This window comes from Podarcis bocagei, assembly GCF_964188305.1.
Source record: "Podarcis bocagei genome assembly, chromosome: 4".
NCBI classification, from domain to species: Eukaryota; Metazoa; Chordata; class Lepidosauria; order Squamata; family Lacertidae; genus Podarcis; species Podarcis bocagei.
In genome coordinates this window covers 29,980,335-30,124,513 of record NC_138128.1, presented here as the reverse complement: position 1 = coordinate 30,124,513, position 144,179 = coordinate 29,980,335, and the positions used below count along the sequence as shown (strand labels likewise).

At 40.9% G+C, this 144,179-nt stretch overlaps 1 protein-coding gene across 1 annotated transcript; it reads right to left on the bottom strand.

Annotated features, from left to right (window-relative positions):
- Nucleotides 1-49,952: 49,952 nt before the first annotated feature.
- Nucleotides 49,953-139,807, bottom strand: PID1 (phosphotyrosine interaction domain containing 1). The gene is made up of 3 exons (XM_081190679.1): nucleotides 139,420-139,807; nucleotides 105,392-105,538; nucleotides 49,953-51,962 (listed from the first exon to the last, which is right to left on the bottom strand). The coding sequence occupies exons 1-3, from the start codon at nucleotides 139,447-139,449 to the stop codon at nucleotides 51,486-51,488; spliced, it is 654 nt and encodes a 217-aa protein (XP_081046805.1). The 5' UTR covers nucleotides 139,450-139,807; the 3' UTR covers nucleotides 49,953-51,485.
- Between the last annotated feature and the right edge of the window lie 4,372 nt (nucleotides 139,808-144,179).

The following is a 144,179-nucleotide window of genomic DNA, read 5'->3' as shown; positions in this document are numbered from 1 at the left end:
CCCTGAAAGGCAGACTTTACTTAGCAGTTACATAACTGTGAGTTCATCTCACATGGAGATTGAGCTCAGGTGCTCCTGGCTGAGAGCCAGCAGACAGCAAAATTACATCAGAGAACAAAATGGCTGCAGGAGAGCAGCATGGCAGCAAGAGAGCAGCAAGCAAGAGATCAAGCAAGAGAGGGAAAACGGCTGCATGACTCAGGTCTTTTATGGAGTCAGCCAGGGCCACACCCATCTCCCAGATCACATGCAGGGGGAGGATGCTCCAGACCAGTGGAACAGGAAGTGCCCACTCTAGGGAAATAAGGAATATTGCACTTGACTGTCCCAATGGATTATATCCCACAGCTGCTACCACCCCAAGGGCAACAGAACAACCAAGAGGGTCTTGAAGGAAGGAGGTGGTTTATTTACAAATGTACACTTTGTGTGTTTGTGGAGGCAAACAACACCGCACTCCTACAAGTAGCAAATCCACTGACCCACATCAGAGTCCTCAGAAAGTCCTAGATACTTTTAACACATAGTTCAGCTCTCATCTTATGTCTCTCCCCACATAATGAAAAGTTTCCTTTTTGCTCCTTTTCACACACATACACACGCCCTAGCTTGCCCTTTGCACAAAATTGTCACCTGCATAAAATGTCTTCCAGAGTTGTCTCCACCTACTGAGCTACTTACCTGCAAATTTCCCCATGAAAAGTGACCAGCACACTTGGCCACTGTGCATTGAGGAACTTTAAGCAGTCCTAGGGGCCCTTTAACCCTTTCTTGTCCCGATTCCACATTCATTCACAGCAATCAGATATTAACCCTATGACAATACTGTTGTATTCTGTTAACTATGAGTTTGACTTTTTGAGAACGTTAGCAGCACCAAGTAGTTGAAAAACAAGGAGAGAGCAAGAAGTGACTGAGAATGTGGCTGGAGGTTATCAATAAAGCATTCACTGCAAAATATTAGAATTTATTATGAATGAAGTGGTAGATTCAAAAAAATATCTTTATAATACCAGTGCTGTCTGGCTTGCTGCCATAACCTTGATTTTCTTTTAACATCTATTCTCTGTTTCATTATTATTCCACTCCCTACTTTTCAGCTTTCAATAGTAAAGAACAATGTAGTGCTAAAAAAGTTGCCTAGGCACGTTGTGGAGTCTCTTTGCTGTGAAAGTTATTAAGCATAAACTGAGCATGCGTCAAAAGTGGTTTGGATGGAGAGTTCCTGCCAGAGCAGAGGTCTGGACTAGTTGACCTCAGAGGACCATTCCAACGTCTCATTAACAAGGTTACTGTTAAACATTGGGCTGAACTCTAGAACAACGAACTATCAATCACACATGAAAGGGAACCATCCAATGCATGGGCCAAAACTGACTATGGAAACTAAATATTTCCTCCATGTTCCGCATCATCATCTTGTGCGTTTGTAACTTATATTTCCCCAAAATTTACCCCTGTGCTGTACTTTTTTCATCAGTCATCTCCCCCCTCTCTCTGTGTGCGCATGCAGCACACCACAGCACTTCCAACAGTAGTTCCTCAGTACAAACTAAAGACTCTAAGAGACCAGCCAAGATGTCAGCCGCAAACACAGATGCCATTCCTGGAAAAATACCTCAAAGCCTGGCAGCTGTACAGCAGACTAGAGTTCCCTCTGTGTGGCCACAGTTGTTGTTGGCTACTCTTTGCCAGGGAGGAGATAGAAAAGAATGGACAGAAAAGAGCGCAGCGTCCAGGGGATTGGCAAGCACCATCGGCAGCACATATATAGAGCTGCTCTGGATTCTTTTTCAGAGCAGTTTCAACCTCACATGACCTTTCTTTTGAAAGGCAAGACCCGAGTTGTGAACCTGAATTCTCTGAATGGATGATTTAGGATTACAGATCGAGACTTCTAAAGGTTTTATAGCACTCACGCACACACAAAAGGTTAATGACCGAACTTTACTGCGCAGATTTTGCTAAATCATCTCAGTCTGCTCACTTTAGCACGATACTTGCCTTGCTTTTGAGGACTGCTATATAACAAGATTAGCCCCATCACTGAAGGCAGCTTTACAGAGAACATGGAAATGGCAGAAGGGTAAGATCAAGTGAGTTGTGCATTCTTTGTATATGGATGGGGGAAGTCCCTTACTTATTTTATTAGCAAACCCCAATATCCACTGCAATGATTTTCCTAAACCTGTACCATGGCCAAGATTTAATAACACTTATATCCTTTGCATCCTTAACTTACCTATAACATTGCTAATTGTGGGATGTAGGCAGGATACAAAGCCAGATATAGTTACTTTTTAAACCAATATATCAATGTTTATTTATTACAAGAGTATGCAGTGCACAGGATTATGTGGCTACTTGAATATAGTAATGTCTCTTGAAATGAGAATATACTTTGTTAGCTTGTTACCATAGCTTCAAATACCAACAGCTTATTTTACACTACTATTACCAAGTCAAAACAACTTTGAGGAGACAGTTACCCTATTCAAACTCTTCTGCCAGATTGCCCTTGTATATACTCCATCCCAGCTAAGTGTCATTAACACTATAAATGAGGACTTTCGCTGATGCCTTTGTTTCAACTCCTACTGACCTACTGAAGCACAGGTCTGTTTTTGCTCTAATATCTCTGGCATCTTCCTCTGGCAACTCTATCAGACACTCTATGCTAGAGCCTAGCATTCGAAACTGCCTCTCCCATGGCCCTATGAGACAGGTTCTCCCCTTGACTCTTCAAGCCCAGTGATTAAGATACTCCAACAAGACTTCAGCCACCAAACTGCTCTGCCCTCCTTTTGGGTCTTTTGTCTTCAGTCCTCTTCCTCTGCTGTCGTCATCTTCTTCTGGCTATCCACAAGCACTAACCAACATGGACTTCTCAGCCAACTAATCGCAACTAACAACTGCTGACCAGCACTCTGCCTTATATACCTTTCTTATGCCCCACCCCGTCCAGCCTCAGCCAATCACAAGGTCTAACTGAGAATTCTAAACTTGCAGCCGCCAATCAGAATATGCATATATTCTGTCCTTTTGCATACTAAGAGTTCCACTTCCATCCCCTTCTCAGCTGTCAGTTAAGGTCCCTCAGTGACACTTAAAATGACTTTTACTTGACCAAACAGAAGACTTCTCCTACCAAACATATTACAATGTACATTGAGGTACAAATGACAAAACACACCACACAATGTTCATTAGAACACAGTTCAAACAAACAGGATTTCTCACAGGTATAGCCAGGAGAACAGACGACTCATGGGACCCCCCTCAAGTGAGATATGCACATTCTCCAAACGTGAGAAGAACATACACATTTCATGGCAGGCCAGATGTGTAGATCTCTCCCTTTGCATGTTACGCTTGTCAGCAAAAGAAATATGACATGCTTCTCTTGTAATGTGTAAAGCTTCTTTTAGCACAATTCAAATGGGCATCCATTCAGATATGTGGGAGATATTTTTTTCCCATACTGGAAACGTCTAATCATATTCAGTTTAACAAATGTTCTTTTTTTACATAATGATCACCTGGAATTTCTAGAGTACCTTCTATACCATGAGCTTAGAAGCACTGTGCAACCAGTGGTTTACTTCACAGTATTATTGGCACATTCCTCCATTGCCAAATCTAATGTGTGACCCCTCTGGATTTATGGTGCAATTGCTTCTTGCAGATCAGCACCAACATAGCATTTAGATGCATTATGTAATGATTATTTTTTTATAAGGTGAAAGTGAAAAATATTTATCCTTCTGTTCTATTACCTCTTCTGCAGCTCACATCAAGGCAGCATTAAATTCTCAGCTTAGACATTGGGCTACTTTTAAAATGAGGCTGCATTTTAAATTGCATTTTAACCTGTATTTTAAATTTGGGTCGTCCCCCCCCCATTATGTTTTTATTGTAATTTTACTGATGTTAGCCGCCCTGAGCATGGCTCTGGCCAGGGAGGGTGGGGTATAAATAAATTGATGATGATGATGATGTCCAGTAATTATTACCATGCCTGGGTGCTTAAATATGAACCAATAAATGAATCAGAATGGATAACTTTAATAGAAATAAGTAAAGAGATTCTACCATTGTTGTTGGTTCTGGTATGTGTATGTTATGTCGTGTTTTGTATGGTCTTATCCTATCAGGGCAAATCACTGATCAGAACAATAGCATTTCAGAATAATGGGCAGATAATATAGGTACGTACCCAGAGAAAAGAGGCAATAATTGCACTAAAGTAAGCAGCCAGTTTAGGCCGTGGATCCTGTCCAAACATACCACATTTAAACAAAACCAATGCACTTTTAGATATGGTTTATAGCTCCTTAGCAAAACTAAATAATGGAGAAGACTGCTGCAAAATAATCTTCATACCCCTTTTCTAAATACTTATATTGGATGATATCTAATGTTAATCACACTCAGTTGATTTCAGTGGGTTTATTCTGAATATAACTTAGTTGAATATCACTCATTATTAAAACAAGAACATATCTTAGTATATGTACCTACTTGCATCTTTATTGTTTATTGTTTATTGAATTTATATCCTGCTTTTCCTGCCAAAGGAGCCCTCTGGGTGCCCCCTCTAAGGGAGGTTCAGAGGACAAGAAGACTTTCTCACTTGTCACTCTCTAATTGTGGTATTCTCATGCCACAGAAATCGCCTTGGTGCTCTCATTAGCATCCTTTCAATGCTAGGTAAAAAACATCTCTCTTCTGCTAGGAGAGCTGGATTATGATAGGTTCTGCTGATTATTGATTAAATGCTTCCTGCTGCTCGTGGAATGTCTACACTGCTTACGGAGGTAAGATACTGTACAGTGGTACCTCTGGTTACGTACTTAATTCGTTCCGGAGGTCTGTTCTTAATCTGAAACTGTTCTTAACCTGAAGCACCACTTTAGCTAATAGGGCCTCCCACTGCTGCCGCTGCGCAATTTCTGTTCTCATCCTGAAGCAAAGTTCTTAACCCGAGGTAATATTTCTGGGGTAGCGGAGTCTGTAACCTGAAGCATATGTAACCTGAAGCGTATGTAACCCGAAGTACCTCTGTACTTGGGCAAACAGAGTGTTTCTTCATGAAGCATCAGGCACAGTACATGGAGTGGGAGCAAGATCCCATTGTGCTCAACTGGTCCATAGCTCATCGTTTTTTCATGTTCATAGTGACGAAGGGAAACTATGGCCTTCCAGATGCTGCAGGACTCCAGCTCCCATCAACCATGACCATTGGCCATGCCGACCAAGGCTGATGGGAATTGAAGTCCAACATCATGTGGAAGGCAATGGGTTCTGCATCCCTGTACTAGACTATCACATCCATAAAATCACTGAAGTTAAAACCAGATTCATGCTCATACCAAAAAAGGGGATGCAATTACAGATCTGCTTATTCCATTGAAACAAACCAGGAAGTTCTTACAGGAAGCAACCTCCTTGTTGCTGTTGGTATTTATTTCGTAAAGTACTATTTTAAAAATGGCAATCGTTATCATCACATCATTAAGCATAAACTACAGTTACCACTCACTTGACACTTCTTTATTTTGGAAAAGGGGAAAAAAAGAACAAATACAATTTATGTTTGAACGTAGCATTTCTGCATGTTAATGAAATTTCCTCTGTAAGAGATTTAATGTGACGGTTTCAAAGACAACCCTATGAAAAATAGCCAAGGATGCCAGTGTGAATGTTTTTGTAAAATGTACGTTCCAGTTGAACGAGCTAATTAACTTTGTTAAAAGGAGAGCCAGCCAAAGGATTTAAAAAGCAAGTCACTGAAGCTTAATGATTCAAAAAGGCCTTTGCATTTACCAGCTAATGGGCTGTAAATTATTCATGGCCATCTTACAAATAAATGGAATATGATATTCTCAATGCCACATGGTTGCTTTAAAATATTATTTGAAAAATTTTTCCTGGATGGGGGGAATATATATATGCATTTATTTATTTGTTTGTTTGTTTGTTTGTTTGTTTGTTCGTTCATTCATTTATCACTTTTTAATCTCCAAGTGGTATACAATATAAAAAGCAAACAATATTCTTAAAACAAAAAATGCAACCTAAACCGAATAAAGCACCAGTATAAAAACATGTATAAACATGTAAAAGCAAATAATAAAAATCAATAAATTGTGGAATTCAAGCACATAAAACAGGGCTCAATCTTATGGGTGAAAATATGTCTTTACAATATATTTCTAGATCAATAACACTCAGTCGCATGCTTAGATACACAGTTGGCTCCTACTATACCCATTTCTAAGCCACATATCGGAGCCAAACTGCACATGATGTTAAATGTGACTTTGCGTCTAAGATGTAGGGGTTTTGTTTTTGTTTTTTAAAAAATCAAATACAACCTGAGCCTGTGAAGGAGGGGCTCACAGCAATAACACCCCAAGAAGGTCTTGCTCCTCCCATGGACACAGCTTTGGATTCCAGCAGAAATCAGGCATGGTTTTGCCTCTTAGCTGCCCAGCCTGCTTGTACCACCCACACACAAAACTCTACTCTTTTTTTATATATAATTTTTTATTGGTTTCACAAAAAATTTTTAAACAATACAAACAAATAAAAAGACATACAAACAAGTATAATTTCATAACCTTATTTTCATACCCTTCATTTCTCGGACTCCCCCATACCTCCCCTTCCTGCATCCCAATGTCCAAATTTATTTCAACAACTTCTAAATAATTTTGTCAAACATATGTCTTACTAATCTTTCCTTCTACTTAATCTTAAATCGCTGTAATCTCCTTATCTTCTCAAAACCTCGACATTTTAGCATTCATCAACTTTATAATAGTTCTTAAGATAAATTTTAAATTTCTTCCAATCTTCTTCCGCTGTCTCTTTCCCCTGGTCGCAGATTCTGCCAGTCATCTCAGCCAGTGTCATGTAGTCCATCACTTTCATCTGCCATTCTTCCAGAGTGGGTAGATCTTGTGTCTTCCAATACTTTGCGATGAGTATTCTTGCTGCTGTGGTAGCGTACATAAAAAAGTTTCTATCTTTCTTTGACACCAATTGGCCGACAATGCCCAAGAGAAAGGCCTCTGGTTTCTTTGGGAAAGTACATTTAAGTACCTTTTTCATTTCATTATATATCATTTCCCAGAAAGCCTTAATCTTCGGGCACGTCCACCAAAGGTGGAAGAAAGTACCTTCAGTTTCTTTACATTTCCAGCACTTATTATCAGGCAAATGGTAAATTTTTGCTAGGCTTGACTGGGGTCGTGTACCACCTATAAATCATTTTCATAATATTTTCCTTTAAGGCATTACATGCCATAAATTTTATCCCGGTGTTCCACAACCATTCCCAGTCAGCAAACATAATGTTATGACCAATGTCCTGTGCCCACTTAATCATAGTTGATTTAACCATTTCATCCTGTGTATTCCATTTCAGCAGCAAATTATACATTCTTGACAAGTTCTTAGTATTGGGTTCTAACAGTTCAGTTTCTAATTTTGATTTCTCCACCTGGAAGCCAATTTTCCTGTCTTGTTTATACACCTCCATTATTTGATAATAATGGAGCCAGTCTCGTACTTTAGGTTTCAATTTCTCATGACTCTGTAACTTCAACTTATCTCCATCTTGTTCCAAAATTTCCCAATACTTCGGCCATTTGGCCTCCATATTGAGTTTTTTCAGTGCTTTAGCCTCTAAGGGTGACAACCATCTAGGGGTTTTGTTTTCCAGCAGGTCTTTATATCTTATCCAAACATTGTATAAAGCTTTTCTGACAATGTGGTTTTTGAAGGCCCTATGCACCTTGATTTTATCATACCATAAATATGCATGCCAACCAAATGCATTATTTTTTTTTAATATAAATTTTTATTAGTTTTACAAAAAAATTTAAAACAATACAAACATATAAAAAGACATACAAACACGTATAGAACCAAATGCATTATTAAAACCTTCCAAATCCAAGATGTCTGTATTCTCGAGGAGCATCCACTCTTTCAGCCAGCAGAACGCCGCTGCTTCGTAGTACAGCTTTAAGTCCGGCAGGGCAAATCCCCCTCTTTCTTTTGCATCCGTCAATATTTTAAATTTTATTCTGGGTTTTTTGCCCTGCCAGACAAATTTTGAAATATCCTTCTGCCACCTCTTGAAACAATCCATCTTGTCAAGAATTTGCAATGTTGAAACAAAAATAACATTCTAGGCAATACATTCATCTTAATAACTGCAATTCGGCCTAACATTGACAATTTCAGATTTGACCATATTTCTAAATCTTTTTTGATTTCTGACCAACATTTTTCATAGTTATCTTTATACAACTTCAAATTCTTAGATGTCAAATGAACCCCTAAATATTTCACCTTCTTAACCACTGTCAAACCTGTTTCATTCTGGAACTTCTCCCTCTCCATAACTGTTAATTTTTTTTCCAAAACCTTAGTCTTTTGTTTGTTCAGTTTAAATCCGGCTACTTGACCAAATTCTTGAATTAACTCCAACACTCTTTTTGTACTAGTGTCTGGCTCTTGTAGAGTAAGTACTAAGTCATCTGCAAAGGCCCTTAACTTATAATGTTTAGCTCCGACCTGTACACCTTTAACTTGCTGGTCATCTCTAATCATATTTAGCAACACCTCCAGAACAGAAATAAAAAGTAATGGGGAAATTGGGCACCCCTGTCGTGTCCCTTTTTCTATTTTAAAGTCTTCAGTTATCACATTATTTACAATCAGCTTTGCTTTTTGTTCAGAATATATCGCACCCATACCATTCTCAAATCCTTGGCCTACCCCCATCCCATGTAGATTCTTTTTCATAAAAGTCCAAGAAATGTTGTCAAAGGCTTTCTCCGCGTCCACAAAAATCAAAACTGCTTTAGTGTTTATATTCACCTCCAGTAATTCCAAAATGTCAATTATATTCCTCACGTTATCTGATAAGTGCCTTTTTGGGAGAAAGCCTGCTTGGTCCTTATGAATCTTTTCCATCAAAACTCTTTTCAATCTTTTTGCCAAAATATCTGCAAAAAAATTGTAATCCACATTAAGTAGTGATATTGGGCGGTAGTTCTTAAGTTGAGTCTTTTCAGTCTCTGTCTTTGGTATTAGTGTAATATACGCCTCTTTCCACGATTCTGGTGCCTTTTCCCCCTCTAAGATCTCGTTGCAGACTTCCTTTAACGGTTGTATCAACCACTCCTTCAAAGCTTTATAATATCTGGAAGTCAATCCATCTGGTCCTGGAGATTTGCCCTGTTGCATATTCTGAATGGCACCCTCTATCTCTTGTTCTGTTATTCTCTGGTTTAATTCCACCTTACTTTGATGAGAGATTTTTTGTAATCCAAATCTTTTGAGGAATTCGTCTATGTCTTCTTCCTTCTGCGGTCCTCCACACTAACAGCCAGGTAAGGGAGAGGCCCCCACCCATTTGCTTTCTGGCACAGAGCCACTTCCTTTGTCACCTTAATGACCCATACTTAGAGGGCAATTACCAGTTTAATCCTTCCTGTATCCAGGAATTAGAAAGTACTCAGGCATACAGCCTACCCCCTGCCTACCCCCCCCAAAAAAAACCCCACAACAGTATCATCTGATCCAACCATTTGTCACTGGTATGAGAGGCAATGTTTAGAAGCATCCGTTGAGCCCAGTTTCATAAATAGCATTTATTTTCTTTATGCCATCATCCTTCCTGCAGTTCTTCCCTAGATGTATTCCATGGTTTATCTCCTTCTTCGAAGAGTTTTATTATCTCATCCATTCACAAGGCACAGAATCTTTCCTTCCCTGCCTTTGCTGTCAGAACTGGTGATGATTATCACGTTGCCACTTTGATATGGTAATCAGTTTCTAAATAATATTGGTAACAAACCGTAGAGCCAGCCTGAGCTCCGGGGGCTATAATTTGGTGAAGGATTTGCAGTGCCATTTATCAGCAGCTTCCGCATCAATCTCACTGTGCTGGAGACAAGCACGGCCTCTTTGCTGACTTATGCCTTCACATGCAGCCGGAAGCTGCGCCTATTTCATTAGTGCTAATTCTAAGCCAGGGGTATAAACCATGTTTGCAGCCTAGGCAGAAACAGAGTGCATCACACGACTTCTTTGTGGCCCTAAATGCCAGCTGAATCTGGGATTTATCAAGTAATTATATGGCACAGAAAAGGTAGCTAGAGCCTATGTTTTATATCTTGTTGCCAAAAGTTAATTATAACTCTTCTTAAAACTGCTGCCCTCAACTTTCTTCAATTGATAGCATATATCTTGGGGCTGGGAAGAAAGCCCACTTTTCAATGGAAGTGGCATGTTGTTGTTGTTGTTTTAAAAAAACAGCAATCAATCAATCAATCAATCAATCAGTAAAATAGAAGCCTAAAGATTGGAAGGGCTGCCCCTGCCTCTCCTAAATATTTGTCTTCACAGAACTATGAGGGAAGAAAGGAAGAATGCAGGGTTTTCTGTGTACTAATATCTTGATCATATGGACTATGGGTGGCCCTCATTGCTTAAAGCATCCTCATTGCCTAAAGCTTCCTCTTTGCTTAAAGCATCCTTACACAGGAGAAATGTAGCCCATGACACAGAGCCTGGTCTCCCTGCCAGCCTGCCTTCCTCTCTAGCATGGGCCCTGATCCCTGATTCAGTCAACTTGCTTCAATGTAGCACTACGGTGCTGGTTCCATCAGCCTAAGGATTTTTCCTTGCTGAATGAAACATTCTTCCCCAGATCTGTTCTGGGGTTTTCCCCAATCTTCAAGAATGGATTTGGGGATAGTGTGGGGTGTGTGCAGGGGGAAGAGAGGAGGGCACTGCTAGGGTGGTTGCATGTGTGCCTTGATATGTGCCAAACTCCCACCACCATTTCCAAAATGTTTGGTCACTGCTGCCATAGGTGTGCATAGTTGTAGAGAAGCACACAAAAGGAATGACTTAATTGTGTCTTGTGTGAAGAACGAAATCTGTTATAAGAGTTTCCTCCTAAACTTCATCTAGGGACAGTGTGGAAACCGTGGGCTGTATCATGCCAAATGCTAAAAATACCTTTATGATGCTGCACAGCCAAGTATTCTGTGCCATAAAAAGAAAGCCTTGCATGATGCGCTTCTGCCACATCTGACGACAGCTGCTTCCAATGTAGTAATGACAAAAATTAACCCCTGTGTTGCTGCACTGGTTAGTGAGCTCTGATCCGCAAGTATTATACTTACCTGTATGGATATTCTAAAAAATCATTGCTGATGAAGATTCATCTTCGAAACAAATGATCCAGTCCAGATATACTGTTCTGCTTGTTTGCTGATTGCTATTGAATTTGTTACGTTGCAGCACTACAATACTTCTTGGACATTGAAAGGTATCCTGTCTGCATCATGGTGTTCCTCGCCAGTAACTCATTACATTGACTACTCTTTGGTTATGGACTGACATATATATTATTTGGACATTATTTGGAAATTGTAAATTTTGGGTGACATTCTGCTACCAATAATAATACATTTATTACAGTCATTAGCCATGTGTTGCCACTGTATTTGAGCAGATATCCAATGTAGTAATAGCACTGCCCCAACACAATGAATTGATAAGCTCATGGCAGCAAGCTACAACATTCCATGGACATCAATGTCATTGTTTTCCCAACTTGGCATATGCTTGGTTCCAGGCTTGGTAGATATGCTAACAAAAGGACTCATTCCATTCACAAATGGGACTGAGATCCAGCAGAGGATCCCTTCTGCAGAAATGGGTGGAAATTTCCCCTTCCCCCTGCAGTCCCCATGCTGCTGTGGATCGGGGGCTGTAAGGTGCTGCAAGAGAGAAGGGGAAATTGGTGAAAGTCACCTGCTCCTCTTTCTAATTGTGGAAGTGAAATTGTGAGTGAAACTCCATTCAGGAGAAGCCTAGTTAGGATCCAAGACACTTCATCTTCCCAAAGACCTTGAAGAACAAATTACTAAGGGCGTCTCTGTGCCATTAGGCTGAATTGTGTGTGTATCTGCTGTGGAAAACAACAGCTACATCTCAAGTTCCCCTGACCACACCCTTCATAATGTCTACTGCTACTTGTCCACTGACATCAGCCCATTGTGAGTTTCACCACTATCTGCTAGCTGCAAGCAATAAATATGGAGCAATGCCTGAGAAAACCTAGACAGCATCTTAAAAAGCAGAGACATCACCTTGCCAACAAAGGTCCGTATAGTTAAAGCCATGGTTGTCCCAGTAGTGATGTATGGAAGTGAGAGCTGGACCATAAAGAAGGCTGATCACCGAAGAATTTGATGCTTTTGAATTATGGTGCTGGAGGAGACTCTTGAGAGTCCCATGGACTGCAAGAAGATCAAACCTATCCATTCTTAAGGAAATCAGCCCTGAGTGCTCACTGGAAGGACAGATCGTGAAGCTGAGGCTCCAATACTTTGGCCACCACATGAGAAGAGAAGACTCCCTGGAAAAGACCCTGATGTTGGGAAAGATGGAGGGCACAAGGACAAGGGGACAACAGAGGATGAGATGGTTGGACAGTGTTCTCGAAGCTACGAACATGAGTTTGACCAAACTGCGGGAGGCAGTGGAAGACAGGAGTGCCTGGCGTGCTTTGGTCCATGGGGTCACAAATAGTCGGACACGACTAAATGACTAAACAACAACAACAAATGCCTGAGAATACATGGTACGTCCTGAGATGAGAACAGAGGCAGGTTGTAACACGTGGTTGCCATTTTCAGTGGCAGCCTCAGTGCATATCATAACAACCAGCCACTGTTCTGGTTTTCTCAAGCGCTCAGCACTTCATGAAAATAGGATGCTCATAAAAGAAACATCCTTCAATATTTAATATTTTCAGCATCTGCATTTTAGACACTCTCCAGTTTCAGGATTCGTTTACAAAAGGTTATTCTTGGTTGCACAGCTTCATTCCTTTATTCTTTTCTTTTGTAGTGTTGAACAGAAGAACTGAACTTTTTTTTGTAGATTAGGAAGGAGCACATTCAGACTGCACTCTTACCCAATCCAAGTTTCTTCTTCTTCTTCTTTCACAAAGAGAGATATTCATGCCTCTGAAACTGCAGATCTAAAATATGCCATTTTATTCTCTTGACTCAGTATGGTGCTTCCTGTCACCAGGGATCTCATGCTTTGAAAATAAAGATGAAACAGACACCTGCAAACTCCTCTGCAAATGCTTAGCTCTCACTGGCAGGACTTTTAAACACACCCATGGAAAAACTGAGACAGACAAAAGAATATTATTCAGCAGCAAGAATGAGCAGAGACAAATTCCAGACCATGAGATTTTGTTCCAAATGTAAGAAGGAACGAGAGAGAGAGAACGTATCACAGCTTTTCATTTTGAAATGGCTTGTTTTTCTTCCTCCAGTTTCCTTAGCTTGTTTGTCCTTATTAAATATTTTCTTGGTGATGGTCAGGGTGTTGTGTAATGCAGTTTGGCTTGAGAAGGAGATTGTGGCTAGACTGTAAAACTCCCATCTCAGACTGACTAATGGCCATGGTCTCCAATGAATCAAGTCATGGCGTTCCAAGCCACACAGTGGCACATTCACTCTAGTAGAGAATTAAATATTATCCCGACCGCTATAAATCTGTAAAGATTGCAAGTGAACGATCCCAAACATTAACATGTGCGTGAGTAAAGTCAGTTTGTGAATCATTCAAAAATGTTTTTAAGGACTTGTTTGTTCCGCTTTCTTGCCAACTCAATCCTAAAGTTTTAGGGCAAGTAGAAATGAGTTTTAAGTCTTATAAATTATCCAATTAATCCCATTAAAACATCTGATCCATAATAGACAAGATATTCCAACAAATTTCTGCTAACAGCTACCAGGAGCCACATTCTTCCATCTATGAATACCCATGCCACAGTTCATCAAAAATGCTCACAATATTTGATAGAACGTCTCTCCTGGCTTGAACCTGCTCAGGCCTTAAGATCAACATTTGGAGCCCTCCTCCAATTGCCACATATGAGAGACGTTCAGAAAGTGGCAACAAAGGAGAGGCCTTTTCAGTTGTGGCCCCTCCATATTGGAATGCTCTTCCCAGTGCCTGAGTTTGACATTAGTATTTTTTTTGGTACAGGTTACCATTTTCCTCTGCTCCAAGTCATTTTCTGGTAAGCAATGTCCTGCTAATTATTCACTATCAGTTTCGGGTGACCTTTGATTATTGAATTTGTATTGTGCTAGCTTTTTATTATTTCCTTTTTTATGGGTCAGGGTGTATTTTTTATACTAGATTGATAAATTGGTGCTGTTTTATGTGGGGGTGTTAAAAAAAAGTGTGTGTTTCTCTTGACTTTTTAAGAAACAGATAGGCCTCTGAAAAATCATCACCATAAAAAGATAAAGAGAAAAATGAAATTTTACAGCTATGTGTCTTTACTATCTTGACTTGGAATACAAAAGCACTTCCTATTTTCATACTTAGCTTTTCCTTGTGTTTTGTGTTAATGGGAATACATCCCCCCAAAGACCAAAAAAGATAACAAATGAGGACACAGATTTGGAATTGGAGGTGCCATTTTAGAAATGGTTACTGTGATTTTAATAAAAATACAATGTGTCTCACAGTAGTGGGCAAGACTGTGATCAGGTGACCTGTGTGCCTGCTCAGTCTGCTATCCTGGTCTCCCCTCTTATGACTGTATCATTAAACTGGACTCCAACCAGGCTTCCCTTTAAGTAGATAAAAAGGGGCCCTCCAATGAAAAAGGGTCTGAGCTTATTGTAGACCTGCTTATGACAGTCCTCGCGCCCACCACATTGGAGACCTCCAAGCAAGTGCAGAGAGATCTGGACACAATCTGCTCCAGAATTTTGGTGGAAAGGGGAAACAGAAAGCATGTTAGTGGTTCCACTCATTCCTAATTAAGTCAAGACGTTGCCACAAGAGGCTATTGGATTGCCAAGTGGAACTCCCTAGCAGTTAGAATTTTTCAGAACAATCCTTCCCACAGTTTTCTTGTAAAAAAATAGTCACATGTGGATAGTTGTTTGTTTACCGGCCTATGAAAGCAATTCAGCAAATTGAACATGCCGTGCACCAGTCTGGGTCATGCAAATTGATGCATCTTGGGGTGGGAGAGAGGCTAAAATTCCACTGATGCCAGCCGCATTAAAGCACAAATTCCCTGAAATTTTCTCATACGGATCACTGTTTATTCAGAGTACATAAAAATAAAGTATATGAACAATATAATTAGGAGCATGGTGGCGGGGCGAGGGGGAGAGAGAGAGAATGTGATGGTACTAACAGCTGTGCTAACATATGGTATCATTTAGAAAATGGAATCCCCAAACAAAAATGTTACAAATCTTCCAATATGTTTCCATTTGTATTTGACCAAACCATGGATAACTGTTATTACTCTAGCTGGTTAGTCTGTTATGGACATGATAAAGTAACCGATGAAAGCAATAAAGAGGTTATTTACTGAGTGAGAACTGATTCCGTTTAGAATGGGGGGTGGAGGATACGTTGCAATTATTTTCAATCAAGTGTGATCTGATGTGCATATTTTATATTTAAATTACATGAGGGGGAAGAGTGTGGGTGCTCTGATTGTAAGAACTGTTAGATAGTGCAGCAGACTACTTTGGAAGGGGGTGGACGCTCCTTCGCTGGATGTTTTTGAACAGAGATTGGATGGCCATATTTCGGGACACCTCAAAACTTGTTGAGGATCTTGCCTAAGATCCAGAACAAAGCACTGCCTTGTACTGGAAATCCAGGCCCATACAGAGGGGGCGCCATATGGGCCACTTGGCTCTGGCCTCCAATTCCAAAGAGGGCCTCGGTCAGCATATTCACAATCGCAGGGGATGCACTGGGGCGAACGTGGAGGTGCAAAGGCGGTGGTGGTGGTGGGCGGATTCCTTGGGGCCATGGCTGGCAGCACTACAGTGGCCTCCAATGAGAGAAGTTTCAATATATTTAAACGAATTAAGTCTTTCTTTCGATCAACAATGGCTCAAGAACGCCTAAATGGTTTAGCAATGATAAACATAAACCACGATAAGGCGAAGTTGCTTGATTTTCCCTGCGTAATTCAAGAATTTGCAGAAAAGAAAGCTAGGAAAGCATTTTTAAATGTAAATACTTAAAATAATCCTTTTCCCTATGTACTTTTAAAAAGCACTATTGTATATCTATATTTTCCATTTTGTCTTTATATGCAGATACGGTTCAAGCCTTGAAATAAAATTGCCAGCATAACTTTTGTGAAAATTATTTATATACTTACTTATTTATAAGACTTCAGTTATATCTAGGGTAAAAAAAAGGGGGGGCACATTATCTACCTGGCCTGGGCCTCTGATGGCTCTGCAAGGCCCTGTGGAAATCCCCCCGGACATCAGTTCCGCCTTCGAAATCCTGGTAATATCTGGGAAAATATAAACATATGGCAACCCTATTCTTTAGCTGTGATTTCTGCATTGCAAGGGGTTGGACAAGATAACCCTTGGGGTTCCTTCCAACTCTACAATCATATGATTCTGTTATTCTTGCCCCTCCACCATCCACCCATCACTGCTCCCACAGCCCTCCACATGTAAGAATGTAGGAAGACTGACTCAATCAGACACGCACAGTGGCCAATCAGGGGCTCAAGGGAGACTACTAGCAGAATCTGAGCACAACAGCACTCTCTCCATTTGTGAGTCAACATTGCTTCCAATGGTGGAAGTCTTCTTCTTCTTTGGCCATCACTTGCAGCCAAGTAAGATTGTCTTCCATAAACACGGTTTTAACAATGAGTCTGTAAGTGACTGTGGAGGCCAATTCTGGATCCACACGTCCTTCCACAGTGGGGACATTGGTTTCCAGGTGGGAGTTGATCATGGTGTGGATTTGCCAAGCGTGCCTTCCTCTTAGCACGTTTCTCCCTTTCGTCCTGAGTATGAGTGTCTTCAAAGCCCATGACACGTTTGGTTTGGCTCTCCAACTGGAGCGCTCGCAGGTAAGTGGAAGTAGAACTTCTTCAGCAGGGAGCCTCATCTCCTTGTGTAGGCTATCTGTGCAATTTAGAACCTAGGTGACACACACACATGCACACAGATTCTTTAAAATGAACTTGATGTGGACATCCCTTCAAGCAGAGACTTGCCATATCTGGCGATAAATACAAAAAAGGCTACAGGAAAGACAAGTTGGTAAAACAACAGGAACTAAATGAAGGTAAATGACATTACAGATAGGTAGCCGTGTTGGTCTGCCATAGTCAAAATAAAAAAATTCCTTCCAGTAGCACCTTAAAGACCAACTAAGTTAGTTCTTGGTATGAGCTGTCGTGTGCATGCAGGTGACCCCTTGCCTTTTCCTGTAAGACCTATTACAGTCATTAAAAGTCGTCAACAGGCTCATCTCAGCTATCTGCCAATCTCTCATTCCCACCACCCTTCTGAGTAATACCCCTCCCCACCTTCTCACTATATAGAAGGATCTGGCAACTTCTGTTTCAGTGTATCTGAAGAAGTGTGCATGCACACGAAAGCTCATACCAAGAACTAACTTAGTTGGTCTTTAAGGTGCTACTGGAAGGAATTTTTTAATTTTGGTAAATGACATTATTATAATTCTTTCTTAAATTTGTATACCGCCCTCCATCGGAAGATAACAGGATGGTTCACAGCATAAAAGTGCAAGAAATGTTATCCAGTTCTTCAAAGCAGGCAAGGGTTTCTGGCTCCAGTCTTGCTCAGGCAACATACTGACAGATTAAATAGAGTTTAAAAAAGCAAGACGTATGTGGTTTCAATATAGAGACTATCCCTTTTCTGGCATTCAATCCTCTATTAGAATCACGTGCAGGAAAGAGTGGCTCATAGTACACTGTAAATACATTCACCCTCCAAGCTTTCCTCCTCCAATTCATAGACACATGAACAAATTTTTAGTTTTCACAGTTTCTCATTTTCCTAATCTTGCAATCAGTTCAAAGCACTTCCCCAGCCTAGTGTCCTCTGTATTTTTTGGACAGAACTTCCATCATTCCTGACTGTGACCCATGCTGATGGGGGATGATGGGAACCGTAGTCCAGAATATTAGTGTTTTTCTCTATCTCTGTCTGTCTCTCTCACACACATTCACACACATCTTAGCTTCAGCCTAATTAAAAATTTCCAGTTTAAAAAAACAAACAACATATAGTGCAAAGCATTTTCATGTGTTTCCATTTAACCTAGCTAGAATGTCAAGTGTTCAAACCTTTCAGAAACTCAGGTCCCACATAATAAGGAGATGTCACCCACAACCAAACTCCAACTGAGTTTTAAAGCTTCCATTTAACTGGAGTCAAATAATATCACTGCAAATAGTAGACCACATAACTGAATTCTCAATGACGTTTAGCCATATGATCTTCATCTTGGTACCCCACAATGAGAATTTAAACATCTTTGGTAAATCTGCCCTTCCTTTCTTCTTTAGATATGATTTAAATGAGTCTATAAATGAACATTGAAACAATTATTTTCATATTAGAGTCATGATTCATACTGGACAGAACCCAAAAGAAAGAATGAGGGAAGGCGTTCAACCACCAACGTTTTCATCAAAAACGTGAATAAACCAACATTTGTGCTCAAAATGGATTATCATGTCCCCCCAAAAAGTTCTTGTGTTTACTCAGCTGCAGTAATTCCTGGAAGCCAGCCACAATGCTAAGAAAAATGTGGTGGATATCTATTCCCCCCGCCCCATTTTAATCAGAACCTCTGCTTTACATCTCCTATAAGAGACAGGACCCCCACGAATATAAGACTTTAATGTATATTACAGCCTATTACCACCAGGATGGTTCAATGCAAGGAACAAATTCATTTCTGTCTTATTCACATGCGTAGGGCTCTAACGATGTGGGAAGTGTCACTTCCTGCAGCTGTTAGTTTGTCCCCAGAGTTCTTCAGTCTGTGTGGCTGAATGTTCTTTAACAAATGAGACATGACCCATGATGAAGGCTAGTCTGCCAGTGATGAAGTGAATATATTGGCTGTCCTTATGCATATTTTTCAGATTCTCTCTTATTCTACTTTATATTCTTTCATCTTCAACACCTGTGTAGAGAAGTGGTCTAAACCATCTTTATCTGGCTGCAATCCTATACAAACAGGGGCTGCCTATCCCATTCCACAAGGCTTTGTTGCTGGTCTCTTTCCATCCCTGGGTGTTGGGGAGACCAGCAGCAACTCCACGCACCAGAATGTCTCCTTTTTACTGAGATTCTGCAAGCCTTTGCTGCTGGTCTCTCTCGGCAAGAGCAGGGGTGCTCCAGCAGTGGCAGAAGTGCTGGGGTGGCAGGTCGCCCATGGGGATGTTGCCTCTTGCACTTCCACCACCTGAGGCAGCGGCTTCACCTCACCTCATGAGTGGGCCGGCTCTCTATACAAACGTACCTGGGATAAAGTCTCATTGGACTCAATGCAACTTGCTTCTGAACAGAAATACTTTCCAAGAGGAATGGAGAAGCTGTGGTCCTCCAGCTGTCAGACTGCAACTCCCATCAGCCTATCTAGCATGGCAAGTGCTCAAGGATGATAGGCATTGTAGTCCAGCAGCATCTGGAGGGTGGATTGATTACTACAAGTACTCTGAACATTTCACATTTAGCTGATTTATTTCCTGCTTAGATATTCGGTATAAAGGAGTTTAAAAAAAGTGAAGGAACCTGCTACAGAAGTAGACTGTGGTGCTGAATCATAAGAAGAAAATTATCATTCAATAAAATATTCATAGCGTAAGTTGAATAGAAAATCCCAGCCACCTGTTCCAAGCCTCCTCTGTGGAAAGTGGGAGATCCAGCAAAGTCTCTCCTTTTGTAACTTCTGTACAGTGTTTCTGAAGGATTGCACTAGTGCTTCAATTCAGAATGGCTACTAAAGAGTTAAGGTGCAGTCTAAGGTAGCAGCCATATTTTTAAGGCTGCAATAGGCAGAATTTTTGCTCCTTCTTTTCTTTTTTTTAAGAGTTAAAGGTGATAGGGCCTTTGCTGCTCATGCCAGTACAAGCATTCGGGGTTCTTTTTTCTTTCTTTCTGTCTTACCTTCATCTTTGGACTAAGAGTTTGAAGTTCTTCTCGTGCCTCAGAAACCTGCAAAATCCATCTGACCCGAATTTTAATGAAAGAAATTATTGTGTACATCATGGGCAATGAGAGTACCACATTAAATTGTCTTAAAATCTACTGTCTCTAGCCAGAGACTAAGAAATTAGAACCTGATTATCTCTAAACACAGTCTGCTTTTTGACACCCTAGAATGAAAAATGTAACTTGCCACAACAAAGTCTTTTCAGCAGACCTCTTTGGACCATTCCGCTATTCATTGACAGTTGTGTTATGGTCATGATCCTTTATGGGATCATAGAATCATAGAACTGGAAGGGACTCAGAGGATCAAATGGTCCAAGCCCCTGCAATGCAGGAACATGCAGCTGTCCCATACAGGGATCAAACCTGCAACCTTGGTGTTACCAGTTCCATGCTCTAACCAACTGAGCTGTCCAGGCTAACAGTGATGGCCAGGTGCAATCCATGGCATCTCCAGGTACGGCTAAGGGAGCTGTCTGCCTGAAACCCTGGAGAACCACTGCAAGCCATGGTAGACAATACTGAGAAGGACCAAGGATCTGACATGGTATGAGATCCTATGTTCATATGTTCCTGCCCTTTGGTGAGAGAACTTAATTTGGGATAGTCTGGTCATCTCTATGAGCTCTAGCGGGCCAGATCATAAGAAGAACTCCACTGGATCAGGTCTAAGATCCATGTAGTCCAATGTCCTTTTCTCCATAGTGGCTGACCAGATGCCTAAAGAAAGCCTACAGGTATTATGAGGCATACCACCTCTGACCATAGTCTCTCTGATGTCCTCTTGAACAGTACGCCCACAGAGTTGGGCATGGTACACCATGTCACTTAAGTGATGTCACAGGTGAGTGAAGTTGGCAGGTGAATGGGAAGGGGAAGTTTGCTCATGATGCTCACCTCATGTGGACAAGCAATTGGAGACAATCTTGCCTGATAGGCAATTTGGAAAAAAGCATTCCTGGAAACATTCAAAATCTTCTTTGCTACTCTACAGTGACTTCTCTTAAAACGTTTACATTTCCCCCTTCTAAAGTTCATTCCTAATTTCCCTAGAGTGGCTGGAGGCTTTACAACATAACTGTAAGCTAGTCTGAAGCCTATGTTGGGTCCAGAAAATTATTTCTATGTTACATGTATATACATAGCAGTGATTTAGAGTCCCTTATTGGGAAGAAGCTTAAATCTTAAATCTTTTGGATTTATGAAGGAATGCTTTATAGGATACTTAAAATGACTTGTGGTTTACATTTACTATGCATAAAAATTAATAGACTTCTTTAACAGCTTCTTTGCGTGCTTATTCTAACCACAATTCTTATTCTTTTGTGGGAAAATTGGAAATATTTATCTGGAGCTATCTTAATTTAAGGGGAAAAACCTGTTTGCACTAATTGAGGAACTGGTGGCAATAGAATCATGATTCCATTAAGATTCCTATTGAGTTTGTCATATTTGTGGTAGTGTCTCATGTTGGCTTGGATTATTTCACTTCCTCTCATCAAATACCATACTCTCTCTTTTTCTTGTTTGGAGTACTGAATGCTGTTCAATTCAAAGTCAATCCATCTCTTTCCAACATTCATGCATAAGTGCTATGCTTTGTGTAGCCAAAACGGCACCACTCATGCACAAGTGGCAGGTATTAGCAGGCTTGGAGTACCCCAAGGTTTTAGGAGTCCAAAAAAAATATTTAGGAAAGCGCCCTAAGACAGGGGGATCCCCACAATAAAAACAAAAATAGCATAGTGAGGACTAGGCTCTAGAACAGATATGGCCAAACTTGGCCCTCCAGCTGATTTGGGGCTAAAACGCCCATCATCCCTAGCTAACAGGACCAGTGGTCAGGGATGATGGGAACTGTAGTCCCCAAACAGCTGGAGGGACACGTTTGGCCATGCCAGCTCTAGAGTGATGACATAAAGCTGCAGAAAATGGAAGGTAGTTGAGAAATGAATGGAATGATGATGTCCACAGAAAGGAAGATGGCCGGATCCTCAAGGACATGCTCAATGGGGAGCTGGCAAGATGTGCACAAACATGACACGAAGGCTGGCAATATTAACCCCGCTGTGTGGAAATCCCTTGCAGACGACCACAGTGCCTGCAGACAGTCAGGTTACGTATCCACAGGAGTGACTAGAGGAGAAATGACTGCTGGGAGGAGTGCAGAGAGAAGAAATGCCACTTATGTCAGCACAACCAGACACCTTCATCTGCCCCAGCAGTAATAAAACACATCTCTCCCATATCAGACTCTGCAGTAAAGGCAGGTGCTATAACTCTCAGACAGTTTGACTTCACACCTGAAGGTGCATTCCTCCACCGTCTCCTGAGACAGACATGCCAACCAATGAACAGAATGGAGTATTCTGGAACAGGGACAGACTGGCTGGCTAGAACAGGGAATAGAAGCACTCCACACTGCAGTGATTTAATTGGGGCAGCTGTGAGTTGTACTTTACAGAGGGCTGTCCTCTTTTTAAGTCTGCTCCATTTTAAGTAGGGGTTTGGTTGTCAATCTAGTTGAAGGAGAAGGAGGGTGGTCAGAAGAGAGAATGTCCCTTGTGTGGCATTTTTCCTTTTTTAAGATTGCAAGCCTTTAAGCAGGGACTTTCTTGTTTCAATTGACCGTATAGAAGGACTATAAGCAGAATATCCTGCCCAAATATAGGTAAATTGGTCTAGGGCTTTTTTCTTCTTTTTTGCTGGGCATCTTTAATTTCATTTTTTTTTTAAATGCCAGTTTAGGACATAATTGAATGAAATTTGCAAGCAGAATTGCCCCCTTTTAGAGCATGAATCCTGCCAAATTTTAGAAGGAAGGTTGTTGTGGCTTTCCTACAAATGTAGCCATTATAGTTTTGGGATGAGATGCCCTCGGTAAGAACCTTGCCAAACTGCAGACAACTAGGTTTCGGAGCTTTTGTGCTAGGCATCCTTAACATTGCTTTTGGGATGCTAAAATCCTTTCCTCTGATTACAATATAGACCTGTTGCAGATTGGTGGCCCTATAGAGTTTACATGGTGTTGTAGCACACGAGGACCCACAGACTTTCGGGGGGCACCAAATCCAGACATCTTAAATTATCATATGATTGCTGGTGGAGTCTATTCCCCTTCTGGCTGCACATTTGTGAATAAAGCAAATATTACAAAGACACCATCAATATCTGATCCAAAGGAAACTTTCCTTCACCATTCTGCCACAAGATCTGTCCCTGGAAGTTATCACTGCTCAAGGAAGTGGAGAGTGAGTAACAATATTTATTTGGTTTTCATGTCTTAATCATTGCCAGAGAGTTTCACCCGGAACTATAATGATATATTTGAATAAGTAAAAGTAAATGTGCATGCTTATATACAAAACAAAAACAAATATGTAGACCTTACTGATCAGTTAGCCAGACAGTTTTAAGACAAAAAGCCGAGAAGTCACAGTTCCTGCATCTTGAGACTGATTGTCTACTGCCTAGATAACATTCTTATCAGGAAAAAACACTCCTATCTATCTGTGCTGGCTGCCTTATTTATTAGTTTCCTAGCAAACAATTTTCTGTTCTTAAAGAAAATATAGAACGAGCAGAAGGATGCTTTTACTGAAATAATTAGTCATTTCAAATGCAGCTGACATTCAAGCTCACACTCTGATCCAGCTGCATGTGGGAGCATGCACTTGAAAAGGTAAAGGACCCCTGGACGGTTATGTCCAGTCAAAGGTGATTATGGGGTTGTGGCACTCATCTCCCTTTTCAGGCTGAGGGTGCCAGCGTCTGTCCACAGACAGCTTTCTGGGTCATGTGGCCAGCAGGACTAAACTGCTTCTGGCACAAAAAACACCATGACAGAAGCCAGAGTGCACGGAAACACTATTTACCTTCCCACCACAGCAGTACCTAGAATCATAGAATCATAGAATCATAGAATCATAGAGTTGGAAGAGACCACAAGGGCCATCGAGTCCAACCCCCTGCCAAGCAGGAAACACCATCAGAGCACTCCTGACATATGGTTGTCAAGCCTCTAACCTATTGATCTACTTGCACTGGCGTGCTTTCAAACTGCTCGGTTGGCAGAAGCTGGGACAGAGCAGTGGGAGCTCACCCCGTCGCGGGGATTTGAACCGCTAACCTTCCAATTGGCAACCCAAGAGGCTCAGTGGTCTAGACCACAGCACCACCCGTGTTCTCATGCACTTGTGCACATACACATCAAGCAGGTGGAAGTGGTCATCCTTTTATCAAGTTTCCTTATACAATACTGGGACGAATGAATCCAGGTTCAACTGCTAGTCCACTCCAGTCCAGTTTCAAATGCAATTTCTCAAACAGCATGAGGTCAGTTGTCTGAAAAAGTAACGATAAATTTTCCTGGGATGGCATCAGCCTTTTGTATGAATCAAAGTCATGCCTTCGGAGCCAGTGTTTGGTTTCAGCTTCTCTAAGTATCAGTACTTAGTTTTGCAAAATGTATGTTCTACTTGCTACTAGTATCAATTCCATGCTTTTGAGGGGGCGGGGAACCTTTAAGCAGTAAAAATCCTGGCAGCCTAAAGGGCATTTTGTATACATATCTTGGACAGCCACCAAGAGTTATTAGTTATTAAGTGAGCAAGCAAAGGGGGCCAACTTTAAAGCACATTTCTCCACCATATGATATCCATTAAACCTGAATCCTCAAGACTGCAGAGAGCTGACATTACCTCATGCATGTGCTGAACTGAATGCCGTTTCCTGCTTTGATGTGAGTGGTGCCAAATAGCTTGCACATTCCAGCCGGCATCCTTGCAGCAGCTTTTTCTTACGGATACCAGTGATTTATTGTTTGGAAGTAAATAAAATGATTTCCAAGTAACAAATCTGTGACTGGTGGACATTTCGAGTCCATATCTATAGCAGCAACAAATTACACACGGCACCAAGATTAATCTGAATGTATGTTGTTTTTCTTAGCCCAACATTCTCTTCCCTACCCCCACTCCCCTCCGATGGGGAAGGGAAATAGGCCAAATGAATTCCTGGGGGGTTGAAACCAGTGGTTTCTCAAGTGTTTGTCAGGAATTGTATATTTTATTTGAAGATATGAAAGGGGGGAGTTTTTGCATGACTGTGAGCGAGCCTTGGCTGCTGGGTTTTGAAGAGCTGGCGCACTTTCTATACACATTCTGGAAATGAAACTCAAGGAAACTGCCTTGAGTCTTAGCCTGCCCTCTTAGTGCAGGGGGTTGCTAACTTTTGGGGAGCCTGCATGTACATTTGTGAACTGGACAAAACTCTCGCTGGCAGCATATACACATCTCAAACCTAGTGGGGAGAGAGACCCTGCAGGTGACACAGAAGGCCTCTCTGGCTGCCTGCAGACACCACAATGGGAACCCTTATCTTACTGCTATTTGCAAAGTCCAGGCTTGATCATTCTTGTACCAGTCAATTCTTGGGCTTTCCTTATTGGAGAGGCATGAAGGTGTCAGAGATGGGCTATAAGCAGACAACTGGAATAAGCCTGGAGCTGGGAACCAGGAGCCATGGGACCAGCTGGTAGCCTAGACCAAAAGTCAAATTAGGAGGGAAGGTTGATGAACAAGCCAAAGAAAAGCAAAGACCAAAGGAACATGCCTGAGCTTAGCAAGGTTCAATTGGAAAAGAAAGCCCTACCTAGGGATCAAGAGACACCTGAGGAAATATCCCTATAGCCAGAAACCACATGATCTTGAAGAAGCCAGTAGCTACAGAAGAATGCTCTGGGGAATTAAATAGCTAGGAGGTGGCACTCAGAGGTTAGGGTCTCTGGCCAATGACTACCTAGACAAGTCCTGATATAAAAATACTCCTGCATTTTGCTGAGACAACTTGGACGTTTGGCCTCACCTGCAGGGCCACTGTCCATGGTCCTTGTTCTCCCTGCAGGGTGCTGACTTTGTGTCACCTCACTTTGCCTTGCTGTCTTGCCTGCTGCGGAAGCAGGAATTGCTGCCTTCCTCTTGCTTAGGCCATCAACCTCCTTGGTGATGGTCATCCCTGTAGATCGCAACAAAATGTGATAGGAGAGATGTGTTTAGAGATGTGTACACGGGTGGCGCTGTGGGTTAAACCACAGAGCCTAGGACTTGCTGATCAGAAGGTCGGCGGTTTGAATCCCTACAACGGGGTGAGCTCCCGTTGCTCGGTCCCTGCTCCTGCCAACCTAGCAGTTCGAAAGCATGTCAAAGTCCAAGTAGATAAATAGGCGGGAAGTTAAATGGCGTTTCTGTACGCTGCTTTGGTTCACTAGAAGCGGCTTAGTCATACTGGCCACATGACCCAGAAGCTGTACGCTGGCTCCCTTGGCCAATAAAGCGAGATGAGCACCACAACCCCAGAGTCGGCCACGACTGGACCTAATGGTCAGGGGTCCCTTTACCTTTTTACACTGACCTAAAATACATGTTTGAATATGTATGTAAGATTAAGCATGTTTTTTTAATTAACAAAAGAATATTAATGGAGAAATGGAACATAAAAGACTTATAAATGAACACATGCAAGGACACATCCATCCCTACCCCCAAAAACACAGTGGCTTGTCCCGATGTACTCAGGATAGCACCTATGTTTAGTGAGAAACATACCCCAAGCTCAGGGATAGTGAACATGGTAGACTCCAGCTATTGTTGGACTCCAACTCCCAACAGCCCCTGCCAGCATGGCCAATGGTCATGGGAGTTTTAGTACAGAAACATCCAGAGGGCACAGGTTCCTCATCCTTTCCCTAGTTCAAAAAGCCAGACCTCTCCTTCTTTGTACTATTTTGAAATCACGGGGCTTAGTTCTACTCCATTGAGACCAATACCAGAATCTGGATGCAGCAGCAGTGTAGAGAGCAAATAATGTATTCCATAGCAATCTTTTATTATTAAAGTTTATCCCCAGATTGTTTCTGGCAATTTGATACATTTTAAATCTGCAATTGCTACTTAAGAACGAGGTATTAAGCCGAGAATTTATTTTTTTTTTATTTTTTTACAAGAAGCAATAGCGCAACACATTTATCCCCTATGCATCACAGCTATTTGAATTCTTAAAAAGGCCAAATGTGATTTTCTTTCTGTGTGGTGTTTTTTTTAAAAAAAGGAAGAATAAGTGCCAAACCGAGTAGAAAATAATATACTCCAGATTAAGTGTTTGCCTGCCAGTGATAGAACAGAAGACTGCTATTCATTATAGTGGATGACTTTTAAAAATACCTTGACACCTTGGACAAAGAAATGGTCTAGTTGGAGAGAGTCCCAGAGTCCAGCCAGGAGACTCCATGAAACTACCCTTGATCTCAAAGCCAGACTCACTTGTGTAGAACAGCAGAGTGTGGATTTGTGCAATGCACGAGGCAAGGTTACCTTAAAATGGTAATAGTTCTGGTTAAAAAGTGTTCAATTCAGGCAGGCATCCTACCCGTTTAGTGAAGATCAGGAAAAGGAAAAGGTAAGAGGGCTGGACCCTTTTAATTAGGGGGGAAAGGCATGCAAGGGGGTGGGGAATGTGAGTGAGATTTCTAAAAAATATGTATGATGTGGTGGAATCGGAGCTGAAAGATGCCATATTATCCAGACCCTGCTTAGTGCAGAATCCACAATGCAGGACACTCACATTATCCATTTAAACCACTATCCATTTATACTACTTGAACAGTCGTGGCTTCCTTCAAAGAATTCTAGGAACTGCTGCTTACCACCCACCCACCCCAAACAGCTATAATTCCCAGCACCTTTAACAAACTATGGCTCCTAGGATCTTTGAAGGAAGCCATGACTGTTCAAGTGGTATAAAAGTGTTTTAAATGGATAGTGTGGGTGTCACCTACCACCAGTGCCGGATTTACATACAAGCTAAACAAGCTATAGCTTAGGGACCCACTCTTTTGGGGTCCCCAAAAAAATTTAAAGGGAAAAAACTGGATTTACATTTCCAAAATATAAGATAAAAAACAAATAAAATAAAACTTACATACAGCAACAGTGTTTTGTGTTGTGTAGTCTCCTAAGATGTAAGTAATGGGCCCCACCTGCTAGCCTGCTCCCTAAAATATCACTGGTTTGCTCATTTCTATATATAGGGTGCCTACATTCTGTATGTGCAAATGGCTTTAGGTCCATAAATTACCATATAGCATATATTCAACACAAAAAACAGAGATTTGTTGTTGACGAAGGACAGCTGGACATATAAAGAGCCCCATTACCTTCAGTAGCTTAGGGCCTCATCAGACCTAAATCCGGCCCTGCCTACTACAACCCTGACCAATCACCATCCACCTTCTGTGAATGACAGCCCATCACCTTCTGCAGCAGTGGGTAGTGATAAGATTTCCTCCCTCTTTCATAACTTTAGAAGCAGAGGTCATCTAATGAAGCTTACTGGTGGGAGAATCAGGAGAAAAGGAAGCACTGTCATGACCTCACAGTGCTGTGGTGATAGTGCTTGGATTGACAGGCTCTGGTGGATGAAGAAAAAACAGGCAGACGGTGGAAATGAACTGGAGGAGGTGGGGAATCTCCTCTGTCCATCTGGACTTTGGAAGGGGGAGCAAAGATGCTCTTGCCTCTGACCTTCATACAGAGCCCCCAGTGGAGGCTGGGGAGGGCTGAGGGTGAACCAGAGATGGCAGCGAATGTAGAGGAGCCTGAAGAGAAAGGTGCGGTCTCGTTGGCCAGAATCAGAAACCACCTTTGCAGACAGGAGAAAGCCTACCCACACTGACAGAGCAGGCACTTGCAACCCTGATATTCCCACAAGGAAAGTGAGTACATCGTGCCTCATCTTTAGACACTTGGCAGAAGAAGGAGGAAACTTGTTGGGACATCTTGGGTGCTTCTGTTGAGTTCTGAATTTCTTGCCCTGTGTTTGAACTCCTGAATTGTTACTCCTGGGTCTGCTGCTGAGTCTGTACCATTAGTTGTCTGAATAAAGAAAACCATTGAAATGATTTCATATGTAAAAATGATGTAAATAATTTCGTATCTGTAGAGTAGGTGCACTCCCCAATTCCCTGAAATGCTTTTGGGGAGCATAATATTTCCTTGTTATTATTCCTTGTTATTATTGTGTTTTCATGCTTCAAGGAATGCCATAGAACCTCGTTCTGCTGTGTTTTACATGAAGGCAAGATTAACGGCTCATTTCCCTGAAACGTTCAAAACCGAACATTTCGCGTTAGGTTTGATATTTTGCTAGAATTATAAAACAATTTGCTTTGGGTATGGAATTATGGAATGGAATTATAAATTATAAAACTAGCAGTGTAGTGTCTTGTGTGGTAATGGGGAAATCCATGTCAAGGGATTTGTGAGAAGGTGGCAGTCAAAGAGAAGAGCACCGCTCCTCAAATCTGTGGCTAACTGATAAAACTATTTCAGGGGCTGCTGCCTCCAGGCCTCTCAAGCCAATCACCTAGTGAGTTTATTGCTAGTACATTGTTTATGATAATGGCAGCAGTTCAGTGCCTTGGGACTAATGCTTAATGACGTAGCTTTTTATTCCATAAATGTGGAAGGCTGTCTCAGGAAGGTAAGGATTCTTTGTGGCAACATAAGGACAAATCTGTAATGGTTGCTTTAGTTGAGATTCCTGCATTTGGGTACCTTCAGACTTTACAATTCTATGCTTCTTTGAAATCCACAGGACTGAAGTGACTCAGGACTCTCAAATATTTAATAAAGATTGCTGCAAATATCCAAGGAAGAATGCACTAGTCTCTTGTGTGATATCTCTGCACACAGAGTATGCAAAATTTACCCCTATAAATCCACATTTTAGTGGTAATTATAATATGGCATTTACATGTACCAAGACAATTAATTAAAATTGACACCACAGAAGTAGTTATGATGATCATATCAGTTAAGTTTGGGAAGTATTTTGAACGTTTTAAATTGTCATTTAAATAATAATCTAACCAGTGGTACATTTTGAAGTGAAGGAGCTAGGCATGGGATGCCCCAAATGCCAACTTTATTAGGATTGCCATTTTTGCAATGGTATCCAATTGTCCTGGGAATAAGCGCCAGGGAGAAGTGCTTATTTCTTACTCTACAGGTTGAACTGGTAAAGCCCATTAACAGAAGATCTTCATCTAGCATAAATGTGACCTTTATCTTTTAACTAGAAACGCAAACAATATTGCAAAGAAGTGTCACCATTTAAGTTGCCAGCATGAAACAGAAGCCACATCAAACACACACACAAAAGTACCTAGCCTCTGCTTACTGATTTTCCTCATTCTTTCTCTGACTTCTTCTACACTAATCTGTCACAAACAAACTTGTAATACCCATGATCATCTCCTACACTTGCCAAAACAAGGAAGACCCCAGCATGCCAACACCATTGTTGGAGCTCTGAAAGAAAGTTCTGGAATGGCCTCCCCCTGTGTTCCCTCTCCACTAACACTGTTATATTCACTTGGTTTTACTTAGGTTTTGAGATACCATTGTATCTGGGCACCATTAGACACTTATACAGTGAACTCATTTTAATTTCATGGAGACAATTCAGTTAAAAGTGCATTCCTCATTGTATTAATAGGCTATGATGAGGTAGGATTTCAAAGGCGCCAGTTACTGGCTGTGGCAAATAACTGCAAGGGTCTCCTGAGGGGTTGCCAAGTGCTTCAGATACATGGGGTCTCATGTTTCCTTGATGTCTTCATGGTGAATAGAGAGAAAACAGCTCCACCAATTAACTTCCATCCTGATGCGTCGGTTCAATAGTTTAACTTCGCTACTTCATGACCACCTAGGGTAAGAAAGACGTGTTATAGGGAAAAGGCTGTTCTCAGCTTTTCAGTGGCAATTAACAGTTCCAAGATATCAGACTGTACAGAAAGAACACTATTAAATCCACAAATCTCTTTGGGAGATTTCAGTTGTTTTATTAGGGATAATTTTCCATGCCCTTGAAGTCCTGAACAGTATTCAAGGTACTAATAAAATTCCTGGATTTACAGGCATTGGGAGACCACAAAAACACAGAGCCAATAAAATTCTTAGAACTCTCTAAAATGTGTCTGATGTATGTTTCCTCTGATGTGGAGAAGTCGCGGTATATAAATAGTTCACTGGGTCCCCTTTAACATGTAGTATTGCTGCTTTGTGCAAGGCACATCTCTCTCATTCATAAATATTTGAGCCCTTTTTGAACTCATGAAATTGCAGCCTCCCACATGGCTGTAAACATATATATACAGTAAGCCTGCAACTAACATTAAATAACTAACATTTAACTTGTGTGCATGCAGCTTTATGCTCTTGGCAAAAAGATCATTTAAAAAGAAATCGAAAAGGGGGCATCCTGGCAGATGTCCAGGAAAAAAGACTTTACCCACAGATATGCCCAATGTATTTTGACTATGCATGATTTTGGTTTTAGTCGCAATCCCCAGAATGTAACCTCTGTGTATGTTGTATGTCTGCTGTAATTAAAGATCTAGACTGTAGTTGCCTAAGAATTATCATTGATGCCAATGACCTCAGGTTTTACCAGGTATTAATACAGGAACACAAACACACACACACAGGCCCTAAACAATTCTGGACCAGGTTACCGGAAAAACCGTATTACCCTCCTTGGTAAGAGCATTAAGATCAACAAATAGAACCCAGTTAGTTTTGCCCTGAACTTGAACTTTTCAATATAATTGTTCTAAATGTTGTTTTTTTCTGCTTTAATTGCTAAGCTTTTTAATGGGTTTGTTTCATTGTAATTTAATGTCTTGATGGATTGTTTTATCGTGTATTTTAATTATGTGTGGATATTTCACAATTGATTTTATACTTGCAAGCCATTTAGAAGCCGTTTAGGCATGTAAGCAGCTAATTGTGTATGTAGCTATATTTTAATTCTGTCTCTAATGTGCATTTTCTTGTTGGTATTCGTTTCTCCATTTGTATTAGTTTAAAGATGGCGGTGCTGTGGAATTGCAAACCAGGTGTGGGGAACCTGTGGTCCTCCAGCTGCGGTCCCCATCACCCTTGAGCATTGGTCATGCTGCCTGAGGCTGATGGGAACTGCAGTCCAACAACATCTGGGTGGCCATAGGTTGCCTGTCCCTGCTGTAGACTAAAGTAAAAATGCATGGAGGGGTCACTACTATACCCCAGGAAGGAATCTGGCTTTGTTTTGATCAGCACATTACTAATAGCAACTTCGAGTTAGATTTCCATAGAATGCAATGGGAGGTCATTCATGAAAGCTGACCATAGTTATGGTATATGCAAACTGGTTAATGGCTTCCAAGCATACCAGGATTTTTAAGTCACCGTTAAACAGTTGCTTCCTTTACTGGCTTGTTTGAAAGCCATTGACCATGGTTTCCTGATTCACCATAGTTTCCTGATTCACATGTAACAGGAAACCACGGTCAACCATGTACAGTAATGTGGCATATTAAGTGAAGAATTGATCATTTAAATGTGGGCAGAATGTCCAGTGGCTAAGTATCCTCAGTGTTCCCAGAAATAATTGCAGTACAGTGGTACCTCAGGTTACATACGCATCAGGTTACATATGCTTCAGGTTACAGATTCCGCTAACCCAGAAATAGTGCTTCAGGTTAAGAACTTTGCTTCAGGATGAGAACAGAAATCGTGCTCTGGCGGCGCGGCAGCAGCAGGAGGCCCCATTTGCTAAAGTGGTGCTTCAGGTTAAGAACAGTTTCAGGTTAAGAACAGACCTCTGGAACAAATTAAGTACTTAACCCAAGGTACCACTGTACTGACTTACTCAGTTGGGACAGAGCATGTGGTTAAAGAGGTGCCAAACTAGGTGTGTCATTAAATTAATTTTTGCATATAATGCACTGTTTTAAATGCAAACAACATCAGCTGTAGTCGTGTGGTAATTATCAAGAACACAGGAGATTAGGACTGGGAATGTAACCCTTCCCTCTGTAGCTGCAATCCTCCAGAAAATCCCTTCTTATGTGAGGTCTCAAAACTAGTCTGCTGGCCATGGGCAAATTGACTCTTTCCCCTGCACCACAGCCCTGCTGACAACCCGCCCCCCCCATACTATTAGCCCCCCAGGAGTGGCAGCAATTGGTGCAAATTTAAACTTTATCCTGGGACTCCTACCACCTTCTGCCGGTGGATTTTCGGTGGACTACATCAAGGGCGACTGGCAGGATTTTTAAAAGCCTCTGACTGCAACGGCACCAGTCTCACTCACTCCCCTCTTGTAATGGCTACTGTTAGAACACACCCACCCACACATGTTAAACTCCTTCACACATCTAATGTCACCTCTGCTTTGGCTCTGAATGGCAAACATTCGTTTATAGAAGAAGAAGAAGAGTTTGGATTTGATATCCCGCTTTATCACTACCCGAAGGAGTCTCAAAGCGGCTAACATTCTCCTTTCCCTTCCTCCCCTACAACAAACACTCTGTGGGGTGAGTGAGGCTGAGAGACTTCAAAGAAGTGTGACTAGCCCAAGGTCACCCAGCAGCTGCATGCAGAGGAGCAGAGACTCAAACCTGGTTCCCCAGATTACGAGACTACCGCTCTTAACCACTACACCACACTGGCACACTTATACAAGCGAGAGTAAAGAGGTGGAGGCCAGCCGAATAGATACAACTGCCTGAGGCATCCCATTAAATGCCATTCACCATTTCCTCCTCCTTCTCCCACTCTGTTGGGTTTACTGTCTCTGTAGCAGTGGCAACTATAAATTCCTGCCCCAAAAATGCCTCACTCTGAAGAAGGACCCTCAGAGGCCTTCCTGAGACCCAGCAATTGGACCAATCAGGCAGAAATGGCCTTGTTGTAGTCCATAGGAGCACTCTTCTGCAACAGCAAATGCTTTCTGATGTTTAAACTGTATTTGCCACTCTGACTAATCAGTCTCATTCTGAGTAAGGACCCTGTGATACACTGGGGGTGCCAATCCACTGTCTGAGACTAGTGTCTCAGTTGCCTAATTGGAGGGCCAGCTTTTGTGGAGACTCAGGGACAACAGCAAGAGATGGGTGCAGGACAGAACTAGCCCTGAAAAACCACACTAATTCAGAATCAGGCCTGCATCTTTATGAATAGCCCTACTCTTTGATCTGCTTAGGGTCTCATGACCTGTTATAATAAACAGCCTCAGCCCAGTATACCTGAAGGAGTGTCTCCACCCCCATCATTCAGCCCAGACACTGAGGTCCAGTGCCAAGGGCCTTCTGGCGGCTCCCTCACTGTGAGAAGTGAGGTTACAGGGAACCAGGCAGAGGGTCTTCTCGGTAGTGGCGCTTGCCCTGTGGAACGCCCTCCCATAAGACGTCAAGGAAATAAACAACTATCTGACTTTAAGAAAACATCTGAAGAGAGGTTTTTAATGTTTGATCGTGTTTTTAATATTCTATTGGGAGCCGCCCAGAGTGGGCAGGGTATAAATAAATTATTATTATTATTATTATTATTATTATTATTATTATTATTATTACTACTATGCGATTAGCAATCACATTGTGGGTTTTAAATTTTTTAATAATACCATGACAGAAGAGCAAAGATTTAAACCTCCCCCCTGCATGTTGTGGTGCCAACGGCAATCACTCCCCACCCATGCCTCATATTTAACTTTCAGAAACCTGTCATCATTTCTAAACACACATCTGGTTTGACCCTTAAATCTATCCATTTGGTTTGTTGGTCACACTAAATTGTGATGGAATGTCAAAAGGCATTGTGAACTCCATTATTACATATAGGCATGCGTCTAGATTTTGTAAAGGTTTTGAATGGAGCTTAAATAGCAAAGGAGTTTATTTTAAATTCTCTGTACAGCAGTAAATTTCACCTCCATTTGCACAGTGGAATGCAGCACGTCCATTGTGTTCCACATAAAGAGGCCAATTCCTTGGTCATTACATGAAGGAAGCAGTAACTTAATTGTGATTCTTTAGAACAGAACCTCCTATGTGTGACAGTATAAGGTTAATAAAAGAGCTTTCCCTTCACCCTCGTATCCCTTTTGCCTCCTAAAAATCTTCTAAGTGAAATAAAAATTAAAGCGAGCACGCAAAGGGATAAAAGAAAGAAAGAACACTCAAGAACTCTCATTTGCAAAGATTTAAATGCACAGCCACAGAGCTGAGCTCTCTGCTTGAACTTTCAGTGCAGCCATAAATAAAACTGTGTTTCAGTGCAAGTTGCCGGCCACAGACAAATGGCTTTGGAGTTTTGTCAAGTGCAAAGAAAACTCACTCAGGCTGCAGTGTACAAGGCCCAATGCTTTTTCAATGATGGGGCGGATGCCAGAAGTGGACGTTCAACATCTGTCCCATTTTGTTACATAATCAGAAAGCTATGCAGACTAGAAATGCAGGCAGATAAAATAGGACGACAAGCTCTCCACAATACCACTGGGCTGGATTAGTTGGACTAAACCAATTTATATCGTCAACACAATTTGGATTTGTGCTAGAGATTCCAAAGATGGCATTTACAAGGAGAGAACTCTGAGTTTGGATTGCGGCCCGACAAAGTTGCCTTGGGTAGCCAGAATGCGCAACTCTAGTATGTTATTATCTGTACCAGCTGCCAATTAATGTCCCATTCTTTCTCCCAGGGCTCCTTAGTGTTCAATGACTGTCTCTTGTGTTGCTCCACATCAAATATTTCATTGTGCTGATTATCCATAAGTCTTGGGCCCAGAATTTCTTACTGGATGGCCGAGATGGGTGGGGACACCAACAAGGGCTTTTCTAATGACACTGCAACTTCAGATAGTTAGTCAAATCCTGACAAAGACCAGTAATGCAAAGTTTTTAGTGTTGGTGCAACACACACACACACACACAAACAATTTCTGGGATGCCAAGATCCAGTTTTGGGGCAAGTACTCTTTGGTAAGAGAACTCTAGCAGAGATTTTAGGTCACTAAAATATGCAGCAATGTAAAGCTTGCAAATATAGGCTGTTAGACCTTGAAAATCCTCCCTTCCAAGTGAGTTCCAAAGATTCCCACTTCCCCTAGCATAGAAAAAGATCACAGGTTTGGTAAGTTAAAAAAATGGTTTACTTGCAAACTCTTCAAAGGCCTGGTTCATGTGCTTTTCCATACGTCAGTCGTAAAAGTTGCACAAGCAGTAAAACTTGGCTTAGTTACAAAGTGGTAAAAGTTCCTAAATTGTTGGTATAGGAACACAAAAATGGCTTGTGAAAGCCATGTGGCTAAGCTGGTGCAACCAGCTCAAACTTCTTCACACGCAGAGCTTTTCAGGTAAACATGGGGTGTACAATAGGCTTGATTATGTATTCCCCCATCAACATAAGGGGAAATGCTGTAGCTAAGCCTGTCAGGACAGCATTCTCTGCATTAATTAGACTTAAGCATATTTGTTATGTGAAGCTGGTTTCCCACATTTAAAAAGAAAGCAACAAGATGCTCATTTCAGCAAGCTTTTGACTGAAATTAATTAATTAGTGAAAATAACATACAAAAATACAGTACATTATATTAGGAAGACTGCTTTGCAGAAAGTGTATATTAGGCATTATTGCATATTTGTTGTTGTTTAGTCATTTAGTCGTGTCCGACTCTTCGTGACCCCATGGACCAGAGCACGCCAGGCACTCCTGTCTTCCACTGCCTCCCGCAGTTTGGTCAAACTCATGCTGGTAGCTTTGAGAACACTGTCCAGCCATCTCGTCCTCTGTCGTCCCCTTCTCCTTGTGCCCTCCATCTTTCCCAACATCAGGGTCTTTTCCAGGGAGTCTTCTCTTCTCATGAGGTGGCCAAAGTATTGGAGTCTCAGCTTCACGATCTGTCCTTCCAGTGAGCACTCAGGGCTGATTTCCTTAAGAATGGATATTATATTGCATATAAACGTGTGTATCTTAGGAGGAATTCACACTAAAATGCCGATAGATTTTCATAGACCTTTTTTTTTATAAAAAAAAAAGCAGACTGGTGTGGCAATGTGAAGAAGTGGACTTAATGATTGGGAAAATCTTGGTATTCGTGGAACATAGGGTCTGGAATCAGAGGTGCCAGGGTAGTCATATTTGATTTCCTCTGGCATAAAATTTTCTAACACCCAGTATGTTTGAACATCGCTTTGTCTACTAGATTGGCATAAATTGCCTATTTTGCTTAATTAACTTCATTGCACTTTCCAAACTTATTTTTCATTCTTGCTAAGATGCATGCAGCTCTACTCAGAGAATTCAAATGATCTTGTACTGATTTAAAAAATAGAATTCCAACAATGCTGCTCAAGAAGGAAATAGATATTACATTTTAAAAGGTTACTCTTGGCATATATAGCAACTGAAAATTAAAACGGCCCTGGAAAGAGGCTGTCAGGTTCCCATGCCCCAAACTCACAACAGCAGCTCTTATTCAAGAGCGAAGAAGATATTTTTATTCAGGCTAATTGGGGTACAGGTTCAGCATACCTTCCATATTCCAAGGTATGTGAGCAATCATAGAATCATAAAAATATCGAGTTGGAAGGGACCCTGGGGACATCTAGTCCCTGTGATGCAGGGATCTCAACTAAAGCATCCGTGACAGGTGGCCATCCAACATCTGCTTAGAAACTTCCAAGGAAGGAGAGTCCACAACCTCCTGAGGGAGTCTCTTCCACTGTCAAACAGCTTTTGCTGTCAGAAAGTTCTTCATGATGTTTAGTTGGAATCTCCTTTCTTGCAGCTTGAAGCCATTGGTACAGGTCTTACCCTCTGGAGCAGGAGAAAGCAAGCTTGCTCCATCCTCCATGTGACAGCCCTTGAGATATTTTAAGATGGCTATCATATCTCCTCACAGTCTCCTCTTTCCCAGGATAAACATACCCAACTCCCTCAACCATTCCTCATAAGGCTTGGTTTCCAGATCCTTGGTTGCCCTCCTCTGCACACATTCCAGCTTGTCAATATCCTTCTTAAATTGGGGCATCCAGAACTGGAAGCAGATAATCATAATCACAATGTTATTATTTATACCCTACCCATCTGTAGTTGAACAGATTCCTATTATCTAAATATACTCAGGTAAACTAAGAAAGAGATAGAAAACACTTTATTGTCGAGCATGACAACACTTTGGAAGCACCTTCTTGTCTCCATTCAACATTTTTGTTTGAAATGATGGTTAACAAACCTCTCTGGTGAGACCCAGATTTCAAATAGAAGTGTTCACAATGGTGAAGCATTTGCACAAGTATCTAAGCATGGTCGCACAACAACTTACTGTTGTTGAACATTTCTGCTTCAAATTAATGAGGAAGGAACATCAAGAAACCCCAGAGTAAGGATGTTACACATAAATAAGTTATTCTCCTCCCATTTGTACAGCTGTTAATAAAATCAAGGCTAACCCGTCAAGCTTCACACTGAATCTCCTTTCCTTTGTACCCAAGGTTTTAAGTGTGCCTCATTCATATTCAATAGCTGTCATTCTCAGTATATTAATTGAGCTTTACTGTGCTACAGTTCTCAGGTTTCACTAGTTCATACTTTTGAGATGGTTTTGCATCTTTGATGATTATAAAAATAGACAGCAGTTAATCAGTTCAGCTTTTTAAAAGGAAAACTTTGATGTTTTCCCCAGATTCTTATTATTCTCCTGGGTTTGTTTGTTTGAAGTGCCATAGAAGCTAGAATCTATTAAATGCATGATCACTCTGGCAACTACACTAATGGAAGCATTTAAAGGACCCAGTGCACATCCATCCAAATTTTAAAGGTGAATCAGCTATTTAAAAAGTAAACCTGGTAACAAAGGCTACAGGTAAATAACAAACGATGGACCAGAAATATAAGCCACAACTTTAATGAAACAAATGAAGTAACGTTGACATGCAGAAGTCATGATACAGAAGTCATGAGAACATAAGAAGTGTCGTGCTGAAAAGACAAAATAGGCATCTTCTCCAGCAACTTGCGTTCCACAATCGCCAATGAGATAATTCTGGGAATTTCACAAAAAAGGGCACAAGTTCAATTTGTTTGTTTTATGACATTTGTGTGCTGCACCCTGTTCTCTGGGTGGTTTGCAGGACATAAGAGTAAAAACTAACTAAATGCAAAATAAAATATAATTATTTTAAAACTGCTGGCTTTATTTATATTTTGATAATTTTATGTTAATTCATTTTTAATGTTTGCTATATTTTAATGAATATGTTGTTGTTATTTAGCTTTCCACACACACATCCCAAGGGAATGTACAAAATGCAGGAAAAACAGCAAAAAAAACCAGGTAAACACAACACAAAAAACAGAAGCCAAAAATATTTAAAAATAATACAAAGTACACCCAAGGCAGAGACCTATTCATCTTGTTGGGTGTACTTTGTATTGTTTTTTAATTTTTTGGCTTCTCTTTTTTGTGTTGTGTTTAGCTGTTTTTTGGCTGTTTTTACTGCATTTTGTACATTGCCTATGGGATGTGTGTGTGGAAATCTGAAGAAGAAGAAGAAGAAGAAGAAGAAGAAGAAGAAGAAGAAGAAGAAGAAGGCGGCAGAGACCTATTCATCTTGTTGTGATAGCTTGTCAGAACAAAAATGTCTTCAGTTGTGTCTGGAAAGTGTAGATAGTGGATGCCTGCCGTAACTCAACAAGACTGCTGTTTCACAGAACAGGAATGGCCATACTAGATTGTACTGTGCTCCAAGTTACTTTGGAGTGGGCTTCAGGAATCTAAATTTGAATGTAAAGTGCTTAGCTGTTGTCAATCAAGTGGTATATCAATTTTCTAATGTAAAGAAAAATAAATAAATGATGGGGAAGGGTCACGTAGACCTGCCCCTGAGCTGATCAATAGATGCCTCTTTACATCTATGCAAATTGCTCAGGGAGTTTACAATTTTTCAGTTATTTCTGTATCACAGAGGAGTATGATAATGTCTGTCACCAGAGGCAATGTGTTCAAAGAAAATCCTAGGGGTGTGATCATAAACAGAATAGGACTTAGGAGACACTTAATAATAGCAAGCAGAGTAGAACCATCAAACAAACCCCCCACCCCTTTTCCATCCAGTGCTAAATTAATGTTTAAAAGATGTAATATTAAGGGGGAAATGCCCAAAAGGACAAATGTTGAAATACATACAAATATTGATAGATCTGGTATCTGGAGAATATGGGAAGATTATTAGGGAATGTGGCATGCAATTATATTCAGAGAGTGTCCTTCAGTCCAATCTATAGGTGTAGTCAGTGAATTTATAGTATTTCTTTCAGTAAACGTGTTAAAGCAATGGGGTTCATGTGATTCAAAATTACTGACTAATCCATTATATCTGATCAACACAAAACTTGCTAGCATATTTCAGTAACATACCATTTTGTCAAAGCAAAGTCAGCACACAAAGCTGCTCATCTTAAACCTGCTCATCTTCGTTTGGATAAGTCAGCATTAAGATATCAGAATATCCCAGAATGGGAAAAAGAGAACTAGGAGTAGGGGTGAGATAGGAAAAAGGATTATAAATAGTTACAATGCCAGAAAACTGTATCAGAAAATGACATTATAGATGCTTTGGGAATATTGCATCATCGAGTGAGCTACACAATTGGTTAACTATGAAAACAAAGACACATGCAGATGCACACATAACATTATTAATAAAACTACCCACAAACTAATGTGGAAAGGTAGAGAATTAAACTTAAGATTGGAAGAAGAAGAAACTGGGTGAAACTGAAATCGACAAATTTGCCTATCTCTGATTAGGATACAACCCATGCAACTCATAGAATGGGGATGCTTCAGGGAACTCAGAAATATAAAGAACACTCTCTGAAATCCATGAATGGAGCATGTGGCTCACAATCAAATATACTGTAGTCTTCTCAACAAGGACAACAGGCCTACCATGAATTCATAAGAAGGCAGGAACAAACCCAGCTGATTCAAAAATATCGGATCTAATGGATTGCCAAGCAAAAGCACTCAAGGAGGGCGCAAAGCAGGCCCAGTTAAGGGCATGGCATATGGGAAATTGTGTGGTAGTGGGGAGAGTCCTGCAGGCCAGATAGAGTGACTTGGACCCCTGCAATAGAAAGGATACAGAAATAATGTTCGTATTGTGCACATGCCTCTCTACATACCACTTATTTAGGTAGCTATGATTTCATCTGCCGTTGATTTCTTCTGTCCAGTATAATGCTGCGATATTGGTGAGACTATCTGAGAAAGATGAAAATAAAGAAAACGTTTAAAAGGAGGAAATGAAAAGATAAAAGGGAGCTTGTGTATGTTTGTGTTTTGTTTCCATTGCGCCCCTTATTCCATGGGTCTCCTGCAGGCAAGTCAACAAATGCAGAGCAGCTGGTCAACAGGAAACCATACCATCTATGTGATGCATCATTCTGAGGAAAGTAAACAAGGAAGAGAAGGCGGGAGGGTTCAGTTTGAGACCAGAACTCTGTGGTGAGCTCAGTGTGTTGTCTGCGAGAAGCCTGTTTCACTGTGAAAAGGTTTAGCTCAGGGATGGCTGACCTGTAGCCCTCCTTATGTAGTTGAATTACAGCTCCCATCATCCCTGGCTATTTATTGACCATGCTGGCTGGGGCTGATGTTGGATTCCAACAACATCTAGAGGGCCACAGAGGTTAGTCACTCTCCTCTTAACAGTTTAAAATTTAGGGATGGGGGGGATCAATACAATAAAACACAAGATCATTGTTGAAAGACAGCAGATAAAACCTTAAAACAAGACAGCAATTTTCTCAGATTAAAATCTGTTTAAATGCCTGGCTCAACAAAAATGTTTTTGCGTCATGTCTAAAGGTTAGTTTTGTGGGTGCCATGCAAAGCTCTTTGAGAACGGCATCCAGCAAGTGGGGTTTCCCTGCTGAGAGAGCCCTCTCACATGTAGATGAAATCCAAGTCATTGGGGGCTAGCAAGGGGACTTAATGGAGTAGGGAAGCCACCACTACGTCTGAAGGTCCACCACTCACGTTGGCAAGGGTGGAAAGCAGAGGGGCAAGGAAATTCTGTATTTTTGCCACATCAGTTCTGAGTTAGCACAGCAAAGGATCACGTTGAGCCCATTGTCAGTAGTGAGACAGATCCAGAGGATACTTGGCTGGCTTTGCTGTGCCCACATCCAGTTTTTGACCTGACACTGAGACAAACCAGCTTTAGTTTTTGCTCCCCAACAGATTAGATGAATGCAGTCATGATGTCATTATGCAAACATATGAGAAAGCCTGTTCAAAGAAAGCTTCAGCAAACCATGTCCTGTGCTAGGCCTGGGGTTTCTTCTTAGGGTATTGTCCAAGAAAATGGTCTGAAGGCATATGAGACCACCATTTTGCAGCAGCTAAGCAGGTCTGGGTCTGGCTGGTACCTGGATGGTTGACAAGTATGATGCCTTGGATTCCATGATCAATCTATCAATCTATCATTTTATTTGTACGCTGCCTTTCCAAAGTTAAAACCATGATCAAGGCGGCTTACAACATATAAATGAAAATACATATCTACAAACATAGCAAAGGTAGTCATAAACAATAAACAAACCATCCAAAAGTACACAACCAAACTGAACAATTTCCATGTAAATCATAAGCTACAAAAAAAACCAGCAAAAACCGTGTCCTCTCTGCTGCCCAAACAAAACCCCCTAAATCATACCCCAGCCCTAGATTCTGTTCAGCAGCCTCAGCTTTTGTAGCTGGAGTCCGTCAGGGCCCTGCCCTCCCAGGCCAGGTGGAAAAGGCCTGCAAGGTCTTCCAGGACTCACGGCCAAGCAGATGAAAGAAAGATGGGGGAAATTTAAGACAATAAATTCTTGTTAATGGTCATGGACTGTCTCTGGCTATCACTCCCTCCTCCCTCTAAGAGCAGACTCATGTGTTGATGACGAGAGCTAAAAACAGGACCCCTGAGAAACAGGAGTGAGTTGTCAGCAGAAGAATCCAAAATGTTTGCAGAAGTACAAAAGAAAAAACCTAATTGAGCAACTCCTTAGATAACACAGCCCAAAGAGAACTGAACATGCTCACAAGCCAAGGGATAATGAGTTTCATAAACAGATAATCAGAAAACTGGATGAGGAGGTGGGATGGAGCATTTTGGAGAAAGGTAGTCCCTGAACAGGAGCACTGCTGTTGAAAGAGGCAATGCAACAATTTGTTCCAGGTCCATTTATACTACCTTACTAGGAAACCTGAATTACTCTAATTGAGGATAGTCAACTATGTGCCCTCCTGATGTGTTTGGACCACAGCTCCCATCATCCTTGACCAATGGCTATGCTGGTTGGGGCTTATGAGATTTGAACTCCATGAGCATCTGCAAGGTGCCATGTTGGCTGCTCCTCCTCTAGATGGTGATGGATAAATCATCCCAACTGTTGGTTTCAGAATATATTCTAGCAGTTTTCTAATCTCAGAGAGGCACACAGAAGCCACTATAAATGCAAAGAATCTAGCTAAGCATTTTCATTTCAAAAATTGAAGAGCGTGTTTTGGTAGTTTACTTACCTAGACAACTTTATAAAGCAAACTTTCTCAAATGAAGTGTGGGAAAGAAAGCCTTTTGGGCTGGGTTCTTGCAGGGTAGAGTGGGGTGGGAGAAAAGAATAAACTGATAAGGAAAATTAGAAGTGATTAATTGTAACCAGCGCATCAAAGGGAAAAAATATCTTCTAATTAACTTAGTAAAAAGACTGACCTTTATGAAAACAAGATGAGTTACGGCAGTGTGGAAAATTTCGTTTGTAAATTATTTTTATATCTGCACAGCTTCTCAGCTCTAGGGGTATGCTCTTATCTGAATGCCCAGGGTCCTGAAGTCATAAATCTGCTACATGAAACAACAGGCAGACACTTGAGAAGCTTCTTAAATTTATGCAGAAAATGAAAGACAATTATGACCCAGTCTTGATCTTTATGCAAATACAAGGCCATATCCTAGATTGATCAAAGAAGAAATGTTGGAACTTCGAAAGGAGGGGGGAAGGAACAGGGACGCATCTGATATAGTGGATGTGCTATTTTGTAAATTGAAAAAGGAAGTAGTTTAAACAGGCAAACTACTTTCTTTCTCCTTTTAAGGTAAAAACTTGCTCTTTCCCCCATCTTGCATGGCTGTATGCATGCTCTGCCTTACTGAAATATTGACCCAGTTCACACATAATGCTAAACCAAACCATACCAAAGTAACAGGAAGAATTTTGGAGAGAAGACTTTTTTGCTCCCCCTCCGGTCCTGTGCTCCTTCTGAGATAAGCCATGATTTGGCTTAGCGTTACAACTGAACCCATGTTCATGGTTTGTCTCCCCAAAACAAACTGCAGGCAGTAAGCCATAGAACAAACTATGGCTACAGCTTTTGGCTTGTCTAGAGTGAGAAAAACCACAAGCCTGGGTTCGGATATAACAAAAAAAACCAAACCATGGCTTAGCTTACATCCATGCAGCACCAGCAAGACAGGAGGATGGCAAAGATCTTCCCTCTGGGACCTCACGTGTTTGGTCATTTGCACTATATCATAGTGTGAAGTGAGTTGTTGTGGCCACATACCCCTTAAGAATAGTTAGGAATTGGGCCAGCCAACTGTTTGGGAGGAAGAAGGGAACAGAACTCACATCCTTCCTCTCGTATCTCAGTTGTTGGCCACAGGGACTTCAGCTCCGTTAAAGGTTATGCATGTGTACCTGATGTTGTTGGAGTCAGCTAGGGACTCACGCATGGGGCATTTACGTTTGCCTGCAAATCCATTATTAAGCTAGGCATATCTATCCTGAAATCTGCCTTTCACATAATGAAGTTTGGAGTGAGGTGGACGACTCATAATGGCAAACTAGTGTTCTTCTACCCTTCCAAAGTCAAATCAAAGTCCCAACTCCACTGGTTTCACTTCCAACTCATAGTGCGCTCACAGCTCTCCTAGTTGGTGCCTGACACATATTTATTCCTCCAAGAAAAAACAGCCAGAAAAGTCTGGCTAGTAATGATAGACATCTTCAAGGCTGAAATGCATTGTCTGCTGGCCCAGTTCACTGAAGCACAAAGGGAAACTACAATTCTCATACTGTAAAGCAACAGTGAATGCTCAAGAGTATCCAGGCATTAGTACCCAGGCATTCAGGATGAAATGTAGAAAGCATCTGTGGCCACATCTTGCTTTTCCTGCTATGGGTTAAACCTTCAAATGGATCAATCAGTTGATTGAATTTGTATCCCATCCTCCATCTCAAAGGATCCCATTGGGAAAAGTTGGCAGTGAGGACAACATTCCAAGCTTCCTTGGAAAGTTCTTGGTTAAAAATCAACAACAGCCACCACCACTTGATGGTTTCCAAGAGCTTTCTGAGAAAGTTAGGGAAAGCCAAGCTCATTAAGAGGTGAGCCAGGAGAGGCAACCCATCACAAATCTGCACACATTTTGCAACCCAGAAAGTACCTCAGCGTATTTAACTTCAAAGTCCAATTGTTTCCATGCTAAGGACAACGTCTTAAGGAAAAAATGTGGTGGCCATGCCAGCATATTGTCATCCTAAAGCTCAGGAGAATGTGATAAATGGAGGTTGGTCTCTCTCTGATGAAAAAATCAATTTATTCACTGGCACAGGATTTGGTTCAGGTACTTGCTGTGAAGTATAATTTGTGATTCATTATGGTGGTGGTTTTTTTTTTTTTTACAGGAAAGTAAATGACCCAGAAAAGATGTATAATCCAGAAGGCAGAAAAACAGAAGTGGTGCTTGAGCAACTACAATGGTATTCTTTCAGTATCTCAATGGCTTGATAATATTTTGCCCACTAGAATTAAATCTGTAGGGTCCTTGAAAAGCCACGCAGTCCTTATTAATTGCAATTTCTTTTGATATCAGAAAGTGCAGCACTGGAAGTACCTGTGGTCAAAACACAGCCTTGTTTCATGCTGACCAAAGGGTTTCCCCTCTTAAACCCTGCCTTGCCCTTTCATGGAACCACTTGATAGCATAGCAAGGAAATGTTGAAGCAGCTTCCATGGGATAACTTCTGGGGGTTTTTAGTGATAAATATTTACAAAGGAAGCTAGTATAAAATTGAGTGCAATTCATTTTATTTGCCTGCAAGATTGCTATACAGTTACACGTTGCTGCCCTAATCCAGTTATTTGCAGTGGCCTCAGAAGGGCCTCTTCTTCCTTTTTACTTAGGTGGAAACTCTATACAGACATCTTGCACCTGGAACTATCCCACCACTGAATTGCAAATAAGTAAGCTCCATTTTCACCTTAAAAGTACACAGGTACTTTGCAGATTTACTGCAAACTGGATTGCTGGTTTCTTTATGATACTCCATTTGAGGAATGAGAACACAAACCAAACCCCAAAAACGTGGAGGCAATTTGAATGTTTTCAGCCCTGGGTGAATACCTTTATATTCTTCCCAGACTTTCAAAAGGCCTCAATCGGTTTTTTATTTTTATTTTTGGGTGGAATGCTACTTATATATTTTTGCTATTTTTCTATTCCGTGATTTTTGTGTCTGCAGGTACTCACTAGGTTATCCCCCTATTGCACACTGACACTCACAGCACTCTTTTAAAAAAAAAGTGCAGGTAATAGTGACCATTATATTTACAAACTGCACTGGAAGCTGATGTTGAAGAGCAGTATACGGTAGATCTTTCCTAAGAAATACAATATACCAACAAATGAGGAATAAGCAGATTCCATATGAATATGCCTATAACAAGTTTTCTTTTTTTCTTTTTTCTTTTTTTACACACACGCTCATTTAATCCACAGGTAGGGCTCAGGCAAATCCCAACAAGGCCTGTGAGCATCTTTTGTAGCCATGAGACAGGCAGGGGTCAGGATACACAAACATGTGCAACACTGGTGCTGGGATGAGCCATAGAGCTATTTAAACCCCAGGCAGCCCCCTCTCATGTCTCTTTGGATTATCAGGGACTGCCGACCCCACCCTTGTTCACCCTGTACTCGATGTCAGAGGGCGTTAAGGGCCCAATGGGGCAGTGTCTTTAAACAGATGAATTAATCACATTTGGCAGGAAGGTGTAGGAAACAGGTGCACCCTGAGGCAGATTCTGATGGGTTTCCCCAGAGACCAACTGCTAGGAGCTGTGCGGCCCTTCGCCTGCATATGGAACATATTTGAGGCTAATCTGCCTCACCTGCCTGGAGTTGTAGGGCCCTGGTTGGGGTCAGAATTAGCTCTCCATGAACCCTAATAGTCCGGGTAAAGGGATCATTGTCCCTTGCTTGGGGACACAATTTGGCATCTGATATAGTTTAGTTGTCCACACTGTTTATCATCAACGTAGCTGTTTAAATAAAATGTGGCCCATGTTCTACTGTGTGTCTTGCCTCTTATTTCCTGGTTCCTGGTTCCTGTCACAAGAGCTTTACTCCATGTAAATTTACACCATGTGGATTTTTCATAAACATTTCCTTCTATCAGCAGTGACAGATTGTAGATGAAGCAACTTCAATCTAATTTGTGTCACTGTTTGTTTTTTCTTGTGAGCATGCATTGCTTTAGATGGCAATAGATGTATCTCATACTAGGAATGAGTCTGTCAGTGGTGTTTATTTTCTCCGTTCTTGTTCACCTTCAATATTAAATGGTACCATCTCTGAATAGCGAGATGAGGACTTGTTTGAATTCAGAGGACTGTCACAGCAGTCTTAAGTTGACAGGAATTCAAGAGGTGGCCACTTAACCTTATTTGAATGGAGTGAGAAACTGGATCTCAAGACTAACAATCAAATTCATTAAAAGGAATTGTACAGTTTATGGATATAGCTTTGTGAGGAAGTAGGTTGACTTGCAGCTCAAGCGGCCTTGGTGTGAGACCAAGTATGTATTCTGAGTTAAAATAAGAAAACAATTTTCTCTGTGTTGATAATTTCAGAGTTCCCCCCTGCCCTCCATACTAATGAGCTAGAGACGAAGGATGAAAAGCAGTCCAACTGGAAACAGGACTGACATAGTTTGTAGTTTGCTGTGAACTTTCTGAAATATTAGTTGTTTTCACATTTCAGATTATATATGGTGCCTTTTAGTGAACAAAGATAATGAGGTCTTAACTTGTCAAAAGCTGATCCAAATTTAATTGCTGATGTTAGTTTTAGGGGTGTTTCTGAGTTTTACCATCACAGCTACTTAAGGGCACTGGCTTTGCACATATAAAGGCCTCAAGTTCAATGTGTGACATTTTGGGTAGTGGACTAGGAAAGGCCCCAATTTGGAAAATTGCTACCAGTCAGACTACTGATCGAATGGGATGGGATTCTAAATATATCATCGGAAACAATGTCAGGCTTAAAAAGAATTAAAAGGCATAGGAAAGCCTTGGTTTTCATCCGGACTGTAGAATATGAGGAAGGTTTAACCCCTTCCTCCCAGCCACTATCCAACAGGTAAATTGTGATCCACTGGTAGATCGAGGGGTGTCCGTGGTAGATCGCGGGACCCTTCCCACCACCTAAATGTTGACTTCCCCAAAAAAGCTCAACAACTTTGGTAGATCACTGCCAGTTTTTTATATAGTGGGAGTAGATCTCAGTCTCTTGAAAGTTGGACATGCCTGATCTAGATCATAGCTAAGGAGGGAAAGGTTAACCCCCTACATGCTGTCATCCTAGTGAAAAATAACCCATGCTCCTACGTTTACAATTATGATTATTAAACTCATTTTAGCTTCTAAAGACACATTTCTAATGACACAGTATAACTGTGCTACAAGTACAAATGGTCTCTCATGCCAGAGAAATTTATTTTGGAAACAAATAATTCAAAAGTTATATTCACTAGAAATTCCATCCTCCCTCCCCCCCCAAAAAAAGAAAGAAAAAGAAATATTGAACACCAAGAAGAAATGACAGTTATCTTCATTATCCCCTTTCCAGAGAAATCTGGGTGGCTAGATTCCACTGCTGGAGTCAAGGGGGCTGAGAGGCTGAGCTAGCCAGACCTTTGTTCTGCTTTAGCAAGCCATTAAAAATATATACTCAAGTTCTGAAGCACAATCCATAGAGAATTAAAGCGGGGGGAGCAGTATTGGTCAGAAATGAGAGGCATTTTTCTTCAAGAAATATATCGCTACTATTCAACAAAGTGGATTTTTTAAATAAAAAGAACCATTATGAATCCAACTTCTTTCTAGGCCAAGAAAACACACATCCATTTTAGCAATGTGATTCATGCAAAAAGACCTTCACAAGCAGCTTAAGCAATTGGCACCCCGACAATTATGTAGACAAATGTGGGCACTATGGCAAAGGGTGAATTTGCAAAGCTGGTTTCTCAGAAAGCTTCCTGGAAACAGTGGGAACTGGTTGGCTACATTGCCATTAAACCATAGCTTAAAATTGAACTATGGTTTAACATGACATGTAAAGTACCTCCGTGTTTGAGCACGCATCTTCAGATACCTTGCCCTCCTAGTCAGCAGCAGACCGTTTGAGAAGGATGGTGGTAGGAAAGATAGGATGCTGTCCTTCCACGGAAATGAGGTGGAGAAAAAGGAGCAAGGGACAGCCTCTCTTAGAGTTCTGCAAATCAGAAAGAGCATCTCACTACCACCAGTTCCGACAAACTTTACAGCTCTGGCTCTGAATGCCAAATTAGGGACTTGGGAAGGAGGGTCCACACATACCAAAATAAAAGTATATGCTCATTTTAAAATGCAATAATTTGAGATTTAATGTTCAGTGGGAAATGGTAAAATAACTATTGCAATTAATTAGAGGGTAAGATGGTTATTTTAGTCATATTAAGCTTCCATTCATATGCTGCAGCAGAACTTTGAATTAGTTAAATTACCGTTGTAAAATGGCATATTAAAAGTGAGACATGTTATTTGAAATAAAACAGGAATGTACACATAAAATCAAAGAGCCTGAAATTATTTATCTTTGATTCAAACCTTTTTTTTATTAAAGTATGAATGCCTTTACATTGCAGAATAGTTTACATACATTGGAAAGCAATAAGCATATTATTTTCAAGAGGTGCAAGTCCTCCTCAGTATGTTCCCATGATCAATCTACATGCTGTGACACTGATCGCACACGCAGACACACATACACACACTCACACAAACATACAAAGTATACATATTCACACACAATGGAACAGACCGCTAGAGCTATCTGCTTTGATTAGCTTTCTTTTAAGGCTTCTGTAAGGTGCCCTCGTGCCCCTAACATTACCACGATTTATGAACAAGACTATATGTATAAAGGAGCAGCATTATCTGCAACCTATTAATCAGCACTTGGCCTTTAAACATTATTTTTTTAAAAAAAGAAACAAATAAACAACTTTCTCAAGTTATGAACCCTTTAATCTGTGACCAGAAAAGGGTTCTGGAAATATTAGTATGAGGTTTTGAATCACAACATATAATCTGCTTCCAAACCTGATCCCTTTCCACTGTAAGACACCCTGTGATCAAACTGGACATAAGAAATGATACCCAAGGAAGTGGGGGTAATATGGACATAGCTGCTGGCAAGACTGCTGTGTATAAGGTTCTCATACCATGCCAGAACTGAGGGAAAGCATGTGAGGCAGCTTAACTATTAACTATCCAGGATCTTTAATTTGAAGCTATTTATATACTGCTTAATTACCAAAGTTTATCATTAATTACCAAATTACAATCTCTCACAATCTTCAGCAGTGGTTCGATCGTCTCAGGCACTCAAAAACAGTTCACAATCAGGTCCCCCAGCTCCCCAAACTGCCTTCTGGTATCCCTGCAAGTTTGTATTTAAAAACTATAGGGCTAAAGTGGAAAATGAGTGGCTGCAGGTACATTAAAAAGGTAAAATAAAATAAAATATAGCATATGATTATAGTGTGTAAATATAAGCATCTTTGAATATTCAAACTGTGAAATGTGAGTTTATGTAGATTTTCAGGCTGCTAATCTAAAAGACTGCAGGTAGCTACTTCAATCTGGAGACGGTCAACAGGATTAGCAGTAGGCCACCAAATTGTATTTTCTTCTCTAGAAATGGATCCCATTTGCAACTGTATTAAGACTCTAGCAACAAATCCTAGAGGATTCTATCATGAGAATTGTTCACTTGTTTCAACAAGCAAACTGAAATAATTTATTATCTTTATGAGACGAGCCTGAACTGTGAGGGCCAAAATGGGGCTGGAAGCTGTGGTTGAAGGTAAAATGGAAACACAAGTAAAAATGTTTTGTCACATTTTTAAAACAGCAGCAGCAGATTTCAATGTGGTGCAGTTACTATAAAGATGCATATATTTTAGGGAATTTACTGAATTGCTTCTTTATTTTGAAAAGCTGATCAGTCACATGTTGGGCGCCCATCACTCCCACATTGAACTGTTGCTTATTCATCTATATGCTTCTATTCCCAGGGCCATTTTCTGCTTTTGCTTAACCAGTAATGAGTTCAAGTCAGCCGTCGTCAGATTCCAATTCTTGAGACATTTCTTCAGATGAGCTATTCCTGTGGATCCGTCCATCGCTCTTCATGCTATGGAAAGTCTTCTTAAAGGCCTCCATCATGGCATGAGCCAACTTCTTGGCCTCTAACTTGCTCTCGCACTCTACGGCATGGCAGTCCATTTGGTAGGACAAATCATCATTGATCTCCCGATAAACCCAAGCAAAAATGTTTGGGCTGACATTGTGGTCGGCAGTGCAGTAAGCAATACGTGCAACTTGAAAGGTATCCATGTGGACAGTGGCCTCTCCTTTGCGGTCCAGATGATGAAGCCAAACTTGGAAGGGGCGGATTTCCAGAAGGGCATTAGCTGAGAAGATGTCCTCTCTAGCAAGCGTGTGCTTCTTCCACAACTCAATGACTGGTTTCTCCGTGCAACCTGACAAAAACTGCATCCCTGTTGTGGAAACTTTACCCAAATATGTAACCTAAGAAAAGGAAAAGAAAGGAAAAGAAAGTTTGTCAGCGGAAGTCTTTGGAATTTCAATTTCAACATGTTGTGATCTTTACACAGAACACCATTAGCATCACTTGAAAACTGTAGACCTATCTCAGCTCAAGCAATTTTTAGCTTGGGATTTTCAAAGTCTAGGTGACGTTGAATTAGAACTACTGAATTCACAGTACATCCAAATATTGAATCGCCTGACACTTCTATTAAAAAGCTGAAGATTCAGCTACTGAGTACACCCATGTTAGTTTTGCAATGATAAAAATGTGCCTATTTTGTCTTCCAATTAGACTTATGTATGTATCACACAAGAATACAAATATCTGAAGCAGCATTTTCAAGTCTGAACTTATATCTGCCTATCTTCCAATGATTGCTTCTAAATGTAGAAGTACAACAGAAGATAAGCACTCTCTTTCTACTAGCTCTCAAATTTTATTCCTGTAATAGTGCTAAAATAATACATTCCAAGTGAACTGGTGTAACACAGTGAGTTAATTATACAATGTTGTGCATGTTTAATCGGAAGCAAGGCTCAATGAGTTCAAGAGGGCTTGCACTTACTTGGGAAGTGTTTTAGGACTGCAGCCTAAGACATGCTTAGTTAGGCATTATGCTTGAACAGGGAATCCTAATCAAAGTATGAGGCACTGAGTGGGAAGGTTTGAAGATAGTCAAACACACATAGAGACCCCCTTCAAAGCTTCTCACTCAACGTGGGAAGGTCAGAGCAAGCAGGAATGGCATACACAGCTCTATGTTTCCTATTCATGCTGGTATTCTGTGTTCAGAGGTAATGCCTAAACAAGCTACAAAGAGCTGCAAATCTGAACGCTCGTGGTTCGGTTCTTGTTTCTACCACCAGGCAGAAACCCATTAGGCGGGTCTCTGGCAAACTGCTCTCTTTCAACAATACAGTGGTACCTCGGGTTACATAGGCTTCAGGTTACATACGCTTCAGGTTACAAACTCCGCTAACCCAGAAATAGTGCTTCAGGTTAAGAACTTTGCTTCAGGATGAGAACAGAAATCATGCTCCGGCAGTGCGGCAGCAGCAGGAGGCCCCATTAGCTTAAGTGGTGCTTCAGGTTAAGAACAGTCTCAGGTTGAGAACAGACCTCCGGAATGAATTAAGTACTTAACCCGAGGTACCACTGTATGGGGATAATACTCATCCACTTCACAGAGTTGTTATAAAAACCACAGAATGATGTTAAAAGTGCTCTACAGATGCTAATAATTATTATTATGTACATTGTGTTGTCTTTTTCAACATCTCAAATTAAAATATGATCCGTAAAAATAACCAGATGGGCAGGGTAGAAATAAATTATTCTCACTACTACTACTACTACTACTACTACTACTACTACTACAACGGCCCAGTTCACAACTCTAAAATATATAGTTTGGATCTAGTTAGTTACAAAGTCGACCTAAGCAATTGCTTTAGGGTACCAGAATCTTAGGGGAAGCAGTGAAGTAGCAGTAGATGTTGCATATGACAGAATTCACTGGGAGTTTTGAAAGCTAAGTGGAAAGGAAATAGAGCCATAGCTAGTGCTGGAGGAGAGAGAGTCAAAAAGGGTGAAAGAGAATGGTATAGATAGAACAGGATCTGGGCACAGAGATACATGCATGGCCAAGAGTTCTGCTTCATCTCTGGAAGAGGTTTGTGCTGGTGGGAAGCGGTTGGCATCATTTACCTATCCAGTCTTGGCCAAATTTTGAAATCGTGTTCTTTAACAATGAGTTACAAATAACATTTTTGTGCAAAGTGAGGGTGACAAAAAGCTATTTAAGTCTAACATTGTGCCTCCAAATACGATTTGCCAGGCCATATAGCTTTGAACCAAACATGACACTATAATTGTGCAAGTACAGTTAATGTGTTTTTTTGGGTTAAGTAAAAAGCAGCCTTTGTGATGTTGGAGTAGTTTTAGGATCATTAGGGGAGAGGAGGGGGATTTTTCTGTCCCTGAAAAAATCCCCTGAAATGCAAACAACATTTTTGGAGAAGCTATTTTTGTCAGACCACAGCAGAAGCAGAAAGAGGCTACTATATTAAACATGTGCTCATTAATTGCATTCATGTAATTAGCATAATGTTTTGTTTGGTCCATAGATGTACTGCTACTCTTTTTTATGGGGTCTACTCTTTCCACATCCCAAGCAACTAACTGCTGTAAGAGTTCACTATAAATTTTCCTTTTCTATTTTTTGGCTTTAAAAAGTTCCTCATTATAAAAATAGCTTTGAACAGCAATGTGTTTACATTGTGCAAAATCATTAAATACTAATGTAACATACAAGGACTCATGAAAACAACTCTCAGAGTTTCTGCGGGAGTTGTTCGTGTCACACTCAGAGACCCAAATAATTAAGAATAAGCTTACAAAATATTATTGGAAATCCATCCTGGTTCATTCCCTCTCCGCCAAAATGCAAGGAAATCACAAAATGAAAAGCCTATAACATCACACCTATAAGCATCTTACATTTGGGGCAACACAGGGAATTGCAACAGCTAAAATTGTTGACAAGGCTCTGGATCTTTAGTTCCTATCGCTACTCTAATCAATTAAGCTTCCATAGCCTTATGGTGTTACTAAGAGTTCAAGCGGTTCCCTTACTGTTCCCTCTGAACAGTCTCACAGATGCTGAAGTTGTTGTAGGTTTTTGAATCTATAGTTTAGAAAATAAGATAAATCTATAAACTGCCATGTTTGTAACCTTCAGCTTATTCTCTGCAGAGCCAATCCAATACATTTCATTCTTGCACGAGTTACCCAAAAGAGGTTTGATACTACAAACAGCAGTATGCATTGGAAGCCTTCTCTGAAGTCCATGACAATTGTTGACCATGGAGGACTCAGCCCTCAGAGGCAAGGCCAGATTAAGGTGGTGGGGCCCGCTGGTCCAATTGCCAAAATAAGGCAGCTTCTCCCCAAAAGGAGCACATGAAATACAGTACCACAGAATTAGTCTTGAGGTATCTTAACAGACTAAAATATTTATTAAGGCATAAGGTTTTGTGGGCTACAAAAAAAAATTACTTTTGAGACTGAAGAGTTTAAAAATTCTGAAACATAAACAAGAAACATTTTGGCTATCTTATGCAGCATACGGCTCTTACACTGAACATAAAGGTAAAGGTAAAGGGACCCCTGACCATTAGGTCCAGTCATGGTCGACTCTGGGGTTGCAGCGCTCATCTCGCTTTATTGGCCGAGGGAGCCGGCGTACAGCTTCCGGGTCATCTGGCCAGGATGACTAAGCCGCTTCTGGCAAACCAGAGCTGCGCACGGAAACGCCGTTTACCTTCCCACCGGAGCGGTACCTATTTATCTACTTGCACTTGGCGTGCTTTCGAACTGCTAGGTGGGCAGGAACAGGGACCGAGCAACGGGAGCTCACCCCATCACGGGGATTCGAACCACCAACCTTCTGATTGGCAAGTCCTAGGCTCTGTGGTTTAACCCACAGCACCACCCCGCGTCCCATACACTGAACATAGTGGGACTTAATTCTGAGTAAGCATACAAGGGGTGGCACGACACAGATTGAGTACATAAGAAATTACAAGTTGCAAACGTTTGCATGTTACCACAGATTTTTCTCATTTCTGTAACATCAGAAATATTGATCTTCCAGTGAAATTGAAAGGGAGCAGTAGGTTCAAAAGTGAAATAATTTCTTCACACAGCACATCATGTGGTGCTGGCCACTGGCTTGCACACCCTTTTAAACGTGTTTAAGCAAAGCAGGGTTTGAGACCCAAAGCCCTTTCCTGTTGTAGCCTCCACAACTTCAGGTGATTTAGAGGGAGACTGTCTCTGAACCTGGAGGTTCTCTATACAGTTCTGGCTATAGACTTGTATATTCCATATACAGTCATGCCTTGGAAGTCGAACAGAATCCGTCCTGGAAGTCCATTCGACTTGCAAAACATTCAGAAACCAAGGTGTGGTTCCTGCAGCCAATCGGAAGCCGCGTCGGATGTTCAGGTTCCAAAGAGCATTCACAAACCGGAACACACACTCCCGGGTTTGTAGTGTTTGGGAGCCAAAACGTCCGATTCACAAGGCGTTCGGGATCCAAGGTACGACTGTACAAGCTTTCCATCTCCAGGTTTGGATGACGTCTACCTTTGATTATACTGAAGGAAGAGAGAAGAACAACAGAACAGGGGTTTTGGCCTCATACCCTGTGTATAAGCTTCTTGATGCGTCTGGTGACATTGTGGAAAGCAGGATAATGGACTAGATGACCTTTGGATTGATCCAGCCTGGTTACTCTTATATTCAAAGGAACTCCCCCATCACCACTATTTAAAATAAAATATTTGTTTTTATTTATGGTTTGCCAATTTTTTACTAACCCAACCTCATTGCTTCAAGAACCCAAGCAAACTCCACTGTCCTGAAGTAGCAATATTTTTATTTTGTATACTATACAACAGACAGAAAAATAAAGCTTTTTTACCCCACTTGTCATTGTTATTTTGTACACAAACACAAACCTTAATATGTGAAGTCTATCCCCGTTCAGATTGCACTTAGTCAAATGAGAGGCACATTACCTCTGTAAAGGGAAGTTCAGTACTGCTTGCAAGAAGGCATTCAAACAGATCCATGCTGCTCTCTGACTGCATGCACCTGTTCCCAAGAGCAGGTGTTGGTCTATGTTTACCTGCAACTGGAAGCCATTTTGAACCCATGTGGACAGAACCTTCCAAAATTTCACTGATTTCTATGTTTTATTTTGTTTTCCAAGCAGTGCCAAGTATGAGGCTGCTAGCATTTTATAAGCCACCATTGCTGATTTCTGTAATGCTTTGTTCTTACAACTCATGAATTTCATATAGCGAGGGAATACTTTTTTAAAAGCACAAAACACATAAAATATCCATGTGTTATACATATATTCTATCAACACACCATAAAATAATATTGAGAGCTGCGTTTTAGCAAGATTAATTCTTCAAAACCAGTAAAAACGACAGAAACCTGCACAATTTAATAGTCACCAGGTAGAAGAATCATCCGAAGTGTATGATATCGATTTCCCCAACACCCACAGGTGTTTGGTTCAGTACGACAAGCAATTCCACAAGGCAATCCATTTGCGGGTAAGCTATATATATATATAAAATCAGAGCCCTTGCAATACACTTTGCTGCCAGAGAAGAAGGAAAATAAGTTGTTTCCCTTCTCCATCCCACATACCATAACCACTCAGTCTGGTAGCTGAATCTGCTTTCGCTTTGGGTAACCAGATAGCACCCTCATCCACACTCAAATGCAGCATATGAGCTGGGGAGCATAGGGCAGATTGCATGGCACAAACAGCTCTGCTTTCCAACACCTTGCCATCAGTGACTTCCCGCTCCTCCTGACCCCTGCTCCCTCCAACAAATGCTGCAATGCAGACATGATGGCTGTGTGTGTCACATGAGCCAAGCAAGACAGGGCATGCCAGCTGGAGTGGGTGGCCTGTGCTGGATGCATCTGCCTGCCCACTCAGCCAAGATTTCTCCTCTGCAACAGTGCTGATTGCGATGCATTGGGAGAAAACTCGCTGAGCCAGCTAGCACAAGCCAGCAACAAGCCATTAGTGTTGATGCTGGGGCAGCAGCTCAAGAGAATGGGAATATCTAGATGATCCCATTGCTGCCCTCCCCAGCGATCTCTCTGCCTAATGGTACTGTTGGAACCACAAGTCATAATTCAACGGAGTAGGATAGTCAGTAGAGGGTGGCAATGGTGGACTGCTTTGTTTTGTATCACACTTCTCAGAAAGAGATCCAGTATAAAGTCCTAGTCACCAGCCTTGGTGTACAACCAATGTCAATTTCATGTGGGCGAACAGCCAAACCTCTCACTGACTTCTTTGAGACTCTGAGAGATTATTTGTCTGTTATACCATCTCTTAGTAGGTTTAGTAGATGTTAGGTGTCATATTATAGGAAACTGACGGGGCACACCTAAACAGCATTTTATTAAATTTCAGTAATAAAGAGCTTTTTATTATCTCACTATTCTCCGCATATAAAAATATTGCTTTATCCTGTAGTAGTTTGAGATCTCCATATAGTTTTTCAAAGGGTGTGTAAAAAGAAGGCATCCCACGCAACTTTCCTGGCATACTAAAGTTGTCTATATTCTTTCTGCCCTTTCTCCTGTCAAATGGGATTTTCTATCCAAGTCTTTTCCCTACTGGCAAGCTTCTACAATGATCTCAAACACAGCTGCACTTTCAACTATTAATAGTTATTAGGTGCATGTGACTATGCTAACCTTTAGGGAAAAAGCAAAATCCATGTCAAGGAAGATTTCATTTCTCATGTAAACCTTGTAACAGAGTATGAATATTTGACTCAAGGTGCAATCTGCAAAAAGACTGCAGTATCTAGAGCTTTTGTTGTTCTTTTCCAGCAGGACTGGTGAAAAGGCTATTTGGCTTACAGAGACTTAGGGTAGAATTTCAACCTAAATGAAATTAATGAGAATTTGCTATTAATTTAAACAATAACATGATTTATGCATCAAAATCAACCTGTTTGCAATACGTTTGACAAACAGAGGATGACCATAACTCACACTACAATACCTATGTACCATCTCAGTGGCCTCCTTTTTGCATTACTCATGTGAAAAGGCAAAGGGTGTGGAAAGGGACTGTGAAGCTGCACCCTTGGCCCTACCACCACTCATACACAGGTCAGAACTTGGGGGGCAGAGGGGGCTCATAGGCAAAGGCCTACAATTTTGAGGGTGCCTACCCCAAGTCCCACTGGGAGAGGCGAAGGGGGATCCTTTGGTAAAGCTTATTACTCATGCATGGCTCTCCACCCTCGCTGCCCCACCCCACCATCTGAGAAGGAGGGAAAGCCTTTGAGCAGATTGCATGACTGAGTTCCAGGCTGTGGGAAGCCTACATCTGTAGGCCTTCCTGCTTTTGTCATCCATGCTAATATGTGGACAACAGAGGCAGAGGCAGTCACACACCATTGGGGATGAAGGCAGAGGTATAGCCCAGAAGATGCATTCTATGTGCTTTGCATGTCCATGCAAGTAATATGTGAAGAGTTTGTGGCTTCATGTGGTTTTGCTTCCACACTGCTGAGCTCTCAGCAGAACATAACTAAGAGATGCTAGAAGACAGACCTGTCTGTGAATCATGCCTCTTTATTCTAATCTTTGACAGAGAGTCTCTTGTGTGTCCCCAAAATGCCACAGATACCTTTTCAGAAGCTGTGACTAGGCTTTAGGCACACCTAATAATAATAATAATAATAATAATAATAATAATAATAATAGTAATAATAATAATAATAATAATAATAATAATAATAATAATAATTTATTTAAACCCCACCCATCTGGCTGGGTTTCCCCAGCCACTCTGGGCAGCTTCCAACAGAATATTAAAATACAATAAATATTAAAAGCTTCCCTAAACAGGGCTGCCTTCAGATGCCTCCTAAAAGTCTTCTAAAAGTCCTAAGAGAAGCCTGCCTTGCTGACCACTCTATTGGCCTCTAACCACAATATAAGACTTTCCTTTTTGAGCAGGATTTTGGTGAAATGGTTTCAAGTTCTTGAAAGCTGTCTTAAGTGTTTTCTCTGCTGCTTTTAGACTATTGCTTTAAACTCTGCTTTTCTGTAGTTTTTAATTCCCACGGTACCCAGTTAGTCTTTCCTACAGTTCCGATTAAAATTTTAAATAATCTGGCCCATAGACCCTCCTGTTCTGTATGCAGCTGCCACAGATTCCACCTGTTTGTGCCAGTGGTTTCCACCTATTATTTGCAACACCTGCATAACTTTTTCCATGAAATCATCAGTTTAAAAAACCCCCAAACAAAACTCCCAAAGGCAATCACTACATATAGGCTCGATCTAGACACATCAAAGAAGCGTTTAAAGTGTTGTAAATTTAAACAGGGAAAATAGTTAGAGAAAGACAGGACTCCATTTCGCCATCTGGTGGCACAATGTTATATCGCAATACAACACATATAAATCGCTTTTTCATTACCAGTGTAGCTGAGTCCATAGAAAGAGGCGCTGAACCACTAGTCTCTTGTGAGTAACAGAGACTTAATGCACACACTAAGGGTCAAACTGGATGCAACAGCAGGAGATCCAGTATTTTCATTTCCCCAGGCTTTATAATAAAAAAATAGCAATTAGAATATTTTAATAGAGGGCAAATCTGATCAGGATCACAGTGTTGGGGTAAAAAGCTAGCCCTTTGTTCTCCAGTTTCCCTATGAAAAGCACTTTCCCAAAGCTGATATTTGCCAGTGGAGGAAGATGTTCCTGCTGTAGGGAAAATAATAATAATAATAATAATAATAATAATAATAATAATAATAATAATAATAATAATAATACCCCACCCTCCCCGGTCAGAGCCGGGCTCAGGGTGGCTAATACCAGTAAAATTACAATAAAAACATAATAGGGGAAAAAATTAAAATACAGGTTAAAATGCAATTTAAAATGCAGCCTCATTTTTTAAAAAATAGCAGATTGGGGAACAATTTCCACTGTGGAAATAGCAGGGAGTGGAAGGTTTAACCCCTTCCTGATTAAATTCATCTCCCAGCAGCTGTTCAGGTGTTAAAAACAGAAGGATATCTGATATAGCTCTTCCATGTCACCTTGAGAGACTTAAATGAATCACAATGCACAAGGGACTCTGGATTGAAACAAATGCATTTTTAGTTCAACTGAACAGTTTCATAATCTATACTTCTTTTTAGTACCCCTGCTTGCTACTTGACTTTCATTTTGTCTATGTTATTTAGGCAAAACAGTTTTAGGTTATTTTCAGTAGCTTCTAGTTTTTAACAATGTCAGAAGTGTGAATTCATTAGCCTACTGCAAGATTAATGGATGGTTGACTTTTTTTTTACATTACCCAGTTCAATGTGGCTCGCCCTATAATCATTTGGGGGCAGAATTAAAATGTGGAACAAAAATATATAATTTATTTAGCCAAACATTTGTTTATTCTACTCCTCTAAACATTGGTTGCCTTTGCAGACTAATTAGCTAAGCTGTCATTAGAGGAAATAATGCTCACTTTGGACCAAGACGAGATTCAGAAATAGCAATCACCAAGAGAAGGGCTTATTACATTACACTAGAGTAGCTGGGGAACGACGTAGCTCAGTGGTGGAGCACAGGCTTTGCATTAAAACGACCACAGCTTCAAATCTAGGCATTTTCAGATAGGGCTGGGAAAGACCCTGGAGAGTAGTTAATACTGAGCTAGATAGATCAATAGTCTGACTTGGTATAGGGTACATTTGTATGCTTCAGTGAGTCTGGAACAAATAGCTCCCTGGCAGGGCACCTGCTGTGCCTGCAGAAGGTCTCAGCATCTCCAGGTAGGGCTGGAAAAAACACTCCTGTCTAAAACCCTGGAGAGCTGCTACCAGCCTGTACACACAACAATGAGCTAGATGGACCTATTGTCTGATTCAGTATAAGACAGCTTCCTATGTGCTTTCATAGTCACACTTACACTGGAACTTAATCTGTACTACGCCATTATTTTGTATGATTGCACAAGGCCAAATTACTAATACAGAGCTTCTGAATGCAAGGTTTCGGTGAAGAGTGGGCCGATGGGGAACTGAGGGGTCGCTGTGCAGTGCATCAGAGATCTCAGACAGAGAGGAACCTCAGAAAAGGCTTTCCAGCAATATTAGAGTTCTGCGAGACCACAGAAAGGCAAGAGGATACTTGGCATGGAATGGGGGAGATGATCCCTTAGCACTCCCTCTGCATGCCAGAGGCCTCCAGACAAGTAATAGGTGCAATCTATGTTGCACATGAGGGACGCAGGTGGTGCTGTGGGTTAAACCACAGAGCCTAGGACTTGCCGATCAGAAGGTCAGTGGTTCGAATCCCCGCAACCCATTGCTCCCATTGCTCGGTCCCTGCTCCTGCCAACCTAGCAGTTCAAAAGCACATCAAAGTTCAAGTAGATAAATAGGTACTGCTCTGGCGGGAAGGTAAACAGCGTTTCCATGTGCTGCTCTGGTTCGCCAGAAGTGGCTTAGTCATGCTGGCCACATGACCCGGAAGCTGTACGCCGGCTCCCTCGGCCAATAAAGCGAGATGAGCATCGCAACCCCAGAGTCGGTCACGACTGGACCTAATGGTCAGGGGTCCCTTTACCTTTACCTATGTTGCACATACCTGCCCCATAAATTTTCAGAATAAACATGCAACTTCAAGGAAAGTAGTGGTACCTGTGGCCAGTACAGATTCTGGTAGGAGCATAATTTGCCTCATTTGTACATCATAATACATGCTTTCATTCTGTGTTCCCAAAAGCATACATACAAGTGCACTAAAACTTCTCTCTGAAAATCTAATGAACTTCACATTTAAAAAAGAAATGTGTAAAAATATGTTCGAAATTAGGAGGGGGGGACAATGACAACAAAGTAACACAGCCTGCTTTTAACAGTACCAATGACATCACATAATGCATCGGAAGTGGGTTACCAAGGAGATATGGTTCAGTCTAGCAAGCAATTCTGAACACCTTCTTCATGGTTCAATGAGAGTTGACAGCATTCAGTGTTTGGAGTGCTTTTTTAAAAAAGAAAGAAAGAAAGAAAGAAAATGACATGAATTGGGGAAATGGCCTAATTTAAATTATTTTCCTATATGTCTAGAAGCTGAAATCTTATTCAAGTCAAAGGTTTTAGCTGATCCTTGATATTTTAACATGGTAAAATGCTACCAATTCATGTACTATTTAATTTCATGTTGCTGCTTTGAGGCCATTCTGTTGTAATTGGGTATTTTACTATTTGTTGTAGAGAGGACAAAACCAGACATACACAATGCTAGACACACTGGGTTTTTTAAAGACATGAATGGGCAGAAGGTAGAATATGTACCACAGCTGGACTATGAGCCACTGTCTGCTGAGTTACTTAGTGAAAATAGGAGGCTGCCTTATAAAGAAGCTCAATATTGTCTCCAATTCTACACCAACTAGCAGTGGCTCACCAGAGGACGTTCCCAGCACTACTTGAAGATGCTGGACCCTGGACCTGAGGCTCGCTGCATGCAAAGCACTGACTTTTAGCCCTTCCTTTAGTGCCTGCTGGTTGTGGAATTCTTGCAAAGTGTTTTAAGAATACAAGTATCATTTTGGATCAAAACTCCTTGCAGAATCAGGATCACTTACTACACATTGGAAGAAGAAATAGAAAATACTAGAGCATGTGCTGGCAGCTCAGCTCCAGAGGTTTCTGGAGGAGACTGATTATCTAGATCCATTTCAATCTGGTTCTAGGCCTGGTTATGGGACAGAGATAGCTTTGGTCACCTTGGTGGATGACTTAACGCCAAGAACTGGACAGGTGGGAGTGTGTTCCTGCTGGTTCTGCTGGTTCTGCTGGGTTCTGGTGGCTTTCAATACCATTGCCTATGGTATCCTTCCAGGCCACCTTGCTGGGACAGGACTTGGAGGCACTGTTTTACAGTGGTTCCATTCTTTCCTGGAGAAGCAAATTCAGAAGATGGTGCTGGGGACGACAACTCCTGTTCAATGCCTTGGTCACTGGCTTGCAGAGTCCCTTAGGGTTTACAAACCTGATATTTGGGGGAGGCCCTTCTCCTCCCTTGGAGGTTTTTCAGCAGAGGTTGAATGGCCATCTGTCATGGATGCTTTAGTTGAGATTCCTGCATTGCAGGGCGTTGGACTAGATTACCCTCAAGGTCTCTACATTCTATTATTCTTTATAGAAGCTGCTAGAGCAATGGCATTAATGGAAGCAATATGCTGTGGTGCAGTAACAAGTGTCGTTAAAACAACACAGCAATTAAAACATGAGACTCGGATAAAGAGGTCAGGGGAATACCTGTTCAAACAGATGTGTCTTCAAGAGCTAACAGAATACCAACACAGCAGGGAATGTATCACATTCAGTGCCATCACTGAAAAAGCCCACCTCCATGTCAGCAGCCTTATCTCACGGGAAGGAGGACAGGATACAAATTGAATAGGGAGGCAAACCAAGAAATAAACATATTCACTCATAGTTTGGGCCCAGCTCTTTGTCATAGGTACTGTGTCACAGTTCTTAGAAGAAAATTTAAATGAATGCAACTTTAATTTCAGGTTCAACATGGAGATGTAAGTTGACAAAAAACACTTAAAGGGGTTAAGGAGATTAAACTTCTTTCCCTTTCTGACAGCCAAATTAATTCCTACTGCTTTCATTGTGGCTTGGTCATTATTACTAATTTTGCTTGGACTGGGGTCACAAGGTTAGCTCCCACACATTTGATTCTGACACCTAGAAGTTGAAACTCAGGCTTCCAGGTTTAATTTATTGCTTTAATATGTATATGTGAATGCTTACATTTGTCTTTTCAGTTGCTTAGAGTGCCTTGCCAAATGGGTAAACTATAAATTGTTGAAACAAATCAAATTTGGTTCCCAGCTGACACAAAGCTTAATTAAGTACACGTAGCTTATTTGCTCACATGCAGCCCTTGTTATTTCCCCTTCCTATCTCCTCCACTGCTGAAGCGTAGATTGTAAGCTCCTCATGGCAGGGACCCATCTTTTTGATTTTCTTACTCCGTGAATCACTAATTGCATTGCCAGTATTAAAGGATTTGGCTGCTTTAACACAATATAGTACAAGAAACCCACAGTGCTCCTGTTCCCTCTCCACTCCCAGCTTTGCACTGGCATTCAGTTCTACACTCAACTGTTATACTGGACTGGACGATTGTAATTGAAGAACAGCAATAATAGGTTTTGTATCTCTTTTAGCAGAATCTATGTGAACACAAACCTATAATAAATAGCTACATCATAAACTTAAAAAAAATGGATCTATTGACAAAGTGTTTGAACTAGAAATTATGTGCAGAAGGAGTCTTCAGCTGGTGTGCTGTGTCTGGAGCTAAGATGGAGCGCATCAGTGGCACCACCTCTGCTTTGTTAAAGGAAAGAGGGAGGGAGGGAGGCAGAGGGAGAGGGATGCTCAAAACTGATCTTTAGTTCCTGATTGCTGTTTTTAAATTTTCATAGGTTCAATCTACCTTGCTCTGGGCAAGTCAGTTGAAGACCTTGGGAACTTTTACTAAAATGTATGCAGTCAAAGAGTGACTGTAAGACAGATGACTTACACATTTCTTTGTCCATTGTGGAATGTATCTGCACTGTAACTGCAATGCAGCTGCAGCTTTTAGCCAGCCTGTGCCTACTTTTATTGCTGGGCTGAACTGGTTTTGTTCATGTCAATATGTTCTGATCTGCCTGGACTGGCTTGATCAAACAGTTGCAACCACAGAATTTCAAGTGGTTGCAACAAATTCTAATTCCAGAACTCCGTCACTGCTGGGTTTTGGTTGTCTGTAGTTACCCAGCTGGCTCACCCCATACAACCCTCCCATATCTCTAGGACATGTTGGTTTATAAATGAAGACTTTGAAAGTGGACTTCGAGGTAACTTCATTTTTCTTGACTTGTAGTGATTAACATTCAGTGTGACACTATTCTGCACATCAAGCAAGCACTTATGAAACGTTCAATGAAATAATAAGAATAGCTGGTATATGTGCATCGCTTGAACATGTGCATCTCTCTACACAGTGAGAATAAGAGCTGCTTATTTATTGGGTAGCAAAGTCCCTTGCTTCCCACAGGCAGTAATTATTTGTTGTCAATTCAGCTTTTTTTCATAACTGTGCAACACATTCAAACTTGATTTTAGTTCCTGTTGCAAGTTCTTGAAATTACTGTAGTTTTAATCTACTGCTTTCTTTAACCATATCATATTTTACAGTCTTGCAGTAATTGCATATGGATGAAAGTCTATCCACTTTGCATATAAAGTACTGTAGCAAAGAAAGAAAGTGAGCCATATTGCCTGAAATTCCAGATCCAGTGTATTAATAATCATCTGCAGTAGTGTCACAAGGTCTGAAGACAGTAAAACAGTAAAACCAAGCACTTTGGAAAGTTTTATGCTGTGTAAGGCAAGCCCACTGGTCTCTGGTTTCTTTGAAACTATATTGAAGCCCAGCACCTAAGCAATTTTTCTAAGGCAGCTGGTGAGATCTCCAGCATAAGACATTAATTGTATCAGCTCAAGTCTTTTCCGCCCTCATTTATCTGAATCATGAGCTTAACACAATTCCAGTGAGATTTTTTAAACAAAATATTTATTTTATTCTCAGATTTGGATGAGAAAGAGGTGGAGGCACTGCCACTCGAAAAGATACAAGAAAACAAACTCAAAAGAGGAAACAACTCCTATCTTATAAACAGAGGAAGGCAAAGTGATTACTTTACTCAAGGAGTTATCTGGATATGCACTTCCGCAGCCTAGGCAAAGGGATTTTGGAGACTGCTGGTGAAATAAGTAGCATACTCATCGTGCAAGTTCTGCATCATCTTTTTAAAAACGGGACACAACTACTGCAGATCAACACTTATATGTGCACATTGGTAATGAGATTTGTTGCACAAATGCAGATGTGTTTTAAATAATGGCAAGCGATTCTCCAACAATGAATCAGGTGCCTAGATTGTTTTTCTTAGTCCCATCACATCCTCTCCCCAGCTTGTTATTCCACTTATTTTTCAACTTATACTACCAAACACAATTAAGCGTTCAAACACCCCCTCTGTATCCAGAATACACATTACTACTTTGCACTGATATACAGCAAGGAAGCCCAGCCCCTCTCTTCATTTTGCTCTTGTCAAATGGCACCAGCACATAATTTGCCATGTCAGCCAGGCTCCTGATGTGTGAAGACTGTAGATATTGTGGCTGTCAGTGATGAAGTCTGAAGTGATTTATTTCTGAGGCATTAAGAGGGTGGCGCGGGAGACAAAGGCACTTTATAAAAATGACACCTCAGTAATACAAAGGTATTCTCCTTTTGTCTCTGTTGCCAAATTTGTCTAGCTTTGAGTCAAAACAAAGGGCTGCTACTCTCACAGCACATAAATGACTCAACTTGTGACACCCACAACATCCTCTTGGTACTTTGCATGCTGAACGATGTCAGGAAGGATCAACAAATTTGTGAAACATTTTCAGTCCATAGACTTTTGGGAAACAACACTAATGACAAGAAAATAATGCTGAGAAAGAGAACACATACAAACCAAGAAGTATAATCAGCTCATTTCCCCTTACGTTAATGTGAACAAAGATACCAGAAATAATCACACATTAAAACTTCAGTAGGTAGATTTCTAAAATGCAGAACTGTGTGTGATCTTTATAATAAGAAAGGAAATAATCATCTAAATTTCATTCCGCACCTTCCTGATTTCATTCCTTTAAACTTTCACCTGAAGGTACAAAGCATCCTGATTCACATGTTAAATTAAAATACTATATTCCCCAATATTTTTGTTGGGACTTCATGTGCTCAAAAGAATGGAGATATTTGGGGAAAGAACTTGATCATCGAGTTGACATTGAGTTTATCTTAGAACCAGCAATATTGCACCACACAGGCAAGCTGTACATTAGAAACCCAGCTTCAGTTTGTAATATATTGAGGGGGTGGGGGCAATTTACATACAGTGTGCCAGACCCAGGAAATCCTGCTGGAATCCTTTGATGATAGAGAAGTGAAGCAACATACCCCTCCTGCTGCCTTTCCATCTCTTTTCAAACCCTCCCACAGTCCCAACAGCTTCCATCATGATGGTTGCCGCCTCATCACAAAACAGCAGGTTCCATATTTGAAGCAATAGGAAAGCTTAATTTAATACTAGGAACCTGGCCTGTGAAAGCAGCATATGTTCTGCACTACAGAAGATTTTAGGAACATTACAGGACAGGGTAGAGAAGCCTAGGCAGCAAGTTGTACCTTTGTGCAAAACCATCTTTCTACAGGGAACAGAAAATGGTATTTATGAGCAACGACCTGCAGTACGTGATCTCAGAATACGGTTCAGCCGAGGCCTCATCTTTGGCCTTCTAACTTCACCCCCAGGACCTTTGGTGGTTGGTGCCCCTGGGGACTTGTAGGGCAGAAGGCAGGGAGACCAGTGCCAACTAATTCTAGTTGTATCCCCATCCTCCTCCATGCTGTGTTCTACAAAAGCAACACTGAGACTTTCTGATTTCACCCTAATGGACCAGCCTCAATTGCCCCAAACACCTCTCACGCAAATATTTTACAAAGTAAAGGGCGGTCATGTCATAGTTAAAACACAGGATAAATGGAGCAAATGGAGCTGCTTATTATTTTTAAGTAACATAACTCAGGAAAGAAGAAATGGATTCATTATCTTATGGGTTTAACAAAATCTGAACCATCTGGAAAAACAGCTAACTGTCCCAGTTCCTGTGTTTTGCTACTAATAGTGCATTTAGTCCAATTCAATTGTTCACACCAATTAAGAGAGAAATTATGAGAGTTTCCTGTGTTAAGGTTTGAAACAGAATGAACTACAAAAGAACACCAAGCTCACCCCTAAAATAGAAGGGCTGACCAGGAAAATATATTCATCTTTAATCTGTTCCAGAGATAACAATACCTAGCACAGCTGTACGTCTATGGAACCGGGTCATCTGTTATAGTAACATTCCCACAGCATAAGTCAGGACTCTGCCATTCAGATTTAATCATCCTCTCTAACACCACAGCATGTTCTGAACACTCTTTTCATACTCAAATAAACTAATCTCTGTGGTATTGTGGAGGTCACTAGCTTTACAAGAGACTGAAAACTCATTTTCATGTTTTGTCTGATCCCAATTTCAACTGCAGGGAAGTTCACCGGTCGATTCTGCATCTGATCAACACTACATGCATCAAGAGTTATGGAAGCAAACATATTAGAGATTTTGGACATAGAGGAAAATTAATAACATACATCACATGTGCATATATTAAAGATTTCACACAACCAGATTCATTAAGTTGATACTTGGCTTACGAGGGGGTGGGGATGGTGATCTTTATTTCTTGGATTTTAGTCAAAAACAAACCAACTGAAGTTTAGAGCTGGATTGTGCTGGCCAATCAAAGAAATTTGAGGGCATCTGTACCATTGATACATGAGAAAGACAAGGTGCAAGGATTCACATTACATGTTACAAACACAGAATGATTTCTTTTAAGGTTTCCCATGCCTGACCATTAGATAAACATTAGAAGAAGAAGAAGAAGAGTTTGGATTTGATATCCCGCCTTTCACTCCCCTTCAGGAGTCTCAAAGCGGCTAACATTCTCCTTTCCCTTCCTCCCCCACAACAAACACTCTGTGAGGTGAGTGGGGCTGAGAGACTTCACAGAAGTGTGACTGGCCCAAGGTCACCCAGCAGCTGCATGTGGAGGAGCGGAGACACGAACCCGGTTTCCCAGATTACGTGACTACCGCTCTTAACCACTACACCACACTGGCTCATTATAATGATCAGCTTTGTTTATTACTATGATAATAGCTTCCAGCAAATTATGACCATTTTATAGAAGATCTATGATAGCAGGGAAAATAAAAGAAAGCTCAAAACTTTCTGCATTGATTTAGAACTAAAGTGAAATGCAGCTCTACAAATTATGAGTGCACACATTAATTTAAGCATCTCCCTTATTATACCTATTTGCTCCATATAATATTTGCTCCATATAATATAACTGGGGTCATGTACCACCTATAGATCATTTTCATAATATTTTCCTTTAAGGCATTACATGCCGTAAATTTAATACCAGTGTTCCACAACCATTCCCAGTCAGCGAACATGATGTTATGACCAATATATTGTGCCCACTTAATCATAGCTGATTTAACTGTTTCATCTTGTGTATTCCATTTCAGCAGCAAATTATACATTCTTGACAAATTCTTAGTATTGGGTTCTAACAGTTCAAGAATAATTGAACTGTTATTCTAGGTACTTTAATGCAGAGTTCACATTAAAAACCCCACAAAACAACAAATACACTTTTTTTGGCCCACCTCAGTAAGAATAGATTGGATTTAGCTAGCCCTAATAATCTGCACAGCATTTTCCTGCATAAATATTCTGGGCATAATGCCTTGGCATTTCAAATGAACTTCTGTAGGAGATGTTCCCATTAGATGGTGCCTTATGTTTTCATTTTGCTGTTCCAAAGTGTAAAGGCCAAGAAACTGGACAGTAATTACATGACAAACAACACTCATTTGAAATTCATTATTGCAAACAGCTTAGGCAGATCACTCTAGAATGATTAGTCATTACAGAATTTTTATAGCTGTAAAACTATTCAGTATTAACCTTCATACATTAAGGGGGAAACAAACACTTGCAGCAACTTCTATATAAGAAATACAGTGGTGCCCCGCAAGACGAATGCCTCGCAAGACGAAAAACTTGCTGGACGAAAGGGTTTTTCGGTTTTGCGTTGCTTCGCTAGACGAATTTCCCTATGGGCTTGCTTCGCAAGACGAAAACGTCTTGCGCTTTTTTCTTAAAGCCGCTTGAAGAGGTGCAGTTGCGATGGACCGTGCTTCGCAAGACGAAAAACATCGCAAGACGAAAAGACTCGCGGAACGAATTATTTTCGTCTTGCGAGGCACCACTGTAGACTAAAAATGGGCTGCTCCTATCAGTGGCCTCTGCCACTAATGCCATAATGGTATCAGTGATGTCATGCTGTGATGTCATAACAGCACAGCGAAAGGATGGTATAGGAACACTGGCAATTTCTATGAACAGTAAAAATGTCCTGCTTTGAACATTAAAAGGAACTGAACTCAACTGCGTGTAAAAAAACAACATTCAGTTGTACAGATATTAAATGTTTCAAATTGCAGGCCACTGGATTTGGCTCTTTTCAATACTAAGATATGTTTGGAACAAAGGTTTTGGAAAAGACAGGAATTCAATCTACTGAAGCATAACTCTCTGCATTTATTTTAGTCTGTTGTCATGTGGACTGTTAATAAACTCTCTGGCAAATGATTAGGAAATGGTAGTTTTAGCTTCTTTGATATTCCACATGTTCTGCAGAAGAACATAATAGTTTTGATTCAGATCCTTGCCACAAAAGACAACGCAATGTCTTTTTCACTTCACCATGATTCCTGGAGAATTACTTCGCATAATGTACTGGCTATAGCAGCCAAGTTTACACATTCAAACTAATTAAATCAAAGCTTCAAAATGCTTAAATCAGGTTTGGCGGAGCTGCACTTTTTATCCAATACAGGGCAGTGGAAGAAAAGAAATAGCAAAACCAACTGTTTAGTCACAATGGCTAGAAAATTAGAGTCAACAAGGCACCATGAAATCAGCCAATTACTTCAAAGAGTAGCCAGTTTGGCTACTAAAGGTGTAACTTATTGACTCAATTGGTTCTTTAGGTCACTAACAACAAAAGGTTGACATTGCCCATATGGAATTTACATTTTCATGCATGATTAGAAATGGCTTCCTCCTCATCTTTAAAATAATATGCCTACTCTGTTATCACAACCACAGAAGAGCAATCAAATCAAGTCTCTTTGATAACACAGGATTTCTTCTCCATTATTAGCAGAAGGTAATAGTCACTACTGAATATTTCAGTTATGTTAGCAATTAATTTTACATTCCAGTCATTAAGTACATTTATAGCTAGTTAAATATACTTATTGTTTTTTGGTAGATGATTTGACCATGTGGTCCTCATCAGGTTCCAATTCAATGAAAGAAAATCTATTTAGAAAGAAACCGGTACAGTAATGGTACTTAGAATTTATATAGAATTCAAAGCATTTTACATATATTATATCCATCTCAGTAAACCTTTCAATAGCAGTACAAAGTGTACAAACATTATAGAGCTGAAAGTATTTGGTTCACTTCAAGAGAAATTAGCAAAATTTGAAAATCATGCTTAGGCAAAACCTACAGGAATGAATTAAATGCATGATTTATTTTTAAAAGGGGAAATGTTTGACTGATAAATAGCAATCAAACTTTTAACTAAGCAAACTTTAAACAAGTTTTTAAATGTGCAAACTTACATAGCTGAACGGCATTATTAACGGCATAAGTAAGATGACCTAAATTATATGAAAAATATAAGAAACTCAAGAAGCTGGCTGCAATTCTGTGAAACATCCAGCATATTGCCAGCTCAGGTTACATCTGAAATATGTCATATTCTATGCTTCACTTAACTGGGTCATTTCTAAAAGGAGATCTGTACTGGGCCACCAGTGGCTTCTAGGCAGAAAGCAAAGGAAACAATTACCACTTTAACCTCTGGCACAAAAGACAGACAGTAACAATCTAAGTCAGTTGATTCAATCGTGATGTATGTTTTTTGCAGCAGCCCCACAACTTTTAATGGAGGGGTCTTTTTTGGAACCCAGTTCCTTCCATCTTTCGCTGCAGCTGCAGAATTTCTGTGGTTCCAGAAAAGCTAAAGGAAAACTTACTAAAACAGGAAGCTCAGGACACTACATGCATTTTAAAGTTAGAAAACAGAAATCGTAAAATATTGCCCACAACCATGATTCGAGGATTCTACATACAAAGAAAACAACTCTGAGGTGTGTCCAATGGCGGCTTTGCCTAAGTGGAAAGTGCTCCTAGTCTCACAAGTTGGAGAACCTGGTTTTTGCTGCTTTTCCCTACCATCTTCAGCCCCACCATATCTCCCCCCCAAAACTGTTGCCAATGGCTGGGAGACCCCTGGAACAGAATGGGATTTGGAGCAGAGGAGTGCAGCAAACAGCAGCAACAGGAACACAGGTGCTATAGCAAAAAAGAAAAAGGGTGTCTCAACCTCTGTGATCAGAAGCACTTTTTGCTAGGCAAAGCCACAATCTGTCCAACATTATGGGCTGAAAAACCAAAGAACATGGATGGCTTTTTCTTTCATATAATATATAGAGTAGAGGTTGTAATGCCATATGGCAAAGAATAAGCTGAGCCAAGATAAATAACTTTTGCTTGTCATTAACAAAGTTGAAGCTCAGCTGTAACAGCTGCATCATAACGTATCTCTAAAAGGGGGTGTCAAAATCTTGTTCAATTGGCTTCTGAAGCATTCCGGCATGATAAAAGCCTAGTGAAGAACACTGTTGATCATAAAAAGGCTCTCTTTCTTCAGATGAGTCAGGCAGTGTTTTTGACCTTTATGGTGAGTTATCTTTCAAGGACTGTGGAAGGAGAATACTTTTGTATCCAACAGATGAGTTATCAGGCTATAGATCTCAAAATATATACAGCTTTAAAAACAGCCAGAGCATTTCATAGTATAGTAGTGAATCTCACATGCTTAGTATAAGTAAGGAATATGTAGCTGCTGTAGGCCAGGCATAAATACCATTTCCACAGCTGGAATAAAGCAAAGGGGATTTCATTTTGAAAGATGCTTCATGTGATATGAGCCAGGTTCAAGTTTAAGGCTTGCCCAATATTTAAAATCTTTTCACTCACATATGCTCAAAATCTGCCTCTGATGAAGATTTGTATACTATCCATCGCTACATATGTTAACTATTTTGAATCTGTTAAGTGAAGGTCTTGCAGTTCTACAATTACCAGCTATGTCCCCCCACCTTGATTTAACATGCTCTCTGCCTAAAAAGAACAGAGAGATTTGTGGAACCTTTGTGGACTACATAAAATATCCACAAAATGTTAACCTGAGGGATAGATAGATAGATGATAGATAGATAGATAGATAGATAGATAGATAGATAGATAGATGATAGATATTATACCTACAAATTATAGCACTGAACCTCTTGATGTCTTGTGGTTCAGCTGTTTCATGTCACAGTCTCCCTTTGTAGGATGGCCTGTTTATCACAATTTGTTTGTTTGTTTTAATATTGCCATATGTGTGTTATTTGTTTGCACAGATACAAGCCTATTTGTCACAAATAGAATGCAGAAGAGCCTGGTTGGCAGATAATGGCATACATCACACTGGAAAATGGGCAGGTAAATAACTTGAAGTTTTGGATTACATTATTCGGTTCTGTAGTATTGCCCATCACTTTACTTGTTTCTCTGCTGTGTGATCTGTTGTTGTGGAACTCTTTGGGGGGGTGAGAGAGGGAGAGAGAGAGGTATCTTTAAGCAACTACAGGCCTGCCATTCAAGGTATGTGAAAGGGAAATGTCAATGCCCAGGATGGGCTACAAATGCCTGATACACACACATACCTGCAGCTCAGGATAACCCTTCATGCATCTGGTAACATCGACTGTAGTCCACAAAAACTTGTCCATAACAAATGTGTTAGCCTTTAAGGTACCAGAAGAGTGCTGCCTTTGCTACAAGAAACTGCTATCCCTTTTGAAACGTCAGATCATGCACCATATGGCTTTGCTCTAATACACCTACCAAAAGATGCTTCCTAGCAGGAGTTTAACTCTCAGCTCTTCCAGTTATTACAAAATCATTATCCTGAAATAGCACTGAAGATTGTCTTTCAAGTCCATAATGGCCACATTAGAGTCCTGCTGGATCAAACTAAAAGTTCACCTAGCCCAGCATCCTGTTTTCCACTGTTGCCAATGGGAAGCCAACAAGAAGGACAGGAAGGATGCTCCCGTGGTTCCTTTCATTTCCTGTGTATTACATGTTCACTTTCATCTGCCCATTGCCCTGTTTACTACAGAGCAGAAGGCGTAGATTTTGATTTTCACACACACACAAAAAAAGCGTGTCTTCCTGGTGAAAGACTGGGTCATTTTCAAATTCTGACTTCACTAGAAGGTGTTTCCCATGTACACCACCTACCCAACAGATAAGTGAAACAGGGTCTGAAGCTTCTTTGGTTTCTCTCTGTCTTGCTCCACTGCTATTTCTCTCTCTTCTCCTTGTCATAATTTGGCCTGGTGACAAGGGAAGAGGGCTTTGGAGAAGCAGGGGGCCCTTGGCAGGGTCCTGATGATGAGCTCTCTCTCCCCTGCCAATCAGAGTGGGGGAGGGGAGCCCAGCTGTGGTGGTCCAAACAGCAGTTGTCATTGCTGCTGTGGTAGTGGCAGCCACTGCCCTCCACCATGCTTCTGTGCATGCTTCATCAGTGGATGGATGGTGGTCCTTCTGAATGGGAGCTAAGGTCAGTTCCCATCCAAAGCGGGTGCAATGCACAGGCTCATAGATTTATCACCCTACCTGCTTGACAGAGCTACGAAATAATAAATTTCATAAATCTAGGGGCTAGGGCATTACATTTTTGGTAACAAAACAGCAGATGTCCACAATGTTTATATTGGGCTTGCTTAATATTTAATGGGAACTGCTATGAGAAATTTGGCGAGAAACGAGCATACATACAAATATAAGACATCAAGGCTGTTGAACTTAATTGCCTCTACCTCCTTTATCCAGAAATTGATTTTATATGAACAGTGCTTTATGACCTCTAGACTCCAAAGAGAAGCCATTTCTTAGCTGTGCCCTATGAATACAGGTTTTGCACACACAAGTATTTTGTTGTGGAACTTTTCAGTTTAACTCGTAATGCAAAGACACCAAAGCCATCCATCAACTGGGCAAAAAAAGGGCAAAATATCATTTGATTGATGGCATTAGCTGTCAACAACAATTATACTATGAGCTAAAATAAATTTTGTAATGAAAAAGCTGTTGTAAATAATTTGATCCATAGAGTCTAATGGATGATACATGGCAGCATTGCATTACTGTTTAATCATTTGTGGGCCAAAATGAAGCGTGGTGTAAATCTTGATTAGAACTATTCAACAGAACAGAGTGTATGCCTTCCATCTAAATCCTGGCTTCTGTCAAACTAAACTTTGGGGGAAAGGGAACAGATTTATATATGGGTCGAACTTATGTGTGTTACATTCCCCACATGGAGTGATTCTACAGCAACAGATGTGGAAGGAATGCATGCACTGATGGAATTGTGCATTTTCCTAATTGCACGGGAACTAAAAAAGGATGAACTACAGCTGATAGTACCCCTACAAAATCCTAATTAATGGGATCATACTGGCGTGGAAATAATAATGAAACAATATGGAATTCACTTCTCTCTTTAGCACTTCACATCTAAATAACAATACTGGACATAAAATTTGGGGACTTCTATTTTATGTTCCATTTCTCCTTGTGCCCTCCATCTTTCCCAACATCAGGGTCTTTTCCAGGGAGTCTTCTCTTCTCATGAGGTGGCCAAAATATTGGAGCCTCAGCTTCACAATCTGTCCTTCCAGTGAGCACTCAGGGCTGATTTCCTTCAGAATGGATAGGTTTGATCTTCTTGCAGTCCATGGGACTCTCAAGAGTCTCCTCCAGCACCATAATACAAAAGCATCGATTCTTCGGCGATCTGCTTTCTTTATGGTCCAGTAGTTTAAATGTTGTGTTTATAAAGAATGCATTTTAAAGGTGCTAACCGAGTAAAAGATTGTGGTAAAAAGTGAAGGCAACATGATTTAAGTGATATGTTTATTTCTGCTTGCTTAGCTTTGACTTTTTTTAGTTGCCACTTAGTCCAGTTCTCATCCTTCAGACTCTCTGCATCTTCATCCCATCCCTTCCATTGCTCACCTTACCTCTAGCTACTGTTTCATTTCCTCCCTTTCCCTCCCCTGGGCACTCAACCCTCAAACCTTCCTTTGCCTCTTCCTTCTTCCCGTTTCCCAAATCAGCCCAAGCTTCACTTCCCTTTAGGCTTTTTGACCCATTTATTTCACATTTCCCTTGCTTCTGTTTGGGTTCTGCTTCAGGAAACTGCTCAAGAATTTAAGGGCAGAGGATTGGGTTCCTAACAGTCACAAATAATTTGTGCCCATATCAAAGGAGATGGTAGACTTTTATGATAGAGTCTAGGTAGCGATTTTATGGTAGAGTCTAGATAGCGATGGCCCTGTTCCAAAGTTCAAACTGTAGTTTGAGCTACCTTTGCAAGCCAGTGATATACATTTTTGCCAAATCAGTGTGACAGAATTTGCTAATATAGAAAGGAAGAGAGACTCATCTACATGGGAGGATGACAATGTGCTCAAAGAACAGCACATGACTTCAGCTTTTCAGCCAAGCTTTTAAGTGCAGAAACCTACCACAGCTCCATGTATAATAAGAAACGTTTACTTAAACGAATGATTACAAACAGAAGGCTCTTAAACATCTCTCTGTCCAACGGGGACCTTTAAATATTTACATTGTGCTGGTGGACACGTAACAAGGCTTTATGCTCCAACCAAGCTCAGTATAGTGCCCACACAGAATATGCTGCTTTATTTTTCTGTCATCTCCTGGTCAAACATTAGATTAAAGATTGACGCAGGCAAGCTTCCACCTACAGCAGTCTTGCCACTCATCTACAACTAATTCCATCTGTATTTCCCCCCACAATCCATATGGCAGCTATTTTAAATGTGACTAGTGACTACAAGTTAGATCTTCAATGTGACTATGACTGCTGCACTAAAAAAGGAGTGAGTTTGTCTTTCATTATTAACTATACCTGCAAGTATTATTAGTTGGGGTTTTGAAGAGGAATGGAAATTACTGCATTTGCAGGGATTACTGGTTTGGAGGAGACTGGCAGTCTTCGTTTACTTCATAGGACTTAGATCTTAAATCAAACACTACAGGAAACTTTGGGACATCAATGGAACCATTTCCAAGAAGGTCTTTCAGTAGTTCATTAGCCGTCAGAAACTGCATGGTTAAGTAAAGTTGGCCACCTCTTCTGTTTCAGAGATATAACTAGAATCAATGGGCTCGATCCAGCCAAATTAAATTGATCACAAACTAAGATGTTTGCTGTTACTTGAAGTAAATTTTACTTAGAAGATGCAGAACCCTCCTTTATCAAGAAAAAAAAATGTTTTTGAGATTTAAAAGTACCGTACTTCAACTTTGCCTAATCAAGAAATGATCCTAAATTTGTGCTGGTTGCTTTTCGCTTCTTGGAATTTATAAACTTTTTGTGTCTGTTTTGTTAGTCATTTCAGCACAGACCTAAGGTCTTGGCAGGACAGAATTATGTTTCACATCTAAGAAGCATAAATAAGAAGGAATAAGAGCCATATGTATGCTCATCAGTAAGAGCAACATGATTGCACAGTGCAGCAAATGAAGATTCCTGTGGATTTCCCAGCACTAATGGCTCAGAATGGGGGGGGGGGGAGGACTACGAAAAACATGCAATTTCCAAAGCTTATTCTGTCAATCAGTGCAAATGTGAAACCTAATTCCTGTGTGTCAATAAAACTGATGAAATGGAAATTCTGTGATCTCCTTCCTGCATGGTGCAGGGATTTGGAAGTTAGCGTAAATACAAGTTCATGAGACAAATGCTGCTGTATGAAAGTCCTACCTAGTCCAGCATTCTGTTTCCCACAATGGGCAGCCAGATGCCAATGGAAATCCCACAAAGCTGCTGCTTGTCCTCACCCTAGGGCCCAGATGACACTGATTATTACATTTAATGAATCTATATTTGCTTCATATATATTGGTTTATTTTGTTTTTAAGAAAATGTGGCAGGAATATAGCTGTAAATTTCTGCTTCTGCATCTTTTTTTATTAAGACTAATTAATTTGGGTGGTTTTTTCATTTTTTCATGTGTTTTTTTTTTGCTAGCCAGTTATAGACTATAACTTAAACCTTGCCTTGAATTATGTTTCTATATTAATAAAACTAAAATTAAATGTGAATGGGTCAAGTCTGCTATATTAGATTTTTTAATATAATTGGTTTTAACTATAGCCAGCTTCTGAATACCTGCTGAAGAGGAGGGCTCTTGCATTAGGATTCTGCTTGCAGGCTTTGCATAGGCACTTGGTTGGTGCATGTTACACTCATGCAGATCTCTGGGAAGTGTTTTAAATACTTCTAACAATTTATCCTTGTGATTTTCAGATTACTTCATAACCTAGTAAATATCCTTCACATGGAACATGATTTATATATTGACAAAAATTTCATATTAAAAAGAAAACTGTCTGAATTAGAATACCTTGGAGGTGGGGAGGAAATACACCACTTCCTACTGTGCGTCTTATAAAGATTTTATTTATTCATCACTCTTCCTCCAAGGTGATGTACAAAAAGAATACCTAGTTTATGTCATCAATAAAGTTACGGGTAGCCCTTATCCTTTCCCCCAGAAGTCCTGCCTTTTAATATAAATTTTATATAGCTTGATATAAAATTTGAATTTTATGTGAATTTTATATTATTGGGGGGAGTTTGTTTCAATGATAGTTTGTGACCTACACGTCACCATCGCATTGTTCTTGATCTGATGAAGCAGGTTTTATGACACACACAACCCAAGCTACAGGGTAGGTGTTGTAATTCAAAATGTTTGGGGGTTGTGCCCCTGTACATAGTGACTCAGTAGATGTATTCCCTTCAATGTACAGGCTAGTGTTTGCTCCTATTTGTCAAAGCATCCATCATCCCATGGAATGGTGATGGTGGGTCATCAACATCCCTTATTCCTATTGGTTAGGAAAGTGGTGGGCCACCTCTAAAGGAGTAGATACACTGGAGAAATTTCAAACACTAACCTGTATATTGAAGGGACTACTGTACAGAGGGACTCATCACCAAGTTGGAGGCAAACATTCTCAACCTTGGTTTCTGATGCTGGTTTGCAGAGTAAACAGAACTACTCTTTGCCTCAAACTACAATCAGATTCAGGGAATCAACACACATAAGGGAACAGGCGGTTGGTATCTCAGGAGCCCCATAGCCTCCTGCTTTTTTTCAATTGCCAAATCATGGTTTGAAATTACACTAGAATCACCCTTGTGAATTGCACAGTTTCCCAAAACAGCCGTCCTTCTTATTTTCAGAATAATTCATAGCATTCCAAGAGTTGTTCAGCTTGATTTAATTACCCGGAACCAATGCAAGACCATTTTATTTGGGCTAGCCGTTGTTGTGGTTAAATTGGCATGGAATTACTTGGGAGTAGGTTTTCATATTTTACCTTTGTTTTCAAAACATGCCACTTATTTTGAACATGAATAACATAGGTTGTAGTATTTTTATAAATCAACATTATATATGTACAATATCTTACATAAAAGGGGACACTTTGTGAAAGAGAACGAGAGCATCCGGACTTACACCATGTGAATCAGAGACACCCCACCCTCCCTTCAGGCTAACTAGAATATCTGCACACTTTCACTTTGTGAAAGAAACAAGCATGCATTTCATTGAAATGGAAACAGTTTCAGAACCTTGACTGCAAGTGCATTTTAAGTCCCCTTCAGGACAGCTTCTATTTTGAAATGCAAGATGTGTTGCTCTCCATCAAAAACCCATTTGGCTGAATGGTTATGAATAAATAAATACATAAGTATCATATGGACAAAGAAAGAATATATGAAACACTCCATAAAGCTACAGAACTCCCACCTCTGCTCTACTTGAATGAACCACAAACATGTCTTCAAAACAGGCCCCAAAGCAGTAAAAGCAAATACATTGGGGGAGAAATTCTCTTCTGGAAGAAATAACAGTAACCACGCATGGGAACTCTCTGCAAGATTTCTACAACTTACCCAAACAACTAGGCTGTAATGAAACACCCATAAAGCACGATTATCCATATTAGATTACCCATAATCATACATGGGTAACTAATCTCTCTTGATTCCAAATCCGTGCTTTCCCTCAATTTCTTCCCTTATATTTGGAACTGCTTCCTCTTATCTAGCTCCAATCTCAAAATGGACTTCTCATCTCTTTACTAGGTAATCACAAATGTTTGCACTTTCTGCTAATTCAGATTTTGTTCTTTCACTTCACCTTTCTCCTGTCTGAATCAACCAGACAATAAAGCCCAAAGTGGTTGTGTGTCTCTTTGGTACTGTGATCAGCATGTAGCACACTGTTTTGCAATAGGCATGTTTTAATTTTTACTCATTACTATAATACTCAAAGGCTGCACAAAATTGCATTTAACACAGCTTGGAATTGGATCACATTTTCAAAACAAAGCAGCAACCCAGTGCTAGTATAATAACATTTAGAAACCACAATTTCTTTTGACAGTGTTTGGGGGGCAGGGTCCAGGGGACAACATGAATCTGAAAAAGACCTAGAATAGGTATATCTGTATCAGTGAAACTGGACGCCTTCATCTGCCCCAGCTGCAATAAAACATGTCTCTCCCATTTTGGTCTCTACAGCTACAGCAGATACTGTTACTCTTCAACAGTTTGAATTTATTCCCGATGGCATACTCTTGCATTGTCCCTTGAGATGGAATGGATGCCAACAAGAATAGGTAATATCTATTTTATTGACAAAAACAAAAGTAGAGAATTCAGAGCTAATCTTGGTCATATTGCAACATTATTCAGAGAGCTGTTACTGGGAAAGATACACACCTTAGCATAAGAAATCTTTAAAGATTCATTTCCTTTTTTACTCTATCATACCCACACCTACTCGGGAGCTGTTGATTTCAACTGATCTTAACTCTACATGAATTCACTTTGACTTGCATCCTAAATCAAGGAAAGGAAAGAGAGCCCTGTGCAAGATTACAAATATCAGGAAAAGGCTGCTTCACACATCTAAGATGTTTTAAATATACATGAAATCAAACAAGCATCATACAAGTATACTGATCAGACAGCCAATTGGTTGCAGCCTCCAGTTAAGTGTATACTCAGTGGCAAACACAAGTTTGCATCTACACAATGTGCAAAGTGCTAAGACAGTGCTCCAAAGGGTGACTTCCCGTAACTCACTGTAAGCTCACTTTCTCAGAAGAAGATGTTGCAAGATGAACCTCTGAGCCTTCTCAAGTGGGCAGGTTCTAATTCCATATTCCATGTGTGTAACAATATGAATATCAATGCCTGTCACACACACACATACACAAAACAACAACCCCCTAAAAACAGAAAAGTATTTTCTTTTTATCATATTTTAGACTAGAAAAGCATCAAAACAGGAACAAACACAAACGCAACACTGTGCAAAAGCTTATCTAAACTATAAAAAAAACCTCAGTATTTTGGATAAAAGAACTAAAAGAAAGATTAACTGAATAATGCCAGACTCTGTCATAAAAATATGGAGCATGCTGAGAAGCTGTGTAATAAAGATTTTAATACCCACAGAGCAGAGTTCCAGCAGTGTAAGAGTTCAGCAGGTCTTGGATAATAACATTCTACTGTTTTGTTCTTTAGGGGGGAAATCATAACAAGAAAAGAAACATGTGTGAAAAATGATCTATGGGACACTACTAATGCAAACTACTGAGTAGCTAGCCATTGGTTAGTGTTAACATTTTCAACAATGTTTTCAGTGACAAAGTTCCCCACTGCCCTCTGTTAGGCAGTGTGCCGGTCATGAAAAGCTAGTACAATAATTATAGTAGAAGTCTCCATTCATTGCTTCCCATCATTAATCACCTTGTTACTTGCAAAACCTTTTGCCATCTTTTGATCATTCACGTAAACACTGAGGTTTTTAAAATCTATTTTCTTTTCCTTCTCTGGTTTTTTACACATAAACCGCATGCATGGGAGGTTCAAAATATTGCTTTTCTTGGCCGGTTTTCCTGCTGTGCTGCTAGAAAGTCATACATTTCTAACAGTGTTTCTCTCCACCCCCCCTTCTCTTCCCCCTACCCAACTCATTTTACCTTCTCGCTGCCTTTGCACTTCATTGCATTCTGGTTATTGGGGGGTAGGTTAGAGGAGAGGAGACAACTTTGCCGTGTGCTGCCTGTACTGGAGCACACTGCATAATGATAGGGAATATTCCCGTCCATTATATGACAATTTATGCTACCTGATGCTCTGGAACTCTTTGGAATATAAATACATCATAGACATGATCAGCAAACCCTGACATTCTTTTAGTTTGATCAAGCCCATGTGACAGCCTTGAAACAAGATGCTTTTATTTTAAGAAAAGCATCAGTGTGTGAATAATCAGAGTTAACATGGTATTTATATTTGGCTTGGCTCCCTTTTCAATGTTCTATCTTTTAACTCTCCAGCCTAAAATGTTTCACAGTGCTTTAGCAACTGTAAGGAAAACAATTGATCAAAGATGCACACATGTTTTGTGTGCTATACAGTACACCTCTTCGTTTTTCAACTCACTGTCATATTGGCCACACAGAGATTTTAAATATGCCCACCAAATTCACTGTGCTCACTTCTCAGGAGAACAGCCAGCATCCAATTCAAATTCTCTTACAAAACACTGCAGCTAAGGGCCAAATTAAGATGAGATGCTATTTGTGAAATTAGCAAATAGAAATTAGCAAATCATCAGGACTGTTGAATTGGCTCTACCAATGTGTTACCGAGCCAGGTTCAAAGTTCTTTACTAATTCAAAACATTCATGAGCAAGCCAGGCATTTCAACCAGGCTCCTTTTCACTGCCACTTACAATGAGGAGGCCCAATCCAGAGGCCACTGGCAGCATGAAATCTGCCCAGTGCCACCCCAGTCATTTCCATCTTAATGGAGCACCCACTTATGCTCAGTACTGTACATACAGTGCAAAATTAAAATAACAAAAAATGGACATTCAGCAATGAGTCAGGTCTGATATCTCCCAAACCAGGCTGTCTAGTAGTTTTCCTAATTAATTTGGAGCCCTAACCTGAAGAAAATTATTGCCCTTTTAGTTTTAAGGTTTGGTGTATATTATTTCAAGGCAGCTCTACAAGCTTTTCCTATGATGAGATATTCACTTGAACATTGCACAACAGTCATATGATACAGTGAATGTTTTATGAGACAGACATGACAGATTAAAATTAAAAACAGGTTCCCTGTCTGGACTCAGAAGAATAATGACAGGGGAAGAGACACACAGAGAGAGACTGGGGATTAGGGATAAAAACAGGCTGAGACAAAGAGTTACAGCATCCTCTCCAGAATAAAAGCAGCTTTTACCAATAAGGATCTCCAACATTTGTGAATGCAGTTGAATGCACATTGGTATTGGCATGCGTATGCCTTGTGCTATTTTTCTTTATTGATGCAGTACAAATAGTCAATTTTCTTTATTAGTCTAAATGCTATTCTTTTACCTCATTGTATTTAAATATTTCCTAAAATTCCGGCTATCGTACAAAAACAGACTAATAGATCAACACACACCTAATCAACTGGTCCTCTTTATCTATAGCATATTTTTATTTAACAACAATTTTCTTTGAACTTCTGCTTATCAAGTAGTGTCAGAAAAATGGCCTGAAGTAATATTAAAAGGGTTACTGGCTCCCAGCTAAGCACTTCAATGTAGACCATTTTCAAATCCCCCCCCCCACATCACCTATATTCTGACCTCATATTCTGTTTCTCAATTAGGACTGGAATAACCTGAAACAACAACATCCACAAATTGTTCCCATTTGCCTATTTGACTCTCCCCTCCTTTGGTGGTCATCACTGTATACTGTGGCAGTCATTTACATAGCTTGACTATGAGCTGTATAAAGGAACATTTCTTTCATGCACTGGTGGAGGAAGAGGGGGCGGGGAGAGCACACGGCCCCTGGCACCATGATCCCGGTAGGGTGCCATCGCGGTCCCCCCCCTCACTGTGCGCCACACCCCCACAGGCGCATCACACCCCCAGGACATGCGTCACACCCCTGCGGGCAGCATGCCATGCCCCCAGGACACTGCTTTCATGTGTCCTGAAACTTCCAGCATTCATTTTCAATGGAGTCCCACGACTGCTAGTGCTATGAGAGAGGAAGCACAATCTTGTCTGAAATCGGCACTAACGGTGACTTCCTGCAAGTCACCTAACATTCATACTTGCCCCCTAATAAGCTGCCTTGCTGCCTTCACATGTAGTTCTCTATTCTTAAGATCAGAGAGATCTGTAGACCAACTTGCACATCGGTGCCCTGCCTACCCCGCCACCTCCGCCAGTGGCAGAGAAGTGCCACTGCCAACAGTGCTGATTTTGGGCATGATCATGACCATTTTGGGTGAGATCTCACCCCAAATCAGCTCAATCTTGTCGGCACTAATAGTGGTGGTGCTTCACCAACAGCAGCAGATGCAGCAGAGAATGTGGCGGTGTCAGAGCAGGCAGTGTCAGTGGAAGCTGCAGGGGCAGGTATGTTGGTGGTGGGAACAGAGGCAGTGGCAGGGCAGGGCAGGGCAGGGCAGGGCAGGGCAGCACTTCGTTTCACCTCAAGCAGTGAAAAGTGCCATGTCACTCCTGAGAAAGACAACACAAAAAGCATGTTCATTTTGTGCATGCTCTCACCAAGCATAATAAAAAAGAAACACAAGAAAGTTGGGGTTTTGTTTTGTTTTTTTGTTATTGTATTCTTTCCCACTCCATTTTTGGAACCCATTAGACACCTCAGGTGAAGATATGTAGTTGGCTGGCACTCTCTATATATTTGGAATCCATATTACAGTGGTGCCCCGCAAGACGAATGCCTCGCAAGATGGAAAACCCGCTAGACGAAAGGGTTTTCCGTTTTTGAGCTGCTTCGCAAGACGATTTTCCCTATGGGCTTGCTTTGCAAGACGAAAACGTCTTGCGAGTGTTCCGATTTTTTTTCGCTTTCCCCCCCTTTTTCTAAGCTGCTAAGCCGCTAATAGCCTTTTAGCCGCTAATCCGCTAAGCCTTTAATAGCCGCTAAGCCTTTAATAGCCGCTAAACCGCTAATAGCGCTAATCCACTAATAGGGTTGCTTCACAAGACGAAAAAAACGCTAGACGAAGAGACTCGCGGAACGGATTAATTTCGTCTTGCGAGGCACCACTGTATTCTAGCACTAAAACACAAATGTAGACTTCATTCAGCATTGGGTAAACAGAAAAGAGATGCAATCTTTTTTCAGTAGTCTCAAACCACACTTAAATAAAGCCATCTCACTTATGAAAGATATCACACTTGATGTTTTGCATCATATATGCACAAACTGAGAAATCCTTCGGCTGTCTTTCCGTGTGTATGAACAACGAATTTAATTAAAAAATCAATTTACAAAAGAAACCAGCCCAATCTAGAGAACAACAGTGAGAGTGCCCTTGTTTCCTGCTTGTGAGCGTTCCATAAGCATCTCTTTCACCACTGTGGCAAAAACAGGAAGTTGGACCAGATGGACTTTTGTGTTTTAATCTACTATCCTACCAGGAACTTGTAATGCAATCACAACATATTTCACTTTTCAGATTCTGGAGATTAGTTGTAAGATTTAAACTAATTCCAAATAATCCCTATCTTAAAATTAAGCCCAAAAGAAGTAATATAGAGAGGTTGTAGTGTTTCATTTTAGAAGTTGTCATGGTAAAAGTTGAAAGATTTAAGGCCAGTCAAGAACATGTAGCCCTCAGTAGACAAGCAAATTCTTTAGCATTAGACTGAACCATGCAGGCATAGATTTTTCCTCAGTGTAGCCTAAGAGGCAGAAATGAAGCGAAACACCTGATGTAAAAAAATATTTGTACATGAACACTTGTACTGCAATAAAATAATTAAGTATTTTAATGTATCAAATGGGGGTTTTTTGGGGGGGTAACATGGGTACTCTTCCAGAACCTTTATGAATTCTTTCAATTTCTGCTGCCCATTTCATAGAGCTGTAACCATAAATATTAGATATATACCTCCAAACATCAGGTCCAGGTCAATGTTCATAAACATCAACATGTTCCTTTGAGAAATAAGAACAAAAGAATTATGAAGTATTGCTAAAAGGCATACATTGACTGCAAGTACTTTTGACCTTTAGGTTTAGCAGAGATCTGAATAGCAGTGACTTGACCCAGCTTCAGTATAAGCAAATATGTTTAGAATGCACAGTTAAAAACTAGTTCCACAACTGCAAGCAAATGCTTTTCCTAAAGCCATTTAGCTGCAGAGGTTCAAATCCTGCCCTGCTTAGGATACTAAGGAACGTAAGGCTCCAGTGAGTTGCTCAACACTTGGAATAGTTCCCTTTGCTTGTGTTTGTCATTAGGAGCTGGAAACAGTCTCATTTCCATCTGCTTAACAGATGCTCAGATCAGCATCTTGCAAGACAACATTTCATACCAAAACATTTTCAAAATAGCAGGCATCTAAGTCAGTAAAAGTTTAGGAAGGCTACAAGTTGGAAGAAAAATATATCAGACTGTGCAGGGGGAAAAGCTTGAAGAAAACTGGATAACATATGGGGTTTCTTTTTCAACTGCATTCTTTCAAATATCCCTGCTTCACATCAATCATTATCCAGGCATTATCCGGGCAATTGAAATGCTTGCAGGCTGTTATGCTGATACATTCTACAACCTCGGAGAATATGCAGCCATATGACCTGTCATATTCTTACACATGTTTTAATTATTTGAACATAGAAAAGAAAACTAAACTTCTGCACTTTGCATTTTGATGTAACTATAAGCCAGCCTCTGCCAATCTGGTTTCTTCCAGATGTTTTGGACTACTACTCCAATAAGCCCCAGCCAGTGTAGCTGGGAGGAGATCAAAATCTTTCATTTCCAATTTCAGTTCACCACAGTTTAGTGTTGCACCCAAACTTAAACAGTGGGTTTTTTAAACTATGGTTAGATGGCTTGTTGGTTGAAACAAATCAAGTTGTCTATAGCATGAAGCTGGTTTGTTCCAACTAACCTTACTTAACACAAACCACAGTTTGCTTAGGTTCAGACATAATGCTAAGCTGTAGTTAGTCTGAAACAGAAACGAAAACATTCAGAACTCTCCTCCCAATCTGGAGATTGAACTGGCAGATGTGATCTCAGAACCACTGGCAGTCATCTTTGAGAATTCCTGGAGAACAGGCGAAGTCCCGGCAGACTGGAGGAGGGCAAATGTTGTCCCTATTTTCAAAAAGGGGAAAAGAGAGGACCCAAATAATTACCGCCCAGTCAGTCTGACATCAATACCAGGGAAGATTCTGGAGCAGATCATTAAGCAAACAGTCTGTGAGCACCTAGAAAGGAATGCTGTGATCACCAATAGTCAGCATGGATTTCTGAAAAATAAGTCATGTCAGACTAACCTGATCTCGTTTTTTGACAGAATTACAAGCCTGGTAGATGAAGGGAACGCAGTGGATGTAGCCTACCTTGATTTCAGCAAGGCATTTGACAAGGTGCCCCATGATATTCTTGTAAAGAAGCTGGTAAAATGCGGTCTTGACTATGCTACCACTCAGTGGATTTGTAACTGGCTGACTGACCGAACCCAAAGGGTGCTCATCAATGGTTCCTCTTCATCCTGGAGAAGAGTGACTAGTGGGGTGCCACAGGGTTCTGTCTTGGGCCCGGTGTTATTCAACATCTTTATCAACGACTTGGATGATGGACTCAAGGGCATCCTGATCAAATTTGCAGATGACACCAAACTGGGAGGGGTGGCTAACACCCCAGAGGACAGGATCACACTTCAAAACGACCTTGACAGATTAGAGAACTGGGCAAAAATAAACAAGATGAATTTTAACAGGGAGAAATGTAAAGTATTGCACTTGGGCAAAAAAAAATGAGAGGCACAAATACAAGATGGGTGACACCTGGCTTGAGAGCAGTACATGTGAAAAGGATCTAGGAGTCTTGGTTGACCACAAACTTGACATGAGCCAACAGTGTGACGCGGCAGCTAAAAAAGCCAATGCAATTCTGGGCTGCATCAATAGGAGTATAGCATCTAGATCAAGGGAAGTAATAGTGCCACTGTATTCTGCTCTGGTCAGACCTCACCTGGAGTACTGTGTCCAGTTCTGGGCACCACAATTCAAGAAGGACACTGACAAACTGGAACGTGTCCAGAGGAGGGCAACCAAAATGGTCAAAGGCCTGGAAACGATGCCTTATGAGGAACGGCTAAGGGAGCTGGGCATGTTTAGCCTGGAGAAGAGGAGGTTAAGGGGTGCTATGATAGCCATGTTCAAATATATAAAAGGATGTCACATAGAGGAGGGAGAAAGGTTGTTTTCTGCTGCTCCGGAGAAGCGGACACGGAGCAATGGATCCAAACTACAAGAAAGAAGATTCCACCTAAACATTAGGAAGAACTTCCTGACAGTAAGAGCTGTTCGACAGTGGAATTTGCTGCCAAGGAGTGTGGTGGAGTCTCCTTCTTTGGAGGTCTTTAAGCAGAGGCTTGACAACCATATGTCAGGAGTGCTCTGATGGTGTTTCCTGCTTGGCAGGGGGTTGGACTCGATGGCCCTTGTGGTCTCTTCCAACTCTATGATTCTATGATTCTATGATTCAATCATGCTGGGGATGGGTGAAGCGAAGCACCTGAATCTTTCCTAGATATGTTTCCATAATGATATACCATTGACTCTTTCTTCCCATCCTGACAAAACTGCTTAACTCTAACATGGCTTGTGTAGACATAACAGTCAGTCTCTTAACAATGATTGATTTTTTTTTAAAAAAAGAAAATATTTAAAAGATGACAACTGGGCTACATAATTGCATGTTCATATTAATTCAGCCCTCCACCTTCAAATTTCAGTTAAGCACTACATTGGTATCACAGTTAAGTGATGTTAAGAGCAATCGGAGTTCCTTCTTAGCCCAGGATTTGAAATGATCCCATTTCCCAGTCCCAGCCTCTTAATCACTGTTAAGGAATGACATTATGCCTGCAGCAGTCCATCATCTCACTGAGAATGAACATTATGCTTGAATACTTTGTAGTAATCTCACTGCAGAGCTGAAAAGATTCTTTCCTGTTTTTTCACCTTTTAAGTACATCACGAAACGCTTTGAGCCTCATAGGTTCAAGCCCAGCTTGTTGTACATCACACAATTCAATATATCGAAGGTTGTCCGTCTTGCCCTCCTGGCTTGACTGACGGCTGATTGTTTTCAAGCAATTTAAAGAGCAAGAGCAGATCACAGAATGGTCTTACTATGTTATGTTCATTTTATAGAGCACTTGCATAAAATTCTTCTCATTGATTTGTAACCTTTCAGAAATACCAAATTGGCATGAGTGTGGTACGTAGCGGTCATGTGTGTGGTATGTAGTGGCCACATGGATAACTTTTCACTGCCAACACATGACATCATGAGAGGCATGCAGAGAAGACTCAAATTCCCAGTCTATTTTGAAATACAAAACTGCAGGCTTTGCTTGCAAATGGCAACAGGGAGGATACAAACTTGATTTGGTTATTACTACCCAAAAGCACAGAATTTTGAAGGGAATTGAAAAACAGAACTTTGAAAACTATCCTCTTTAATGTATATGTAGAGCAATAGGAAATGTGTGTTCCAATAGGTAGACTGAACTTGCAGAGAGGAACAGACAGCTGCCGTCCAGCTGCTATAGGGTGCCTCAAGTACATATTTCTCAAAAATGTTTTCCAAAATATTTCAAGAAGAAAAGGCTGGGAGTACTGAAACTAAACAAAGGTTTCACATCTACCTTATAGCAAAACTGGCCAGAGTTCTTTTTCCCGCAGTAAATTATAGGTTCTCTTTTTACATAAAAACACAGATATAACAAAGTTATTCTGATCCCCTCAGGACAGTCTCACTGCCCAAGTCTGCATTTTTGGAAAATATTCTGGAAAACGGTTATTCTGAAACCATTCCTAAGTTCTGACAATGCTGGCAGTGGGAAAATGTTCAGTTTAACCCCCTCCCCCAAGCTACTCCATTTCTCACCCTATAGATAACATAAAATTGCTAGTCCCTAGGAAAATACTCTTCCTCCATGGGGTCACGAAGAGTCGGACACGACTAAACGACTAAACAACAACAACAACAACAACAACAACAGGAAAATACTGTCAGAAACTCGCAAAATTTTCCAGTAGTCTAATTTATGGTGTTTGTAGGGTTATCTATCAGGTATGTGAGCATTGTTAGAGAAGACAATCAACACTATTCTTATGCTGCATGGGGTGATTGGGAGTAGAATCATTGTAATCAGCTCCCCATCTCCACCCCCCCAAAAAGCTGCTGATTTAATCAAAATTCTATACAATGGGGAAGTCAGCTGTTACACCAAATCAAGTGGTAAGTGCATGGAACAACAAGTGGTGTTGTGGTTTTACATTTCCTATTTCTCATTCATGGTCTTCATGCTATCACAATGGGTTGAGCTCTGAGTGAAATCTGACAAACTTGTTTCAGCAAGAATGGAAAGAGGAACTGCAAAACTTCAGCCCATGCCACCAAATTACAAAGCAGATTGCAATCCCAAGCCACTATCAGCCAGCACTTGTTCCCCATTTAAGTAGGACGAAAAAAGGAGAGTCAGAGAACTAGTTTGACTAGCCTAAGCATATTCTGAAGGAAGTCTGCTTTTGCATACAGATGGAGGGACCTAGGGCAAATCCTCAGCATTGATGGTACTGTCTAATGTTTTACAGCAATCCCCTGAGCCAGTGGCAAGCACATTCTCCTTATTATCTGACTCCTACTACTTCCCTGCTTTGTACCAACAGAATTTCTCCCTTACCCATGGTTCAGTTTCATTTTTGTAGAAACAACATGTTAGTGCACAGAATTAAGGCCTTGTTTCCATGTTCTATTGCTTGCCTCTTTAGAATTTTGAAACAAGTGCTGAAGTTGATATTTGAACTCATGTCTCTAAACATCAATCTACAGCCAGGCATAAGAAGCCAGCATTGTTTTAAACTGTTTTTAATATTGTGTTTTAATGTTGTGACCCACCATGGAACCTTGTGACGCGTAGGTAATAAACAAGCAAATAATACCTGTTTTCTTCATATATCTAGAAGCAAATGCATTGTCTATTTCTAGCAAGTCTCCAGTCTGCACTGGAAACGAAAAGCATTATTACTTTGCCAAAAATTGCTCAAAGACACTAACATTCAAATTCTAAGATTGGCCCCTCTATGACATCAAAGTAGCCAAGCCCTCTAGATGTTGTGCCCTCTAGATGTTGACTACAATTCCCATCAGCCTCAGCAATCATGGCAAATGGTCAGGGATGATGGAAGTTGTAGTCCAACAATATATTGAGGGCACTATGATGGCTACCCCAAGCTAAGCCAATTCCTACTAAGATAACTCTGAACCCCCTGCACAAAAAACCTCCAGAATATCAAAAGAAGTGGTGTAATTAAAAAACATGGATTTCAAAAAGGAAATAATACAAAAAATAAGACAATCAGAACATGATGATCATGCAAGATGTATTTCCTGTTGTTGTGAAAGGTATTATAGCAGTTTACTATTATACTTTATTTCAGAATTCTCACATTGCAGGGGGGAATAGGATACACATTTTCCTCTAATCATCGTGATCTAAAAATGCTAGCATTAACGTGTTGAAAGCTTCATGGTTTGAGGAAGTTGGCACAAAGTGTCACAGCATAATTCTCTATTCATTTTTATTAATGTTAAGTCTGGGTTTAACAACTCTCTAAAAATTCAACGCTTCATAAAAAATGACAGACATAAGAAAATGGCACACAGTTTCACTCTATTTCTGCTCAGCAAAGGAAGAAAGGAAACTGATAATATTGTCAAAATACTATGATTCCCAGAGAGAGAGAACATGGAGTTTCCCTCAAGGCAAGAGTTTTGAGAAGTTCCTAGTTCTGATTTTGTACCAATCCCACCACCAAATATAGGAAACAATGACAATACTGGTAGTATTGTATTTTCAGGTAGACATATACATCCTTTGATGCACACCAGTCACAGAATATACAAGCAATAGCAAAACAATGCACAGGAAATGAAGCCTTCAAAGGGTAGCTACCGAGAAGTTGTCAGGAACTGATTTTGCTGCATTGACTCACTTCTGGGCATTTCCTAGATGATGACTGGTAATTGTGCCAAACTGTGTTAAATTATGTATACACTGATGTCTGCCTGGGACAGAATTGAAGTCATCTTTCCTATTTAGGACTTCAAACAGTCCTAGAAGCACAGCTTGGGGATGAAGAGAGAGAGAAAGAAAGAAAGGGCAGGTTCTGTGGTCTTCGATTCTCTGTCAAGCTGAATTATGCTATAAAACTTACTGCATGGTTTATTTAATATTTTTAGTGATATGTGGTAAGCAAAAGATTTGCTCTCATCAGCTGCATTCTAGCACTTCCAAGTAATTGAGAGCAAGTGCTTAATTAAATGAAATTCCTTAAGATTTATGCTTTGCGGTCTGAATGCTGAACTAATTTTATGGTGATGAAGTTCCACTGATATCAAAGTCAGCAATATATAAAATACCAATAGCATTGTATGTGTTACATAATTATATGATATATTATACCTTAACCTAGAACATAACTTCTATGTTGGCTCAACCATGAGCAAGCTGTTACAATGGTTTCTTAGGCAAGTGGTTTCTTATACAAGAAGAGGTCCAGGATATACAATGCTAGCACTAGGCATATCTGCATTAATCTCACCAGCAATTATCACTGCTGAAAATCCCATGATACATCCACAAGGCTTACATACAAGGAGATGAACTAGATGACCCTTAGGGTCCCTTGCAACTCTACAATTCTATGATTCTAATTACTGTTCTACTTGCCAAATGGTATTTCTATGTTGACCGTTAATCACTGAATAAGTACCTGCAAAGTATTTTACAGATATTTTAGAAGACATTAGAAACAATAGACATGACATCATCTAAGATGAGAGCAGACAGACACAAGCAAATAGCTGGGTATTTTCCTCTGTGATCTCAAGCAAGATATATAGTTTACTACACCATAACATATTCACAGAATAATAATGGTACTCTGTCGCTAGCTAATCACATCTGAAAATGCCTTTCTCTTTTGTTTGATCCTTGTGTTCTTCTTAAAAAACTGAAACTCATTATTCATCACTTAAATACGTTGGGCAAAATCTAGATTTAAATAAAAACTGGATGGCTTCTTATCTGAGAAGGCAGGTATACAGTTATTCAATGAAAATGTTTCAACAACATAGACATCTGACAACAGATGTGTCACTAACACTGAGTTTATACATTATTGAATTCTTTAACATCCAAACAAGAGCCAGTCTATGCCTTTTCAGTTCCAAATACAGACCCTGGCTAAGGAATGCTTTCCTGGCCTTGACAGCATGCTTACTGATCGTACCCCAAACCTAAGAACTATAGTAATTATCAAATGCTACTGAGATGGCATGCTCCATTAATCTCAAGAACAGTGCAACATTTAGGGATACCCATTACCATAAATTTAAAAAAACTCTGCGGGTGAATAAATGAGAACTAGATAATTAAGCAAGCTTGTTATCACATTTATTACCCCACTTAGTCTAGCCTACTAGCAGTTCCACAATCAATGAAGGAATATATCTCAAACAGGAAACACAGAAACACAGGTCACAAGGTCAGACTATACATCTATCTAGCACTGTACAGTATTCTGTACTATGAATGGCAGTTCTCCTGGGTTTGCAGTACAGTGAGGTATTCCATATTAGCTGCACCCTAATCCTTGAAGCTGCTAATGCAAGAGACTGAACCTGGGCCCTTTAAAAAAACAAAAAACCCCAAAACACTTAATTACTGAAGTAATGAGCTATGTCTCTCCCCAAACACTTATAATACTATTAACTGAATCTAGGGCCACTAAAAACCCCTGGGTGTGTACTAGCCCTTAGGTCAACAAAATCCCAAACCTTTCACTTTTGAGGTTTCCCATAGTTTTGGAATCTTGTGGGTAAGAAAAACTTAGAAGGAACAAAGCTGTTACAGGAAGAGAACCAATAAACCCTGCTGTGTAAATCCAGTACAGTGGGATTGCAACTTATGCAAGGGTTATGTTCCAGAGGATAGTGTATAAAGCCAAAATTGTTTTAACTTTGGAATTGCCCCCATGTGGCCATCCCTACCTTTCCAAAGCCATTGTGCCAAGCAGGCCTTGGCCTCTGCCCCAACACACATGGTGGAGAGCTTTTAAGCTTTTTGTCTTGCTTACTGGGCTCTGGAAGGCTCTCACAAGATCTCATGGGATCCTCCCAGAGTTAGAGCCTGGTAAGCAAGATTGAGACCTTAAAAGTGCTTTCCACACTAGGAAAGAGCTTTTAAGCTCTGCGCCTTGCATGCGTTTAACTTCTGTGATATCAGCTGGTCAGCTGCCAAGCACATAAAGCTGCAATCATGCAAGTTAAATGTGTGCGCGTTGCAAGGCGACTGTATTTATACACAACCCTTTGTCCACATATTTACTGCTCCCATAAACAGGCCCAAGTGCTGCTGAAGGCAAGAGAGCTACATCAATTCATATGACATTTATGTGATTTAACAGATGATTCACCTTTCTCGTTTTTCAAGAATTAGAATTTCATTAATGCCACTTGAATTATCTCACAATCACGGGGCAAATATGATATGCTCATCACTGCACACTTTGGCCAAAATTCAAAAACAGGCAATGCAGGACCATGGGAAATTGGAAACTCACCAAAACTATCCCCACCAAGCACAGCCTCACCCTGCCATTGTGCAGCAGCTCACTTGTGGACATGTCATTCCAGAAAAGCAAAGGGAAGCTTTTCTAGGAGGGAAAGTCTTAGCAAGTTAGATTCAGTTCTCAGGCCCTACGTCCTCGGCCCAAACTGTCAAAACTGCTGTAACTCATCAAAAATAGCACGGTCCCATCCCATCAAGAGGTAGCTCCAGTTATGTGAAAAGCGTGTGAACACATTCACCTTCACTCTACAATTATCCTGGTATGCTGAGAAATGAGAAAAAGAAGGGCTGTCAGTCTGTTGGGGATTACCACCTCGTGTAAGGTAAGAACTTGAAAGCTGACTTGGTTGACACACCAGAAGACATGGAACCTAAAAAGCCAGGAAGCCCAGAAGCAAAGTAGCTTAATGGGTGAGAACAGAGTTGACAGTAAGCAGCTGTCTCCCACCCACAGGCCCCCTTGGCTCGCAAGGCCATTTTCCCCAATCCATGCCCACCTGTACCATCCCTGATGACAGGTGATTGGCAGGTAAAGACGTAGTTACAAAGGAACAATCAGGAGCTTAAAGTGCAAGACTTGCTGCCAGGACCCTGCAGCTAATTGGTGCTGCCGGAAAGCCCCACTGAGATCAGCTGAACTAACTCCCTAGTACACTCAATGAGACTCATTCTGTTGGTGCTTAGAGTGAGCCCTTTGAAGACCTGCTGTTAACACCAATCAGTTCATCAGCACTAAGAGTGAGACCTTTTGAGATTGCCCCATCCACCAGTCATGGTTTGCCCAACATCTGGCCTGATGCTTGGATCCAGTGCCTCGCCCATGAGATATAGGAACTTAATCCATGGGCAATTAAAAGAGACTGAGACTAGAGGAAAAGACCCTGGCATTGAGGGCTAAGGACCTAAGGGGTTCAGGATTGCCATTCAAGACTCTGGAACTTTCTTGGTCATTATGAGTTGCATATAAGGAAGAAATTTGCAAGGAACAGTGTAATTTGGAAAAGCTAAGCAGACAGTGGGGTGGTATAATATGCTGAATTTCACATATTGATTTGAACTAGCCAGCTACAGACTTCCTTTCACAATATTAAGAGCTATAAAAATAAGGAATTATTGGAGGCGTAACTTTATTACCCCTTTTATTTAATGTTAGTTGATCTAAGAGTCCCAGGGCTAAACAACAGGGTAAGAACTCTGCTGAGTAGTGAGATGTTTGCCCCCCAAATCAACTTATTGAAAATCCCCCAAACTCTCCATGTAGTCTATCTTAATACTGTACGTGTAATGGCTGCACAGCCCCCGCTCCCCTTCTCCAAGAAGAAATAAAAACAACTTTAGGTGGAGGTTCCCAGTGGAGGCCCATCAGGCCTCTCCAGAGGAAATGATGTTCCAGGATCACTGCTGCTCTTATGAATAATTTCCTGTCACAGAATAAGCTCAGTGGGCCTCTCTCCTCTCTGCTGGAGCCTTCCATCAGTCGCCACTCCTCCCAATAGATAAGGCTGTTTTTTCCTAGGGAAAGCAATAGACTGTGGTATACAGAAGGTTGGATGTGAACAGAATTAAGACACTATGCCCACCTTGAGTCTGTGTACTTCAGTTCAAACAGCATTGATCCCATAACTGAGTGGCCCTGCACTGAATGTTTGCCCCCATCCTTAATGGAAACTTCTTCTTTTTTAACGTTGGAATTCAAAGATGGATATAAACTTGCAATGCTTATCTACAGCAGGGATTTCCCTGCCTTTTCTCCCTTCATGCCCCCCCCCCCGACTGGTTTGAGTGGGGATTAGGAGAACCTGCAGAATAGTACATGGGGGAAGGAAGGGAGATCATTCTGTCTAGCAAGCTAATATGCTTGTGCAGATGGAACATTTGTAATAGTGTGATGTTGAATTCCACTCTATGGAACTAATTTCAGCTGCTCCCATTTCAGGAGTTTCAATTCTAGTACGAGGTACTAGCAACTGTAATCAGCTGCTGATTACTCATTCTCAGACTTGCCTTGGTCCAAAATCATTCCCATTCTCATCTGTAAAATCAAGAGTATCAATGCACCTTATATAATATATAACACCATTTTTGGGGGGGTGGGAGCATTTCATTCAGTTGTAACAGAAAGAATAATACATATACACTATTTTATTTTATTTTATTTTATTTCACAAGGGGTTCTTAATATGTTAGATGTGATTCAAGAGTTAGAAATAAAGAGCTCTTCCATCTACTGTAGCCAATTCAAGTCAAAGATGCAGTGTCTGCACTAATTATCACAAAGAGCCAACTGGCTGTTGGATAGACAAGTAACCATAGCAACCCAGCCTAGATATCACTCATACAAATTACACCAGAGACGTTTCTAGTGGATCCATCCTGAAGCCAAAGTGGCCACATAAAGGTGAGGACATTTTTCAAGGACGTTTCATAGCAAGCCGATTGGCAATGACAGCAGAATCTGCTCACAGTAACCACCACAATAAATTTCAATTTTGCTTTATCATAGTGTCATGAGGTATCCAGTGAACCCTGTTTATTGTATCTATAGAACTGATTATCTCTAGTAATAGAACTGCCCAGTATGTGCTGCACACAAAGAGATGGAAAAAACTGAGAAATTTTATATCATGCGCTGTGTGAATAGTTGCACAAAAGTCTTTAAAGCTGTGAATCCCTAACAGTCCATGTAAACAAGGGAAACATTGTTTTCGTTTACCAAGTAGCTGGCATAAAAGTGATTTCAACTGTTCAGATTAGAAAAGTTGTGTGTGTCTATATGTGTATGTATGCACAAGTTGCTGTTTTAATCCCTGCATTTTAAACAGAATATTCAAAACATTATATGATAGTAATTTATTTGGGTATTTGTATACTACAATTTCAGCCCCCTCAATGTGGTTCAGTTTTATTAAACTGTCCTGGGTTTACACTGGAAATCATATTAAAGTGCAAGACATTAAAGACCTCTGTCGTGAAGAAGTTGGTCTGTATAGATACATTTTTATGCTCAAATACATTCCTTCTAAGTATAGAACAGACAATCAGCGGAAGTGGTCAACATAATTGTTGGACCACAGTTCCTATCATCTCTGATCAATTCATCTATGCTGGATTGAATCTAATAACACCTGGAGGACAGCATGTTGGCTACCCTTAATCTATGGTGTCTAATATCCTTGCATCACATACCACTTGGTATAATCAAATTTTGCAGGATGTAACACACCACACTCAGTAAGGTTAATGATGCAGAACTCAAATATGGGGTCTGTCAATCGGGGTCTGACCTATCATTATGTAAAGTGATGCAACCACCAAAAGCAGCCAATTCTGGATGGTGGCAGCAGTCCTCCGGCTGTTCCTCCTGGCCATGCCCTTCTGCTGGAGGGCACAACTGTATGTGTCATGCACTCCAATAAAATAGCTTGCTGCCCTCAGGTGCAGTAAAGAACACTATTCTGTTGGCTATACTGAAATAAATTTCAGCAACCAGTCCGTTCATCTTCTCTACATGGACCATCTTGTCCTCTACTTCAGGCAGCTAAATGTCATGGGCTCTCAGAGCATGAGATCAGGTTCAGATCCCCACATGCAAATGAGACCCTGCAAATGAAAGTGGAGCAAGTAGCAATGTTGTGTGCAATGTTGGACCTAAATGTACAATGCCAAGCTCAGTTCTTAGCAGATATTTTTCTTCTTGTAGTAATTATATTGCAATACGTTTAAGATCTGGCTTACCAAATCCCTTCACACAAATATACCAGAACTCTACACTAGGTAGCACCCAGTTGTTAAAACAGTAATGTTGGATTACAAGAGAAACAGAATCTCTCTGGATTTTGGAGGACACTGTAAGGATAAAGTGGCTCTAAATTCCCTTTACTATGATGCTGACAACATACCAGGAACATCAATATACCTGAATATCAGCCACAACAATGTCACCTGGCTACTAAATTGCTTATGCAGGCTGAAATTGTGCAGCTAGGCCAAAGGCACATTCTGTTGGGTATCTCCCTGTGATGAGCCTATCTTTAAAACAGTTTGGGAATTTCAAGGTGTCTGCAAATTTCTCTTTTAGCACACACAAACATCGAAAGAGAAAGCCAAGCAATGCAATTTGGGAATTTGGGATTTTAGACCTGCTTACGTTTAGCAAAATTGCTGCATCATCTTCCTTTAAACCACTCCATTTGAGAATTTGGGCCTTGTTTGTTTAGGCATCTGCATTTACCCTTTTTGAAAAGGGAAGTGGCTGTGGTCAGCTTACCGCCATACCACTTACCAACTTGGCAAAGAACCTTGAAAGAATTTGCTAACTGCTTTCCATATTTTGTGAAATGCAGTTGTACTGGCGAGAATGGGTTGCTACCGCACAATAGTCACAAAAGGAAGTGGCTTTAGCAATGCATGCATCAGCTAACCAACTGTGGCTGAAACAGACAAGGTCAGCTATGAATGTCAAATGATTGCGTTGGCAGTTTTACCATGTGAGGATGTGTAATTAAAGGAGAAGTCTTGAGATGGTAAGAACTTGAGATGTTGAGTAAACACGCAAACACAGTAATGTATTAATGCAACTGCCTGGTCCAAGTGAATGTGGATATATGTGGACAACAAGACTGTACTTGATTCTAGGAAGTCAAGCTCCATATAAAGTGGAGTGTTCCATGTGCAGTGATTAATTCATTTTATTTATAATGTGGGCTTGATTTTCTTAAAAGCTATGGCACACTTAATGTAAATCCTAAGCAATGTAGATATGTAAGTACAGCTAAAGGTACACTCCAGGTTCAGAGTTAACTTCTTCTGTAGGCACAGAATATGTCCAATTTTTTATTAACTCATGCTTTTTTGCTGGTGGAGGTGACCTAGCAATTAAAGTAATGGTTGGGTGGGGTTTTTTTTCCCTCCAAGGGTAATATTGTAATTCCTGCTACAGAAATAATATTCCACATCCAAAACTTCAATTGTAATAATAGTAAAATAAGGTGCTTCCCAAAATTAGTCAATATGACATGTCGAGCTGAGAGGAAATAAAAATCTTCCAATTTAAGAAGACACACCACCATACAATTGCAAATGCCATTTTGCAAAACTATATGCTAGAGTGATTGTCACCTGAACCATGCAAGCACCATTCATCATAAGCTTAAGACAGAAGGGTCAGTCCAAGTTAAATGAAGATGTCAGGTAGTGTGGTGGAAACAAGACAAACAACACTTGCTTTTCAAAAAGGACGACTAAACATCTGACTGAAATAAGAACTGACTCTGATCACTGACTGTACTGAAGTGGTTTCACGTTGAAGAATTTAAGAAAAGTATTAAACTTGCGACACAACCCCACAAGTTACAGGCAACCTTTTTAACCTCTGTCATTTTGCATTTGAGTAATGAGTGGTTTGAAAATAACAGTTCACAAGAATCATTCCTACAAGTTCCTGACTTCAGAGAGGGAAGGGGGAGAAAGCAAGATATCTTGATGTCTGTTTGAACTGTGGAGAAATGGCAAAGTACTTACTTGTCTTATTTGCAATGCACCCTTCACTAAGGAGCTTATGGCAACATACTTGGGGCTGTTTTCACCCTCTCAACCACTGTTGAAGTAGGTTAGCTTGAAAGACTATAACCTGTATAAGCCTGCCCAATGAACTCTTAGTGGCAGATCAGTGATTTCAAGACAAACATTCACTATAGTAGTGTCTTTAACCGTGGATTTCCAGATATTGTTGGACAACAACTCCCATAATCCCCAACCACTGGCTAAGCTGATTGAGGATGATAGGAGTAGTAACGCAACAACATCTGGGAATTCAAGCTTGAAGAAGGCTGCTCTGAAGCAAAGGAAATTAAATGTAGTGCCGTCAATATGTTTTCTAGATTCTAGATCCCATCAGGCCCAGCCAGCATGATGAATGATCAAGGAAAATGGGAGCTGGAGTCCAACGATATATGAAGGGTAACACATTGACTTTCCCTGCTCTACAGAATGTCAACACTATTTACACTACATCACCTGAGCTTTCAGAGTAGCACAGGGCTAGCATATCCTGACAATGTCTGTTGCTGGTAATTCTAGAAGTCTCCCAAGAGGATTAACTATTTGGAAACATTCCAAACAGTTTGGAGTATTGTGGAAAGAGACCAGTATAGAAGTGCTAATGGAAAATGCCAACAGCTTTGTGAATTGCCAGACCTGGTGCAAGGGGACACAATGCAAAACCACTACCTAACCTGTAAGCTGCACTTTTGAGGTAGCAGCTCAGAGTCAAACCATAATTTATTCACTGCTATTTATAGTAAATATGTGCTAGTTCTTGTCTAATGTAAAGAAACTGCTAGAAACTAGCATGAATACTATAAGTGGATCATGCTACTTTTAATATCAAGAAATTCAAACGTCAAATTTAAATACAATTGCGCACCTCTGAAGTAGAAGTAAAGTGTTTTCAAATGAAAATTAACGAACTATGCCAGCAATTTTCACACAATATATTCTGACACTTTGGAAATCAATAAATAATTAGGATGCTGGTCAAAGCCAAATAGGCACACCAAAACACCTGTTCTCTCCTTGGCCATTTTCCCAATCAGAATATTGTGCATGGAGATTTGTTATTTATAGGGGCATGAAGAATTGGCATATTCTGTTTCACTGTTCAGGTTTTGGCATTTTTGTCTTCATAGCAACCTGTATTGTTCTTCTACTAGTGTCAAAAAACAGAGTTTAAAACTTCAGTTGGAAACAACTGCAGACAAGGGGAAAGGGCCAAGCTTGTTGACTTAGCTACATGATAAAAAGGAGATTCAGTACCAAAAACAGAAAGAGTATAGCATGGTTAGCTCTTAATCTTATGATGCAAACCACCCCATACATAAAATGCATCTAAACTCGAGCAACATAGGTTGTGACTGCTTTTGAATAAAATGCTAAGCCTCAATCTGTTTTAACAAGCCAGGACGTAGCTCAAAGACTATATTTGTTTCACTTAAATGATGGTTTGCTTCTCTTCCCAACCACCCCAAATCTCTTCTGTTGGTGGCTATCACAAATGCTCCCTCTTTGAGACTGGAGTGATCTCTGTGGCCATACCATATGGCTTAAAGTTTGCTTTGAAACAAGAGCCAACCCATCCCATGTCAAGCACCAACAGCCAAACTGTTTTGGGGAGGGCTCATCTCTTTGTAGCTGTGATAGTTCCATAGTTCACCTGCAATCCCATAGTGATGGGTAACCACAAGAGTATAAGGACTTTCAACAAAAGGTGACTACCATAAGTGTGGACTGAAGCATTGGGCAACTAGCTAATCCATATGTACCTACAGAGAAAACTCAGCTACTCTGACAGACACACAGAAGCATTCTGCCATAATGGGCACCATTTTGGACCTCCTTCTTTATTATGTATCTATAAATGTATCCTTCTTTATGATGTATCCAGTAGCCACTTTGTTGCCACCACAATAGCTCAAAGTGATTTTATTGCTTGGTGCAGTCCAGTGAATATGTTATGTTTACCGTTTTGAGCTTGAGAAATCCTTCAAGACCTCCCCGCATGGAAACAGATAACCCCAACTTGGTAGCTGATTTCAAGGTCAACATATTTTGCTATGAAAACACCTATTGTTTTATCTTTCACTATTTATATGTTCAGTTCCTCTGACATTTTCTTCTGGAAATGCTCAATCCTAAGAACCCCATGAACATCAAAGCTCAGTAGGACCCAAGCATACAATAAATATAACTCTCCTTAGAAATGAGCAGTTCACAAACTGCAGAATTCAAGGACCCAGAAGGAAAGGTTAATAATCCAAGACTTCCTAGGGGCAGAAGTGGCTAACTTTTTGGGTCTGTGGGCTGCTTTCAGCCTTGGACAACTTCCTACGGGCCATATGCCAGGAAGTGGGTGTGGTCAGCTGAAGTGGGTGTGGATTATGAAGAATGCTAATGTGGAATTCAAGTTCAATAGCAGAAGATACAATACATTCTACTGTATGTTTGACTCTGCAAACATGCTAACGCGTAAGAGCCCTTTTTTGCTAAGACGGTACAAGTCTCAACAAATTCTTGATCCTATTCCCACAGCTACATTGTCTCCGGAGAGTTAAATATTATAAACAGAGCTGACTGTATAAACACATAAATTGTTTTCCCCATTAATACGTGAGATTTTTAAATTATTTTTGACAGAGAAAGTAAAGACACAATAATAAAACGGTGACTCAAGTTAGTGGCTTATATCCAATACACTTCTTCACAAAGAAAAGAGAGCTTTCCCGTCACCCTGCAATTTTTGTGCCACCTCCCATTCTGTTCTGGAGGGTCCCCAGTTCTCCAGAGCAGATGTTTGTGGAGGAAGAGGCTGCAGGGGAAAGTGGTAAAAATTGCCTCTCATGGGATATAAGATGCCTTGTACATAGCCAAACCATTGGTCTGACTGCCAACAGTTCACCAAGGTTTCAGACAGAAGTTTTTTCGCAGCCCTGCCTGGAGATGCTGTGAACTGAATTTGGGGTTATTTGCACGCAAAGCATGTACTCTACCACAGAGCTACAAACAGACTCACCTACTGAGCTAAAGATTCCCCTCCATTCCATGACTGAGGATCCAACCAAATGAAATTTGTTAGGATAAAGGATAAAAATTGGGGCAAGAAACTGGCTTATACAGCTAAGGGTTGTAGCCAAACATGTCACTCAGCTGACAATAAGGCTTGCATCAACAGAACTAAGAGAGAAGAATTATTTGACCATTTCCCATATAAACCTCTGAATCTGTTCCAAAGGGTTCAAGGGCCCGCCAGAACAGATTTACAGGGGGTGCAGAGAGAGGGGGAATCATTGCATATTGCTCCCCTCCCCATTCTACTGATGGAAACCTCACTCTTACCTGTGTCCACATAACCCAGCACTTTCTACTTGATTAGCAACTTTCCTGGTATTGAGGTAGAGATATCTTCTGCAGCCCATCTACTCAGGGACTGCAACCTCTGACCTTAAACATGCTAAGTTTCTGCCAATTTTTAATCATTATTATTCATAACAGTGTATTTCTTAAAATGTTTCAACCTCTAAGAATTGATTCTGTGTGGTTTTTAATCTAACATTTTAAATTAAGAATCATTTAAGGCCTGGATGGGGAACCTCTGGCCCACAGGCCCAATTAGGCCTGGAATGGGTCCTAATTTGGCTTGTGAAGCTGTTCCTCACAAACAGCCCCTCCTGCCATACACCTGACATCCTATGGGACTCAGTGTCTGTCCCAGGGAGCCCCAATGGGATCAGCTGCACTGCAATGGGAAATGGAGGTTTCAAAGGTGTTTGTTATAACTGGCAAATGCCTGTTTGGCAGAGACAACAAACTGCTTTGAAGGTGTGTTCCTGTGGCCGATCACGCACCTTCAAAGGAAATTGCTGTATGAACGGTGGTTTCAGCAATCTCATTAGAACACTGACATGTGTCAACTGCTTGACATCATTGCAATGTTGCGTGACTGACCGGAAAGTGATCCCACACACTGTAAAAGTTGACCTGAAGGGAGTAGGGGAAGTTAGAATCCAGCCCACTGACTGGATCTACTTTCCTACCTCTGATTCAAGGGGTCAACAATTTTTAGGTTCCAGCTTCCTCATCTGTCAGGGAGGAATCTGCCCAAATTAAAAGAAAGAAAAATAAAAACCTAAGCTAACAGAGGATATGATTATGGTTCGTACCAGTCTAGGGATCATGCAGAGTGAATTCGCTTCACGGTAAAATTTTCTGAGATTTAATAACATTCTGTTTTTAATTTTGTGGAACTTAAATGGTCGGACTAAGACCCATAACATGCTTAGAGCAGACCCAATGAAATCAGCAAGACTTAGGATACTCAATGGGCCTATTCGAAGCATAACTTTAGCCTGGATCTAACACCCTGAACAGTATTTGAATACTGCTGTTTAAATACTATAGGTATTTAAATTTCTCACCCCTTTTCAACTGTCTCTCTATTGGTGCAGAATATTTCCACAACAGGCATGTTGCCTGGATTATGAATTATTAGATACCTTGCATCCAGCATGTGACCGGGTTTTCATTAATGGAGTTGTGGTGCACAGCTCAATGGCTTCTGGCTCATGGAAGATCACTGTGGGGAGAGGTTCCTTCCGAAGGGTTAAGACATTTAGCTTAGTCTTCAACATGGTCTGAAAGTGCTAAATGAAAACAGAATAAAAAAAAGACAGAAGAATTTATTTTATTTTGCAGAATTTATGTGTTTAAATTCAAGACAACGAACGTGAAGGTCAATATTTCTACCTGACTTGTTCTAATGATCTGTGCAGTGACATGGAAACAATGCTGGAGGGAATAAAAACTGCTTTAAGTTCATGTAAAAATCCAAGATAGGGAGGTTTGAAATATATGCTTTTCTTTTTCATTTTTCAAATTACAAATGAAGAGAGAGAGAAAGAGAGAAAATACATAACACAGGACATTGAAAAGATTGGTTTGGATCTAAACCTGCTCTTGTGAAATGCTCTTGAGCTCATGGAAGGTAGCCCTCTGATTTCCATCAATTCCCCCCTTTCCTCTGTAGTCCTCTATGCCATATCTTACATTGTTATGGATCAGGAGCAGCCTTCTGGGGCCACAGAAAGCTTTAGTGAGGAAGAAGGGACAGGAAAACCAGACTAACTCCATTGGTAGCTCTGCAAAGAGACTCTGCCATTTCCTTGTTTCCTTCCTTCTGAGGTGATTCCACTAAGCAGCTGAGCAGCCCTTCCAATGACCTCCCCCATCCCTACCCCACCCCACTCCTCTGATCAGCGGGAAATAGTTCACTAGCGGAGGAAATGGGCCCGAGAAGACAGGGGACTAGGGAGAGGTTAGCAAGTCAAACAAGAAAGCCCTGTAAGGCTGCACCTGGTCCAAAAACTGGGAGCTTCCCACCTCTCTCTATGGTCTATATGTACTGTATATTTGTAGATAAATCAAATAGAAATCCCTCTATAGAAAGGAACAATGGGAGGCACTTGACAAAGCGATCAAATTGCGGGACGACAAAAAGTTCTGGAAAATAATTGCTCAGGGAGCCTCACCCAAAGGGAAAATTGTAACCAACAATATTTCATCTAATTTATGGTACCAACATTTTTCCCGGCTATATACAGCTCCAAACACTGCTAAACCGAGCCAGTTTCCTCCTCTTAAAAACGATCTATTAATGGGCTGGGATCCTGTTACCGAATCAGAATGCTTACAGCTAATTAAAACACTCAAGAATGGCAAAGCTCCCGGTGAGGATATGATTCCTCCTGAGGTGTTTAAACTAAATGCCCAGTGGTGGGCTGCTATTTTGGCCCAACTTTTTACGGTAATAAATGATACATGCAAAATCCCAGAAAACTGGAAACTGAGCCTGGTAGCCCCCATCTATAAGAAGGGAGACCCCCAAGACCCCTCAAACTATCGCCCCATAAGTCTCCTGGACATTGTGTATAAACTTTATACTCGTTACCTGCTAAATAAACTGGTTGACTGGGCTGACCACTCTAACTTGCTTAATCCGGAACAGGCAGGGTTTAGAAAGGGCCATAGTACAACAGGCCATTGTTTGGTACTACAGACAATGATAGATACAAAGGTACATAAGAGCAAACTTTTTGTGGCTTTTGTAGATCTCACATCCGCTTTTGATTCAATCTGTAGGGACAAATTATGGCAAAAACTATATGAAACAGATATTGATAGACGACTTCTCAAAATACTTAGAGAGTTACATTCAGACACCACAGTTAAAATCAGAACTGGGATGTCAGGCAACTATACTGACCCACTGCCACTGGAGAAAGGGGTTAAACAGGGCTGTTTGTTAGCGCTGTTCCTCTTTAATTTCTATATAAACGACACTGTTCAACATATGGCAAAGTATAAGTCATCAGCTCCTGCCCTGGAAGGCAAACACCTGAATATATTGCTATATGCGGATGACATGGCTGTTATGGCACTTACTCGAAGGGGCCTACACAGCATGCTGGAGGGGCTCGCAGCTTATTGTTCCCAAAACTCTCTAAAGATAAATTATGACAAAACAAAAATTGTGGTATTTACTAGAGCTCACCACACATTTAGATGGTCTTTAGATGAACACAAAATTGAACAGTGTCTTTTTTAAAAATATCTTGGTATCACTTTCCAAGCTACATCTAGCTGGCTTGCCCACTTCAAGACTGTAGCCTTTCTAACACGTAGGACAATCAGTGGTCTGCTCAGCTTTTTTCATTCGAGGGGAGGGCAACTGGTGATCCCGGCACTAAAAGCTTTTGTTGGAAAAGTGATTCCCCAGATGTTATATGGAGTAGAACTCTGGGGATGGAATCAGAAGCTGTTAGAACGGCTTGAAATCTTCCAAAAATTTTATCTTAGAAGAATTTTAAGCCTCCCTCAGAGTACTCCGGCAGCTCTCCTAAGAGTGGAAGTAGGATTACCTTCTGTGTCTGCCAGGGCCCACTTAAGATTCCTGCGTTTTTTCACCAACCTCACAGATGCCCCGAACACCTTATTGGCTAAACAACCCTTTGTATCATTACAAAATAATACTACTTGGCGTAAAAACCTACTAGATATCCTATCCAGATACAATCTTACCTGAGTTTAATACTCTCAAATTGTGGAGCCCCGATAAAGTTTGGGAATGGATCTTTGAAAAAGACGCCTTTTTGGACTCCACAAAGATAAAAAAACTCGGGGTTTTCCTACTGGCTTCCCCGAGTAAAAGCAGTCAAAATCTGTGCCAACTACTTGGTGGAGATCACTGATCCCACCCTTCGGAGAGCTTTCACTATGGCACGGTTTCAAACATTGCCAACTGCATATCTGACCGGTAGATTCACAAAAACCCCAGTAGAACATCGTTTATGTCCTTGCCTTATGAAAACTAAAGAGGATCTTACACATTACCTCCTCTATTGCCCCATCTACTCGGGCTTTAGAGACGCATTGCTGCAAATTATACCCAACTCTATAACCAATCCTGAAGATAGAGTAAAATTCTTGTTAGTTGATGCAAACCCACGTATTACCCATGTGGTAGCGGTTTTTGTGACGAAGGCCATGAAAGCCAGGGAAAGATTTATGGATGACAATGTAAAGACCCCTTCACCGTCTGTTTAACTCGTTGCTTGTTTTCCCTCTCTTTCTATTTTGTGGGATGAAGGTATTTGTTGGCATAGTATCTAATGAATTTTAATATTTTTAACTATTGTTGTGTTGATGTTTGTGTACAGGCATGGTCCTCACAATAAACGGATTTGTTGTTGATAAATCAAATATTTCAAAATACCATATGTCTCCAGCAATCACTCTTCCAAAAGGAAGTCAAGCTCCAGATTTTCACCACTCATGGTAGTGGTCAAGGCCAGATTTAGGTTTGATGAGGCCCTAAGCTACTGAAGGTAATGGGTCCAGCTGTCCTTTGTCAACAACAAATTGTCGCTGCTTTTTGTGTTGAATATATGCTACATGGTAATTTATGGACCTTACAGGTATCTAAAGCCATTTGCACATAACAAAATATGTATTTTATCAAAGTAATTGTTGAACTGAAATACAATTAAGAAGAAGTATCCAGATTTTTTTCCTTTATTTTTTTTGGGGGGGGAGGCCCCAAGAGAGTAGGGCCCTAAGCTATAGCTTGTTTAGCTTATACGTAAATCCGGCACTGGTGGTGGTAAGCACATAACACTATGCATTCTCAGGTTCACTTTCTCCAAGAACTTCCCACCATTCAAAAGGGAATTTAAACTATCAATCCATCACCAATCAACACTTTATTACAGTCGCAGACCAGCATAAGGAGGGAGGGGTACAGTCATTTAAAATCTATTTTTTAAAAACCACTAAAATGAGTTAAAACAGAAAAAATATATGAAAGTCCATAAGAATCCAAAAGAAGCAAAGAAATTCTAAAAGAAGGGTTAGGAGCATCAGACAAGAGTGAAAGAGAGCAAAAGGCTAGTATATATAAGACCACAGCTATCAGTCTACAGAGCACTCCAATATGAGTGCTCATTATATCTAGTTTGTGGCACAGGGCATCAAAGGCATGCTGCGTGTCTGAGTGCCCATGCAATCTACCTGCACTGAATAACTTTCCACAGAATACAGTGGTGCCTCGCAAGACGAAAAGAATCCGTTCTGTGATTCTCTTCGTCTAGCGGTTTTTTCATCTTGCGAAGCAAGCCCATTGAAGGATTAGCGGATTAGCGCTATTAGCGCTATTAGCGGCTTTTAGCGGCTTATCTGCTGATCGGATCAGCTGATAAGCGGCTTAGCGGCTTAGAAAAAGGGGGGAGGGGGGGAAACCAGCAGGAACTCGCAAGACATTGTCGTCTTGCGAAGCAAGTCCATAGGAAATTCGTTTTGCGAAGCACCTCCAAAACGGAAAACTCTTTCGTCTAGCAAGTTTTCCGTCTTGCGAGGCATTCGTCTTGCGGGGCACCACTGTATGCACTTCAATGTGCAATGTGTGCATTTCACCAAAAGCAATGCAGCTCCAGAAGGCAGGATCCACACTTTGGTATGTCTTCAAGTTTAAGTCTACAAACTACACGGTTATATATTTTTTTTCAGTGTCCCCCATCTATTTTTGTTTTATGTAATCACAGATGTCCCATGGATGCTTTATTTACAAAAGCCATGTAATAAGAATTCTTTATACAAATTTCATGAGAAGTTCTCAGCAACAAACAATTAGCATACTTTACATCAACACAATATTGGTGACCCCGACAAAACAGTATGAAAAGTTCTTGAATGAAAAGTTAACCACAAACCAAAACAAATAAAGCTATCATAATGGTAAGTGGTTGCACACTTGAAAAACCATAAACATGAAAATTGCGCATAAGTAATAGCTGCTTTGCCATCCTACTCATGTATCATGCTACAATAGATGCACCAAATTTTCCTTACTGTTTGTGCAAGCAGTTCAGTTTCCAAAAAACTTCTGCAACAGTAAGGAAATGATTAAGGTTGCTGTTAATTCAATACACTGAAATTAGTTCAAAGATATTTCCCATCGAACATTCAAGTCAGCAGTTGGTACTAAATTCTTTCCTTGTCACACATTTTGCTTGCCATCCTTTTCTCATACACTTGGCTTGTTCTGATCTTAACTTAAGTGTCCATACCAGGCCTACTTTTGGTAGTGATTCATAAGACTGAGAGCAGCCATTGCCAGAGCTAGGCTGCATAACTGCTAATATAATCTTCTCTCATCTTCCCAATTTTAAACTAGAAAAATTATATGGAAGAAGATTCGGAAGCAAACAAGCACATTATCAGTTAGTCCTTTGTTGAATTTCATGTGCTTGACAAAAACATTTCTATTTCAGCAGGCATTTTTAAGCAAGCTTTCTGTTTTATTATGATTTTAATTGATTTTGCCCATTGAATGATTTTTGTAATCTTATGAACACTGCTTAAAAACTTCAGTGATCAAGCGGTATAAAAACAGTTGTTGATGATTCCTTCTAGCAGTGGTGAAAGCGGATGTGCACCTTAGACATTGTATGATGAGAGCATATGCACCTATGACCAGTGCCAGTACCAGGCTATTTTGCACCCTAGGCAAGCCACACACCCAGTTTTCAAAAACATTTTCTGTGGGGAGTAAATTATGCAGATGGGACACTGTCACAGTACACATGATGCACATGCATTATATGCTACCTGAAATACATAGCTGAGAAAATAATTACTACTACTACTACTAATAATAATAATAATATTTATACCCCACCCATCTGGCTGTGTTTCCCCAGTCACTTAAGGCAGCTTACAGCACATAAAAATTGTACAACATTAGACACTGAAAATTTCCCGATACAGGGTTGCCTTCAGATGTCTTCTAAATGTCAGATAGTTGGTTTATTTCCTTGACATCTGATGGGACGACGTTCCACATGGCAGGTGCCACCAAGAAGGCCCTCTGCCTGGTTCCCTGTAACCTAACTTCTCGCGGTGAGAAAACTGCCAGAAGACCCTTGGAGCTGGACCTGGGTGTCCGGGCTGAAAGATGAGGGTGGAAACGCTCCTTCAGGTATACTGGACCAAGCTCATTTAGGGCTTTAAAGGTCAGCACCAGAACTTTGAATTGTGCTTGGAAATGTACTGGGAGCCAATGTAGGTCTTTCAGGACATGTGTTATATGGCCTCAGTGGCCACTCCCAATCACCAGGATGGGCAAGGATCAAGGAGACAGGTAGTCAGTTTCACTCATCCAAGCAGCCTGTCCACATCATCGGAGATAACAGATTGGAACTGATCCCATGCAACTTGACTAGACAGGACTCTAGTACTCTCCTGCCCTGGCCCTGCTACCACAGTGGAGTCTACCTCTTTCCGAATCTGAGTGACTTTATCTGGAAAAAAAACCTGCAAAATCATTGCAGGAGATCTTGGGGTCCTCACCAGGCCCCAGTGGTGGAGGTGGTTCCATTATTAGACTGCCACCTAAAAGAGTCTCCTGCTGCTGCTTTTTGCAGATGCAATAGAGGCGGTGAAGAAGGTCCTCTTCACCATCACTATCACCAATTGCTAGCTTGATGTTCAGCTCTAACCCGTGTTTGGTCCGATTCAGAGTGAGTTTTCTACCACCAGAAACGGGCATACACCTGCTCCTCCAATCGAGCAGCAGCTGCTCAGCATTAGTATAAATCAGGCAGATGTCTGGGATTTGAAACATGAATATTAACTTATTTTGTAGGTTACTACCCACAGCAAATGTGTTGACTTTAATTCTGACTTTGAAAATTTGTCCATTTACCTTGATAGTCAATGATAAAGTAATCACCAGTTCAACAGAATGTTTACATAATAATATGTACATTTTTAAAATTACGTAGCGTTTCATCTTCCCCACGTTATCTACTCAGCCAGATCACATTTCACATACTTTGGTGTTTTGCTACTACTTTGATATGTAACTATTAGCCCCACTATCGCAGCCGAAGATATTTAGAAGGCAAACTGTTCCAACCAATACAGTCTTTCACAATGTTATAAAGCCACAAATGAAGACAGGTAATATGTTGTACAGATAAGTGTAGCCAATTAGAGAAGAGAGCTATTTATATAGCTATGCTTACTTTTCAGCTATATAGCTTCATCTTGGCAGACTGGAGTATGGCCAAGGCAACCATGGCACAACTTTAGTTATGGAGGGGAAAGGAAGAGGGAGATGCTTTCTGAGGAGATTAGGGAGACAGAGCTGCCAAGTTACTCCATATAAACACTAAAATGGAGTCTGAGGTGTCTTCCAGCTTCCACAGAAAAAGAGACACCAGCTTCTTAAGAAAACTAGCTGTTTATTCAGGATGTAAAATTACTGAAACCCAGCCTCTCATCAAAGTTAAAGCCATCTCCCCACCCCCCATACTCCCATTAGAAGGTAGATTTCCTTTATGGTCTTTATGGATTTTAGATGCATCATCCATATTATCTTGGATGCCTTAATTTTATTCCCTCAGATCACCATCAGAATTTGGGTCAGGGGGGGTAGAAGCAGGTTTCTACTTCTGTATTACTTTTCTATAGATTTTGGCAATAATCTAAAGTAGTGAGTTAATCTTAAACAAGCCCAAGACCTGGTGCAGCACATGTTGCAAGATACATATGCTTTCGCATCACTCAGGAACAATAACTACAACTCTATCAAATTCAATGAAATGTTGGAGTGTAAAGTTGCCCAGAAAAGTCTGATTGTCTTGAAATATACATGCTTTTCCAAAGTGTTTCTGTAAATCCTCTAAACATGCATATAGAAAGATTACTGGATCAGATATTTTACCATACAGAGTATGAATCCTTCTGAACTAGTGAGCAAAAAGTTGGGGGAGGGGGGGAGATAGAATAATGCAAAATAAATTTCATGTTATGTGGAGTTCTGTTCCATATGGCCCAGGGAGAATATCAATTTCATATTTTCTCAGCTACAAGCATTACTTAACACTGATTTAATTTTCAACTATTTTATTTCAGCATTTATAGTATCAGCTGAGAACAACCACATCTGGTTATCAGGGCGGGGGGAAATTATTATCAATGAAGTTGCTATTGGAAACAAATGCAGAGGGACTGTTTTCGTCAAAGCTTCTTCGTGCATCTCTTACTAGTCATCACAAAGTAAAACCATCACTTTTTCAAGCATGGGGAAATGAAATTATATTGACTATCTAGGTTCAAGGAAGAACAGACTTCATTTGTTTTAAAGCCCCATGTTTCTAAAATGGTCTAATATTTGCCTGATGTAATATAACACTTCATCATTTTGCAGAACAGCAAAGGTCCAAAGGCTCTTCAGCTTAAATAAGTATGTGAAACTTTGGGTAAATAATATAAAATAAAAATAATGCATGCCCAACTATGTTTTACTTCTTGTGCCATACAAGTTTCAACTGCACAGCATACGTACAGCACTGGCATTGGTACTTATTGGAACTGGGATGTGGGAATAGTGCATGAAGATGAAAAGGTCCTTATTTAAAGCGATGGCTTAAACCTTAAGCATGGAGAATTATTAGCAGCTCTGGAAGACAGACCACCTCAGCTCCAGAAAAAAAATTGTGGAATTTTGAAAAACCATCTGAAAATGGAGGTAGCATTGTGAAGCATAGAGAGATAAAGAAAATGTTAACAGGCTAGTCAAGATTACAGTTTCTCAGAAGCCTCCCAAAGAAGCCAAATTAAGAAATCACACAGAGATCAAATAACTCTAGCTAACATAAGGCTACATTGGTGTTAAGTCTAGGGACAAGTTGTGCTACATGATGCTACAAGATATGCTTAGGTGTCTGAAAACATGCTGAGGGGAGAGTAGTTCCTAACAATTGGGGCTGTATTGTATTATATTAGGAGGGTCTTTTTCTATAAAGAAATTCACTGGCTAGGATCCAGAGTCAGAGAACAGATAAAACAAGAGAAAGAAACTGACAGCACAAGAAGTTGAGCATTCTCAAAGTCATCTGCTCTCCAAGCCACTGAGAAAAATCAAATAACAACATCCTGGTAAAGGTTATGAGCTTATGGTACTGCGTGTTGCAGATAAGTGTTTAATAGTTATTGTACTTGTTTCAAAATCATTAAAAATGTGTTAAAAAATAATGTTTTATGTTCCTGGACTTCAAAGAAACTAACAGTTTGAGTGGGGGAGTGGTGTAACTTGTATTTGTCCCTGTCACCAAGTGTCCCAACTTCTCCTTTTCAAGGAATGATGCATTAACTTGAAGAATAAAAGGACTAGAGGAAATTGCACCAGGAGCTCCTGCACAGAAGACCATTCTGCCAACACCTCCCTGACCTGAGGTCACATTGCCACTCGCTTACTCTAGTCCCAAAACACTGATGGGACCAATGTCTTCCCCATGCCTTAAGAGTATCAAACTGCTGAAACAAGCAAGGCCTAATTAACCAGAAGCACCTCATCCGCTGGGGTGGAGGGTGGAACTAACCACCCAGACTGAGCTGTAGACTTATTTAAATCTTAGTCTGAGTTTATCTATTTCTGAAGTGTGACTAGTGAAAGGTCCACTCCAAGTTCAAACTCTGAGAGAGGAGTTTGGAAGCCCATAGAAACACCTTTGTTAAATCAATTATTATGAATGCCCTTACAAGGCTGTATCTCAGCCAACACAGCACACCTTGGAGAACCAGTGTGCAGTAGTGATTGCAGTGTCAAACTAGGACCTGGGAGACCAGGGTACAACTCCCCACTCAGCCATGAAGGTCACACCTTGGACCAGTCACTGTCTCTCAGCATAACCTAACCCATAGGGTTGTTGTAGGGATTAAATGAGGGCAGGGAGACCCATGGTACACCAGGTCCTTGAGCTCCTGGAGAATTGGTGGGATATAGGTGCAATCAATAAATAATAAGGTCATTTCTAGTTAAATGAACCAACGTTGCAACTCTTTTTCTCAGTTGAGTCTCTTAAAATGCTGCAAAATTCAGTTGTTCCAGGGAGGTGACACTCTTGCTGCTCCATGGTGTCAGATTCCACCTTGCAACCCTTCTGTCCCCCTAGCAGTTGTAGCACTTTAAGCAGACACAGCAAAGTCTTTTAACACAAACCTTGAAAAGTTTGTGGCAAGTACCATGACAGAAGTGCCAGAAAACATGGACCATTCATTGCTGTGAATGCACAAACAAAACATGGTGGCATTTATTGAGTTATGTGATAAATACAATCTGCCTTCAACCTGCATACCTCTGATCACCTACTGCCATTTCTGGATATTCAAGAGACAGCTAATAGGAAGATAGAACAAAAGCATCTTAAAGTGGGTTTTTAAAAAATGCTCTCTTAACTGTATTTTGTTGACTTTTCCAAACACCACAAACCATCAACTCTCCAGAATACTACGACCTGTCCACGTTTGTCTCTTCACCAGGTACTTGTGGGAAGGAACTTGCTGCTAAAAGCAAACAATGCTAGGCAACTCTCTGGAAATAATTTCACTTATTTTGGGAAGGGGTTATCAAAAGAAAGATACACAAGTAACAGCCAAAATTGGAGCAGGTGAAGGGAAATGAAATAGAGTGGCTAGAACACTGAACATCAGCAAGCCATGCTGCTACATTCTGTTACAGGTTCCACTCATTTTGTGAATTTGTATACCATTCTTCAGCAAAATGAGTCTTGGGGGAGTGGAGAGGAGTTTCACTGCTGTACTTGAATGAATCACATACAGTGGATCCTCCAGATACGAATTAAATTCGTTCCGGGGATCCGTCCGCAACCCAAAAAGTCCATGCCACTTCTGCGCATGTGTGCGCAGTGAAACCCGGAAGTACACACTTCTGGGTTTGCCGCGCTCATAACCCAAAAGTTACATATCCAGAGCGGTACGTAACTAGAGGGTCCACTGTACAGGAAATGAGTCCCAATACCTATAGCAATGGAAATGGCCAACATGACATGAACATTTAAGAAAGGATTGCAGGGCCTGGGAAGCTGTATACCTGTGAGCCTCACTTAATTGATGGAAAGCATTTTAAAGGCCTGAATGCTAAATATAGAATGTGATCTGCTTCCAGGTTTCCCATGGGCATCTTTCAGGCTGGGAGAAAACAGGCATGCCTGAATAGACCTTTGCTCTGATGCAGCAGAGCAGCTCTTACACACTTTGAAATGAAAGTTTTTTATAAGAAGTTGTTTCTGGTAAGTGGCCCACTAACAGCCTCTAGAAATTACTGCAGCAATAACCTCAAACATTATTATTTTTATTTTATCCATAAGTACCATTAATGAGTCCAGTTCAAAGGTCCAAATCAATGGACAGGCTTCCATTCATTTGAGCATGTTTTAAAATTAAGCTCTCAATACTATGAGTAGAATCTAGACTAGAAGGGACAGTCTGATGCCTCTGGATGCTGGCCTGCTCAAATATAGTGGATGTATTAAAACTGGCTCCAGAATGTCTCGTCTTTGGCACTGAAAGAAGAAAGTATTTCATAGTTAGCCAATTTACTTCAGAGTACTGCCTGTGCATCTAATATCCTTACCCCCTGTCCTCATCTAGGCTACGGAAATGTTGTCTAGATGGTTTGCCAAAGTTATACATATTTGAAAACCATTCAAATCTCGACATACTCCAGGAACCATCAGCTTAGTAAGTGCGGAAACAGTATTTACAGGACAGCCATATAGGAAAAAAACAAGTTGTGCTTCATTTCCAATCTGTACATAGCTGTTCCAATCAGTAAAGCACGTCTCTGATGTAACCATTTACTGGCAAGTGAGCTGCAAAACTCTGCAAAATCCTCGCTGAGAAGGACTTTACATATAGAGTTACAACTGCATCAGGGTTTCATGATTATGCCAACCACATAAGGGGTTTTCTACATATATTCCCGAAATAACCAATTTCCTGGAATGTGCTGCCCCCATTGCTTACTGGCTCACATAGCCATAGCTCCTAGATATAGAAGAAAATATTTCTGCCCTGGAAGACTTCCAAGTTGCTTTAATGAAATTTGCAGTTCATAATCTTTTTAAAAGTTTATGATAATTTATTAGTTAATAAACTTCAAAGTTGATATCTTCACTGTGGTTCTGGAATACTGCTTTAGTAGCCAAATCCATACTGGGCTTTCTAAAATGCTAGGATTCTTAACAGCTAGATTTTAAAATGCGGCTTTAATCATCTACAATATGCAAGGGTACATGTTCATAATTATTCCTTATGGACTGAGAAACAAAAAGATAGAAAACCCATGTTTATATGTGAGCAGCAGCAACTTATAATTTGGACAGACTGAGTAAAAGAAAGTGCTCTTTATTAAAACCATAAACTTAGCTGCAACCAGTTCTTTCACACACACAACCAATACAGCTTATTTAGCTCAGGAATTGTCTCAGTTCAGTTTAAACTGTCCATTCAGCAATTCTGAGAATGTTTCACAATACTATGGGCCCACTTATTCATAAACAAATCATTAACATTCTTGACATAAATCCATAGTTTGCAGCAATTCCCAGCTATGATCATGTTTTACTACATTTGCTTGGCCCTTTATGAATGGCAGTTTTGTTTGATATAAACCATCTTCAAGGAACAAGACCACAAATTATGTATTGTGAGAAAGTGGTCGGTGTGAACAGCTTGCACACAAACAACGGCCTCATTATCAAGGGTGGAAGATGCCAGGAAGTTCTCCTGCTCAAGTTACCTCTTCCATGCACTTCACACTTCCCCACTCAATCCAAATGGGGTCATATAAGAGAACATCCCTGTGGCAGTCCTTACAGTTCAACTGCTAAAACCCTGAGTATACTCTGTGATATTATCATGGCAAACTTTCTGAATTGAGTTATACTTTGGATTAAAAGATCAGTGAACACAATTTCCATGTGTGCTCTTTCTTCTTAAATTTTACTACCTAAAGATCTCTCACAAGAAAAAATGGCAAAGATCTCAAAAACCAAGTAGCATGCTGCCATAATATCAAAACTTCCCACATCTTTAAACAGAGGAGATCCTGTTCTTTTCTCTACTTCTAGGCATCTCTGGGACCTCCCCTTTGCTGCCTGTCCTTTTTCTGTGTTTTGGTCATGAGTGGGGCATTTTCCAGGAAGTGTGGGAACTGATGTAATGTGTTTTTTCATAGATTAGAATGCAAAACAAACAAACAAACAAATGAAACCCTTTAAAATAAAAAGTTACTTTACCTATTGTACAAAAAGGTAGTTTGAACCCAGTCATAGTAACTCCAAGTTTCACTGTTCAGTTTAAAAGGCCATTTCTCAACTACTTAAAAATAAAAGAGTGTTGAACAATACTGTTTGTAAATGAAAAACATACATATCTAGTAGACTGATTAGATGGTTTGAGATAGAACCTATCCAGCAAAGAAATATTTAGCTCAGTAAAATAATAAATTCAGGGTCTTTGAGAAAAGCACTTGCCTAAACAAATGTTATACTATTAAGACTTCTTCCTGAAAAAGCACTCTTGTGTATCTTCTGATTTTAATAGCCTCTCCATTAGGGATATAAGAAGGCATCATTTTCCTTTCCACCATGTATTCATCGCATGCAGCACTGTTTTGTTCCACCCAAAACTGCATAATTCATCTTACTGCCTGCTGTGGCGAAATTACTAACTTACATAATTTACGTAACTAATTATGTAAACTACATAAGTTACGCTGTCATTACATTACGTTATTCCACCCCATTTATTTCAACGCAAAGGAAACACAATGCAAATTGGGAGGTGGATAGAAATGGAATCAATTGCGAATCATTTACAGACTGCAAACAACAGCAGCAGCAAATACCAATCATATTCACTGGATTGATTTCTGTTCTGGACATGGAACAAACAAACAAACATGGCCATTTCTGTTTCCATTTCAGTTTTTGTTGGAATTCTCCAATCTCCATAGTCAGCACTGGTGTAGCAAGGCTACTTACAAACTGTTGGGGGAAATGGTTTTTTGAGTACCCCTTTCAAAAGTGTTATAAATGTTATAAAGTCTGCTTCCACCCCAACACAAAGCTCCTCCCAGTCTAGCCATCCACACATTTGTGTGGAGGTCTGAAGCAGGGGAGCATTCACACATAGACCTCTACAAGTAGTGCCTCCCTCCAGTTTTAGAAAGATGTCACTAGACTACAATGCCCATCATCCCTAATCACTTACCATGCTGACTAGGGCTGATGGGAGTTGGAGTCCAACAACATTTGGAGGGCCAGTGGCCCCCCATCCTTGTTCTACAACCCTGCACAAACACCTCCACACCTCAAGGGTGGATGACAGGGATGGGGCTACAGCTGCCGTCCTTCAGCTCCTTTCTTCACTTGTTACCCCTTCACGTAAATAAAGAGTGAAAGGGATCAGTGTGCGCACATTTCTAAATGCAAATCTACAGTGGCGAAAGGAAGTCTGCCTTTTCCCTTTCATTCTTTTAGCATGTAATTAAAAAGGAGACACAACAGAGCTTGGCTGCTCCATTTTCTGTCCCAGCTTCTGTTTAAGAAGCGGTCTACATATGAAGTTAAGATGCCCATAATGCTTCCTTCCATCCTATCCCTATGTTCTAATAAAGGCTGAAGGGAAATACAGTGTAAATATTTATTTTTCTCACAGATGTACTGAATACAAGCAGAGTCTTTAAAAGGAGAGGATGTGATCCAGTGCCAGCTCAAGTCAGTACAAAGACACTGATTGACTTCAACAGACTCAAATTAAACTTTAGAAGCACCATGACTTCCTCCAACAGAAGCCATTTTCACATCTTCTATTCATTGAGTTTTGCGGTGCCTTTCTGCATTCCTAAGGTCTCTACCACCCTCCAAGCAAATAAATAGCAGACATTGGGGGGGGCATGTACTTATTGATATGAATTTACTAATTACAATGGAATGCCAAAGTTTACCATATTTCATAGTAGTCCACTGCATGTGTGCACGCGCACGCACACATTTTGGGCAAATTGAGGAGTCTTGCCAGATGTCGCGTAAGACTCATTTTGGTTTCAATATGCACATGAGCAGCAGTTTTTCCAAATCTTTTATGGGTGTGGCAGAAGGTCCATATGTACTCAGCCCAGAAAATCCTGTAGGCATCCCATATTCAGAGCACACCATGGTAGCATCAGCCAAATGCTTTTCCCCCTCTTAAAGTTAAACTAATTTTTCATCTTTACATATAAATTAACACATGCAAGTTTGTGCCATTGACTCATGCCCCAAGTTTTTTTTAACTTCCTAGCAACACCCCTGCATGCAATCTTTTTGTTCTTCCATTCACATAAGCCACAATTATGCCAGGAGGTCTCTAACTGTAGTCTCCCACTTTGTTCAAATCAGGAAGAGCTTCATAACAAGCCAGGATACTAAGCCAATTTCAAACCATGGTTCTAGGTCTAGCAATACTGTGCATGCCCAACACTGTACTGCACTCCACAGAATATATGATAAGCTGCTGAGAATTCATGTTCCCATGCCTTTAAGATCTGTTTCAGTTGCTATAAAGATTCATCACCAGCAAAATTAAATCACTTCATATCCAGCTGGGGGCAGTTCTCCAGGGGAACTTGCATATCTCCTCCTGTGCTTAGATGTGCAAGATCAAATCAAATTCTGTGCAACTTTTGAAAGCATAGGAGCTCTCTCAATGTCTGGATTTGCCATCTTTTTGCACTTCAGGCTTTCAATAAACTGTCTTTAACCTTTTCTGCTTGATGGGATTGAAGTTTGTTCCTTAGTTTAAGATCAAGTCATCTCTAAGGCTTTTCTTAAGATAGACCTCTAGATGTTTAGTTATATCCCACTTTTCCTTGAATGAGCTTGGTTCTTTCCCAACCATTTTATATCCTCAACCACTCTGTGAAATAGACTAGGGTGAAATAGAATGTCTAAGCCAAAGTCCCACAGTGAGTTCTGCAGCTGAGCAGTGATCTTAAGCTTGCTCCTAGTCCAACATCAACTGCTATGCTGCACTGGCTCTCATTGTTTTTTTCTTGTTCAGCTTTCAGACAGCCGTCTTCTCCTGTGCCTTCAGTAAGATAGGTTCATTTCAGACATCACCTGGTTTGGAGAACCAAGAGCATGCCTCAAACTTATATGCTTTCTCCTTGTCTCTCATTTGCCAATTTTCTGCTTTGCCAGCATCTTAAATTGTTGTGACATCTTAATCAGAATCTGCACCTGATCTAAGTCTGCATCTGTATTTGAACTGTTTTCAGAAGTTTTATCATTTGGTACAACTTTTATCAGGCATTCTAGGGATGGCACTAACCAGTGCTGTTCCTAAACCAAGGCCTGTAAATCCATTCCAAACATTAAAAATAGAATAGGATGTAATAAAATGAGAAAGAGACAGAAAGAGGGAAGTCAAAAGAAAAGTAATAGATAAGGATTCTGTGCCTGCTAACATCCCCCCCCCCTAATTCTACTGTACAACAATGTTTTTTCCCAAAAACCTGTCGTATTTTATTACTTTCCTGACTGATGTTATAAGAGAGCTCTTCAGAAATTTTGAAAAGAGAACACTACTATATTATACTTGGACAAAATTCACCATGCCATGTAACTGCAAATACTATATCTTAGCTTTCCTTAGAAGCTGGTTATTTCTTGAGCGGCAGAGCTATTGTGTTCTGCTTCAATCCTCTCCATAGACATGTGGTACCTATTACAGATTTTATAAGAAAATAAGAGCATGCAGAGGGAAAAGCCAATCCTGCTCAGGCTTTTGTGCTAGAGAATAGCCATTCCAAACCATTGGTGCAGCAGACATTCCTTGGTAATTTTCATTTTCTGATTATATGGTTCTCTGTCGATGCACAGTAATAAGCACTTAGGCTACCCTCTGGATAAAACTTCATCCATTAAAAACTAGGCAGGAGCTCCTGCTATGTCCTTGAAAGTCAGGGAGTACTCATTTCAAATAAATGTATTAATTGGAAGCTTTAATGGCTGTAGCTGCACTGTACTAGATGTTATAGTATCAGCTAATGGGCTATTCCAGCAAATGAGAAAAAACAAAAAGAAATCTCAGAAACCAAATAGTTGCCTGTGCTGCTAAAGAAATTTGTAGTGGTGGTTGTTTTTAACTTGCCTTCTTTTCTAGGGCATTTCCAGTATAGCTCAACTGGGAGATGCTGTGTTGAGTTATTGATGCAGCCAGGGCCAGTGTTCTGTGTCATCAAAGAGAACTTTGCACACTAAGCATTAGTAAGTCTGGATCAAACCTCTAATATTTGGGAAAGAATACAAGACCTACTAGAATTCTACCTGCAGAGCCAGAACAAGTGTTATAATTCTGCAAGAGAGTTTCTCCACATGGAGCAATAGATCCCCTAAGATTTAGAGTTCTGAAAACCTAGGAGAGGAGCAAAGAGCATTCATTAATACAGTGGTACCTCAGGTTACATATGCTGCAGGTTACATGCGCTTCAGGTTACAGACTCCGCTAACCCAGAAATAGTACCTCTGGTTAAGAACTTTGCTTCAGGATGAGAACAGAAATCATGCTCCGGCAGCACGGCAGCAGCAGGAGGCCCCATTAGCTAAAGTGGTGCTTCAGGTTAAGAACAGTTTCAGGTTAAGAACGAACCTCCGGAACGAACTAAGTACTTAACACGAGGTACCACTGTAATGCAATACTGAAAATTCCAGCTACATCTCTCAGCCACATATCTAGTTACCGTATAATATATTGACAAGCAATGACAATATGCAAGACCAGCATGTAGTACATACTATTATAATATATTCCATTCTTCAGATAGGCATGTGCATATTCCAGCAGGGACTCCAGGGAATCTGAACATCACAAGAGAAGAGTGGAGAAACTAGTGTAAGCTCCTTTTCTGAAATATTTTATATGCATTTTCCCTTGGAAAATGTATCCATATTGTGTGATGTGAAAGGATTGGTCACCTATTTTAACCTATTTCAGTACTTTTTAACACAATGAATAACTCTTAAGTTTGTGTAATCTTCTGGAGGAGCAAATTCTGGATAACAGCCATTTATTTCAGTGGGATTGATTTTGCTCTAGCAAAACCAACATTAACATTTGAACTATTCATATACAAGAGGCCAGGGTTTATCCCACAACCACATCCATAACTCAGTTGATAACATTTTAATTCAGTCAGTAATTGCTGCCGAAACTTTAGTTTCATTCAACATAAGCTTTTCCAATGCCAAGCCACACTCGCTTAGTTTATCTTGGAAAGCTTCAGATATGCCAAAAGCCTCAAACCATAACAGAGAAACAAAAGGTCAGTCTATTACTCTCCAGACAAACAGAAGAAACTCTAAAGCAAGAAAAGTTGGAGATACCTTGTCTTTTATTGCCTATGGTGCACACATGCATGCACACACAATACACCCACTTAAGCTGAAGCTTGATGTAAGCAAGCTGTCTTATCAAATATAAAATTCTCTATTACATCCTTACCTGAGAACATAACTTTGTTTATTCAGTAATGCAACCACGTCCTCTCAGCCAGACTTTCTGCAAGGAAGGCCTCTGATGCTATACCAAGAATATAATGCACAGACATTCCAACATTAAATGTAGAATTACTTAAAAATAAGGCCCAGTCCATTCAATCGAACCTACTTGCAACTAACTATGCACAGGATTGCAGTCCTTGGTGTATTTAATGTAATGTCCATTGGTCATTTCCTCAATTTTCATCAGATGTTTGACTCCACTAGTTCCCTATAGACCAGCATCCCAAATCTGCAAACTATTTTGCCCGCTTGAGTAGCAAAAAGACCCATTTTCATTTGGGAATAAGTTTCCAACTCAGTTTCAGCAAACAATGGTGAAGAACTCCTGGTGGAATGGGCAGCACTCCAACTTTCTTGGAGGACTGATGAAGAAACAGATGTACTGTACTATAAGGCCACTCTAGGAATAGCTCAGGCTTCTTCAAGATCCCAGTAGTTTTTTTCAACAATTTGGTGGGTCTTCCTAGAGAAACAAGAATTTCCCCCATGACTGAATACACTATCCCTATGAGTTAAAATGTTTTTCAAAAATGAAAATTATGAAGTAAACAAGCATTCTGGTATGAACAACCTATATTTAACACTTGACAAGATCGTGACCAACAGCAAAGGTAACAACCCCTTAATTACTCCTGTATCCCAGTAACTTGGTAAGAAAAAGAAAATTGTACAGCCGTTGTTGATTCCCCCAGACCCTGACAACATAGGAAACAGTTCAAGAGTCAGTACAGAACAAGACTTTTTACAGAAGCAACACCCTACAAGATACAGCAAGTTTCCACACCCATAGTAGGAACTGGCATGAATCTAGAAAAAGAGCACAGAACAGTGGTAGAGCACATATTTGCATGCAAAACATCCCGGGTTCAGTCCCTGGATCTCCAGACAAGGCTGGGAAAGACCCCTGTCTTAAACCCTGGGGACTGCCACCACTCACCTGTGTGCCTGTCTATGGAAATCAAAGGTTAATTATACTCACTTCTGTAAAATCAGGCCAGTACCTGATAATTGAAAAGACTTTTTTTTAAAAAAAGACATCATCTATGGCCGCTCCCACCCCATTTATTGTTGAGGACGGAGCTGAGCAAGAGTTACACACTATCCAAATGTTTGTATATTTAAACTATGTACCTCTATCTTTGAAATGTATCCACTTCTGGAGCTCATCATCTGACAAATACATTTGGCTGGTACACTATATTATTGCTTAAGTACTAGATCCAACAATAACCTTGTAGTATAGCCCAAGTTTTGAAATTCTGGAACTGCTAGCAGCTATCTGTGTATATTTACTGTTATTTATATTAACCCGTCAAAGTAGATGAGTTGTTTTTATAATGTAACAAAGACAGTAGAGATAGGTAAGTACTCAGAGAAACCTAAGATCCAAGTTTTGGACATTTGAGAGGGAGGGAGGGAGGGAGGGAGGGAGGGAAGGGAAAAAAGGAGGGAGAGGCAAGCACTGTGACTTTTTTTTGAGCTAAAGACTAAATGGTAGACTAAAAAATTATAGGATACTGGTTTGAATTTTTTTTTTAAAAAAAGGTATAATTTCCAGGTACTATTTTTCTGTGTTTAACTTTTCAAAATTACTTAATAAATGCTGCTTGCTTGAGCCTTTTAAGACAACCAGCATGTGTACCTGTTTTAATCCTATAAAATACTGGATAATATGTCAACATGATCAAGCTGTATAGCAGCAAGCATTTCAAAATGTCCATTGACTGCTTCCATGTTATTCCTTTGCCCGTTGGAAGGGAGAAGGAAAGGAACGGAGATGACCTTCTGATATTTGGAAATGTCATGTTTAATGCTAAGATTAAAGAGCCCTTGCTGAATCTCAGTTATAAAAAAGCCGAAAAGACTAAACAAGAGAAACTATTTACAGTGAAACCTCTCAGCCATTCACACTGTAGATGGTCTGAACCATCTGATGCAGACGCTTGCAAAGAAAGACAGCCTGACAGTTGCAGTACCATGGAAAGCTCCAAGTGAACAACTTGCTCTGAGAAAGGCTAGAGGTAGCCAGGACCCTGTGAATCCTTCTATCCTATCAACTCCATTTAAGCTCCACCCTCTTGTATAAAAAATGCTAACTCTTATGAGTGCCAAGCACCTTAAATAAAGCACTTTTCCATTAGAAGGCTTCCCATGCTGTTGGGTAGGGTGTGAAGGAGGTATTTGACCCATCAAGTGACTTGGACTCAGGGAAGGGCATCCATAAAAGTCTGGGCTTAGGTTCTACTGGCTCCTAAACACCAGTCCTAGGGCTTAGTATCAGGAAGCCAGGTCATCCCCCAACCACGGCTGCAGCAGCATCAACTCAGCTATATCTTGAGGTCAAGGCTGGAACCGTGATAATTGAGGGCCAACATTTCTATTATAAAATGGAATATAATATTCTCTGGACGCACATCTTCTCATGCATAGAGACAAGTTCAACATACATCATCATAAAAATTGGTTAGTTTTATAGAGAATGCCACTCAACAACTGAAACTGGCATTCCATCAATAGGTAAAGGTAAAGGTACCCCTGCCCGTACAGGCCAGTCGTGTCCGACTCTAGGGTTGCGCGCTCATCTCGCTCTAGAGGTCGTGAGCCGGCGCTGTCCGAAGACACTTCCGGGTCACGTGGCGAGCGTGACGAAGCTGCAGCTGGCGAGCCAGCACCAGTGCAGCACACGGAAACACTATTTACCTTCCCACTATAAAGCGGTACCTGTTTATCTACTTGCACTTAAGAGTGCTTTCGAACTGGTAGGTGGGCAGGAGCTGGGACCGAACAATGGGAGCTCACCCCGCCGTGGGGATTCAAACTGCCTACCATACGATCAGCAAGTCCTAGGCACTGAGGTTTTACCCACAGCGCCACCCGCGTCCCCATTCCATCAATAAACATGCCAAAAACCCTCACAAAATATTTTTTCTTTCAAAATAAAAACCACATTTATTAGAAAACTTTAACAGATTCAGATAATTAATCTCAAGGCCACACATGACTTTTTTATATATAAAAAAAATGAAAGGCAATGTATCACTGAAGACATTCTCCACAAAAAGAAGTCAAGGACTTCTAAATTAACAAACACCATTATTTCACACACAATTGTAGCATTGACTTCAAATGACCTTTTTCTGAATTCAGTGCATTGCAGCGCAGTGGACTACATGACCCTCAGTGTCCCTTTCAACCTTACAATTCTACGATTCTATGTGAAGCTCAATTAGGGCTTTAAGAGCTAATGAAAACTGGCATACAAACAAATATTCTAGGAATGAGAAACTATTGTCTGAGAAAGGGGGGAAAGAATACAAGCTTTCCTCCTACCTTCTTCATATAAACCAGATACTATAGAGAAATGAAGAAAGCAAGATAGCCCTGTGTCCGTATGTGTGAAGGCAAAGATGCACTTTTATCACAATTCTTTACAATCCACAATTATGTAATGAGTCTGTTTACTGAAAGGAAAATGAGGGTGTTAACAGAGTTGCTCAATCCTTGTTCTTTTCTTTGTACATAGGACTAGGCTTGCAAGGACCACACTTATGAAGATTAAAGAGGTATAACCACTGGCAGACATACAATGCCAACTAGTAATTACCAGATTAAATACTCAAAGTTATTTTGAAATGTATGTTTAAAGTAGGCTAAAGAAGTGCTTAAAGGAATTCAGTTTGAGCATTATCAAATTCTGGATAGAAAATAAAAGCCTGCATAAGATAACTAGAGTAAGAGCCCACAAATTGCCCACAGGAGGAATGATCAGTTACCAACTCAATTTAAAGAGCTGGTGGAAGATAACTCAAGAATGAGACAGAAGTTGGTTGGTTCTATTTATATTCTTCACTCAACTGTCCAAATCTTTGTCATCAGCATTTGTTAGCTGCCTTTCTAGCACTTAAGGCAATAATACAATGAACCAAACTGAACAAATCTAAGGGGGGAAAGCCCAGAAGGAATAGCACCAATAAAAAGAAAAAATAGCCAGAACTAAAGACCAAACAGAAAAGATGTGTTTTGCACCACCTCCTGAGAGACAATACAGAAGAAGAACCAAAGTCCTCAGGGCCTTTAAAAAACTTATCAAAAGCCTAGCTTCTCACCATGACCAGACATGGTGTGGAACTGGGAACTCAAAGAAGGGCAATGGTGACAACACAAGGAAAGGCATTTGGGATCAAGCTGCAGAAGACTTTATCCATGCATCAAGTGAAGCAAGTTCTTGCACACAGAAGCTTGAGGGATAAAATTGCTAGTCTTTAGGGTACTATGATTCTGTTGTATTTGCTGCATGAGACTTTAGAATGTAAGGTAATTGTGAACTTTTACAAGCTGGCTCTTTCAAACACTGAGCCCAGGTGGAAATCAACATCCTACCTTTGTACAAAAGCACAGAGAATTGTTTAGCAGTTCCTCTTTACACGAAGTACTGTGGTAACTCTTAAAAATACTTAGATATTGCAACCAAATTGTTCCTATGGTTTCAAAGTATTTGCCATTCGATATTCAAATAAACAAACCAAAACTTTAAACTGCTACAAACTGACAGTCCAAGTCTCTCCATGCCTACAACTTAGAGAAAGGTCTACTCCCATGTGAAAGCTTGCAGCCTTAGACAATAAATTATTCAGAACTTTAATTAGCTACTTTCAAAGAAACCATTGATTTAAATCATTAGATGAACTGTTAACTTCATAAGGCAATATGCTTTAAATGAATCTCTTAAGATCTGCTTCTCAAAAATCTTTCTACAAAGGACCCACAGACTTTCATTTTCTTTGGTCACACAGCATTTCCCAAATTTAGCACTTTTGCAGAGCTGTTCATTTTCTGCAAAGTATAAACAACACAGAAAAAGGGAACTGCCCAAACCTAAGTGGTGCCAGATGAGCTGCTCTGAATTCACAGAGCTTTGTTTTCAAGTTTCCTAACCCAATACTAACTCAAATAGCAAGAACAGTCTAGGAAATAAAGTCCTTTGAACTTGTGAGAGTAGTCAAACAAAGAATCAACTTCCCTCACGTCCCACACACAAAAATCGATGTTAAAGAGCTGTTTGCTTTCATCTTTTAGCTACAAATTGTAGCAACACTTAAGTTTTCATTGCAGTATCAGTAACGAAGGTGCATTCCATGTTAGGGGTCATTAAGAAAGCATCCAGAAGAAATTGTCAAGATTCAACTTCTCTTCGAAAACTGTGTACAGTTCTCAGTCTGGACCCTGTGTGAGAGACCGGGAAGTGGAGATCTCTCCGTGTGAGAGGCTGGGAGAAGCCTGGGGTGCTTTCAGGTGAAAACTGGGAGGACAAACCTTTCTATGTATGGGACAAAAGTTAAGACTTGCGAGAGAGGATTCTGAATTATTGTCTCTTCTCTCTTTTTCCTTTCCTTTCTTTTTACTATTCTTCGTGTAGACTGTATTGTGAAAAGCGTTAATAAAACTTTATCCAAAAGAAAGAAAGAAAACTGTACAGTTCAAGTCACTGCACCTCAAAAAAGTGTATTGCAGAGCTCTAAAAGGTGAGGAAAAGGCAAACAACATGATTAGGTTGCTGAAGGAACTGTGAAGAAAGGCTACAACATTTGGAACCTCTTAATTTAGACAATGGGACGTGGGTGGCGCTGTGGTCTAAACCACAGAGCCTAGGGCTTGCTGATCAGAAGGTCGGCAGTTCGAATCCCCGTGGCGGGGTGAGCTCCCGTTGTTCGGTCCCTGCTCCTGCCAACCTAGCAGTTCGAAAGCACATCAAAGTGCAAGTAGATAAATAGGTACCGCTCCGGAGGGAAGGTAAACGGTGTTTCCATGCACTGCTCTGGTTCGCCAGAAGTGGCTTAGTCATGCTGGCCACATGACCCGGAAGCTGTCTGCGGACAAACGCCGGCTCGCTCGGCCTATAGAGCAAGATGAGCGTGCAACCCCAGAGTCGTCCACGACTGGACCTAACATTCAGGTGTACCTTTACCTTTGATTTAGACAAAAAGGTGATGTGACTGAAAGGTATATAGGGCCAACGCAAGACATGCTGCTACCTAAAGCAAGACCAAAATCTCCCCCTACTCCAAGTCAACACTTGGGATTCCACAGAACTGGTACTTGAATCTTACTTCAACACTGGTTACTGAACAGCATCCTCCAACACACCTGAGGACAAGAGTTGGCTCAGAGTGGGAAAGGCGGGTCACACTGCACACACAGTGCTGTCCTCCAGTATTCTGCTGCTGCTCCTTGTCTCACAGCAACTGCTACCCAAGGTAGGGCTGCCATAAGACCAAGTTTTCCTGGACACATCCGGTAATCAGGCTGCAAAAGTGGCGTCCGGGTTCATTTTTGCTGAATCGGAAAATGTCTGGGTAGGGCGGGGTTTTGCTTTTACTGAAAAATCCTTTACAAAACCCAAGAAGAGCCTCCAATCTTTTGGGGGGGGTGTTCCCCCAAAAAGCTCAAGAACTATGTCTGGATTTTTTCACTTTTGGGACTATAGCAACCCTAACCCCAAGGGGACTGTCTCTTTCTACCTAATGGTAGAACTGAGCCTGGGTATACAAAATAATACATGGTGTAGAGAAAGTGAATACAGGGAATCTGTTCTCCCCCTTTCCATAGTAATAGAATTCAGAGTCCTCCAATGAAACTAAATGGTGGGGAATTCAGGGCAGCAAGAAGGAAGCAAAGTTAAAACTATTAAATTTTCTACCGCAAAATGTGGTAATGGCAATGAATGGAGTTGAATTTAAAAGTTGAATTATGGCAAAGTCATGTTGGACAAAGTTTATCAGTGACTATGACAAACCTTGACAGCATCTTAAAAAGCAAAGACATCACCTTGCCAACAAAGGTCCGTATAGTTAAAGCTATGGTTTTCCCAGTAGTAATGTATGGAAGTGAGAGCTGGACCATAAAGAAGGCTGATCACCAAAGAATTGATGCTTTTGAATTATGGTGCTGGAGGAGACTCTTGAGAGTCCCATGGACTGCAAGAAGATCAAACGCATCCATTCTGAAGGAAATCAGCCCTGCGTGCTCACTGGAAGGACAGATAGTGAAGCTGAGACTCCAGTACTTTGGCCACCTCATGAGAAGAGAAGACTCCCTGGAAAAGACCCTGATGTTGGAAACGATGGAGGGCACAAGGAGAAGGGGACGACAGAGGACGAGATGGTTGGATAGTGTTCTCGAAGCTACCAGCATGAGTTTGACCAAACTGCAGGAGGCAGTGGAAGACAGAAGTGCCTGGCGTGCTCTGGTCCATGGGGTCACGACGAGTCGGACACGACTAAACAACTAAACAACAACAACAACATCTAGCATGATGATTGCATAGTAACTCCAGGTTCAGAGGAAGTATGACTCTGAATGCCAGTTGCTGTGGAACAACAGCAGGAGAGAGCTACTGTGTTCATGTCCTGTGTGTGAGCTTCCTCTAGGCATCTAATTGGCCACTGTAGAAAACAGGGTGCTGGATTGGATAGATGTTGGTCTGATCTACTTGTGGTCTTAGAAGATAGCTTGGAAATGGAAATTTAGATACAAACATATCTTTCTCAGTGGAATGGTAACAAGCAAGTCTAATGGGAAAGATGGTAAATCACAGAACTGTAGACTTGGAAGGGAGCCTGAGGATCATCTAGTCCAGGGGTAGTCAACCTTTTTATACCTACCGCCCACTAGTGCATCTTTCTTGATGGTAAAATTTCCTTACCACCCACCAGTGCTCAATGGAAGGAGGATTCAGCTTGTGCCGTAGAACCCCCTACTGCCCACCTAGAATCCTGAAATGCCCACTAGTGGGCGGTAGGGACCAGGTTGACAACCCCCTGCAATGCAGGAATAAATGATGTGGAGACCACAGGTTTGCCACCTTTAAAATGTATGGCTGCATTCTAATTCATTATAATGTGCTTTAAATATAATGGTTTTAAACTAAGATGCTATATAAAAACATGTAAAATGAATGTTAAGAACATGGATTGCCTGTGCCCAGAGAAGGGCAGAAACGAATTTTATATGTGCCTGTGACAGACTTCTCACATTAATAATACTGATGAATTTGCATTGGATGAGCAAAATCTGAAGATCAGTATGCAGTTAATTGATTTCAGATGACAGTTTTGCCATGGCTGGGTGGATCCGATAAGTAACTCTGGAATAATCCTCTTGAAGACAATTAGGGTGTTCTGCAGTAAATAGAGGATTGTATCATACAAATCCCATTTTACCTGAGAAGATTAGTAAGTATTGCTTATTTATCATCAAATGTAATGTAGTGCTGAGAGACACAGAAAACATAGCTTAGTAATGAAGTTAATTCTCCAATTAAAAAAATGGTATTTTTTGCAAGTATGTCAACAACTCATCACTAAGCTGTCACCACAATAACAGATACAATTCTAACATCTGCTAGCTTTGAACACGGAGCCATCTGTTCCAAAAGCCATGAAAACCAACCTAACATTTACAGTAACTAGTCTTACTACATGCAACCTCCAGAGCAGTGAGATACTATTTGTCTCAGGCCTTTGACACAGACAGGGCTATACATTTAAAAACTCATGTTTTGAGAACAAAATCAATAAGAATCCTGTAAAATTCTGAAACATCTTTTTTGTAAGATTATTCAATCCACTGCACACACACCCAATCCAAGTTGTATGTTTGAGCCACAAGAAAGAAAAAGGTTTTTCCTCAAAACATTCCTCCACTCTTCACATCATCTCAATTAAGAACAAATGCAACCTTAAGAGAGAGAAAAACTGTGTGGGACTTAAGATCTAATTAAGGGTGAGAGGCAGACATGTTCAATTTCATCTTTTGTCTTACATCTTAGATAGTATGAAAATAAATAGGAAGCAACAGCAAAAACAAAGGTAGCATTTTCTCAGCCAGTACAGTGATTACTCTGTTAACATCACACCATAAATATATAATGCACTTCAATCCATACACTGCCATAGTTAGCTAATTCACACATGCGAAAGTTCAAGATTAAATGCAAAGCTACTGGTATTTTCTAAGTAAGGATGTTTCTGCATGTGTCTCTGTATCCCATCAATGGGTATTCCTTCATACTACCAATATTAACACAATAACCTCTAACAGACATCTGCACATTGTTTAGTATTTCTTTTAACAGATTAATAAAAGAGAGATGAAAATACAAGCTTAGAGAAAGGAAACCCTCACCTTTAACATCCATGCACAAATACAAAATCATCCAAGTTATCAAAAACTTCATTTTAGGCACTCAAGATCCAAATAAGTCTAAACTTAATGCAAGAATATGGCAAACTCTCAAGCAGTGGTATCAATTATAATATCTTTATTATTTTTCTTAAAAATAAAAAGTCCCTGCCATTCCAGACAAGCATTTGAAGCCCCCTATATCAGTCAGCAAGGGCTGAATTGTTGTTATTTTTCAAAATTCACTGCTTCCATCCTGGTTATGGGAAGCCCATTCTCTGAGCTATAACTGTTCCAGCAACTATAATTTTATACTACAATTACTACACTGTTCTGTACATTGTTTTCATCACCTGTTTTGCTCTAGTAAAATATTTTCTCATTCCAAACCAAGTGCCAGATTTTAAAAAAGATACAAACACATATACCATCAACTAATTTGTTCTAATGCAATATTTACTATGTTCCAATGAAGGCTACAGCACTTATGTCCATTTTAACACTACCATTGTAGCAAAGCACTGCAAACACAATCACTCCTTCTGGGACTAGGAACTGGCTAGCTGCCAGTATCACAGCTGGCTGCAAAGTTAGAAATGAAGCTGTGGCTCATCAGAATACCTCAGTTTTCAATGACAGAGCCACCATGTGGTTCGTGCCCTGGCAACACTACAAAGTTCGGTGTAGATGGACCCTGGATATTATGATGTTTCTAGAACTGTTGTCCAGACATTATGGCATCCCAAGCAGTAGTGAAACTGAAGCGGCACTTCGCTTTTTCCACTACAATGACTGACAGCTGAATGTGAGAACTGAATCCAGAGAAAAATATTGCAGCTGAGTTGGCACTGGTCACTGTCTGAGGTCATCCATGAAGAGCTTTTCACAAATGCGAGTGTTTAAAGTGACGGATATGCATATCTCAACAAGTTCTATAAATAATTTGCAAAGATGGTTTGTGTCAGGAGTTCAGCCTACACTCGAATAGGACCCTGGCAGAGACACATGCCTGACTGGCATGTTCTCTCCCTCCTGGTCTTTCCTTCGGGAGCTTCAAAAGCTTTCTTCAGCCTGAACATCACAGTGACCAATGCCACCTGACACCGGCACACTTAGGGATCTGCAGAGTTTGCACAGCATGCGCGTGACAGACCTTAGCAACTCAGCATTTTGGCTAATCTACTTTATTTACATATAAACACACATGGAGCACTGCAACATGGCTCCTTCTCTCTCTAGTATCAAGACAGCAAAGAGAAAAAGAACAAAGGACAATAGTCCCACTTCACAGAACACAGTAACAGAAACATCCTGTCTCCGTCACTTCCCACTCTGTGGAGTCAAAACATATACCGTCATGTGAAAGACAAAAACCCCATGACTGCAATCATGGAGCAGGAATTCTAACAGTTTGTTGTCCTGTATCCTTCTCATTGTTCAACCATGTCATGATCCTTGAAAGAGGCTGCAAGGGCACAAGATAGGGAGACCATTGCACTAGGGGCTGAGGGACAGGAATAGCTTGTGGAACCTCTCAGACCACCAGGGCCTATAGGGACAGAACTCACGACCGTCACAGGCACAGTCTCCCGAGTCTCAAGAATCAGATGGCGCCCACTGCACAGTCCAGAGAAGCAGGTAATGCACCAGGAAAAAGACTGTGGAATGGAGGTGAAGTTCCTGTCCTCAGGACAGAAGGTTGGTCCTTTAAGGCTCCAGAGTTCTCTACCTGGTGGTGGAAGCAAAGTCTTCAAAGGCCTAGAGTGTGAGCGTATGCAGTAGGAGGTCCAATTTTTAGAACACCCCCCCATACACAGTCTTGGTCAAACTTATTTCCAGTATCATAGCCTGGCTGGGCGGGGTATGCATTTGGGTGTAAACAGCAGACAGTAGAAATGAACACCCCACAACAATGTGCTCCTTTGCTCTGAAAATCTGGTCTCCAACCCACATTTTGGACATGATGATAATAAGTCAATCTGCCCCAGTTGGGTATACTTTGCCTTTACATCAGTGGCATCAGGGGTCCATAGGCTATCATGTATTAGAATGAAGAAATTGTGTCTGAAAATAGGACAGGTGATCAGTAAACTGAAAATATTGAAATTCAGAGAGACCAAATTGGACTTGGCTAAACTGCATCAGTTCAAGTCTCCAAATTTTCTGCTCTTTTCTTTGAAATCAATCCCTCAGTTCCAGCTGCAGAAATAATATAACCTCCAAGGCACAATATCTGCCAGAGACCAATACCTGTGTTTAATATGTTCAGATATTTCTTTCTAGGTATTTGTTTTAGAAACTTTATGAAGTTGATATAGTGAAAGGGCACAGCAAGCTTTGTTTTGCCTTAGTTTCTGTGGGTCTCATGTTCCCATGTATATTTATTATCTTAAAATGTGAATTATGTGAAAGGCAGGGGGAAAACTTCTGCCAACTCAGAACAGTAGGCTTTAAATTAGATACAGTCACCATGAGTATGGTTTGCAGAAGCATTTGACAATTTTCACCTTCTAAAAAAAAAGCTTTTTCCATTTTTCTGTTAACAAAAAATCCTTAAAACATCCTTTTCTATATTTTATCATCTTCAGATGAGAGAGCATCTATAGATTTGAAGCAATTTAATTTAGCCAATTTTAATCTGACTGTTCATCCAGATCAACGGTTCTTATTTCCTTTTATTGTTAGTGTATGGCTTGTAAAAATTGGAAGGCATTCAGCTATGTTTTATCAGTGCAGACCCACTAAAAGTAATAAGCATGGCTAAGTTAGAGTCATTAATTTCAATATTTTACTCTGAGTAAAATATTCAGCAAACCATGCTTAGGATATTTAAAGTTTCCAGGTTTAACTTCTGCCTACTCCAGTTAAAGGAGCAGCTAGGAAGAACTTTGCCTTGGAGGCCAGTGCTAGTCAGATTAAGCTAGACTTTGCCAAACTGGTGCCCTCTAAATATTATGGATCACAACTCCTATCAGGCAGTTGCAGTTCAAACCATCTGGAGGCACTAATGTTGGCAAAGGCTAGATTACAGAACACTGCAGCACGTAGACCAACCATAGGCAAACTCGGGCCTCCAGATGTTTTGGGACTACAACTCCCATCATCCCTAGCTAACAGGACCAGTGGTCAGGGATGATGGGAGTTGTAGTCCCAAAACATCTGGAGGCCTGAGTTTGCCTATGCCTGACCTAGACCAATAGCCTAATTCAATTCAACTGCATGCCACCCCACCCCCAAAAATGTGATTCCATATGGTAAAATGAAAAATGAAACTGGGTCTACAAATGCAAGTTTTGGCTATAGGTTTGAAAAGTTGAAGACTACTGTACTAGAAAAGCTTGGGTGTAGGCAAGGGTCTGCAGTGGGGAGAGAAAGGGAAGGGGAAGATTGGGAGACACCCCAGACCAAAATCCTAGGAAGTGTAAACAATACTAAACTAGATGGATGAGAAGAAAATGTGAAAAATAGGGCAGCTTCCTATGTTCACTCTCCAGTTTATCAAGCTGTGGTGTTCCTGCACTATAAAAATGAACTTTGGGGATATATTTTTTTTAATACTCCTAGCTCATTGACCAAGAGAAATGGTATGCGTTTATGTGCCTTGAACACTTAGGTCTTAAGAAGAAACTTATTATGTTAATGTGGTCCTGAGCAAGGCAGTGTTTTTGAAAGGGATCAATGTGATCTTGGCCATGTTGCCCAGTCTTTCCCACAGCATTAAAGCAACAGTCCATTTCATGTACTGAAACTCTCTTTGGAGGCTCTTTGCTCTGCTGAATGGCCACAACACCCTCACTTTGACTGGGGGTGGATGGGCTGGGATCTCTGAACTTTTTTTGTAGCATTCTTACAAAGACATGGGAGAGAGAGGAGCATCAGCTCTCTGTAGTGAGGACATTAGAGCATACTCATATCTTCCACGGCTCATTGGAACTCTGGGAGTTGTAGCTCTCTAAATCTATTTTCAGAAACTATGCAAAGTACTCAGCAGGAGATTAAGATGACACATCCCAATAATCCAAGACCCCAGTCAATTAAACACACATACCACTTGCACCATAAAAACTCTACTATGTTTGCCTGATTTGGGGGGGGGGCAACTTAAGAAATACTAGTATTTTCTTTTACTCAAGTTTTTTTTTCCTCTTAACATGAAAGTGTCTCAAAGGAACAGGTTTTACTGAAGCATTCAGAAATGTACTTTGCTTCTATCTAGGAAGGCCAATACTGTACTCTTGTTCTGCAAATACAAAGTTGCAATTCACAAGTAGTTTTAAGGCAAGATCCCTTAAGAAGTTTCAAGGACATGAATTGTCACACGTACAATTTTCCATTTTAAAAGGAAATAATCATAACTGTTAGATACCTTTGACATGTCAGTATTCTTTGGAACATCAGTATTTTTTTAAGAGTGTTTGAACCATAACACCTATCTAGAAGAGCAACACAAATATAGTCAGTTGTACTACAACTCAGCAAAATATAATGGCATCTTTACATTTTAAGATCCTGGTGCCAGGCCTAGATCTATACCTATTATCTACTCCAGATAATTACATGCTCAAACAAATGGCTTGAGGACTTCAGCTTGGAGAGCAGAAGAACCTTATTTTAAGAGGGTGTTTCATAATGGTAGATGATGGACTTCTTTTATAAAAGTCTGCTGAACGATTGCTCATTTCTTTAGTTTGCCAGCAGTTTTACATAACAGCCCAATTTTAGAAAACAACACTGCTAAAATGACAATGTAAAACATTAAGCCAATGTTATTATAGCCAAATATTCCCTGAACAAAAAGCTGATATTTCTAGTGTGGAAAAATCACAACGCAGAAAGCAAGCCAGAACCATTTGCTTTCCAAGAGACATGTGCTTTGGAACCCGCACATACTACCTTAAGTAAAGCATACAGCATCTGAACAGCTTCAATAGGATTTTAATTATTGTGCATTCAGGAGCAATAATACTCAACAGGGGGGGGGCACACTAAAGAGTTACTGCAACTACCAGTGCATGATCTTCAGAGGGATACAACAGGCTTTTATCCCCAAATATCTGCAGGGAGAAGTCAATAACTCCTCATATTACGGCTGGATGAATCATAGTAAAACCACAGAAGCAACTTTCAAAAGTTGTCCCCGTATCAACTCAGCATCATCAAGACTGCAATATTATGTACTCTAAACTCGCACTCCAAACCCACCACTGTAAAACAGATCATACTTGCAGCAAGAAAACACCAGCATGTGTCTGCCATGCAGTATACAGGTCCTTACACATGCCTGCCAACCTCTGGCCCTTCCCTTACAAATAAATATTCTGCATTAGTGTATTTTCTTCCCCTCATGCCTTCAAAACCATTCGGCCTCCAATACTGTTTTGTTTTGCCACTTTAGAATTTCTTCAAAGTTTACTCTGAGATTTAATGCAGCTTCGGTCTGCCAAAAAGTTTGTCTGTGGGATTCTGTAAATTTATCTGGCAGTCTTTCTGGCTGACCATCTGGAGAATATTTTAGAGCAGAAAAAGAAAAAAAGACAGAGCAAGAGAGAGGAGGAGAGAGAGACCTGCAAGCAAGAACACCCCTGCTCTACCACTCTCTCCCCCCCTCCCGCGCGCGCACGAACGCACACTCACTAGGGACCTCGATTCGTTTTTTGTTAATGACTCCTCTACAAAAAAAAGCACCACGTTCAGCCAACACGGGGGGTGGGAGGAGAGGGAGCGGGTTGAGCAATAACAGTCTACTCTTCTATATTCCAAACCAGATCCCATCAACTCGTCGTTTGCAAGCAGATGTCAATGAAAATTCTTGCGCGCCCTACAAAACGTCAGTCCCTCGTTTCCCCGGCCAAACACACACACACACACACACACACTAACAGTATGTTTCTTTATTAAAAACAAAAAAAAACCTTTTAGAAGTGGAATTCAACGATTTGGGGCAGAGGACTCTTTATTAAGAGTCAGGAAGGATTCTTCCTACACATCTCACTTAAGAGAAGCTGCTTTCGGAGCCAGAGACGGATCCCCCCCCCCCCCCCGCCGCCAGAATCCACGATCTGCAAGTCATCTGCGCTTTTTGCAAAAAGGAGCACATCTGGAGTCAAGATTCCCCATCGCAGCCCCGTCCAGTCCGTTGTGGAATGCGCCTGGCGAAGGAGGAAAGTTGCGAGAGAAGGATCTGCCAGGCAGGATCAGGCGGAGGAGGGCGCCAAGTTGTTGTTTTCGCTGCCCCTTACTCAGTTCGCCACAAATATTGCAATCACATGACAAGAAGAGTGAGTCTCTCCGTCTCACCCCCCCCCCACCCCCACTTTCCCCGTCCTAATAACCGCCGCCTCCGGCACCGGCGGCAGCAGCCGCTTCCCCTCGCTTACCTGCAGTCTCTCGCTTGCCGGCTGCCACATATTTCTCCCGCTGGGACCTGGCGGGACACTGTTGCTAACGAGCTGGCTGTTGCGGAGCGGCTGCGGGGCTCTGGCCAGGCTCGCTCACATCTGCTCGGCGTGTGTCAGCTTGGGGCGAGCCGCCAGCGGGCGACGGGGGCGAAGGGCAAGCGCCGCCCAGGCGAGAGGCGAGGGAGCCGGGTAGGGAGAGCGCTCCGGAGCCCCGGGAGCCCCGGCTACGAACTTGGGTCGCGACCAAGATGTCGAGCTTTGGCGCCGGCTTCCTCAGCGAGGCGAGCTCCGCCGTCCTATTGCGCTAGTCGCCGCCGGAGGCCCCTCAGCGCAGCAGAGGCGATGTGGGGAGGGGGGCGACCAGCCTCTCCAGGCCCCGCCCCGCCGCCCGCCTCCTCGCTCCGCCAGCGCCGCCCACCCTTCGCTCGGGAGCCCGGCCGCGCTTGGGCGCTGCTGACTGGATTTGCTCGTCGCCTGCGAGAGGCGGCGGCGGCGGCTTCTGCGCGCGGCGTGTGACGCGCGAGTTGCTTTGGCGCGCGGCGGCCGGTTGCTTTGCCCACAGGCGCGCAGGGACCAAAAGCGGGTTGAGGGGAGGGAGGCGTTCATTTGTTGTTTAGTCGTGTCCGACTCTTCGTGACCCCATGGACCAGAGCACGCCAGGCACTCCTGTCTTCCTCTGCCTCCCGCAGTTTGGTCAAACTCATGCTGGTAGCTTCCAGAACGCTGTCCAACCATCTCGTCCTCTGTCGTCCCCTTCTCCTTGTGCCCTCCATCTTTCCCAACATCAGGGTCTTTTCCAGGGAGTCTTCTCTTCTCATGAGGTGGCCAAAGTATTGGAGCCTCAGCTTCACGATCTGTCCTTCCAGTGAGCACTCAGGGCTGATTTCCTTCAGAATGGATAGGTTTGATCTTCTTGCAGTCCATGGGACTCTCAAGAGTCTCCTCCAGCACCATAATTCAAAAGCATCAATTCTCCGGTGATCAGCCTTCTTTATGGTGCAGCTCTCACTTCCATACATCACTACTGGGAAAACCATGGCTTTAACTATACGGACCTTTGTTGGCAAGGTGATGTCTCTGCTTTTTAAGATGCTGTCTAGGTTTGCCATCGCTTTCCTCCCAAGAAGCAGGCGTCTTTTAATTTCGTGGCTGCTGTCACCATCTGCAGTGATCATGGAGCCCAAGAAAGTAAAATCTCTCACTGCCTCCATTTCTTCCCCTTCTATTTGCCAGGAGGTGATGGGACCAGTGGCCATGATCTTCTTTTTTTTATGTTGAGCTTCAGACCATATTTTGCGCTCTCCTCTTTCACCCTCAATAAAAGGTTCTTTATTTCCTCCTCACTTTCTGCCATCAAGTTTGTGTCATCTGCATATCTGAGGTTGTTGATATTTCTTCCGACAATCTTAATTCCGGCTAGGGATTCATCCAGCCCAGCCTTTCGCATGATGAATTCTGCATATAAGTTAAATAAGCAGGGAGACAATATACAGCCTTGTCGTACTCCTTTCCCAATTTTGAACCAATCAGTTGTTCCATATCCAATCAGTTGTTCCATATCCATATTAGGGTCCTCAATAGGCAAAGGCCACACGTGTCTAGTAGCAAAGAGACATCTCTTTTTTTGCACGCTGATGGCACCAGAGCCCGACGCAGGCGGAGCGGTGGCTTTCTCGGTCTCGCCTCTGGGTTGCAGCCACGGTTACGCTCCTTTCGTCTTGTAATTTTGGCTTTTCTGGTTGGTGGGGGGAGTAAGGAGGTGTGAGCTGGTGCAACACTTGGGTGCATAAAGGAGGGCTCCAACGATGGATCCTGTCTATACTGGGGGTTCCACTTTAAACCCCAACTTTCTACCCTGAGCATGATGGACCTCCTTTCCAGGTTGTTAAAATGTTCCGAGATAATAATTCACAGAACGTGCTCAAGACTGCATTTGCCCTGGAATATCATGGGCCTCAGCTACCAATGATAAAAGCAGGCCAAACGATAGCTTATCAAGATGATGCAAACATGAGGCTATCCAGAGGGTTGCATGGAGCCGCCTTGCTGCTTCCTGGGCTTTTACTGCAGCACCACCTTGACCTAAGCCAAGGTCTGGTCTAATCTGTCATCAGAACTGGGACTTGAAGTTAAGCTCTCTCTGCAAAGCAACTACAGTAGTACCTCGGGTTAAGTACTTAATTCGTTCTGGAGGTCCGTTCTTAACCTGAAACTGTTCTTAACCTGAAGCACCACTTTAGCTAATGGGGCCTCCTGCTGCTGCCGCGCCGCCGGAGCATGATTTCTGTTCTCACCCTGAAGCAAAGTTCTTAACCCGAGGTACTATTTCTGGGTTAGCAGAGTCTGTAACCTGAAGCATATGTAACCCGAGGTACCACTGTACAGTACTCTATTCCGAACTTAAAAATGGAAAGCGTAATGCTGGTGGTCAACAAAAGAGGTTTAAAGACTGTCTCAAGGGAAATTTTTAAAAATGTAGTACAAACACCAACAACTGGAAAATGCTGGCCTGCGAGCACCCCAGCTGGAGAATAGCCTTCACCAAAAGTGTCATGGGCTTTGAAGACACTCAATCTCAGGATGCAAGGGGGAAACGTGCTAAGAGGAAGGCACATTTCGCTAACCCTCACCATGATCAACTGCCGCCTGGAAACCAATGTCCCCACTGTGGAAGGACGTGTGAATCCAGAATTGGCCTCCACAGTCACTTACAGACTCATTGTTAAAACTGTGTTTATGGACGACAATCTTACTCGGCTTTGAGTGATTGCCAAAGAAGAGGGATGTAGGGGACAGGATTCTTCTCAACCTTTAATAGTATGTGAGCGAAGGATATTTGGTTGGCAACAACTCACCTCTCTTATCCCAACTTTTCAAATCCAGATCCTTTATATTTCTAAGCATGTCCAAACATTCCCACTATTTTTTATTATTATTATTATCTCACACTGTGGCGTTGAGAATTGTATAAAGTTCCTTTATTTTTCCTCTCTCCACAGTACAGTAAGCCTGCCAGTTATGTGGGGGTTTAATTCCAGGCACCCTGCCTAAAGCCAGAATTGTGTATAATCAAAACACATTGGGTTCAATGGCGGGTCGGATTCCTCAAGTCATTTTTTTCAAGAACCCTGCCCCCCATTTTTTAAATAAAAAAAGCCATGCATGTAAAGTTGAATGTGCACAAGTTAAATGCACATACATTGCAGGTTGTGCAGGATGAGTCTTTTAAAAGAGGCCCCATGGAACATGTGTACTCTATATCCACGGGGCCTCTTTTAAAAGACTCACCCTGTATATTGCAGAGGGATTCCAAATCACTCACTTCTTGGTTCAGTTACTGCCAGCCCAAGTGTCCTGAACCTCTGGCCTACCTGGCAACAAGTCAGTTTGTCATGTCCCCAGTCCAGGGTCTATCCCCATGCCCAAAGTCCTAACCGAAGCACAGTCCCACAGAGATCCTGCAGCATCCAAACTGAGGTCCCTCAACATAGGCAGTTGAGCAGACACAGCACCTCACCTCTGCTGCCCTTTTGTACTTTGCATTCTGATTGCAACATCTGGGCTTGATGATGGATGTGACTCTCACCTGTTCCAAGCCTACTGCAGCCGAGGAGTCGCACACCTCTTCCCAAAGCTAGCAAGCCCCACCTGGCCAGCTAGGGAGCTGGGCTGTGGGCCCTTGCCTGCCTCAGCTTCCTGGAGCACCCCTCCCACTGCTCCATTTGCCTCAGAGCCTGCCATGTTCACACAGACACGACTCTGGCTCTGGTGATGGTCTGGTTCCTGTGCACTGACCCCATTCCTGTTCCTGTCCCCATTCCTTTGTCCCCATTCCTGTCCCCATTCCTTTGTCATCTTCCATCATCCCGTACTTCCTACACCAACCTCTCCTTGCCCATCCTCAGCTTGCCCCAGTGTGTCCCAGTCCCAGCTACAACCCTCACCAGGCTCCTCTTCCTTCTCCCCATTGTCCAGCCAGTTCATGACACCAAGCGTCTAGAAAAGTGTGGGGTGGAGACAAGTAATACTCTGCTTTGAGATATCACCATCCTCTTCACTTTAACACCAATATTTGGAGTTGTATTCAACTGAATTGCATTCATAGTAGGCCTATTAAAATGAATGGATCTAAGTAATGTCTATTAGTTTCAGCATATTTACTCAGAGTATGCTTTAGTTGGACACAACCCTTCATTTCTGATTTGCTGGCACATGTTAAAGTGGGTATAACATATACCCAGATATATGTTGAGATCATTTGACTGATTTGATTTGATTTATTGTATTTATATGCCAATTTTCATTCAAATGAATCTCAAAAGTGGCTTACAAAGAAAAAATAGTAATAACATAATGAAACAATCACAAATACAGTGTAAGTCATAAAATAATTAACAAATAATAAAAGAATTACGATCTATAAAACATGATTAACAAAACAGCAGCTAAAAAATAAAGATCGCCGTTATGACAAAAGTCATATGATTGACAAGTCAATACAGTGTTTAGAGATCATGTCTGGTTTACTCGTCAGTTTTTATTTTGAGAGTTGCTGTGTCCTTTCCTCTTTTAAAACAAGGGACCCCCTTCGGGCAGTTAAAATCCACTCAAAAATGTATTTTGAATTCCACTTTGCAGATTGCAGGTTTTTCCCCTTACATCTTCTTTTCCTTAGGGAAGCTGTTGTACACAGGCATAAGAGCATCTATATATACAAGTACACATTTAAAAATCATGCC

Coding starts and splice junctions, on each gene's coding strand:
- PID1 (XM_081190679.1), bottom strand. CDS start 139,449: ATGTGGCAGCCGGCAAGCGAGAGACTGCAG. Junction 105,539..139,419: donor CGGCAAGCGAGAGACTGCAG/GTAAGCGAGGGG, acceptor GTTTTCATTTAG/CACTTTCAGACCATGTTGAA. Junction 51,963..105,391: donor GGTCACATGCTGGATGCAAG/GTATCTAATAAT, acceptor TCCTTTTCTTAG/GTTACATATTTGGGTAAAGT.